The sequence below is a fragment of the Pogoniulus pusillus genome, unplaced genomic scaffold, assembly GCF_015220805.1.
Source record: "Pogoniulus pusillus isolate bPogPus1 unplaced genomic scaffold, bPogPus1.pri scaffold_50_arrow_ctg1, whole genome shotgun sequence".
Taxonomy (NCBI): domain Eukaryota; kingdom Metazoa; phylum Chordata; class Aves; order Piciformes; family Lybiidae; genus Pogoniulus; species Pogoniulus pusillus.
Window position 1 is genome coordinate 1,079,815 of NW_026974708.1, and position 141,311 is coordinate 1,221,125.

The 141,311-nt window shown below is 50.9% G+C and overlaps 3 protein-coding genes, 1 long non-coding RNA gene and 1 other non-coding gene across 12 annotated transcripts; 2 read left to right on the top strand and 3 right to left on the bottom strand.

Annotated features, from left to right (window-relative positions):
• Positions 1-5,481: 5,481 nt before the first annotated feature.
• LOC135174204 (uncharacterized) lies at positions 5,482-28,930 on the bottom strand. The gene is made up of 2 exons (XM_064141436.1): positions 28,440-28,930; positions 5,482-6,199 (listed from the first exon to the last, which is right to left on the bottom strand). The coding sequence occupies exons 1-2, from the start codon at positions 28,692-28,694 to the stop codon at positions 6,023-6,025; spliced, it is 432 nt and encodes a 143-aa protein (XP_063997506.1). The 5' UTR covers positions 28,695-28,930; the 3' UTR covers positions 5,482-6,022.
• A 290-nt stretch (positions 28,931-29,220) lies between these two features.
• Positions 29,221-29,411, bottom strand: LOC135174223 (U2 spliceosomal RNA). Its single transcript, XR_010301809.1, has one exon. It is a non-coding gene; the product is annotated as a U2 spliceosomal RNA (small nuclear RNA).
• An 8,790-nt stretch (positions 29,412-38,201) lies between these two features.
• Positions 38,202-40,477, bottom strand: LOC135174207 (uncharacterized). 2 transcript variants are annotated; one of them, XR_010301791.1, is made up of 3 exons: positions 40,261-40,477; positions 38,797-38,950; positions 38,202-38,515 (listed from the first exon to the last, which is right to left on the bottom strand). It is a non-coding gene; the product is annotated as an uncharacterized LOC135174207 (long non-coding RNA). The 2 variants fall into 2 exon arrangements; XR_010301790.1 differs by having other exon boundaries at positions 40,225-40,477.
• Positions 40,478-40,780: 303 nt separating this feature from the next.
• Positions 40,781-100,212, top strand: LOC135174192 (gastrula zinc finger protein XlCGF57.1-like). Of its 6 annotated transcripts, none has more exons than XR_010301782.1 (2): positions 40,781-40,949; positions 99,384-100,212. XR_010301782.1 is itself a non-coding variant. In XM_064141417.1 (2 exons), exon 2 carries the CDS (start codon positions 66,852-66,854, stop codon positions 68,442-68,444), a length of 1,593 nt encoding a protein of 530 aa, XP_063997487.1. In that variant the 5' UTR covers positions 40,781-40,949; position 66,851; the 3' UTR covers positions 68,445-68,773. The 6 variants fall into 6 exon arrangements, 4 of the variants coding, with proteins under 4 accessions (XP_063997487.1, XP_063997489.1, XP_063997488.1 ...); XR_010301781.1 differs by lacking the exon at positions 99,384-100,212 and adding an exon at positions 66,672-66,843; XM_064141417.1 differs by lacking the exon at positions 99,384-100,212 and adding an exon at positions 66,851-68,773.
• Positions 100,213-108,579: 8,367 nt separating this feature from the next.
• Positions 108,580-118,514, top strand: LOC135174174 (olfactory receptor 14J1-like). Of its 2 annotated transcripts, XM_064141402.1 has the most exons (2): positions 108,580-108,600; positions 117,573-118,514. In XM_064141402.1, exons 1-2 carry the CDS (start codon positions 108,580-108,582, stop codon positions 118,512-118,514), a joined length of 963 nt encoding a protein of 320 aa, XP_063997472.1. The 2 variants fall into 2 exon arrangements, with proteins under 2 accessions (XP_063997472.1, XP_063997473.1); XM_064141403.1 differs by lacking the exon at positions 108,580-108,600 and having other exon boundaries at positions 117,555-118,514.
• Positions 118,515-141,311: the final 22,797 nt, after the last annotated feature.

Genomic DNA, 141,311 nt, shown 5'->3' on the forward strand with positions numbered 1-141,311 from the left:
TTTCCATCCATTTTACCCACAGGGGTACAGCCTTCACACCAGCAGATGTACCCTCTCCTGGATCCTCTTCCCTTTGCTTCATGAGTTGAGCAGACTTCTGAAGCTCCTCAACAGCAGCAAAAGGGAGCCTAGCAGTTCCCTCCTTGGGATTACCCTGCTCTGGTTTATCCCCATTGTCATCTGAGCTGTCTTGGCCTCCAGTACTAGCTGCTATTTTTCTCCTTAATTGGAGCAAGGGAGATCTTAACTCTTCCATTCAAATCTTCCTGTTCACTACCATCTGTCTGAACTTCTTTGCTTAAAGTAAATAGTGTCCTAATCTGGGAGGTGCCTTTCACTGAATCATTTCAATTTGGTTTGCCTGCCTGGCTCTATTGCTCACGTGGTGGTGGAACTGGGACTGAGGCAGAGGGACCCTTTCCTACACCAGCAGCAGCTGGCTTGGCAGAAACAAGCGGGGTTAAGGCAGGAGCAGCAGAATTAGCAGGCTCGATGGCATTAGTGGGCTTGCCCTCCAAGGACTCGGTCGCATCCCTCGGTACCTATTCCAGTCCCCTGGTTGAAGGCGAAAGAACCTTTGCCTCAGCAGCCTCTCTAATGGCAGAGGCTCTGGTGTCAGCAACCCTCCTACAGAGCAAACGTTTGAGCCACATTTTCCACAAACCAGTCCCTCAACTTTATCTGTCCAAAGGACTTTGCCATAGCCCACACTGTCTGCTGACAGATCCGGTGCCACCGCAGCCCTTTGTGACTGCATCCCCACAGGGGTTCCACCGCTTCTCCTTTACTTTCTTCTGTTCTATTCAGTACAGACACCAGATAGCTTCCTGACTCCACGCTTCAGGGTCAGTGGGGTATGGGCCACATCCAACTACTTTTTCTCCTTTCAAAGGTCCTGAGGCAGGATGTTTTGCTGCTCTGTGAGCAGTCCATCAGCCCGGTGCTGTGGCCTTCCCTCCCCCGCTTCAGTTGCAGACTGCGTCTTTAACCCCTATCTCCCTGCTACTGCCTCCAGAGAAGGTAAAGACCTCACTTGTAGCCTGTTTATTCCTGCATTTCTCTCATCTCCAAACTACAATCAGACCTACAATAGCAGCCAGAAACATCAAATTCAAACATATTAGGCAAGCCACTGGATAAATCATCTCTCTCAAATAACTCCTAGTCTCTGACACAAGCATAACACACGTCACACCCTCAGTGACATTCCTAAACCCCCAAACATTCATAACAAAATCTCCAACCTTTGCTAGCACAGCTTTTATCCAGTTCCAAACCATCTTAGCAAAAAAGGATCACACATGATATTGCACCATGGTGGCAAAGCATTGCTGAAACAGTAAGGTCAAAATCGAAGCAACAATGGGTCAGAATATACCAAACAAATTCATTTTTCCCTGACTTCCTTATCCTGATTATCAATCAAAAAGAAAAAGCAAACCAAGATTGTGCCCCATGTTTGGAAAAGCACCAAAATTAATGTCCCGGGTTAGGGTGGATCCCTCCCCAGGTAGAATAAACTCACCACACCATGGATTTTTTTTTTGAAAGTCAGGGGAAAGATGAAATTGTATTTTTTATAGTTCAAATATAACAGTACAAGGAGAAATAAACTACTAGAGAGATATAATAACCTTAATGAAGATGGAGAAGAAGTCAAACATTGGTGAAGTAGCAACGCAGCAGCAGCCAAAACAGCAGTGGGAGAAGATAGCAGCAGGCACAGCTGAAGCAGCAGAAGCAGCAAGGGGAAGGTCCAAGCTGTGCTTCTAGACATAAAGCTCTTGATGCTCCAATGAAATGATATTAACTTATCCATTGTTGCCCATCTATGGCCTATCCCTGCAATGTTCACCTCTCCCCTATGTCTGAGCTAGAAATGAGCTCAAATGGCCACACCTCTCTATGATCTCACAAAATGTGTCACAGCCCTCATTATGATGTCACACAATCCCCACTATGACGTGGAACAGTCCTCCCCATAAAGTTAGAGAATAAATTCTATGACATCACATAGCCCTCTCTATGGTGCCACAAAATGCCTTCTATGATGTTACACAGACCTATCTATGATGTCACAAAATCATCTCTATGATGTCACACAGACCTCTTTATGGTGTCACATAATCCCCTCTATGATGTCAAACAGCCCTCTCCATGACTTCACACAATCCCTTCTTTGACATCATACAGTACTCTCCACAAAGTTACAGAATCATTCCTAAGACATCACACAGCCCTCTCTATGATGTCACAAACTGTGGATGCATTTCTTGTTGACAAAGGACATGATTTGATAAACATGAGCAACTTGTGCTGTGAAGAGTGGGTTCAGCAGGGCCCACACCCTCCCTCCTCTGTAGTTTATCTCCTTTGGCAGCTTCTGCAGAGAAGCACTTTGCATTTGAAGGCACAGTGTGCGTTGTGATAGTTTCCTGTGAATGCAAATCCTGAGAATGTTTTTAGCTTTGATTCTAACAGATTTTAGAATTTAAGAGCTTACTGAATAAGATGTTGTGATTGTAGTAGAATATTAACTTTTGGAGTCATTTTAGCAGGATAACTGTGATAAGGCTTAGATAATTGCAATAGAGTATGCCAAGTAATTGATAGCTGAACATGATCAATAGTTGATATAATGGAATATTACAGTAAGAAGTTTTGTGCATGCACAGGTTAATGATTCTCTCTTTTGTGATGACTGATTTAAAGGTCTTTTTTTTCCCTGAATACCAGATATTTTCAAGAAGCTCCATGAATGTTAGATGTCGCTAGGTGTCGCTGTTTGCATGCTGACTGCTGCTGAAGTTGAGGAAAAAGGGAATCCAATATGGATTGTAAATGCAAGCCATTTAATGCATAAATCAGAAGGCTTTTATACTGTTACAGGATTACATGTCGATTTCTAATTGGTCCATGCTACACATTGCTACATATTTTGTGGTTAAAGCATAGTTGTTAGTAGATTACAAAGGCCACATACAAAGGCACACTGAATAAACAAAGGCAGCACTCAATACAACCAGCTAGGGAGGCGCTGTCCTTGATGAGTCAGCGGACAACTCAAGCAGAGCAGGATACAGCTAACTCTGAGATACATCTGTGACTTATTTATTACTTTGTTTCCTCTACATAGCTGTACAACACAGCATCCCTACCCGCTGTGTTCAAGTCGCTTACATATTGACTGTAAAGCAACAGCTCCTACAAAGTTTCCCACAGTAATATCTTCTTCATTTTCTATTTTTTCTCAGTAATGATTCAAAGTTTTTAACTTTTATTTTAGTTAATAGAGTTTTTAGTTGATAGGGGATCTGAGGATGTTCAGGGACCTTGACCGCCTGGACAGATGGGCAGAGTCCAATGGGATGGGGTTCAATAGCTCCAAGTGCAGGATGCTGCACTTTGGCCACAACAACCCCATGCAGAGATACAGGCTGGGGTCGGAGTGGCTGGAGAGCGGCCAGACAGAGAGGGATCTGGGGGTACTGATTGATACCCACCTGAACATGAGCCAGCAGTGTGCCCAGGTGGCCAAGAGAGCCAGTGGCATCCTGGCCTGCATCAGGAATGGTGTGGTCAGCAGGAGCAGGGAGGTCATTCTGCCCCTGTACTCTGCACTGGTTAGACCACATCTTGAGTATTGTGTTCAGTTCTGGGCCCCCCAGTTTAAAAGGGATGTTGAGATACTTGAGCGTGTCCAGAGAAGGGCGACGAGGCTGGTGAGAGGCCTTGAGCACAAGCCCTACGAGGAGAGGCTGAGGGAGCTGGGATTGGTTAGCCTGGAGAAGAGGAGGCTCAGGGGTGACCTTATTGCTGTCTACAACTACCTGAAGGGTGGTTGTGGCCAGGAGGAGGTTGCTCTCTTCTCTCAGGTGGCCAGCGCCAGAACGAGAGGACACAGCCTCAGGCTGCGCCAGGGGAGATTTAGGCTGGAGGTGAGGAGAAAGTTCTTCACTGAGAGAGTCATTGGACACTGGAATGGACTGCCTGGGGAGGTGGTTGAGTCGCCGTCCCTGGGGCACTTCAAGGCAAGGTTGGACGTGGCACTTGGTGCCATGGTCTAGCCTTAAGCCCTGTGGTAAAGGGTTGGACTTGATGATCTGTGAGGTCTCTTCCAACCCTGATGATACTGTGATACTGTGATAATATAACTAAGGCTAAGAGTTTATAATAGGAATATTATAGGATATAGGATATTTAGGATATAGGGATATTATGGGATATATTTTTTTTATATATATCAAGATAGCTCTATAGGATAAGGATCATGTAAAAACAACAAAAAATATTAAAAAAGGGGGAGGGAGAGGAGAGAGAGGAGAAAAGGAGAGAGAAGGAAAATCTGAAAATCCTCTAGTTACATCACACAGAGAAATTCACCCTAGATAAGGGTTTCCACAGCTGATATCAATGCCCTTCTGGAGACACTGTCTTCAAACTGCCTCAGGTCATTAACAAATTCCCAGACAGTTGGAAAATTGTATTTCTGCCCAACAGCAGCCCTCCCAGTGTGTGTGTGTATGTGGAAGGGGCACACTGGGTCAATTTCTTTAAGAGAGCTGCTTCACAGGGACATCCTCTGCATCCAGAGGCAGTAGGCAATCTCTACAGATTATCTCTTGTGTAGGCATTTGCCTCAGGTACATGATTCCTTGTTCCATGTTAGCCCACTTAAGGGGATGGAAGATCATGTCATCCTTGGAGGGGTATCTGTGTCTCACAGATGTGAGGAGTCTCGCCCAAAGTGTGCGGGTGCCATCCAGCCTCCCCAGCTCTTTATCCACACCCCCATCCCTTGACAAGGACCCCAGCTGCTTAGCTTCCCTCTGATCTAAATCCATGGTTTCTGCTCCTCCATCCCAGCAGCTCAAGAGCCAGGCTAAAAGAGATTGCCCATTGGCTCTGGCATGCTCCTGTCACATTTGCCTGATATCTTTCCTGGGCAGAGATGTGATAACTATGACCTCACTATCAGATCCATTCCCATCTGGTGCATGTTGCTGGGGGGTGCTGGTTCCTGCAGAGTTTCCTTCTGTTGGATCCCTGTCTGGGAAAGGGCTCATCTTTTGTAAATTAGTTGTGCAGGTAGCCACAGGGGCAAGAGAGAGAGCATCAGAGATTTCTGTCTGTGGAGGTTGAGCCCAGGGCAGAGCTCAGGGTAGGACCTGGGCCGGAGCTGCACTTGAGGCAGGGACTACCACACTGTGGTCTGCCGAGCCACTTACGATCAAGAAGTCAGGGTCAGTCTGAGCATCCTTGCAGCTGCAGCCACAGCTGGGCAGTCCACCCCTCCGTCTTTCCCTGCTTATCTCTTTCCCAAGGGTCCTAATGACTGCGGTCAAATGTGGATGGCACATGGTACAGGCAAAAAGGGCAATAAAACCTCCCCGAATCACATTTAAACACAATGCAAAGGTGTGATGGTTTGGGTGTTCCCTGCACCCCCACACTTTTAGAAATCACCCAGACTAGACTCAGTCAGCTCTGGAAATGTGAGTTAAGCTATTTATTTACAGCTAGCACAATATACAAGCAGATATTTACAGTATATACAGTCATAGACAGAAATATATAAGGTAAAAGGTCATACAGAAACACAACTCCCCTCCCAGAAACCTGAGTCCCCAGGAGGGGATCTCAACCACCCCTACACTTCCCCCTACCCCTCACAACCTTACCCCAGTCCCAAGGAAGAATAGAGGTTTAGCCAAGAGGTTAAGAAGCAAAGGTGGGTGGAGGGTGTGTTAGAGAGATGCAGCTCAGCCAGCAGCCCAAGAGAGAGTGACAGAAAAATGGCAAAAGTGTTATCCAATGTTTTCATTTCTTGTTCCCATATTTCATAGCAAGACTCTGAGGGAAGTAGACATCACCATTGTTTTCCTTTTACAGCCTGTAATCCACTTCTTCTCACCAAAACATTCTAGCTAGCTTCAAACTAGCACAATCCACCCCCGTCTACTTCACTCAGAGTATTGCTGAGAAGTGATCCAATCTAAAACAGTATTTACACTAATGAATATTACAAGTTCAGCATGTCTGGCACAGCTGCGCTCATGGGTGGAGTCACCTCGTCGAGGGCACGAAAATCAACTGTCAGTCTCCAGTCGCCGTTAGGTTTACGCACAGGCCAGATGGGACTGTTGAAAGGTGAATGAGCTTTCTCGATAACAGCCTGATCCTCCAGTTGACGAATCAGCTGATGAATGGGCAACAAAGAGTCACGGTTAGTTCTGTACTGCATATGATGAACAGTTTGAGTTGCAATTGGCACTTCCAGATCCTCTGTCATGATGTCCCACAACTGCAGATTCATCAGAAAGTTCAGGTCTAATGGACAATTTCAATTTATCATCCTCAATCTCTACAGATGCTATTTCAAAAGCCCATTTGTGACCCTTACGATCTTTGAAACAACCTTGTCTCAAAAAGTCAATTCCCAGAATGCAAGGTGCATCAGGACCAGTTACAATAGTATGTGTCTTCCACTCTTTACCAGTTAAACTGATCTCAGCCTGCAACTTAGTTAACTCTTGAGATCCACCAGTGATTCCAAAGATAGAAATGGACTCTGTCCCTTTGCAATTGGATGGCAACAAAGTACACTGAGCTCCTGTGTCAACTACAGCCCTGTATTTCCGAACTCTTGAACTGCCAGGCCACCTAATGAATACATTCCAATAGATTCGGTTCTCTCCACTATCCCTTTCCTCCTCCTGGCTGGAGGCAGGGCATCTCTAATGCTGAACATGGCATGTGGAGTGTGCACAATGATTGGTGTTGTTGTGAGAGGAATTGCAATTGTTGGAACAATTACAGTTGCTCTGGGGAGCTGAAGAAGTGACACCTACTTTCCTGGCATTGTTGCCTCTGTTTCTGCCACTCTGCAGTTCCCTGACTCTCTTTGAAAGAGCTGAAGTAGGTTGACCATCCCACTTGTTCATGTTCTCACCATATGTGTCACGCAGAAGTATCCACAGTGACGCACATGATTGCTGATGTCTGGGTGGAATTTGTCTCCTCCTGGGCTGGAATTGCCTTGCAGGAGGTGGGCGTCTGTTCCTGATGACAGAAATATGCACCCATTCAGATGATGCAGGGATGGCATCTCTTACCAGATTGGCAATGGAGGTTTTAACGTCCTACTTCAGTTCTTTCATGCTATTCCTAACACCATTCTCAATGCCATCTTTCATCCCCTTTATCTCTGTAGTCATAGTTTGTATGGCAGAGACGATGGCAGAATGTGCCAAGCTGTCCTCTACCTGCCTGAGCTGGTCAGTGAATTCACCAACAGTGAAAGACCTTCCATTATTACTCCTTGATAGGAACTTGCTGGCCAAGATGTCAGCATAGGACGAAGGAGCAAGCTTAATAAGCTTCTTCATGAGACCTGTTCCAAGAGGAATGTCATCAGGCTCATGTGTGCCATGATCTCCATAAAGCACTTCCTTCACAGCAAACTCCTTCAGAAGCTTAATTCCCTGCTCAACGGTGTTCCACTTCTTGGCAGCCCATGGCAGATCATCTCGGGAAGGATATCTCATAGCCACAGCCAACAGGAGGCATGTCCACAAGCTAACCCTACCAAGAGGACTTGCCAGGTATTTGTCCACTCCACTCTCCTTGGTGAGTGGTCCTAGCTGCTTGGCAGACTTGTCTCCTACCTGCAGGGCACTGGCACCAATAGTACGACATCTCACCAGCCAGCTTAGGATTGATTCACCTGATTCCCTTGAGTATTCCTTTCTAACTTCCCTGACCTCTCTGAGGGGATCATTGGATTCCTGGATGTCATCCTTCTCCTTGATCTGGTTGTCCCTGGCCTAGAAACAGAACTTTCCTAAGAGCACTCTTAAACTCATTGGAACCATCCTCTTTCTTGGCAGCCAACCTCACAGCTCTCCTCTCATCGGAGTAGTGGGATCTGAGCATGTTCACCAAATCCTGAAGACTCTATGTCTCCTCTTCCTCCTCTTGCTCACCAGAGGTCCCCTCTCTTACATCCTCTTTTGAATCACACTTTGTCAAATGTTGTGCCTTAGCTTTCGCCTTAGCAGGCACCAAAAGGGCATGCTGCACAGCGACAGACTTTGACGAGTCTACTGGAGGGTTTGAATCATTGGGGGTCTGACCTGAGGCCTGTGAGTTCAAATCTGCCTTAGAGGTAGAGTCCTCGCCTGCTGCCTTGGGATTTGAACTGGCTGAATTAGTGTTGTTAGTTGAGGGAACATCTTGGCTTGGAGTAGTTACCTGTGTTCCTGGGAATCCTGCCAATCTGCCATGTTATCATTCCCAGTTAGAACATTGGCAGCTTTCCCAGAATCTCGGGGAGGAGGAGGTGTAATGGTTGATCCTTGCTGTGCCCCTGAGTTATCTTTGTTTTGGTTTACGCTGGTACATTGTTTATCTTTCATCTGCGACAGAGACAGCTTCTTAGTTCTTACAGGCATCACACTCAGATTTTTCTTACATAATGCCAGAATTAATATGAAAATCAAAATTACAAGACCTAAAATCACACTCAACAGAAATGCCACAGTATGATGTGAACAAAATTCTGAACAAGGATCTGCCTGACTTTTAGGTAAGATAACTCTCATGAGGGCAGTAGATAAAGCAGAAGTACTACTTCCATTTTGTGCTAGTTTGAAGCAAGCTAGAATGTTTTGGTAACAGAACTAGATAACAGGCAGTGAAATGAAAACAATTGATGTCAACTTCTCTCACAGTTACGCTGAGAGCTCTGGGAAGAAGAAGTAAACTTTCTCCATTTTGTCTCTCACTCTTGCTTTTGCCTTAGACCGAGACACATCTTTCTAACATCACTGCTTTCTAACCCTGCTCCCTAACCTCTTGGCCGCACCTCTCTTCTTCCTGAGAACTGGGGTAAGGTTGAGAGGGCCGGGGGAGGTGTTGGGGTGGTTTGAAAGCCCCTCCTGGGGACTCAGGTTTCTGGGAGGGGAGTTGTGCTTCTGTATTGTTTATCCTTTGTATATTTCTGTATATAATTGTATATAACTGTATATATTGTAAATAGCTGCTTGTAAATTCTGCTAGCTGTAAATAAATTGCTTCATCTATATTCCCAGGGTCCGTCTGAGTTAGCTGGGGCAAATTCAAAAGTGTGGGGGGGCGGGGTAACCCCCAAACCATCACACACTTCCTGTAATGTTACTGGTGAATATCCCTGTGACATTACAGGTAAAAGATTCAGTGGCATTAAATCCAACATAGCCAAGGATGAAATCCCCCCAGCTCCAAAAAATGGATGTGAGTTTAGCTTTGATCTTCTTAAAAATTATATTGACCAAAAAATAATCAATTTGGGCTTTGATCCAATTACAAATAAGAAAACTGAAAATAGGCCAAACAGTAGCCCCCACTAAGTAAAATAACTTCATTAGCTTCATTCTGATTCCCAGAGTTAATTAACAGTCACTGAAAATGAATTTGTCCCACACTGGAGTGCCAAATAAAAAGATGTGATGGTTTGGGTGTTCCCCACACTTTAGAAATCACCCAGACTAGACTCAGTCGGCTCTGGAAATATGAATGAAGCTATTTATTTACAGCTGGCACAATATACAAGCAGATATTTACAGTATATACAGTTATAGACAGAAATATACAAGGCAAAAGGTAATACAGAAACACAACTCCCTTCCCAGAAATCTGAGTCCCCAGGAGGGGTTCTCAACCACCCCTTCACCTTCCCCCTACCCCTCTCAACCTTACCCCAGTCCGAAGGAAGAACGGAGGTTTGGCCAAGAGGTTAAGAAGCAAAGTGGTTTAGTCCAAAATGGAGGGCGAGGTTAGAGAGATGTAGCTCAGCCAGCAGCCCGAGCGAGAGTGTTGTGCCGAGTGTGTTATCTAATGCTTTTATTCCTTGTTCCTATACTTCTCAGCAAGACTGTGAGCGAAGCAGACATCACCAGGAATAGGGAAATGGTTTGTTAGCAAGGAACAGTTGCCCGAGATGAAACAAATACAGTATAGACCTTGGGCATGCAATGTGTGGGTCAGACAGACCTCAGAAGAGAAAGATAAGTAGGATCCTGTGGTCAGGACTGCTCAGATAGTTGCATAGCAACATATATCAAGAAGCAGAGAAAGCAATGAAGAAAGTAGAAACAGCGTCTTTGGTCTGAGCAGAGTATGTTAGCCAATCATGTAGTAGATACTAACTTTTTTACTGTAGTTCTAACCAATCAGTGATTAACATGCCAGCCTTTCGGAGACAATATATACCTGCCTGTTTTTCTAATAAAGTGGAATTTTGGCTTGCATCAAGTCGTTGCCCTGTCCCTTCATTGCGGCAAACGGTGACCCCGATGTGATATCGGTGCTTATCATCTGGGATATGAGGACGACAGCCACGAGCTGAAAGCTGCTGAAAGGAAGCAGATTGCAGGCCTGCACTTCATCACCTTCTCGAGATTGGTAGGTGAGCTTGGAGGAACTTAAACATGGGGAATCAAATCTCACATGAAGAAAGGGACGTCTATAAGCTCATGAAAGAATTTGTATATGAACATAAGAAAGAGATATCTGGTTATGAGCTGGAATTACTTATGAGATGGGTCAGGGATAAATTCCCTGACACTACAGAAATTACGGTTTTTGAGTCGGAACTATGGGACAAAGTAGGGGTCTGTTTGTGGGATCTTTCTACAAATGGTGATTTAGAAGCACAGTGCTTGCTTGCACCGTGGCGAAAGGTGTTTGAGGCTGTTAAAGAACAGGAGGGGAAGTCGGGGAGAGCATTTAATCCCTTAGACTTAAAGAAGAAGGGAATGCAGAAGAATGCTTCGACTCAACCCTCTGCCCCTCCCCTGCCTTTTGATGCTAACGACTTGCCTACCCTACCGGTGCCTAAGCCATGAGTGCGATTTAAGCCCACTGTGGGAACTTCGCAATCAAAATCACTTAGTGAAGATCCTTTTGAGTTAGATCCCTTCGAGCCTGAAGAGGAACCAGACCTGTATCTACTGGATGGTCATGATCCCCGTGTGGTGTGGGCATCAATTAAGCAACGAGCTTTAGATGAAGGGGATGCTGACATGGCAGGGTGTATCACGATTCTGCCCCGGCCTGCCACAGCATTAGCCTGTTTTATCGCAGCACCGGTGATCTATCCAGGGCATGGCAGCAACCCCCAGTGGGAAGCTCTCAGCTTTTCAGTTACCAAAGAGCTGTGCCATGTTGCTGCTGACAATGGACTGGGTCGACATTATTTTGCGGGATTGCTTGAGTCCATTTATGAAAGTTATGTTTTAACACCTTATGATTTGAAGACAATAGCCAAATTGCTTTTAAACTCTTCTCAATACATGCTTTGGGAGTCGGGATGGCGTCAGAGTTTAGAAACTGTTTTACAAAGGTTTGCAGCGGGGAATAATCCAGCCCTGCAAGCCTTAACTATGGATCATCTGATGGGCATGGGGCCGTTAGCCGATCCCGTTGCTCAGGTGAGAGATTGTCCGAGAGAAGCTCTGGACGCCACTAAGGAGGCTGCTAAGTGAGCGCTCCTTAGGATTCCAGACACCTGTAAACCCCAAAAGGCTTTTACAACTATTATGCAAGGACCAAAGGAGTCATTTATGGACTTCATAGCAAGACTGCAGGAAGCTCTTGGAAAGCAGGTTGAAAACGAGGAAGCCAGGGAGATTTTACTTCAACAATTAGCAATTGAAAATGCCAGTGTGGACTGTAAGAAGTTGCTGAAATCATTACCAAATCCAAAACCCTCCCTGGTTGAGATGATGGAAGCTTGCAATCGCTTCGGGATGTCCAATTTTAAATGCAAGACTATGGCAGCTGCTTTTGCTGCTGTGAACACAGGGGGGAGGGCGACTGTTTGTTCTGGCTGCGGGAAGCCAGGTCACATTAGGAAGAACTGTTACGCTCAAAAGGGGCAAGTGAATAAGCCTATATCAATATGCCCCCGGTGCCAGAAAGGTCGCCATTATGCAACTCAGTGCCACTCTAAACACAGTAAACAAGGGAAGCCACTTCAGGGCAACTGGCAGAAGAGCGCGGATTGGCGCCGCGCTCCGACACAAATGGTACAGCCGGCACAGCAGCTCTCCGAACGCCAATCTGCGGCTTGCAACGAGCCACAACAGGCAGTGCAGGACTGGACTTGGAAACCAAACACGCAGTGACTTTACTCGATTCTTCAGTTCAATTATTAGACACCAACTTTCAGGGACCTCTGCCAAAAAATACAACGGCTTTGATTTTGGGAAGATCGTCAACTACCCTGACTGGTCTTTTTGTATTACCAGGAGTTATTGACAGTGATGCAAAGGAAGTGAAAACCATGGTTTGGACACCACTCCCTCCTTGTATGGTTGCAAAAAATAGCCGTATAGCTCAGTTGCTTTTACTTCCTAGGGATCCATTTAATCCTCAAACAGTGAAGAAACGTGAAGGAGCTTTCGGTTCAACAGGACTTCCAGAGGTCTATTGGACTCAGTAAGTGTCTAATGAAAGACTTATACAAAAATGCATAATGAAAAAGGCAGACCAGCAGGTTGTTTTAAATGGCATTATTGATACTGGTGCTGATGTCACTGTTATTTCTTTGGCCAAATGGCCCCCGGTATGGCCACTGGCAAAAATCTTACAGCCACTGGCAGGAATAGGGGGTGTGGGGAAAAGTCAGCAGAGTGTGGAATTTATACAGATTGTTGGGCCTGAGGGAAGGATTGCAACTGTTAAACCTTTTGTGTTGCCGGTACCTATGGTCCTGTGGGGGAGAGATGTCCTGTCGCAATGGGGCCTCACACTGGAAACACATTTTTAGAGAGGGCTGCTGATGGGCTTGATACCCCAAAATTATCTTGGAAAATACAAATTCCTATATGGGCAGATCAGTGGCCCCTCTCTGAGGAAAAAGCTTCGTGCCTTGGAACAGTTAGCACAGGAGCAGCCAGAGCAAGGGCACATAGTACCTTCTCTTAGCCCCTGGAATACTCCTGGTTTTGTGATTCAAAAACGATCTGGCAAATGGCGTTTGCTTCACAATTTAAGAAAAATTAATGATGCTATGGAATCCATGGGAGCATTGCAACCAGGGCTCCCCTCTCCCACAATGATTTCTAAAAATTGGGCTTTAACTGTCATAGATTTTTGAAAGATTGCTTTTTTAGCATTCCTCTTCACCCTGAAGATGCTCCTCGGTTTGCCTTTTCCATCCCAAGTGTTAATATGAGAGCACCTTTAAAGCGTTATCAATGGACTGTATTACCACAGGGGATGAAGAACAGCACCACAGTTTGTCAATGGTATGTGGCTAAAGCATTGTCTCCAGTACGTGAGCAATTTCCTCAGGTATTGCTGTATCATTACATGGATGATTTGCTTATTGCTGCCAAAGATCCATTTGACATGGAACGGGTGGTACAGGAGGTTTGTGCAGCCATTGAAAAAGCCTGTCTTTGTATCTGTAAAGAAAAGATACAGAGATTTGAACCTTGGCAATACCTGGGATGGAAAATAAGAGCTCAAACAATAACACCTCAGAAGGTTCAGCTGCAAACTCAAGTGAGCAATTTGCATGATATTCAAAAACTACTAGGTTCTATAAATTGGCTACGGCCTCTTCTGGGTATTTCTAACTCTGATTTGGCCCCACTATTTGAACTTCTAAAAGGTGACATTCATTTGTCTGCCCCCCGTTCTTTGACTCCAGAAGCAAAGAAAGCCATTCAAAAAAATCTGTGAAGCCATACAATCACGACAGGCTCATCGTTGGGACCCTGACCTGCCACTGTTTCTGATAATTCTGTGGGATGATGTTAAACCTTTGGGTCTCACCTTTCAATGGGATTTGAGCCTGAAAGATCCATTGCTACTTCTTGAGTGGGTCTTTTTGCCCCATCAGCCTTCAAAAACTATTTATTCCCAGCCAGAAATGTTTGCTCATATTATCATGAAAGCCAGGAATAGGGTAGCTACCCTAACGGACAAACAATTTTCAGTCATTTACACCCCGCTCACAGATGCTTATTTTATCTGGCTGATGCAGAATTCTTTACCATTTCAAGTGGCAGTCCAGGGGTATGTGGGTCAGTTTTCAAATCACCCTCTGCCCCACAAATTGTTTCATTTATCTTTCGCTCTGGCAGAGGAACCTAAGAGAAGCTTTCAACCACTAGATGCAATTACCTTTTTTACAGATGGGTCAGGAACATCACAAAAGTCAGCAATAGTTTGGTGGGATGTTAATATGCAATGTTGGAATTCAGAAGTTTCTTTATGTCCAGGTTCTCCTCAAACAGTGGAACTAGCAGCAGTAACACGTGTGTTTCAATCACATCATGATAAGCCTTTCAATTTAGTCACTGATTCTGCCTATGTGGCAGGGATTGTTATGCATGCTGAAGCTGCTGCACTTAAAGATGTTTCCAATCCTCACCTTTTTGATTTGCTGCAGAAATTGATTTTTCTTTTAAATAACAGACAACATTCATTTTTCATTATGCACATTAGATCTCATACTGACCTCCCAGGATTTGTTGCAGAAGGGAATCGTCAAGCAGATTTACTAACTTTACCAGTTTTGACTTTACCTGATCGAATGGCTCAGGCCAAGCTCAGTCACATGTTTTTCCATCAAAATGCAAAAGGCTTAAGAAGGCAATTTGAATTGTCTGCTCAACAAGCAGCAGATATCATTGCATCCTGCCCAGATTGCCAACGTACCATTGTACCTACAGGTAGCGAAGGTGTTAACCCTCGTGGATTAAACAGCTTAGAAATCTGGCAACCAGATGTGACTCATGTTCCAGATTTTGGATTGTTTAAATATGTACATTCTTCTATTGATACCTTTTCTGGAGCATTATCTGCCTCCTGTCACAAAGAAGAAAAAGCAAAGGATGCAAAAAAGCATTTTCTTAGAGCCTTTGCCATGTTAGGAGTGCCTTGAGCTATTAAAACTGATAATGGCCCTGCCTATATTTCTCAATTCTTGCAAAGCTTTTTTTCAGCATGGGGAATTCGGCATGTCACTGGGATTCCACACTCCCCTACAGGGCAATCTATCATTGAGAGAGCACATCAGACTTTGAAATCTCTTTTGCAGAAACAAAAAGGGGGAGGAGGGATTTCAGTGACACCTGAAGAAAGATTACAAAAGGCTCTTTATGTTTACAACTGTTTGAATTGCACAAGCACAGATGATATCCCACCAATAATGCGACATTTTGCAAATAATCGCCTTTTTGAGCTTCAGGAAAAGCCACCAGTTTTAATTCGTGATTTAGAATCAGGTAAAGTCAAAGGTCCTTATCCTTTAATAACATGGGGAAAAGGATATGCTTGTGTTTCCACAGAGTCAGGTCCTAGATGGATACCAGCAAAATATGTTCGTCCTTACAAGGGATCGATTCAAGAAGATCAGACGGACAAGGACAAAGTAATATCTTTGACTCTGGGATGAAAGTTGCAGTTATTGTGATCTTGGGAATATGGGAGGTTGGATTAGTTGTTAGTTTAGTTAATGTCACTGAATTAGAATTGCTTTGTTTAGTTATGGTCACTTTTTAGAATTTAAAAATGCTTTGTTATGTATTGCTTATAATATTCTTGCTACTTCTACTGCTACTATGTATTTTGTTGTGTATTTAATGAATGATTGGTTGTGCTACTGTTAGGTTCTCCTCTGTACAACAAAAAGGGGGAGATGTAGGAATCGGGGAATGGCCTGTTAGCAGGGAACAGCTGCCCAAGACGAAACAAAACACAGTATAGACCTTGGGCATGTAATGTGTGGGTCAGACAGACCTCAGAAGAGTAAGATAAGTAAGATCCTGCGGTCAGGACTGCTCAGATAGTTGCACAGCAACTTATATCAAGGAGCAGAGAAGAAAGTAGAAACAGCGTCTTCGGCCTGAGCAGAGTATCAGCCAATCATGTAGTAGTTACTAACTTTTACTGTAATTCTATCCAATCAGTGAGTAACATGCTAGCCCTTCTGATACAATATATACCTGCCTATTTTTCTAATAAAGGGGATTTTTGGCTTGCATCAAGCCATTGCCCCGTCCCTTCATTGTGGCAAGTCAAAGGTCCTTATCCTTTAATAACACGGGGAAAAGGATATGCTTGTCTCTTCACAAAGTCAGGGCCTAGGTGGATACCAGCAAAAGATGTTCGTCCTTATAAAGGATCAACTCAAGAAGATCAGATGAACAAGGACAAAGCAACAGCCTTGACTCCAGGATGAAAGTTGCAGTTATTGGGATCTTGGGAATATGGGAGGGTGGATTAGGTGTTAGTTTCTTTCTGTTTTCAAAAACGAATGTTTGGATTACTTTAATGTCACTGAATTAGAATTGCTTTGTTTAGTTATGGTCACTCTTTAGAATCTATTTTTTATAAACCTTTTTGTGGGATGAGGACTTATTTCATTTATTTGTAGTATGTAAAAATGCTTTGTTCTGTATTGCTTATAATACTCTTGCTACCTATATTGCTACTATGCATTTTGCAGTGTATTTAATGAACGATTGGTTGTGCTACTGTTAGGTTCTCCTCTGTACAACAAAAAGGGGGATGCAGGAATAGGGGAATGGCCTGTTAGTAAGGAACAGTTGCCCGAGACAAAACAAATACAGCATAGACCTTGGGCATGGAACGTGTGGGTCAGACAGACCTCAGAAGAGAAAGAGAAGTAGGATCCTGCAGTCAGGACTGCTCAGATAGTTGCATAGCAACATACATCAAGGAGCAGGGAAAGTAACGAAGAAAGTAGAAACAGCGTCTTTGGCCTGAGCAGAGTGTTAGCCAATCATGTAGTAGTTACTAACTTTCTTACTGTGATTCTAATCAGTGATTAACAGGCCAGCCTTTCTGAGACAATATATACCTGCCTGTTTTGCTAATAAAGTGGAATTTTGGCTTGCATCAAGTCATTGCCCTGTCCCTTCATCGCAGCACCAGGCTACTGTGCTGGAGGTGCTGAGACATTCCCATACTTATGAAGTGACCTCAACTGCCCTGTCCCAAACCTTGCAGCTCTGGCAGGGTGGTTCCTGGCCCAGGCCTTGTCCTTCAATCTCTCCTGACTTAGACAATAAAAGTGGCAGCAGTGATCCACGAAGACCAAACCATCTCCAGCCCTCTCCTGCCCACCCTCCACATCTCAATCCTAACCATCACTTCCTGGCACACAACCAACTCCCACCTGCCTTTTGGGGACTCCAGATACCCATCACAGCTGATGTCCCTCAGAGCCCACAGAGGGGTGAAATGTGGGCAGGAGGGTCTGGAGGAGGTTAGGAGGTGCACCGTGGATCCGCAATGGGTGGGGTCCTGCTGTTGTCTCAGTCTGGGTTCTTTACCTGCTGGGCTGCTCTAAGGGGCAGATCTGCAAACTCTGCTTTTCCCCAACCCAGACCAGCTGATGGAGAGAGAAGGACACAGATCCTGCCAAAGAGAAGCAAAAGGATCAGAGGAGAAGACTAACCTGCAAGGGATGGTTCACACTGCCCAGGACCATGCTGCAGAGCCAGGTTTTGCTGGGAACAGCTCCCAAGGCCAGCAGCATGAGCACAGCAGCCAGGCAGGGCTGCTGATGATGGAAGGGCTGAAGAAGTGCAGACTCAACACAATCCTCAACCATGTGCACTCACTCTGTGTCCCCCAAGAGTCCCCAGGACCTCAACAAGGTCCCAAGGTTGGTCTAAAGCCCCAGCATGGCTTCACTGAGGACCCTGGATAAGAGCCCAGAGAAGAATATCCTGAGAATAAGTCAGAGGAGCTCAGGTGCAGCCTTGAGGGAGAGGAAGAGAAGGAGGACAAGGAGGAGGCAGAAGAGTACAAGAACAAAAATAATGAGGACAAGGAGAAGAATGAGTCTGCAGTGGCCTTCTCTATGTGCTCATGTGCAGGCAGAGCTTCCCACCCAACCATTTGCGTTCAAATTCCTTCCAAAATGCTTAAGAAGGCTTAAAAGCAACTGAAAGGAATCACCAAAATACCTTCCAAACTTGTCCAAAATCCCTAGAATTTCATAAAAATCTCTTAAAAGCTCCTAAAATCTAATTCCTAAGAGATTTTAGTCTCTAGGCTCATGTGCTCATCAGGAGGCTTTTCCCCCTCAAATCTCTTAAAAACAAACACCTATAATCATCAGAATTTCTTCATAAGCCATTAAAATAATTCAAAACTCTTCAAAGCAAATTGCTTGGAACTGCATGAAAAATCAACAGCATCTCCTTAAAGCTGTGAAACAGCCCTAAAAACTGATTAAAATCCTTTCAAACCTTTTGGTTCATACAAACACCAATGGCACAGTAAGCTCTGGGCTTTAAGATTGTTGGGGAGATTTTCAGGAGATTTTGGGCTCGCATAACTCTTCAGCTATGACTGAAAATTTATCAGAGTGTCTTTGAAACGCCTCAAAGCATCTTCAAATGTCAATAAATCACTTTTAAAATGTGCAAAAGCTCTTGACATATCACAAAAATCTCTGACAAGTCCCTAAGAGCTCTTAACAACCAATTCTGAAGAGATTCCAGTCACTTTCTAGGCTTACTTCTACATTGGACACTCTTCAGAAATGGTTTCAAACTGCCCTAGAAACCATCAACATCCCTTCAGAACTCTTAAAGGCTCTAACTGAAACATGCTGCAGACTTAGTAAAGGCACTAGAAAAGTTCAGCAGGTGCTGCAAAGACCTTTGCCCAAGGGAAAGGTGAAGTAACAATGAAAACCTGTGATGGAAGGGCCAAAGGGCCCTAAGTCAGTCCCAAAAATATGTCCTGAAATCCAAACAAACCAAATACATCCTGGTCTGTCCAGGCCATAATCCCCCACTCCCCCTTGTGGAGTCCAGGGAATGCAAGAAAGGGACAAAAGACCTAGAGCCAGGGAGTCTGAATAACAAGGTCTTGCTTGTGTTTACATCTTTGTGTCAAACAAGGAGCAGGCACCTGGTGGATGCTCACCTTGGGGCAGGCTCCTGCCTCCCACCAAATTTGGGTCACTTGCATTCCACTGGCTGACAGCTTTTATTTCCCTCTGTTGTCTATGGCGAAATCAAGTCTGGGGCAAATGACACAAGCAAGTCAAAGCTGCAGACATGGTGCCTTGATGCTTTGTGCCTCATCTGCCTGGAATTCTGCCATGCCTCAGTTTACCCAGAAGCACAGAAGCATTGTGGTTGGAAGAGATCCTCAGGAGCATCAAGCCCAAACCTTATCTCTACTCTACAAAGTTTACCTTTCAACCATATCCTCAAGCACCACATCCAAACAACTTCTAAGCACATCCAGGGTTGGTGACTCAGCCACCTCCCTGGGCAGCCCATTCCAGTGCCTGACCACTCTTGCTGGGGAAAAATGTTTCCTAATTGTGCTGGTTTGAGGCTAATATTTACTGAGAGAAATTAAATTCTTAGCTGTCTGTGCTAGTTTGAGCCTAGCTAGAATGTTTTGGTGAAAAGAATTAAGATGATAGTCTGTGAAAAGGAAACAATGGTGATGTCTACTTCACTCAGAGGTTTGCTGATATGCATATGAACAAGAGCACAAACATAGATAAGGGACTTGCTCTCTGTCTGGGGCTGCATGAACTTCCCTCTCCAACCTGCCTGACTAATTCTTCTGCTTCCTAACCCCCCTGGCCGACCCTCCAAACTACCTTGAATGTAAGGCAAAGTCTTGGGTAAGGTAGAGGGGTGGGAGGAAGGTGGAAGGGTGGTTGGGAGCCCCTCCTGGGGACTCAGGTTTCTGGGAGGGCTGTTGTGTTTCTGCATTACTTTTTAACTTGCATATAGCTGTATAGATTGTAAATATCTGCTTCTATATTGTGCTAAGCTGTAAATATAAACCTTCATTCAATTTCCAGAGCTGCCGAGTCTAGTCTGGGTGATATTCCAAAGTGTGTGTGGGCAGGTAACACCCAAACCATCACACTGTGAGAACAAAACAGTAATCTATATCTCTCAGTTTTCTGCTGAGAAATGCAACTACTCAAAATATAGCTAAGACAGGCACTTCTCACACACTGCTCTGCTCTCCCTTCTGGCTGTGACTTTCTTTCTGACAGTCTGGTCTCTGTGGCTGACTCTGCCTTTAACTCTCTAATCCACCTAACCCCTTTTTCCTCTAACTTTCTTGTTGTCTTTTTTTGACACTAATGTCCAGTCTAAACCTACCCAGTGGCAGCTTGAAGCCTTTCCCTCTTGTTCTATCACTATTTACCTGTGAGAAAAGACCAGCAGCATCCTCTCCACAACCTCCTTTCAGGTAGCTGTAGACAGTGATGAGGTCTCCTGTCAGCCTCTCCTTCAAACTAACCATTCCCAGCTCCCTCAGTTGCTCTTCATAAGATCTATCTTCCAGGCCCTTCACAGTTCCCTTGCCCTCATCTGCACTGGCTCCAGCACCTCCACATCCTTCTTGTATTGAGGTGCCCATAACTGAACACAACACTCGAGGTGTGGCCTCACCAGAGCTGAGTACAAGAAGACAATCAACTCCCTATCCCTGCTGGACACAGCATTTCTAATCCCAGACAGGATGCCATTTACTTTCTTTGCTACCTGCGCACTGCTGGCTCAAAGCACAAGTGCCTGGCACAGCACCAATAGGCAAAGAAGTCATTGCTGCACACTGGCCAGAACCATACCAGTCTGGCACTTCATCAGGAACTCTGCTGGCAGGCAAATAGCTGCCCAGACCAGGCAGGAAGGGGCAAGCCCAGGTGAGCCTGGTGCCCCCATAGAGCTATACTGCTGCAAGCAGGCAGCTGCAGCCTTGTGAGCCTGTCATGGAGGATAGCAAAGGCTCCTAGCAGGCCTTTGCCGAGAATATTGCAGTGTCTCACACTGTAAGCCAAAAGCATTGTAAAGCCAAAACAATCTTCCAGTCCCATGAGAAGTTGCCTCCCTAGTGAAGATAAAAGATAAACATTGGCCATTGTTTTTCCAACTGTCAGCCTTGGTTCTCATGCATGATGACCACCTGTGGTGGGCTGAACTCTGGGTGGTCTTAGAAACTGTTTTGGTAAGGTTCTCCAATTGTGCAGGTTGATTATAACTTTGTACCAATCTGTAAAAATAACATAAAATTACCTGCAGTGCTCGGGCACAGCTCCTTAGGAACATTATAAAACAGTGTGCCTGCCTGGATCGGGAACCTTTTGCCTGCTCTGCTCCGCTCGCTCGCCTGCCTGCCTGGCTCCTGCTCCAGATCGGCCTGCTCGAATACAAAGGCCGCAGCGGATGAACCGCCCGCTTGGGCCCGATCCTGACAGAGGAAGGGACACCGCCCAAAGCTTCGAATCCAGCTGAACTGAACTGCCTAACAGTGAGTAGAGCAATGGACTCTTTTACCTGAAGACTGAACAACTTCAGAGACTCAGAAAACTCTAGAATCACAGACTCTCTTTATTTGCCATTTTCTGAAATGTTACTCTGCAGCCTCATATCAAAAGAACTCAGGTGGGTGATCGAGTTTCGGGAGGGGGGTCTCCGTGTCTGAGCAATAAATCACTTGATCTTTACAAGTTAGCCTCACGTGTTTTCCCCACAATTCCCCTAAAACTACCTTCCACGCCAGAGCCATAAGCTGCTTCCAGTGCCCACTCCATACCTAGAGCCTCAGGGCAGCCAAGAGAGGTGACAGCACCTTGGGAACCAGGAGAAACTCCAGCGGGAGCCAGCATCCGGCCAGCACCACTTTGCTTTGTGTTTAACCTGCAGTCTTGGCACTGTAAGCACAGGCCTGGAAAGATTCCAGAAATACTAAACCTGTGAGTAAACATTTTCTATAAAGCCTCTCTGTAAAAGTTTCTCTGCTTAACTCTGCTTTGGACCTTGTGGCTGTTGTCAGTTGGCACTAAGGTTCCCCTAGAGGGCAAGCAGCACACTGCGCCACGGGACAGTCCTCCCAGTTTACATCCTTGGTTTACATTTTCAAAGTTTTGCTAAAATTGTTTACAGTTGTTCAGTACTGCCCTGAGCACTGCACATCTCCTGTAAATATCTTGCACAACGATCCTGTGGATAAGCTACTTCAATATTTTATATTAACAAATAATAATTAATAATTTTATTGTGATGTCTGCCTTATTCCTAATTTAATACTTTCATAACAAAGCCTAAGCAAATAAGAGCAGGAGAACTGATGCTGGAATCAGTAACTGGAGTCATCCCCTCATGGTGCACACTTCCACCACCACATTATTCACAGACTAATAACAGATACTCTAATTCTAACTGTATCAAGCCATCCTGTCAGACTGACTCAGGAGCACCTAGCAGGAAGACTGAAATCTGCAAAAGGAATTGGGCAAAGCCAAGGCCTGGCTGTTTACCAAAGCCACAGCCTGCAGCACACCAAGTACTGAAGGTGATACATGCCTGGTAAAGTCACGTTGAATGGCTGCAGGATCCTATCCATGTGAAGGCAGCACAACCAATTGCCCTATAAAATGAGACTTGCCTGAGTGGCTAAATGAGGTCTGAACTGCTTCTTACAGGTAACCAGTGACACTGATCTTCTTGGGCAAGAGCAGAAAGAAAAACACAAGAGGAAGAGACCCTGTGGAACTTAGAAGCTGATGAGCAGCACACATCAGAGCCAGACAGAATCACAGAATGGCTCAGGCTGGAAGGAACCTTAGAGATCATCTACTCCAACCTCCCTGCTATGGGCAAGGATGTCTCTCAACTAGACTCGGCTGCTCAAGGCCTCAGCCAGCCTGGCCCTGAACACCCCCAGGCAGGAGGCATCCACAACCTCCCGGGGCAGCCTATCCCAGGGTCTCAACACCCTCATGCTGAAGAGCTTCACAAGATCCAATCTAAAGCTACTCTCCCTCAGCTTAAACCTTTCCCCCTTGTCCTGTTGCTAGATACCCGTAGGCAAAGTCCCACTCCAGCCCTCCTGACGGGTCCCTTCAGTTCAAATAAGTGTAATGAGAATTAATGCTGAGCTTTGCTTTGCTTTCCTGTTCTTGAGCCTTGAGGATGCTTTTTTCTTCTCAAGTGGCAGAGGTCTCACACAAGCCCATCCCCATGTACTTGTAATCATGCAGTCCCCTGGCACAGGACCTGGGTATGCAGCAGCACCTCATGGATGCTGCAGTAGCCCCAACCTCTCTGCCAGCAGTCTCTTCATTGCCATGAGAAGAACACATCATCTACTCCAGCACCAGATCTGCAGCTCACCCCTGCCCAAGTCTGGGCTGCCCCACATTTTCCTCCTGACCACTATCAAGAAGCTTAGGACAGTCCTAAACTGAAGGCCTCTGAGGCCTTAAACAAGAGCTAAACCCTCTCAGTTTCTTTTAAGACACACAGGACACAACTCTGCATCACCTGAATGCAACCCAGACATGTTCATTAAGCCAGGGCCTGAATCTAAACCCAACTCAACCTAGACAGGCAGGCTTCAATCCCACAAAACTTCACTTCACAGCTGGATGCCCAAACCTAACAGGCTTCCACCTAACCTAAGCCCTGGCACACTCTCAATGGACACTGAGGAGCCTGCAACTCAACAGGAAGTTCACTGCAGGACCAACCAGAAGAGGAATTAAACCTCTGGGAAAAGGACTACAGCCTAAGGCCCTCAGCTATGACCTCATCAGTAGATCATTATTCTCTGCCAAGCACAAAGATACCAGCACTTTACATTGGGTGCCTGAGCTGGCACAGCTCTCAGCCTACTCATCCCTGCAGAGCTAGGCCAAGCAGGCCCCCTGCTAGGAGATGACCAAATCACTGCACAGGAATTCCTGACCATCTTCTTTATGCCTATTATGAGTGGAGGACTTGGGAACTGGCCTGTATCACACACAACAGGCACCCCAGACACAGCATTCCCCTGTGTAAACAATAACCTTTGATTCCTACCCCCATCTTTACTACTCCTTCTGCCCTCCTGCACCATAGAAGCAGGAGCAGATACAGCAGAAACCTTCTACTGCCCTTGCAGGAGACTTTCTCCATTGATCTGTTTAGAATAATTGTACATTTACTTATCCAACCGATGCGTGGAAGTCAGAGTGACAGGAACTACATGAACTAATGGAAGCTGCAGAGCTTGAGGGACAGGATGAATTAAAAGCTTGAGGCCTGTTTACTTCAACACAGCAATGTCATGTTTAGATGAAGGTAAACCTCTGCGATGCTTCTCTAAGGCGATGTACAGATAACAGGAGAAGAGGCCAGGAACAGAGCAGATGTGCCTGCAGATGTGAGGAGAACAAAAAAAAGAGCAGAGGTGGAGAGGAAAAATGCAACTAAGAGGCAGCCCTCCCAGCCCACTCCCAAAAGCCACTGCCAGGTGTGGCTAAGAGGAGCCAAATGCAAAGGAACAGGAACCAGCAGGAAGTCTGCAGTAGCTAACTGTGTATGAAGTCTGTAAAGCTTGCACTGGGGAGGGGAAACCTCCTGTGTGCCCTGTGCTGTGTCCTGCACTGTATAGCACTCAGTGAACAGTATCTCTTGAGCAGTCACAGCCCTTGACTTGCCCATTTCTTTGTGCCACCTTCTCACAGGTACTCTGGCTCAGCAGCAGCCTCAGTAGCTGCAGGCAGTTTCTCACCACTCCCAGCAGGTGCATCATCCACTCTAGGAGCAAGTAACTTCCTTGCAGCAGTTACCAACATAACACCGCAGCCACCCCACAATGCCAAATTCCTTATTCTATGACCTGACCTTGTTGCTGCCACCCAACTTCTACTCTGGCTCCCAGCCCTCACCAAGGCACTGTCATATTGCTTACAGACCAAACCAAGAACACCACATTCTGTGACTGGCCAGAGGAGGTGACCCAATCCTGTCCCAACAGCTCTTCTGCTGCTTTGCTCACCCAGAAGTTTCCATTCTCATTCTACCAGGCTGCAGCATCACCACCACACAGCAATGTCCTGCCCTGCTAGGAAACAACCTGGTGAGGGACCTGGAGCACAGCCCTGTGAGGAGAGGCTGAGGGAGCTGGGCATGTGCAGCCTGGAGAAGGCTCAGGGGAGACCTCATTGCTCTCTAAAACTATCTGAAAGGAGGTTGTAACCAGGTGGGGGTTGGTCTCTTCTCCCAGACACCCAGGGACAGAACAGGACACAGCCTCAAACAGGTTTATGCTGGACATTGGGAAGAAATTCTTCACAGAAAGAGTGATTGGCATTGGAATGGGCTACCCAAGGAGGTGATGGAGTCATCATCCCTGAAGGTGTTTAAAAGGAGGCTGCAGGAGGCATCCGGTTCCATGGGTTAGTTAATTACAAGGGTTAGGTGATAGGTTGGACTCAATGATCCCAGAGATCTCTTCCAGCCTGGTTAATTCTGTGATTGGGCTCTGTAGGAATAGCCTGAGCCATACTGGCCAGTGGGTGCCTGGCTCCTAGCCCAGCAGCTGTGGGCAGCAGGAATGGATGTAGACACCTGAGCACACCTTACACCTGCTACCATCACCACGGCTATCCCCACAGCAATCAAGGTTTGCAGCTCACCAGCCACACTTCACGGCAGAACCAGCAAATGAGACCCCTGTGAGCCCTATGCTTTGTCTTCTTGCCCACCTTAGGAGGCCTAACATGAACTGGTTTAGCCAATTCCTCCCTAGGTACTGCTTTCCATGACACACACTATGCAGTTGCTCACTTCCACTATGTGCTCTCAACAGCAGCTCCATTTCCTACCCCAGCTGCATTCCCCCTCTCACTCCCCCCATTCACAGGGCACAACCTTTGCCACACAGCAGCAAAAGCTCACTTGGGAGTTACCTTTGCAGACAAAAACTTCACATTTTCCCCACAACACTTCCTTGCCTGTTCTGACTGCTGATGCCAAAGGGGATAGAAGATGTGGAATGTAGTCACTTAGGTAACCATGAAGCATATAAAGCATCATAAATCAGGCACAAGCAAAGCAAAGTGATGCAAGCAGGCAGAGACACAGGAGCTCTCCCATGGGAAGAAGAATCCTGTGTTCAGAAGTGAGGACATTGGTAACTTTGGCCAGGAAGGTGACCTGCAGCTGGTGCCAGACGAGCAAACCTGGTAAGAAGGACAAAGCAAGGAAGACATTGAGCCTTCATCAGAGAGACCCCAAGAGACAAGCAGCAGATGGCAGTGAGCAGGAGCCAGGGGAAGGGGCATTATGCAGATGAGTTCCAAGAACTGATTGTAATAACCCCACCGATCTTAGAGCTGACTGCACTAACCCTGCCCACAGACTGACTGGGAATGGGTTTGTAGCATCAGTACCTACCTGTGCAGGAGCAGCTGTGCGAGCTAGGGGAGCTCTCCCCTCACATCTGGTATGCAATAAACAGAGCTTCTGCACCACACTCTGCCTGCTGTGAGGTTTTCTGTTCCACAGATCACTGCCCAGAGCTCACCCCTGTGACACACCACAGCTCCATGTGGCCCAATCAGCTCAGCCACTGCCCTGACCACAATGATGTGCATCACCTGAGAGGCCTTTGCCTCCAAATGAAAGGTCCTGCCCCAGAACTGACCCCCACTGACATCATCAACTCCACAGCTGCCACGTCCCAGCACCCCTTTGGAGAGCAGCCCTCACTGGTACAAACAGGATCCAAGTGCACCTCCACACTCACCCCATTAACCCTATCACTGTCTGCCCCAGCACCATCACAGCAGACAACTCCTTACACCCCTTACTGTCCCAAAACATCCCCACAGCCTTGCAGCCATCCCAGCACCACTGCCAGCACTGCCCCAGCCCCAGAGCTCTCCAGCACAATTCCCACTCTCACCCAGCCTCAACACAGCTGCCTCAGCACCCCCACTGAGCCACCCCAATCGCCCCTCGGGGTAATCCCTGCACTGATTCTAACACAGCAAAGAGTTAGCAACAACCTCCACCCAGAGCATCCCAACCCCGCACGAATACAACAGCGACACACCCCTGAAATCCAGACAGACACAAAACATTCCCCCAGCACCAACAGCCAGAGCCCCAAACTGCCAACACTGCACAAAGCCACCAAGCAGCACCCAACAAGTGCCACACCCAAACATGCCTCAGCACACCTCAGTGCCCCCAAGCCTCTGGAACAGGATCCACCACCACAGATACGCAAGAGACAAAACTCACAAACACTGCCCCCAGATTAACCACAAACAACACCAAAGCCACAAAGGAACCCCGAAGGCTCAGCAACCACTCACACCCTGCAGCTGCTGCTGACACCAACCCAACCACCCCACAGGGCAGCCATGGATTAGATGCAGCTGCCAACCCCCTAGGAACAGCATCAAATAGAGCACAGCAGCTCCTGCCTGGCCTTTCTCCACGGTCTCTGACTCAAAAGGCTGTCGTTGGAAATTCGACCACAGGAACTACCTTAAACCACTCCTCGTTAAGCTCCCCTACCCCCTAGGCACCACAGCACTCACAGGTCTGCTTCTGTTCTCTGTGCATGTCTGCAGTGGGTTATTTACCCCACACAAGCACCATGGGCTTGAGGGCAGAGCCTCTGCTGTACCCATCACACAGATGGGCACTATGCCAACAGCAGCTCCTACTAACCCCAGCCCTAATGATAGAGAACGATTAAGGTTATGGCTGCAGGAGCCAGTGGAGGATCTCCCTGCTCACTGCAGGGCTTGGGCTGGATGAGCACTGGAGGTCTCTTCCAAACCCAAACCCTTCTCTCTTCTATGGTATTAGGCTCTGTAAGACTTCAACTCCGCTCAAAATGCTTCAAAAGCGTAGAAAAGACTTGCAGAGTCAGCACCGATGAAGGAGTGGGCACAGCAGACCCCCACGCGAGGGCTCTGATGCCACCAGCCCCAGCACAGCCAAACTGCCCCACAGCTGCCACCGGCCCCAGGCGCTCCCAAGCTCGGGCTCGCCACAGCCACAGCACCCACGCCTGACACCCCCACCAAAGCCACGGACAGGCCTGGGCTCTCCCCCTGTGCCTGGCAGTAAAGCGGCACCAGGAGCCCCCCACACGCCCACCCCTCACCGGCCCCACCCGCGCCCACATAGCCGCACACAGCCCTCCCACGGCACCGCACACCCCCACCCTGCACACCTCTGCCGGCCCCACCCGCACCCCACCCGCACAGCTCCCACACCGCCCCCAGCGCCACACACCCACACAGCTCCCCACGGCCTGCCCGCGGCCCCACGCAGCTCCCCACACTCACACCCCCCACACCCGCACACAGCCTCTCACAGCCCCAGCGCTGCCCACTCCCACCCTCACGCCCCTCACCCACACCATAGCCGCACACAGCCTGCCCCACACCCACCCACTGCTGCCGCACAAACCTGCACCCACCCAGCGCACCCACACGCACCCCACGCACCCTCCGCACCCCAACCCCACGCACCTGGCCCCGGAGCCCCACACGCCCCTCCCGGACCCAGCACACGACCCTCGGCCCCCGGGGGCTCCGCTCCCCCTCAGCCCCACCGCTGCCCTCTCCCCACCTGGCACACGCGGGGGGCGCAGAGCGGAGGCCGAGGCAGAGCTCCGCGCACAGGACGGTGCCGAGCGCCGGCCCCGGCAGGCACCTGCCGGCCTGGGGAGCTCAGAGCCTGCGGTGCAGATCTCTGCTCTGCCGCTGCCGCAGCCACGTGCGCCAGGGGCGGGAGCGGAGCGCGGGCCGGAGCGGAAGTCCCGCCCCCAGCCGGGCAGCCGCAGCCAATCAGCGCCGCAGGAGGAGCAGGGCCCCGCCCCGCCATGGCTCCTGCCCGCGGGCAGCAGCAGTGGCCGCGCACACTGCGCCCAGCTCTGCCCTCACCTCTGCGCCGCAGCTGCGCAGCCAGAGGCCGTTTCTGCCCTGCTCCGCTGCTCCGCTCCCCTCGTTCTGCCCTCGCTCAGGTTCCTCTCACCTCTGCTGCTGCTCTGCGCTGCGGGGAGCAGAGGCTGAGCTGCTGTGCGCAGCCTCCCTGCGCCGCCTCTGGCTCGGTGCTTCTCTGCTCTCTGCCTGCCCAAAGCATCGCTGCTCGGAGCGCGCCTTGGGGAGAGGCAACCTGCGAGAGACAGCCTGTGCCGAGCAGGCTCCGCGGGGCTCGGGGCGCTGGCGGAGCTGTCTGAGCCCTGCTGTGCTCTGCGTCCCAGCAGCGACAGTTCCTCTGTGCCTGTGGGGAGCAGCAGAGAGGCCAAGCCCCGAGCGCAGCCCCTGCGCGGGCAGATCCTGCCCGTCACGGGCGGGCCGAGGCGCCTCAGCTGCTTCACGTCTGTCGTTAACCACCAAAGGTCCCCGTGCGGGGGTGCACCGTGCCTGGAGGCACTGCAATACCAGGACGATGCGCGGAGCGGAGGGAGCAAGCTCCGGATCCAACTCCCACGGCCAAAAATCCGTTTAATATAAAGTCCTCTCATCGAGGACGTATCAGATATTAAACTGATAAGAACAGATACTACACTTGATCTTAGCCAAAAGGCCGAGAAGCGATAACCCCAAGCCTCCCCACACACCCACCCGTGCCCCACGGGGCTCCCCTAGCTCACGGACACCTCCCTGCCCACACCAGCTGCCTCCCCGCTCCGCTCCCCGTCCCTCCCGCCCGGTCTCGCTTCTCCGCGCGGACACCCAGCGCCGCTCAAGCCCCCCCGAAGGCTCCCTGAGCCTGTGTCCCGGCAAGCCTCGCGCTCCTCATTACCATGCCCCCGCCCGCTCTCTGCATTCGCCCCGCCCCTGTCCTGCCTTCCGGCCAGGGCCATCGTCCGCCCCGCCCCGGGCCTCGCAAGCCCCGCCCCTCTCTCAGCCCACCCTTCCTCATTGGCAGGGCTCGGCGCGGCCTCCTGGCGTCCCATTCGCTGCCTTCTCCCCTCATTAGCATCTCTCCGCCCCCTGGTACCCATCGCGCTCCCCTCTGGGTCACGTGGGTTGCGCTGGTCACGCCCATCCTGCGGCGCCCATCGCTGCCTCATTAGCATAATCCCCACCCACCTCCCCGCCACGCCCCCTCCCTTGCTCCGCCCCCTGCTCCCCGCCGCTGCTGCCGCCACTGACGACAGGGAAACGGCTCCGGCTGCGCCCTGCTCGGAGCCCTCTGCCTCTGCCTGCCTCGGGGAGGAGAGAATCTGAGCGCACAAAACCAGGCAAGGGGCACGGACAGGGAGGGAGACTTCGGCTCCAGCTGATCTGCGCAAGGAGCCCCACACCGGCAGAGAGTTCTGGGGCAGGGGTGGGTATGGCAGCGCCGGGCACAGAGGGCATCGCTCCGCCGACCCTGCACGGCTCTTAAACACCTCCAGGGTCGCTGACTCCACCACCCCCCGGGCAGCTCACTCCAGTGCCTGACCGCTCTCGCTGCGAAAAAATGACCCCTCCTGTCCAGTCCAAACCTTCCCAGCGGCAGCCTGAGGCCCTTCCCCCTGGTTCTGTCGCTGCCTGTGAGCAGAGACCAGCAGCAGCCTCCCCGCAGCCTCCTTTCAGGTAGCTGTGGGCAGTGATGAGCTCTGCCCTCAGCCTCCTGTTTCACACTAACCCTGCCCAGCTCCTCCAGTCGCTCTTCATCGCAGTTACTGCCCAGGCCCTTCCCAGCTTCCTTGCCCTCCTCTGCACCCACTCCAGCACCTCCACATCTCTCTTGGACTGAGCTGCCCCAAACTGAACACAGCACTCGAGCTGTGGCCTCACCAGAGCCGAGTCCAAGGCGACAATCCCCTCCCTGCACCTGCTGGACGCAGCATTTCTGGCACCAGCCAGGCTGCTTTTGGCGTTCCTTGCCCCCTGGGCACTGCTGCCTCCTGCTCAGTTGTTTGCCTATTACATGCCCAGGTCCCTTTCTGCAGGCAGCTTTCAGCTTCCCCAAGCCTGTAGTGTTGCTTGGGGTCGTTGTGGCCGAGTGCAGGACCTGGCATTTGGCCTTGTTGAGGCTCATCCCATTGACACTGGCCACGAATCCAACCTACCCAAGTCCCTCTGCAGAGCCTCCTCAGCCTCCTGCAGATCAACTCTGCCACCTCCCTTGGTGCCATCTGCAGACTCGCTGCTGGCACACTCTGTGTCTGCTCCCAGGGCATCAATAAAGATGTCAAACAGAAGTGGTCCCAACGCTGAGCCTGGGACACACCACTTGTGCCTGGCTGCAGCTGGATTTAGGTCCATTTACCACTACCCTTGGGGCCCTTTTGCCCAGCAGAGCTTTACCCAGCAGAGCTGTGCCTGTCCAAGCCATCAGCAGCAGTTTGGTCCCAAGAGCTTGTCCTGGAGTCCTGTATACCCCATGTGATGGTTTGGGCTCTTACCCACCCCCCTCACACTTTTGGAATTGCCCCAGCTAACTCAGAAGGCCTCCAGGAATATAATGAAGCTATTTATTTTACAGCAGCAAGTATACAAGCAGCTATTTACAATATATACAGTTATATACAGAAATATACAAAGCATAAGTAATACAGAAGCACAACTCCCCTCCCAGAAACCTGAGTCCCCAGGAGGGGCTCTCAAACCACCCCAACACATTCCCCTGCCCCTCTCAACCTTACTCCAGTTCTCAGAAAGAATAGAGGTGCAGCCAAGAGGTTAAGAAGGAAGGTTAGTGGCAGTGGGGTTAAGGAGATGTGGCTAGGTCTGAAGCTCAAAGCGGAATGAAAGACTGTCGGAGAACACGTTCGGTGGAGCGCTATGGGAAGATGACTCTTTGTTCACCAATGTGGTTAGATGGTCAAATCCACTTTATTTCTGTGATGCAGTGACTTATATGCACTTCTAGCAAGAGGCGTGCTCCACCAAGATTGGTTACAGTCAGAGGGTCCAGAGTTACATGTTGTCGAGGAACGCAGTTTCGCGGCAGAGTTTATGGGGAAAAGACGCGAGGCGTTGACTATTTTATCAGTGATTTATTGCAAAAATGCGAATTCCCCTTCCCGAAACTACGCCACCCTTGGGAATTCTTTTGATTGAGGTCAAAGTAACATTTCCGAAAATGGCAAATTAAAGAGTCTATGATGTTTAAAGAGAGTTCTTTCGAGTCTTTGTGGTTTGATTTAATAGTTCGTCAGCTACTCACAGTCTGTAGCTTTGTAGGGAGTCCCTTTCTCCCGATGAGGGTCCAGGCATGTGCAGGCTCCCAGCCTCTGCGGCTCGGCGTGTCCGCCCGAGGCGAGGCTGGAGCAGGCGGAAAAAGTTTGTTGTTGTTAGAGGACAGGAGCGAGGTCCAAGATGGAGCAAGAAAACCCAAAAGGGTGGGAAAAAGGGCCCCTATCCTGGCCTGTCCACCATTTTTATAATGTTCAAAATAAGACTTGCCCACCTTTACGTTATTCACATAGATTGGCACAAGACAGTAAGCAACTTATACAATTGGGTAACATTGCCTAAACAATATTAAGACCACTCCTCAAGCCAGCCCACCTGCAGGTGCTGGGTAGGCCTGAGAAAGCCGGTTTTACTAACCAAAACAATAGCCTGTTTGTCTGAGAACCAAGGCCAAGTGAAAGGGAAGCATGGCCAGTGTTTACCTTTCACTTACCCTAGGGAGAAATCTTCCCATGGGACTGAAAGATTGTTTTGGTTTTTCGATGCTCTTGGCTTTTTAATGTGAGGCATTAAAAATCTGCATGACATGGAGACTTTAGAGGGGCTTTTGCTACTCTCCATGACACATGTAAGGTGTGCATAGGTTAACTTATCACAACATTCTAAGGGTCAGCCTCCATCACCACCCACTCCAGCCCCTTTGGTTATCTAGTCTCTGCCCACTGCAGCTGTGTGTGGGGTGCTTAGTTGTTTACAGCTCGATTTCCTGAACTGAGAACCAAAGATGTTCCCAGCACGGGTTGCTCATGTTTATAATTCTTGTGTGCTGTGCTAACAAGAATTTCTCCAACAAAAGACAAAATGGAGAGTGTTATCAAATGTTTTCCTTCTTCTTCCCAGAACTCTCAGCGGGACTGTGAGAGAAGGAGACACAACCATTGTTTACCTTTTCACAGCCTATTATCTAGTTCTTTTCACCAAAACATTCTAGCTTGCTTCAAACTAGCACACCCCAAAATGCCTCTCCCTCCCTGGTTTGGAGAGGAAAAAGGCACAAAAAACCTGTTTCCCCCCTGCCCTGCAGGCGTGGAGGTGCAGAAAAGCAGAGAATGTCCCCAGGGACAATGTGGGGGAAGGGAACCCTCCGAAATCAGGCAGAAGAGACATTGGCACTCAGAGAATTCTGCTGTGTCTGTCCCTGTGCAGCAAAAAGCTACGAAGTCGCGCAGGAAGCCCAGGTCCCAACCTGTGGAGAGGATCTCGCGGAGAAGGGTTAAAGAAAGGACACTGCACAGTCCAGTGTGGATCAAAAGCGAGTGACAACTGCATGCGGTAGACGCGCGCTTGTATGTGCTACAGACAATATATGCATGCATGTAAGGAGCCAAATGGCTGAATCCCTGTGCTAGTTTGAAGCAAGCTGGAATGTTTTGGTAAAAGAACTAGATCACAGGCAGTGAAATAAAAACAATTGATGTCAACTTCTCTCACAGTCACGCTGAGAACTCTGGGAAGAAGAAGTAAAACATTCTCCATTTTGTCATTCACTTCTGCCTTTGCCTTCAGACCTAGTCACATCTCATTAACCTTACTCCCACTAACCCTGCTCCCTAACCTCTTGGCTGCACCTCTCTTCTTCCGGAGAACTGGGGTAAGGCTGAGAGGGCAAGGGGAGGTGTTGGGGTGGTTTGAGAGCCCCTCCTGGGGACTCAGGTTTCTGGGAGGGGAGTTGTGCTTTTGTATTGTTTATCCATTGTATATTTCTGTATATAATTGTATATATTGTAAATAGCTGCTTGTATATTTGCTGCTGTAAAATAAATAGCTTCATTTATATTCCCAGAGGCCGTCTGAGTTAGCTGGGGCAATTCCAAAAGTGGGGGGGCGGGTAAGAGCCCAAACCATCACAATCCCGAAAAACCCCACTTGCATGGTGCACCTACTTGCTGCTACAGCTGCAAACCTACCTTCTTACCTCAGGCAGAGTCAGCTGGATTCTGCTCTGCTTCAGTTGTTTGCTGACTCGTCTAGGACAGTGCCTCCCGGCCGAGCTATATCAAATGCTGCCTTTGTTTTCAATGAAGCCTTTGTTTCAGTGTGGCCTAGCACAGCCTTACTTTAGTTCTATATACGCATCCTGCTTGCCCAGCATTAAGTCCTGTGTGTTCTCCTTTAGCCATTCTGCAACACCAACCGGACTCCCTTGTAGCTAGTGGGGAAGAGAGCTCTGGTGAGGAGGACTCCATGGGGCATAAAAGCCTCCTGTCTGTCACAACGACACAGATCTCGGACATTAAAGGCAGAAAACGTGGCACTGCCACCGCTACTGTTATAAAGTGATACACAGACATGCAGCTCAGTGACTTGCAGATCAAATACATGAGAGAGCCAGGAGACTTGGTGGCAGAAAATGTCTATAGGGTCTCTCGAGCTGGTGGGGAGAAAGTCCTCTTAGACTCTGAAGAAGCAGCTGGAGACTGGGGGGATGATGTGTTCCTGACATGTGAGCCCAAGGGGACGCACAGCCTCACCACCCAGATAGCTCACTGGGGAAGCAGCTTTCAGCCAGCTTACAGGGGGGAGCCAATGGAACTAAGAGTTACCAGCTCCTCTGACCTGATCACAGCTCTCCGCAGACTCGCCTGTGTGCAGGCAATATAGGATAAGGGAAAATATAACTGCCCCTTAAATGCCCCCTTAGATCCAGAGCGGTTACACCCTATTGTGCAGGGATTGCCAGCGAGCCTGCAAGTCTGAGCAGTGAAAAATACAGAGACAATTCAAAGGGCGATTGCAGAAAATGCAGAGGAAGAGGCACAAGAACCTGTGATGACTTGGGCTGAACTTCTGACAGACTTAAATGCTCATGGGCTCCAGTTTGGGTTTGGTTCTCCCGAAGACAGAAAGTCTGGAGAGAGACGATCTGGTGCTTCTCCCACAGGAAAAACCAGGACCATGCTCTGACAGGTCCGGTCAGTAAAGGACTACTCCAGGGGGACAGATCCTGCAAACCTGTCCCCAGGAGACATACAGGAAGGGATCAACACAAACAGGGCGATTTGAGATCCAGACAGCTGAACTCTCTGACAGATGCTACAGGCAAGCCCTATCCCTAGGGCTATCCAAAATCATCCTGAAAGAGCTTAGCAGATTGGCAGCTGAAAGATTTAGTACGATGCATTCAAAATCTGGCTGATAAGCCCAGAGACAGCCACGACAAGCCCAGGGCCAGTGCCTTGCCCAGTGGTGGCTCTCATAGCAAACGCCGGAGCACAGAAGCAGCAGCCCCCCTGTGTGATTGTTTCCCTGGCGTCCCTGGGCAGGGAGGTTAACTCTTCCTTACCTTCCTGACAGGAGACAAAAAACTAAACGAGGCGGTGGCTGCGTCAGGCCTCTGTCACTGCTTTGTTAATGTCTGCCAATGATGAGCCTTTTATCTTAACCCTGACTGGACCCAACAGAACTGCTGTGAAACTGCTAATTGACACAGGTGCTCAAATTAGTGTCCTAAATTCAGCCCTGGCAAAGAGCCTGGGGATACAGCCACCCCATAACAGGACAAAAATACAAGGTGTTACAGGGCCACCTGGTATCTGCTATCAAGCTAAAACAAGGGTATGGCTCCCAGGGGGCAAACGCAGCACCTTGGTGGAAGGTGCCTTAAGCCCCTACCCAGGGAATGTATTGGGGTTTGCTGTGCTGGCTGGCAAAAGATGGCATCTTCCAAAGGGTCTTTTTGGAGCTTCAACTCCTATGGGGTGGAGTCAAGGAGGGTGAGAACAGCCAATGTAAACACCCTGCAGTTGGCTCCAGCGTTACCCCAAGCTGGCATCACCTATGTATCCCAACACCCCTTACCTGCAACAGCCAGGCAAGGCCTCTCGGAGGTGATCGCCGCCTCGGAGAGGAGACAGATAATCTGTGGGACTCACTCCCCATACAATTCCCCGGTCTGGCCAGTTAAAAAAATGGATGGATGCTGGAGGCTTACTATAGATTGCAGGAAGCTGAATGCTAACACCCCTCCCCTCGCAGCTGCTGTGCCTTGCCTAGCCTCAGTGGTCACAGCCATTCAGGCTGCATCCCACTCGTGGATGTCCGCCCTGGGCATCCGGGATATGTTCTTCATGATCCCACTGAGGGAGGAGGATAAGCCTCAGTTTGCTTTTACCTGGCAGGGGATTCAGTACACCTTTAATCGTTTAGCCCAGGGGTACAACCACTCTCCTGCAATCACCCACAATGCACTGGCAGCACTTCTGGACACCATCAAGGTCCCAGAAGGCATTGCCATTTATCAATATATAGATGACATCCTGGTGGATGGGGACAACAAAGACCAGGTGGGCTCAGTAGCAAAGGCCATCTGGGAACTGCTGACCCAGAATGGGTTAGACATCCTCTCTGCCAAGTGCCAAGGCCCAGGACAGGAAATCAAATTCCTTGGGGCCTGGTGGGTAGCAGGAGCAGTGGCAGTGGCAGCTGACACCCTGGAGGAAATTGAAAAGGGCCAAATCCCCGGGAACAAAAGGGAGCTGCAGAAATTACTGGGGAGCCTGGGGTACTGAAGGAAGCATATTCCTGGCTTCTCAGTGATTGCCAGGCCACTGTATGATCTGCTGATAAAGCTCAGTGAGAGCCTTAAAACCCTTAAGGATGAATTAAAGGCCTAACAGAAACTGGGCCCATTACACCCACAGGACCCCTTAAGGGCAGAATGAGGCTTCTCAGAACATGCCTCCTATTGTGGAATATATCAGAAGGGACCTAAAGGCCCCACTGGAGCCCTCTTGTTTTCCTCTACAGTGCTCAAGGGCACTGAAAAGAGGTATTCTGACTGGGAAAAGGGGCTCCTTTCCCTTACAAGGGCTGCTAAGGAAGCAGAGAAGCTTCACACCACACAGGATATTGCGGTGCAAGGACCTTTCCTCCTGCTTAAACCAATTCTCAAGGGACCCCCTCCACCAGAGGGGATAGCCCAAAAATCCACTGTAAGAAAGTGGGAATTGCCCAGCTCATGCCTCTGAGAGAGGGTCCAGCCAAGGTGTCCAAACTCCAGCAACCAGCAAACCCAGATACAGCTTTACTGGGACAGCCCCACAAGCCATCTCCAATAGATGTAGCTCCGGAGAGAACCACAGACTCTGATACTGAGGGAGAGTGGTTCACAGAGGCCTCTTCCCAGAGGGTGGGCTCACAGTGGCACTACAAAGCAGCAGCCTTAGAAATCAGTACAGGCAGGACTGTTGCTGAGGAGGGTGAAGGCAGTGCACAAGTGGGTGAACTGCAGGCCCTCATGTTAGCTGTAGAAAATGGTGCCAAAGCATCTACACAGATTCCTGTGCCACCTTTAAGGGAGCTCTGGAGTGGATTTGCCAATGGGAGGCAAATCAGTGGGAGATTGGCAGCACCAAGGTCTGGAGAGCTGGAGATTGGCAGAGACTGCTGGAGATAGGCCAGTCGAGACCCATCAAGGTGGGGTGGGTCAAAGGGCACTCTAAGAAGGAAACCCCTGCTGCAACATGGAATCAGCAGGCTGACTGCCTGGCACCTATCCATGTGGTGAGCAGTGGGGAAAAGGATTGGGAGAGATTAGCTGAATGGTTGCACCTTAAAAGGGACATCCAGGCAAAGCTGATCTCTACTACGAGTGCAGGCCTCGGGGGTGGGCAGTCTCCCTCTCAACATGTGGGACCATTATTTCAGCCTGTCCACAGTGCCAGATGAGGCTGAGGGCCAACCACCCAAACCTTGCACCAGCCCAGCATATCCACCAGGACAAAAGTCTCTGGAACACCTGGCAGGTGGATTATGTGGGACCCCTCAAGCCATCACATGGACAGAAATACATAGTGGTTGGTGTAGAAGTGGTCTCTGGTTTAACCATGGCCACTGCCACCAGTGCAGCCTCAGGAGCTCAAACCACTGAGACTCTCAAACCTTGGTTTGGCATCCTGCCAGTGCCTGAGTGCATCCAGAGTGACAATGGATCACACTTCACTGCAACCCCAGTGCAAGACTGGGCAGCAGTGAAGGGGTGAAATGGGTGTTTCACACCCCATATTACCCCCAGGCAAATGGCATTGTCGAGAGGGCAGTCTGGAGCCTCCGTGCCCAGCTCTGTGCCACCGACAGCAGCATCTGCACCAGGAGGCTGAGGTGAGAAAGCCTCCAGCTGCCTGCTGCTGCAGGAGGTTCTTCAGCAGCTCCTACTCTATGAAGCTCCTGCAGATAGAGGTCCTCAGCCCCAGAGGTCAACCAACCAACCCCTTGGGGACATGCCCAGCCCCATGGGGAGATCAGAGTCAGGATTCAGGCACCCATGGGCTTGGTGACAACACCTGGAAGTGCCTCCAGGCCTGCAGATGGAGCTCAGCAGCCTACTTATGAGTCTGGTTCTGGAAAAAAGTTCTGGGGAGGGCAGGGCTGGAGCTCCAGAGGCTGTCCATGGGCTTCACATCCTCCTGGGGAACATGAGGTCAAGCAGAAGACAGCCCAGGACTGTGTCTCCCAGCCTGGTCACAGCCCCCTGATGCCTCTCCATGGGGCAGAGGAGAAGCCTCAGCAGCTCTGTGGAGGAAAAGACAAAGAGTGGAGGGGAGAGGAACCTACCAGGCCTGGCTGTGGTGGGGACACACCTGAGGGACACCTGGGGGTCTGCTGGCATTGCACAGGTGCAGGAAGCTCAACTCAGCCTGGCTGTGCTTGTGGCAGGGTTGACTGCAGGTCACTCACAGGCAGTGCCACCTCTGTCCCACCACCAGTGCTGGGAAGTCCTCTGTGGGGAGGGGACCTTGATGCCATCTCTGCTCCTCACCTCCCAGCCAGCTCCATCCCACCACCATTCTCACCTTCCTTGACCATCCAGGCCCTGCAGCAGCTCTGGTCCAGCTTGGCTTCTGCTGCTGTCCCCAAGGCCATGCTAGCAGCAGGCTGAGGTAGGCTTGGCCCAGGGCTCTGAGGAAGCTCCAACCTCCAGCTGGACAAAGGCACAGCCACAGCTCCCTGCATGCAGACAACAAGGAGCAGGGGGTTGGAGCCACCCCAAGCCCAGCCCAGGGTCCTGCCCTCCTTGGTGCCCACCCACCCAAGCCCACACAGCCCACGGGGGAGGCCCTCTCCAGCTGCAGCTCCACTCTCAGCTGCCTGCTCTGCTCCTTGGGGCAGCTGAGCCAGGGCCCTCTCCAGCTGCAGCTCCACTCTCAGCTGCCTGCTCTGCTCCTTGGGGCAGCTGAGCCAGGGCCCAGGGTGGTCTGCATGGAGCAGACTCTCCACAGGAGACCTGGGGTCCTGCAGGCCAGAGAATGGGTTGGGCTGAAGAAGGTCTCTGAGGTTACTGAGTCCAACCACCCACCCAACACCATCATGGCACCAAACCATGTCCTGAGGGGAGACAAATTGCTGCTCAGATGAGACAACAGCCACAGAATCATGGAGGTTGGAGAAGACCTCTAAGGGTATCAGGAAGACCTCTAAGGGCATCCAGTCCAACCATCAACCCAACCCCACCATGGCCATCAAACCACATCCCCAAGTGGCCACAGGTCTCTCCCAGACCCCCAGGGATGGGCACTCCCTGGGCAGCCTGCTCCAGTGCCTGCTGCTGTCACCTCCCAGCCCTCCTCCCATCTTGCTCCAGGGGCAGGGCAGATGCAGAGGAACTCCTGAACGCAGAGCCAGCAGGAGCAGGGCAGGGACTGTCCCCCTGGGCTGGGCACTGGGGAGGCCACAGCTGGAAGCTTGGGGTCAGGCTTGGGCTCCTCACTGCCAGGACACTGAGAGGCTGCAGCAGGGCCAGAGAAGGGCAACCAAGGTGGGCAAGGGTCTGAGAACTTGTGAGGAGCAGCTGGGGGGCAAAGGAGGCTGAGGGGAGACCTTCAGCTCTCTACAGCTCCCCAGAGGAGCATGCAGCCTTCTGGGCTCTAAGTCTTCTCCTAAGTGATGGGACAAGAGGAGATGGCCTCAGGTTGGCCCAAGGGAGGTTGAGCTTGGCCGTGAGGAACAATTTCTGCCCCCTGAGGCTTGCCCAGGTCTGGCTCAGGCTGCCCACGGCAGGGGTGGAGGCCCCAGGCCCGGAGGGTTTCCAAGCCCTGGAGGTGTGGTGCTGAGGGCCACGGCCTGGAGGTGCCCTGGGGCCATGCTTGGGCTCCATCACCTCCAAGGTTTTCTCCCATCCCCCTGGTGCCTACCAAGCGGAGCTGGGGCACTGCCCCCACACCACCTGCAGCCCCTCAGAGGGCTCCAGAAGCCTCTCCCCGCCAAGGAAACCCCTCCGAGACCTGCCAGGAGCAGGATCCCACCAGGCTGGTCCTCACCGCAGCCATCTGGGGCCTGCTGCCCAGCGCCAGGCCTGAGCTGCCTCCTGCCAGCGCCGGGGGGAAGCAGAGGCCCAGGGCCGGGCTGCAGCTGCTGCCGGCCGGGCAGAGCCGGAGGCTGCAGTCGCTGCCGGGCGCAGCTCACCCCCGGCGGCTGCGGTGCCCTGGGGGCACTGGGGCGGCCCCCCCGAGCGCCGCTGGGCCGCAGCCTCCCCGCACAGCCCTGCCCTGCCCCGGGCCGAGCCCCAGGCCCCGCCGCGGCGCCTGCTGGGACCCGCAGAGCTGCGGCGCCGCCGCCTCCCTGCCCAACCCCAGCGCTCCGCGGCGCTGGTCCCGCCCTCCTCGCTGCTGATTGGCTCTGCGCGCACCGCCGCGCATAGCGGTTGGCCGCGGGCACAGCAGCCTGGCCGCTGATAGGCGGAGAGCGGCGGGAGGAGGGGAGGGCTGGGCCGGGAAGGGGGAGGGCGGTGGCGGTCACGGCGGCGCTGATTGGCTGCGGCTGCCCGGCTGGGGGCGGGACTTCCGCTCCGGCCCGCGCTCCGCTGCCGCCCGCGGGGTCCGTTCCGGGGCCTCCGCCGCAGGCTCTGAGCTCCCCAGGCCGGCAGGAGCCTGCCGGGGCCGGCGCTCGGCACCGTCCTGTGCGCGGAGCTCTGCCTCGGCCTCCGCTCTGCGCCCCCCGCGTGTGCCAGGTGGGGAGAGGGCAGCGGTGGGGCTGAGGGGGAGCGGAGCCCCCGGGGGCCGAGGGTCGTGTGCTGGGTCCGGGAGGGGCGTGTGGGGCTCCGGGGCCAGGTGCGTGGGGTTGGGGTGCGGAGGGTGCGTGGGGTGCGTGTGGGTGCGCTGGGTGGGTGCAGGTTTGTGCGGCAGCAGTGGGTGGGTGCGGGGCAGGCTGTGTGTGGCTGTGGTGTGGGTGAGGGGCGTGAGGGTGGGAGTGGGCAGCGCTGGGGCTGTGAGAGGCTGTGTGCGGGTGTGGGGGGTGTGAGTGTGGGGAGCTGCGTGGGGCCGCGGGCAGGCCGTGGGGAGCTGTGTGGGTGTGTGGCGCTGGGGGCGGTGTGGGAGCTGTGCGGGTGGGGTGCGGGTGGGGCCGGCAGAGGTGTGCAGGGTGGGGGTGTGCGGTGCCGTGGGTGGGCTGTGTGCGGCTCTGTGGGCGCGGGTGGGGCCGGTGAGGGGTGGGCGTGTGGGGGGCTCCTGGTGCCGCTCTGCCGCTCGCTGTCGCTGCTCGGGGCAGCTGCAGGCGCCCTGTGGCCGCTGCTGTGTGAGCGAGCGGAGCCCACGGGTGGGCTGCGGGGGCTGCCCTGGCGCTGTGTGCCTGGCCCTGGCCCCTCTGCTGCCTGCTGGGCTGGCGGCAGAGCTGAGGTGGGAGCGGCGCCGTGGGGGCTGGTGTGGGCAGGAGAGGTGGCGGTGAGCGTGGGGCTGGCTTGCGGCAGAGGCTGCCGTGGGGGCTTCGTGTCCGCGGCGAGCCCTGGGGGCTTGGAGGCTTGGTGGCGGCAGGGGCCGGGCGGCTGCGGTGCTGCAGGGCAGCGCTGGGCTGAGGGCCGGGCGGGGGGGGGAGCCCGGGCCGGGCCGTGGGCTGGCTTTGGTGGGGGTGTCAGGCGTGGGTGCTGTGGCCGTGGCGAGCCCGAGCTTGGGAGCGCCTGGGGCCGGTGGCAGCTGTGGGGCGGTTTGGCTGTGCTGGGGGCGGTGGCATCGGAGCCCTCTGTGCCCGCCAGAGCCTTGCTGTGGGGGTGTGGTGTGCCCAGCCCTGTGCTGCCAGCACTGCCTCGAGTGCCCCCAGCCCCCTGCCTTTGTCTGGGGACCCTCTCACTGCAGGCTGCCCCCAGCCCCCTGCCTGTGTCTGGGGACCCTCTCACTGCAGGCTGCCCCCAGCCCCCTGCCTGTGTTTGGGGACTCTCTCACTGCAGGCTGCCCCCAGCCCCCTGCCCCCTGTGCTGCTCCACAGGAGGTTCCTGATTCCCCCCCGAGTAGGACCCCCTGGTTTTGGGAGACCCTTTCAATTTGGGGGACTTCTTTCCACCAAGTGGGAGCTGTTGAACTCCAGGAGACTTTATCAGTGGGAGCTAAAATAGACCTAAAACTGCTCCACTGGAGCCACAAAATGTTCCACTGGACTCCAGAATAGCTCTGGGGGGGCCCAGATTGGGTCCTGGCACTCCAAATGTTCCTCCAGGATGCCCCGGTGGAGCCCAGGACCCTAAAATGGTCCTGAAGCAACCTCAAGTAACAGCTTGGGACTCCAAAATGCTTTCCTGAGATCCTTTAGTTTCCCTCCTGGCACCTCAGAATTGCTCCCAGTGACCCCAAGATGATCTTTCTGCATCCCCAAAATTATCTCTGGGCTCCCCATGTACCCCCAGGGCTTGTGGGGTGATTTCTTGCAGGGTGTTTGTGGTGAGGGGTGGCCATGGGGGGTGGCAGCTCTGGTCCCAGCTGTTACTGAGGCCTCTTTTCAGGCTGCGTTTGCCACACCTGGAGTGCTGTGTCCAGTTCTGGGCCCCTCAGTTCAAGAGAGATGTTGAGGTGCTGGAAGGTGCCCAGAGCAGGGCAGCAAGGCTGGGGAGGGGCCTGGAGCACAGCCCTGTGAGGAGAGGCTGAGGGAGCTGGGGGCTGCAGCCTGCAGCAGAGGAGGCTCAGGGCAGAGCTCATTGCTGCCTGCAGGGAGGCTGTAGCCAGGTGGGGTTGGGCTCTGCTGCCAGGCAGCCAGGGGCAGAGCAAGGGGACACAGCCTGAAGCTGTGCCAGGGCAGGGTCAGGCTGGATGTCAGGAGGAAGTTGTTGGCAGAGAGAGTGATTGGCACTGGAATGGGCTGCCCGGGGGGTGGTGGAGTCGCTGTGCCTGGAGGGGTCCCAGAGCAGGCTGCATGAGTCACTTAGTGCCAGGGGTTAGCCAATCAGAAGGGTTCAGTGAGGTTGGACTCGATGATCCTGGAGGCCTTTTCCAGCCTGCTTCATTCTGTGCTCCTTTGCCATCCTGCCCAGGGTGGGCACCCCCAGCCCTCTGCCAGCAGTCCTGGGGGGGCTAATGTGGGGGTTGGGCTCAGCCCCCAGCTGCTGGCAGGTGCAGGAGCTCCCTGCTGCCATCGGGGCAGGGTGCAGAGGCCAAGGCACAGGTGGCAGAGGCCCAGGGGCACTGCCAGCAGAGCAGGGTGCTCAGGCCCTGTGCAGCCTGCCCTGGGCTGTGTGCAGGGCTGGGCCTCAGGCCCCTCCCTGGGCAGGCTGTGGCAGTGCTGCAGCAGCCTCCTGGTGCAGAACTTGCTGCTCACATCCAATGTCCACCTGCTCTGCTCTCCTTGCCCTGGCCCAGCACTGCAGCCCCTGGGAGCAGTCCCTCTGCAGCCCCTGGCAGCTGCTCTGAGCTCTGCCTGCAGCCTTCTCCTCCCCAGGCTGACCACCCCCAGCCCCCTCAGCCTGTGCCCACAGCAGAGCTTCTGCAGCCCCTGAGCACCTTTGTGGCCTCCTCTGGAGCCTCTCCAGCAGGTCCCTGTGTGCCTCGTGCTGGGGCCCCCATGTCTGCCCCAGCCCTGCAGGTGAGGTCTGCCCAGGGCAGGGCAGAGGGGCAGGATCCCCTCTCTGCAGCTCTGCCCACGCTGCTGTGGGTGCAGCCCAGGCTGCCCCTGTCCCTCTGGGCTGCAGCCACCAGTTTGGTGCCTTCTGGCTCCAGGAAGCAAGAATCCAAGTGCCTGGGACAGGAGAATTCCTGCTCTGGAGCTGCATGGCTGCCTGGAGCTGGGCACTGCCAGTTGGCAGTGGTGGCACCACCCCCCCCACACAGTGGGTGCCCAGCACCTTGGCAGCCTGGATGGGAGCCCTGCTGCAGGCTGCTGGAGCCTGGGGTGGTGCTGAGCTCTCTGCTGGTTGCTCTCTGCCCTCTCTTTGCCTTCTCTCCTCTCTCCCCGCAGGGTCCAGCAGTGGCTTGGTGCTGGACTCAGCCTGGCCTGGCCGCAGGGCACCTCAGACCCTGGCCTGGCCTCGTCTCTAGCCCAGGGGTTGGTCTGGGGTGGGGGCTCATGGGCAGGAGTCCCCACTTGGGGACAAAGGAGGCTGCTGAAAGGTGGCCAGGATGGGGGGGAGGTATCCCCAGGGAATGGGGTCCCCAGATAGGGGCAATGGAGGAGTCCTCAGGTGTGGAGAGGGCAGAGCAGGAGAGGCCCAGAATGTTGCTGCCCCCTGCACTGTCTGTGCCCCTAGGCAGGAAGGGTCCAAACTGGCACTGCCATGGGCCCTGCCCCCAGAATGCCTCCAGAGTCCCCCTAGTTCTGGGTCCCTTGGGGGCAGGGGGGTCCTTTGCTGCCTCCTGGGTGTTGGGGGACATTTTTGGTTCCTTTGGGGTGCCAGGGGGTACCTGAGGGTGCCAGGGAGGCACTTGGAGGCCTCAGTCTGCTGTTGTGCTTTTCCTGGGGCCATTTTGGGCTGGACCTTGGCTTCTCCTCCTTGTGCCAGGGTCCAGCGTGGGCTGCCTGGGGGGGCACAGGGGGTCAGGGGAGGCTGTTTGGGGGTTCAGGGCTTTAGCCCCTCCCAGTGCCAGTGCCTGCAGCTGGCAGTGCTGGGCCAGCAGCCAGGGGTGCTCCTGGCTCAGCCCCTGGGCCTGGCCCCACAGTGCCTGCTCCTCATGCTGGGCCTTCTGCAGAGCTGAGAGGTTCAGGAGGTGTCAGAACCCCCCAGACCCACAGCCCCCCCCGAGCTGCTCAGAACGCCCTCCCAGCCCCCCCAGGGTGTGTTTGCTGCCAGCTTCTGCCTCAGTTTCTCCCTTTGTCCTGGAGGCTTTTGCTGTCCTGGCTGGAAGGGGAGCCCTGGCACCTGCTGCAGGTGCTGTTGGCTGTGGGCACAGCTGGGGACAGCTCCGGAGCCTGTGGTGCCTGAGTGGCCCTGCCCTGCTGTGATGGTTTGGGTGTTGCCTGCCCCCACACTTTAGAATTCACCCAGACTGGACTCAGCGGCTCTGGAACTGGAAGGAAGCTTCACCTCTGCAGCGCAGCAGAATGCACAGGCAGAGACCTGCAACCTGTGCAGTTCTGTGCAGAAACACTCAAGGTGAAAGGTAACACAGGAGCACAGCAGCCCTCCCAGAAACCTGAGTCCCCAGGACGGGATCCCAGCTGCCCTTCCCCCTTAAACCGCCCCTCTCTACCTTACCCCAGACACTGCCTTGTGCCCAAGGAAGGCTGGAGGTTGGCCAGGGGGGTTCAGAAGCAGGTGGATTAGTCACAGAGACATCAGGTTGGGTTGGAGAGAGAAGTTCTGCCCAAAGCCCAGGCAGCGACTGCGTTATCTGCGTTTGGATTCTTGTTCTTATGCATATCTGCAAGCCTGGGAGTGGAGCAGGCCTCGCGATTGTTTCACAGCCTGTGACCTCCCCAGAGCATCCCAGCTAGCTCCAAACCAGCACAGCTGCCCGGCGTGCCCGGCTCAGCCAGGCACCATCAGAGCCCCAATGCTGCAGAGCCCCAGACCCCCTCAGCCCCCCCCAGCCCCAGTGGATTCCAATCCCAGCCACAGGCTTTCCCCCACGTGCCCCAAAGCATCGTGATTGTAGCCCTGAGCCCCAGGGGATCCCAATCCCAGCCCCACAGCGCCCCACAGCCTCCCCCCTCAGCCCAGCCCAGGGCAGCAGCCTCGGCCCAGGGCTCCCTCCCGCACCTCCGCAACCGAGCGCAAGGGGGCGCAGGAGCGGCAAGGCAGCCCCGCCCCCAGCTGGCAGCACAGCCAATGGGAGCCGGCGGAGGGGCGGCCCCGCCCCCAGGGCCGAGGGAGACTCCGCCCGCAGCTGCCTGAGCGCCATTTTGGCTGCTGCTGGGAGCGGCCGCGGAGCGATAGAGCAGCGCCTGAGGTGTGCGCGGGCAGCGCTGCGGGGAGAGAGCTGCGGGGCCGGGAGGGGCTGCGGGGCCTGGGGAGCCGAGAGTGGAACCGGGAGGGGCTGCGGGGCCTGGGGGTACTGAAAGTGCTGAGAGCAGTGGGAGCGGAGGCGGAGGGGCTGAGGGGGCTGCGGAGCGCTGAGTGCGGCGGGAGCGGAGCGGGGCTGGGGCTGGCTGGGTCAGGCCGAGCTGAGCGGGGCTGGGGCACGCCGGGAGCTGTAGTTGCGGGGGGTCGGCGCCATCCTGGCTGCGGTGCGGGGCAGGGTCGGGGCTGGGTCCCAGCTGCTGAGAGTCTCTCCTGAGGGAGGTTGTGCAGAGAGCTCTGAGGAGGCTTTAGAGAGCTGCGAAGAGTTTGTCAGAGGCTGTGAGGAGCTGGGGAGAGATTTTGGTGCTTTGTGTTGCGGATTCTGTGCGGGGCTGAGGAGCCAAAAAGTGCTGCAGGTGTGCGTGAGGCTCTTGGCGAGAGGTTTGGGTGCCTGGTGAGGGGGTGTGGGGAATGCCAGGGGCTCTGAAGGGCTTCTGCTGAGTTTTGAGGCGGCTGCAGGCGGTGGAAGCAGCTGCTGAGGATTTGGCAGGCAGCTGTGAGGCTTGGGAGGGGTTTGTGAAGGCTGCTGAAGAGTGGCAGAGGCAGAAGCTGCCTGAGAGCTCTGCACAGTCAGTTTGCAGGAGTTGGGCAGGGACTGGAGTGAGGTTTTAGAAGAGATTTTGGTTCCTTCTGGTCACTTTCAATGACTTCTGAAGCTCTTCTGAGCATTTTCAGGCCTTGGTCTGATTTTTTTTAAAAGAGATTTTAATTATTTTGAGGCCTTTAAAATGTTTTAAAGATTTTTTAATTTTGTACTTCTTTAAAAATTTTTAAAAACATTTTCATTATTTTCAAGCCTTTTAAATGATTTTTTCAAGATATTTAAAATATTTCCAGGCAGTTTTAATGATTTTTGAAGCTCCTTTGTCCAGTTTCAGGCTTTTTAAAATGCCTTTTGCAGCTGTTGTGGTCGTGGTCATTTTCAGGCCTTTTAAGTGATGTTTGAAGATAATTTTGATAATTTTTAAGTGTTTTTTTTCCCCAAAAGCAGTTTGAATGCCATAAAACTTCTTAAAACCTTCAAGCCTTAGGAGACTTTAAAGCATCTTTAGGTGATTTTATGAAGTTCTAAGGCTTTTAGGAAAAAAAATCAGTTTATAAGGGGTTAAGAATTTTAAAGATATGTTGATGGCTTCTAGGGCGAATCCAAAACTTTTTAAGTGTGTTTGAAGAGTGCCAAACACATCAGTAAACCTGGAGAGTCTCTTCAGCATTACTGTGGCTTGTTGAGAGTTGTTGAAGAGATTGGAATGAAATGTCAAGAACTGTGGCTCTGCTCTGAAGGAATTGGGTGACTTTTGAGGTAGTCTTTAGGTAGTTTGAGGAACTTGTGTGAGGTTTGAAAGGTTTGTGATGAGGTTTTAGAGGTCTTCAAGAGATTTGAAGAGATGTTGATGGTTTTTAGTGCAGCTTTAAGCCTCTCAGCCTTTCTCAAGTGCGTGGAAGGCTTAAGGACACCTAGAAAGTCATTAAAGTCTCTACAGAAGAGTTGCAAAGAAGAGTTGCAAAAAGATTTTAACAACTTCTGCAGAGTGTTCTGAGCTGTTCTGGTGATTTTCAGGCATATTTGAAGAGTCTGGTAAACACAGAACCAGGAAAGTCTTTGTAGTGCCGTTGAGAGAGTTGAATGCATCTTTAGGTGTATTGAGGAAGTTTGAGGAGTTTTGAAACTTCATGAGCTTTTAAAGGCCTTCAGGAGTTGTGAAGAGCTGTGCCCTCTGGACAGCAGCTGAAGTTGAGCTCTTCTCTGCCTTCCACTGCCCCACTCTGCTCCTTCTTGACTCTTTTGCTGTTGCTCAGCTTGAATTATGCAGTTTGTCCACTTTGGATACATTCCTGGAATGGTTTGGCTTGGAAGAGACCTTAAAGCTCATCCAGCTCCAACTCTCTGCAATGTGCAGGGACACCTCCCACCAGCCCAGGTTGCTGAAGGCCTCATCTAGCCTGGCCTTGAACACGTCCAGAGAGGGGAATTCACAGCCTCCTTGGGCAGCCTGCTCCAGTGTCTCCCCAGCCTCACTGTGGGGAATTTCTTCCTAGTGTCCAGTCTGGGTCTTCCCTTATCCTATCCCTTTGGAGAGGCCCTTGTCCAAAGTCCCTGCCCAGTTTTCTTGCAGCCCCTTTCAGGTCCTTTTCTTCCAGGTGAAGCTACTTTTGAAGAAATTGTTACGAGTTTAAGAACTGGGATGTCTGAAACCATCAAGTGCAGTCTTTCTGAGGCCAGACAGTGCAGGAGGTGGACCAGGAAGTGTCATCTGTGTTATTTCATTCCCTCAATCCTGCATCCACTGCCCCTGCAAACTGGCTGCACTCTCAGTTTTGCCTTTTTCTTCTCCCTGACTCTGTCCCTTCATGATGTGGGTCTCACCTCTGCTATGTGCAGAAGGTTTCCAGCTGACTTTGTCCTTGGCTGAGCTCATTTTTTGCTGCATCAGGTTTGGTACAGGTGAAGCAGAGCGATAAGGTGGGGAGGGGGCATGGAGGCCTAGGGTTTGGCCTGGTTTGGAGGGAGATTTTGGAGACCTTTGGCCTAAGGAGGGTTTTGGAGAACTGTGGTTGAGGTGGACTATGGCTGGAAAGCTTTGGCCTGAGGAGGTCTGTTGGAGAGCAGTGGTCAAGGCAGACTCTGGACTTGTGTATTTCAGCTGCTGTTGGAGTGTTCTGTGCAGTTCCTCCTAACAGTTCCCTTTGCACTGCCAATGGTTTTCAGCCTGGTGTGGAGAGTTTGTCTTGAACTGCTTTGCAAGGTGTTGAGGAGCCTCTGTCTGCTCTTCCAGGCAGAAATGGAGAGCTGAAAGGGTTTAGCTTTCCCCAAGCTGATAGAACAGGAATCCCTAGCAATAAAAACTGTCATCTGCGTTAGGCTGCAGCTCTGGAGTTGGGCTTTTTGCTGTGTGAAGCATCAAGGTTGTGGAGCTTGCTGCTGCTTGTTGGAGTTGCTAGAATGAGAGCATAGTTTGGGTTGGACAAAGCCTTTAAGCTGGCAGAGTGCAGCTGCTGGGTTCAGCACTGCCAGGTGAGCACTGAGCCCTGGCCCTCAGCATCAGAGCTGCAGAGCTGTTGACCAGCTGCAGGGCGAGGGAGTCCAGCAGTGCCCTGGGCAGGCTCTTGCAGGGCTTCATCCTGCAGTTTGTGTCAGGTGCAAGACCTGCCCAGATGGCATCATGTTGGAAGGGACCCTCAGAGGTCATCTTGTGCACCCTGTGGCAGTGAGCAGGGCCAGCTGCAGCTAAAGCAGGCTGCCCAGGAGCACATCAGCTGTGATCTGGAATGTCTGCAGGGATGGAGCCTTCAGCAGGTCCCTGGGCAGCCTGTTGCAGTCTCAGCAGCCTCCTTGTGCAGACCTTCCTCCTGATGTCCAGCCTAACTCTGCCCTGCTCCAGTTTGAATCCAGTACCTCATGTCCTATCCCTGCAGGCCCTTCTGCACAGTCCCTGCCCAGCCTGACCGTAGGTGCCCTCCAGAAGTTGAGATGAGGGCTCCAAGGAGAGCTGAGAGCTACTTTTCTGCAAGCTGAACAGCTGCAGCTCTCTCAGCCTGTCTTTGTAGGAGAGGTACTGGTGGTGAATCAGGAGCAGGCCCCCCTGTTTTGGGCTTTGTATCACCTGTCTGTGACAGCTTGAGAAAGTTGTTGGTGTGCTCCAGAGTGGCTGAGGTGTGCAGGCAGAGCTCCTTGAATGCTTTGTGAGCAGGCTGATATCTTGTCCCCAGCTGAGAAGTCAAATGATGTCTGCAGTGCTTCTGCTGGCTCTGCTGCAATGGCTTTGTGCTGAGCTTTTCAGTGCTGAGTAGCTCTCTTCTGACTCTTGCTGTGTGCAGCTGGGAGCTGAGGGCAGTTTAATGCAGGCAGGAGGGGTAGTTCTGAGCATGGGGACAAGAGCAAGGTGTTGAAAGCTGCTCAGGGGTGTGAGATGCTCCCTTCTGCTCTAATGGTACCCGCTGGTGTTGGAGAGAGCTTTGTTCTTGGAGTCTGCTCTGATGGTATGCATCAGTGCTGGGCTGGGGCTGTCCAAAGTGATCTGCCAAATCCTTGTCCATCTGAGGCCTGTCTTTCTGGGTGTTGTGTGTCCTGTGTTTGATCCTGGACAAATTGAATGGTTTGGCTTGGAGGGGACCTCAGGGATTCTCTAGTTGTGGGCAGGGAAACCTTTCTCTGGAGAAGTCTACTTGAGTCTTTATCTGGCCTGGCCTTGGACCCCTGCAGGGAGGGGTCAGCCACATCGGGACTGATTTCTGTCAGGAAGGTCTGAATTGAGATGGCAGCTGTGGGCGGGAGGAATATTGCCCTGGCTGCAGTAGACTCTTTGTCCATGTTAGACTGACCTCAGCTGGGGACTTACACTGGTGTGTGTGGAGGCATTTGTGTGTTTGGGTTTGATGTGTTTACAGCTCAGGGAGCATACAGAGTGTTTTCTAGTGCAGTTCCTGTAGAGCAGCAAGAAAGGTCCCAGCCAAACCCCCAACAACCTGTTAAAGCTGAGTCTGAGTGCATTTCCCTGCTGCAGGAGCTAGCCATGTGCAGAGTGGCTCTCTGGGAGTTCTTAGGCTTCATTTCTTTAGGCAGAAATATTTCCTCACAGCTTTTAGGCTGATTTTGAGTTCCTCTCAAGGTTTCCTGACCACAAAGAGAGTTAGGTCAGGTGGAGCCTTTGCTGTTTGCCTGCAGGCTCATAGCTGTGCAGATCTTTTGTCCCCTCTGCTGTCAGGAAGCGTGGTCAGGAGCACTCTGCCCTGCTGCCGTTGCTGTGGAGATGGAGAAATGCTTTCTGGAAGAAGAGCAGGGAACCTTCAGAGCAGGATGAGAAGTCCAGAGTCTGCTTGCAGTTGAGAAATTGCTTTTGATTTGAGTGCAGTGTTTGATTTGATTGGGGGCAGCCTGTTCTGAGTGGTTTTGGTGGGAAGAACTCCTGAAGTTTCCTTGGAGGAGCTTCATAAGAAGACAAATTGCAGTTGCTCTTTGCTGCCTGCTGAGCTGGCAAAGGAAGGAACTCATTGCTGAAAGTGACTGCAGCAATTGCAGTGCTGTGCAAGGCTCAGCAGTGGTGTGGCCAGCAGGGCTAGGGCAGGATTGTGCCCACTGTACTGGACCCTGGTGAGGCCACACCGTGAATACTGGAGTCAGTTCTGGAGCACTCACTCCAGGAAGGTCATTGAGGGCCTGGAGCAGGTTGAGAGAAGGGCAAGAAAGCTGTGGAAAGGTGTGGAGAAGAGGGCTGGGGAGGAGCAGCTGAGGGAGATGAGGGTGTTGAGTGTGGAGAAGAGGAGGCTGAGGGGAGAGCTCATTGCCCTCTCCCTGAAAGGAGGTTGCAGTGAGGTGAGACTGGTCTCTTCTCCCCAGTGTGTGGTGATGGAAGGGAGAGGAAATGGCCTGGAACTGTGTCAGGGGAGGGTTGGATTGGAGATGACAACTCCTTTGCAGCAAGAGTGGTCAGGGGCTGGAACAGACTGCCCATGGAGGTGGTGGAGTCCCCACCCCTGGAGGTGTTAAGGGCTAGGTTGGATGAGGTCTTGAGCAACCTGGTCTGGTAGAAGGTGTCCCTGGCCGTGGCAGGGGCCTGGAGCTGGCTGAGCTTTGGAGTCCTTTCCAGCCCAAACCATTCTGTGAATGCTTGGATCTGGGCACTTAGCAGAACTTCAGTGGAGTGAAACTGTAAATAAGCAATGTTGTAAAGCTGGGTTGGAGCTTGTGCCCTGCCCTCAATGTAAAATATGAGTTGCAGGAGAGTTGCTTTGACCTGCAGCTGTGCCTCAGAATTTGTGATGCTCAAGAGGCAGCTCTGAAGTAGCTGCTGCAGGAAGTGAGCTGAACTGGAGCCCTGCACTCCAGAAGGAAAAGTTTTTCCCTCACAGTCAGGCACTGGAATCAGCTTCCCAAGGGCAGTGGTGGATTCCCTTACCCTGGGCAGCTTTAAAACTCATCTTGACAGGGCCTGGCCCAGCTGATGGCAAGTGCAGTGTCATCTGGAAAGGTTGGAGCAGATGGTCCTTGGGGTCCCTTCCAGCCTGGCATTCTGTGGGCACAGAGCTGTGCTGGGCATGTTGAAGGCTGCTGCAAAGCTCTTGAAGCCTTTGTGCAGAGTGCCAAAGACATCACTGAGCCTAGAAACTGCCTGCAGAGTTCCCTGCTAAGAGCTTGTAAGAGCTGCCCAAGCATTTGCCAGAGTTTCTGATCAGCTTGGAAGGGATCTGGATTGTTTTTCCAGGCAGTTTGAAACCTTTTTAAGCTTTCTTCTTCTTCTCCTCCTCCTTGGCCTTGGCCTCTTCATTGTCCTCCTCCACCTCCTGTGTTTCCTCCTCTTCCTCTCCCTGGAGGCTGCATTTAGAAGCATGGAATCATAGAATGGTTTGGGTTGGAAGTGATCTCCAAAGCTTATCCAGTCCAAGCCCCTGCATTCAGCAGGGACATCCTGCACTAGATGAGGCTGCCCAGAGCTCACCTTGAATATGTCCAGGGATGGGACCTCAACTCCCTCCCTGGGCAACCTGTGGTGTTGCAGCAGCCTCCTGGTGCAGAATTTGTTCCTGCCATCCCATCTCCATCTGCTCTGCAGCCATTGCCCTCCTCCTGTCCCTGCAGGCCTTTGGGAGCAGTCTCTCTGCAGCCTTCTTGTAGCCCCTTCAGGTGCTGGAAGGTCACTCTTAGGTCTGCCTGGAGCCTTCTCTTCTCCAGGCTGAACACCCCCAGCTCCCTCAGCCTGTCCTCATAGCTGAGCTGTTCCAAGCCCCTGATCATTCTCATGTCCTCCTCTGGACCCTGTCCATCAGGTCCATGTCGTTGCTGTGTTGAGGGTTCCAGAGCTGGGTGCAGCACTGCAGGTGAGCTCTCAGCAGAGCAGAGCGCAGTGTCAGAATCTGCTCTCTCCATCTGCTTTTGATGCAGCCCAGTCTGCCATTGGCCTTGTGTGCTGCAGGCTCACACTGCCTGCTCATGTCCAGCTCCTTGTTCCCCAGCACCCCCAAGTCCTTTCCCTCAGGCCTGCTTCCTATTGGCTCCTCCCCCAGGCTGTGCTGATTGTGAGGCTTGTTCCAGCCCAGGTGCAGGACCCTGAGCTCGCTCTTGTTGAACCTCAGATGGTTCACCTGGGCCACCTCTGCAGCTTGCGCACTTGAGCTCCTTCAACCTGTTCTCCAGGGCACAGGAGTCACCTGAGCTCTCACTCCCTCTGTCCCACTTCATCAGTTCCTGTGCAAGGAGGCCGCAGGGTCCCTTCTCACTTCTCATCTGTAACCCTTCCCCCTTGGACTGTTGCTGCTCCTTTCAGGCCTCCAGCTCCTACTGGCCTTTAGTCTCAGGACCTTCTATTCTTGAGCTCCTGCTTTCCCCTCAGTTCTTTAGAAGCTTCCTCAGCCACAACATTTTCCATTCCAGCCTTCCAACCACCGCAGGGCTGGGGGACACAGGGCCACGGGACAAAAAAGACACCTGGGACATGAATGGGCTGTGAATGAGGGAAGGGCCTGGCAATGCTTAGGCAGGGATTAGGCCTTCTCCCCCAAAAAAAGGCCACAGGATCAAGGCCCAGCTGAAAAATGTATGTGCATGAGATCACAGAATCAGTCAGGGTTGGAAAAGACCACAAGGACCAGCCAGTTCCAACTTCCCTGCCATGGGCAGGGACACCCTACCCTAGAGCAGGCTGCCCACAACCTCATCCAGCCCGGCCTTAAACACCTCCAGGCTACCACCTCCCTGGGCAACCCATTCCAGCCTCTCACCACTCTCATGCTCAACAACTTTCTCCTCACATCCACTCTGACTCTCCCCACCTCCAGCTTTGCTTCATTCTCCCCAGTCCTGTCATTGCCTGAGAGCCTGTAAAGTCCCTCCCCAGCTTTTTTGTAGCCCACTTCAGATCCTGGAAGGTCATAAGAAGGTCACCTGGGAGCCTCCTCTTCTCCAGACTGAACGGCCCCAACTCTTCATTCTGTCCTCACTGCAGAGCTGCTCCAGCCCACTGATCCTCATGGCCCTTCTCTGGACACGCTCCAGCATCTGCACATCCCTCTTGTAATGGAGGCTCCAGAGCTTGATGCAGTACTCCAGGTGGGGTCTCAGCAGAGCAGAGCGGGGGAAATCACCTCCCTGGCCCTGCTGGCCACACTTCTGGTGCAGCCCAGGCTCTGGTTGGCTTTCTGGGCTGCAAGTGCACACTGCTGGCTCGTGTTGAGCCTCTTCTCCACCAGCCCCTCCAAATCCCTCTCCTCAGGGCTGCTCTCCAGCCTGGCACTACCCAGCCTGGATTTGTGCTTGACATTGCCTCGACCCAGATGCAGGACCTTGCACTTGGTTGTGCCCACCTCTGCAGCCTGCCAGGTGCCTCTGGATGGATCCCTGCCCTCCAGCCTGTCTGCTGCACCACACAGCTTGGTGTGATCAGCAAACTTACTGAGGCTGCACTCAGTGCTTCTGTCCATGGCACCCTCAAAGATTTTGAACAAACAGAATCTGGCAGCATTTCAGGAGATGAAAGCAGTGAATTGTCCTGCACCTCTGCATGTGTTAGCTGGGAGCTTGCCCACAGAGCATGGGCACTGTGCCCTCACAGCAAACCTCATTTTCTCTTGGGGCTGTGGAATGACAGCTCCAGGAGAGCTGCTAAGAGAAAGCTGCTAGAAATGGGTAGTGAGAGAAGGAAACCAAACCCTCTGGAATGAGTCTCTTTAGGCTGCCTGTGTGTGCATGGTGCTGGAGGTGTCAGGTTTGGCCAGGGGTCAGAGACTCCTCCAGCATCACAGTGAAGGCTGAAGAGGATTTACAAGAAGCTGACCAAGTCCCTTCCCCCTTTCCTGCATCTGCAGAGAGCAGGAATGCGGCGAGGCAGATCTCGCGGAGAAGGGCTAATCTCAACTATGCAAGGACACTGCACAATCCAATGTGGATCAAAAGCGAGTGACAACTTTATTTAGTAGCCGCGCGCTTATATGTGTTACAGATAATATATGCATACATGTAAGAAGCTAAATGGCTGAATCTCTAAATACCCTATTTGCATGGTGCACCTACTTGCTACGTGCAGCTGCAAGCAGCAAACTACTTCTTATCTTATTCAGAGTTAGCTGTATCCTGCTCTGCTTGAGTTGTCCGCCGACTCATCAAGGACAGCGCCTCCCTAGCTAGCTGTATTAAATGCTGCCTTTGTTTATTCAATATGTCTTTGTTTCTTCAATGTGGCCTTTGTTTCAGTGTGGCCTAGCACAGCCTTAATTTAGTTCCATATACTCATCCTGCTTGCCCACCTCTAAGTCATGTCCATTTTCCTTTAGCCATTCTGCAACAATTCCCCTCTTCTCTTTTTGGGCAAGCAGGGCTGTACCCCCGGTAACTCGATCCACACCCCTCAGAATGCATCCATACCCTATGCGTAGTAATATAAGCATAAGCAGTACTATTCCCAGCAGGCAGAGGCCCTCCTTGATAAGCTGTAGTATCCAGGGAGACAAACCTCCAAAAGTTGATCTTAGCCACTGGTCAAAGGGATTTTCATTAACAATAATGCGGTTAGTATGATTTTTCAGCCAAGCAAGCTGTTTATGGATAGACTCCCCATGGTCCGAGAGGTTAAAGCAACACATTCCCTCAAAATCGCTACAACCATGGTGCTAAAATCAGAAAGAGAATAAACCTGTTGGAGCTTTTACTAGTAGCATTAGTTTGGCAAGCTAACAACCCAAGCTTAGCTAACAATCCCAAAAGCTTTTTCTGCAATCAGTAAGTCATTTGTTCAAAAGACCAAAAGTCCAGACGAATGTCACAGTCACAGGAGAGTGCAGGTGTGCCACATCTTCATTGGTTCTGTGTGGCAATTGATGTTGTAGAGTCGCAGATGTATCTGCTGTCCAATATTCTTCCTCAGACTCCCATAGTTCTGTATTCACTCTGTAGTTCTCAGAAACCTTGATGCTTTCATCACACTCCTAAGCTATGAGCTGCGTCTGTCTATTGTGCTTAAAAACTACTAATTTCTAAATACACTACAAAGATACGCCCTAGATGTTGCTTTCAGGCTACTCTATTAGGCCTTTTCCCACAGTCCTTTATCTGTTTTAAAAATTTAAGGCAGTGTTTGTCATCCTTCTGCAGGGCCCTTGCAAAAATATGACAAGCACATTGCCATCTGTGCCAATTAAGTGGGTTTTGGCCCTTACAAAAGGAACTAAACTGAATCTATTCCATTAAACCACAGTCACTGAAAACTCATGAAAATATCCAAATTCGTTAACCATGATCAAAACCTTATGATCCATACACACACAGTCATCCTGTCAGTGCTCCTTTCAAGTCCTTTCACAATTCTGCCATCTGAGCAAGACTTCTGCTCACTTTAGGAAAAAACAGGCTAATCATACTCAAGCTGGTCTCCATCTTAAGGCCTGTGAGGATAAGTGATCAAACACAAGCAAATACAAGAACAAATGCAGACATTCATTGCCTAGGCTAACAGATCCACTGGCCTAGTCTGTATGACACAACCACAGAAATTTCAACATTCTCTTTTCCTTCTCCTACTTTCCTTTCCTTCCTTCCTCTCTTCTCTATTCTCCCCCCTCTTTTTTTTTTTTTATACATAATCCCAGTGCTATCTAAATATACAGAAAAATCTTTTAAAATATTCTACAATATCCTTATATCCTAAAATTCTACAATTATATTTACAAACTCTTATACTTAATTATATTATCTGTCAACTTAAAACATACATCAACTAAAGGAAATGAAACCATTAACTCAGTACTGAGAAAAAACCAAAGAAAATCAGGAAGATATTACATTCATGGAGCTCCTTTGAAAATACTCTGGTACCAGAAAAGGAAAAGAATCTTAAATCAGAAGTTATACAGTTACAAACAACTCTTACTATAATATTCTATTACATTAACTATTAAACATGTGCAGCTATCAAGTACTTAAAATACTCTATTTTAATTGCTTAAGTCTTATCACAATTACCCTTCTAAAATGATTCTAAAACTTATCTTATTAAAATAAACATCTTATCAAGTCACGAAATAGCTATCACAAATTCAGTCTGTTTCTTTAAGAAACGAAATAGTTTTGTTCACAGCAACTGCAAGGGAAAGAAAAACACAGGAGAGAGGGAGGGCAGCGGGGGAAGGTGATAACGCCGGGGGATGTGTGGGGGGGAGAGGCTCGTATCGCTCGTCTGAGCCGTCCGGTCTCTCAGCCCCCATCCCTTACTGTCCCCGTTGCTTCTACTTCTTTTTCTTCTCTGTTGATCGTCCCTCTGTCTCTCTGGCGTTTTTTTTTCTCTTTTTCATGTGTTGCTGTCCGTAGAGACGCGGCGCGGGGGGGGGGGGGGGGGGGGGGGGGGAGTTCTGTGTTGTCAGGTGCTTAGCAGAGTCCTGTGGGCAGGTCACCAGGCAAAGTTGGTACACACGGCTGCAGGAGTGCTGAGAAACTTTTTAAACTGAGAAATCTTTGATGCTGTTGCCGGAGATGAGGAGAACTTGGGAAACTTTATAGACCAAGAGCGTCCCGTACTGGTCTTTTCCAAGCGCCGCTGTGCATCAGTGGCTGTGGGACTGACTACGACGGGAAGACCGAGCCCTGGCGGTCCAGGTGCGAGAGCATTAAACACAGAGGATGCCTTTTGTCCCCCATCTTGCTTCTCGCCGGAGAGTTTAGTGGTAGCCACCGCCGCCACATCCTTCTCCATTTTGTACTTTTTTATAGCATTAACAGTCTCTCGCCAAGGCACTTGAAGCTTCTTAGCTGCTGGATCCCCATCTATTACTGCATCCCACAGTTCACTGCCGAACGCCCTCCATTCTGCTTCACCAAAATATGACTCGGGGGTTTTAAAAAAACCCTTAGCATAGCCATATGCACAAAGACCTGGCAAATACTTGGTATTCAAATTCACTTTGCGCTTTTCAAGAAAGCAAGATAGCAAGGAAAGGGCTACCTCTTTATCCATGCCGCGGCGTCCCGCTTGCCCTCCTTGCAGCGACGAAGGCTGGCTCTCTTGTCGTCAGCCTCAGGCCCACCTAATTGGTCCGCCACCCCGTCCTAGCTTTGTCCTGCTAGCGGGCGTCGCTCTCCTCCGACGGCCCGCTCCGCCGGCCTGTCCTCCTCCGTGTTTCCTAGGGTCCCCCCAAATCGGGGTCCCTGTTTCGGGCACCAATCTGCGGCGAGGCAGATCTCGCGGAGAAGGGCTAATCTCAAATATGCAAGGACACCGCACAATCCAATGTGGATCAAAAGCGAGTGACAACTTTATTTAGTAGCCGCGCGCTTATATGTGTTACAGATAATATATGCATACATGTAAGAAGCTAAATGGCTGAATCTCTAAATACCCCATTTGCATGGTGCACCTACTTGCTACATGCAGCTGCAAGCAGCAAACTACTTCTTATCTTATTCAGAGTTAGCTGTATCCTGCTCTGCTTGAGTTGTCCGCCGACTCATCAAGGACAGCGCCTCCCTAGCTAGCTATATTAAATGCTGCCTTTGTTTATTCAATATGTCTTTGTTTCTTCAATGTGGCCTTTGTTTCAGTGTGGCCTAGCACAGCCTTAATTTAGTTCCATATACTCATCCTGCTTGCCCACCTCTAAGTCATGTCCATTTTCCTTTAGCCATTCTGCAACACAGGAACATCCCTTCCTGTGTGTTCTCAGGGCTTCTTTGACCTTCTGTTGAGGAGTGGTCAGAACAGAGCTGGCCCTGAGTTGGGCCCTGCTGGCAGGAGTTGTCTGCAGGGCAGAGCTGAACACAGAGTGGATGGGGTGCGGTCTGTGAGCAGGGCCAGGGAGGATACCTGGGGCCAGACCTCCTGGCAAATGCAGCTGCAGCCAGCAGAGCCCTAGGCAGGCAGTGGGAGGAGCCTGCAGCTGAGGCCTGTACAAGGCTGGCTGGAGGTAGCTCTCCTGTGGTGCTGCCCTGTAGCTGTCTGCTGGGGATTGTGTGCTGGGCCTGGAGAGGAGAGCTGAAGTGCAGACTCATATTTTCAGCAGCTCTCTCTAGCTGCTGTGCCCATGATGCTGGGCTTGGGAAGTGCTTGCACCAAGACCCAGCTCTGCTGCATGGTCCTGGACAGTGCTGAGCCATCCCTTGCAGGTCAGTCCTGTCCCTCTGTGTTGAGGAAGAGCAGAGTTTGCAGAGCTGCCCCTTGGTAGAGCCCAGCAGGTAAAGAACCCACAGTGGGGGACAACAGCAGGCCCTAGGCTTTTGTTGATCCGTGTGGTACATCCCAACACCCCACTGAGCCTCCTACCCACCACATTTCCCTGCCACTGGGGCTTTGAGGGACATCCTCTGCTGTAGGAGTCTGGGGACCCCAAGGCAGGGGTCAGTTGTGTGGAAGGAGGTTGTGTTTGGGGCTGGAATGTGCAGTGTGGGCGGGAGAGAGTTGGAGTTTGTTTGGTCTTCCTGGATCAGCGCTGCTGCCTCTTGTCTGAGCTAGGAGAGATCAAAGGGCAAAGCCTGGGCAGGAACCTACCCGCCAACAGCACAGGGCTGGAAAACGGGGCTGGGAGCACTCTGTAAGGACCAGGGTGTCTCAGCCGCCCCAGCACCTGGGATCTCAGCACAGGTGTTACAGATCTGCCCCTACACCATGGCAAGAAGCAGAAGTATGAGGGCCACTCTCAATTCTTTGCCTCATATGATGGTTTGGGTGTTACCTGCCCTCCCACACTTTGGAAGTCACCCAGACTAGACTTAGCTGGCTCTGGAAATTGAATGAAGCTTTATATTTACAGCTTAGCACAATATACAAGCAGATATTTACAATCTATACAGTTCTACAGAAATACACAAGGTAAAAGGTAATACAGAAACACAACAGCCCTCCCGGAAACCTGAGTCCCCAGGCAGGGCTTTCAGCCACCCTTCCAGCTTCTCCCACCCCTCTCTACCTTACCCCAGATGTTGCCTTATGCCCAAGGAAGATTGGAAGGTTGGCCAGGGGGGTTAGGAAGCAGGTGGATTAATCAAAGAGACTGAAGGTGAGTTTAGAGAGAGAAATGCAACCCACAACCTGAACACAGAGCGTCTCCCCTATCTATGTTTGGATTCTTGTTCTTATATGTATCATCAAGCCTATGAGGGAATTAGACATCACCATTGTTTCCTTTTCACAACCTGTAGTCTAGTTCTTCTCACCAAAACATTCCAGCAAGCTTCAAAATAGCACAATCCACCCCTGTCTATTTCTCTCAGAGTAGTGCTGAGAAATATCTGATCTCAAACAATGTTCACTCCAATCAGTATGACAACTTCAGTTCATACTTTGTTCTGGCTATTTCAGATGAAGATGATTCAAAAGCTCAGAAAACATCAAACAGTTTGTCTCCTCACAGATTAGATGAGAACAGGGACTCCCAGGTGACTTTGGGTTTGTGCTCACATACTGTAGATTCCCTCATAGATTCTTTCATTGGATGCCGATGGCACCTAGAACAGAAAACTCCTAACAGCTTGTATTATACTCTCTGAATTTAGACTCTCTCAGCTAAGGTTAGATTTCTCTGTGGAATACACTGGATTTCACCGTTCTGCTGCATTACCCAGTAGGTATGACCAGGACCTTCAGCAGACACCACCCCTCAGACAGGTTTCCCTTCGCCCGAAGGAGAAAATACCCAAACAGTTTTCCCTAACAGATTCTTTTCACCTACAACAGGAACTTTATCACCGTCTACTGTTTGGACCAAGTCTGATTGTGCAGGTCCTGCTCTGTTTACTGAACCTCTACTATTTACCAACCAGGTAGCTTGTGCTAAATGTTTGTCCCAGTTTTGCAGAGTTCCACCCCCCATGGCTTTTAGGGTGGTTTTCAGCAAACCATTGTAGCACTCAATCTTCCCTGAAGCTGGAGCATAGTAGGGTATGTGATAGATCCACTCAATGTTGTGCTCTTTGGCCCAGTTTTTCACAAGATTCTTCTTGAAATGAGTGCCATTGTCTGACTCAATTCTCTCTGCAGTTCCATGTCTCCACATGATCTGTCTCTCCAAACCAACAATGGTGTTACGTGCAGTAGCATGTGGAACTGGATAGGTTTCCAACCATCCAGTGCTGGCCTCTACCATCGTTAGCACATACTGCTTGCCAGAACGAGATCGAGGTAAAGTGATGTAGTCAATCTGCCAGGCTTCACCATACTTGTACTTTGACCATCTATCACCATACCATAAGGGCTTGATTCGCTTAGCCTGCTTAATAGCAGCACAAATGTCACAGTCATAGATGACTTGGGTGATAGCGTCCATGGACAAGTCAATTGACCTATCGCCCATCGGTATGTTCCATCTCTGCCTTGATGTCCAGATGAGTCATGGGCCCACCGAGCTAAGAACAGCTCACCTCGGTGTTTCCAATCAAGGTCAAGATCAGAGTTGGTATCAACTTGAGAAATCTTAGCAGCTTGGTCTACCTGCTGGTTGTGTTGGTGTTCCTCAGTAGCTCTGTTCTTAGGCATGTGTGCATCTACGTGCTGCACCTTCACTGGAGTTCTCTCCAGCCGTGCATCAATGTCCTGCCATAGATCAGCACACCAAATAGGCTTTCCTTTCCTCTGCCAACCATGCTTCTTCCAGTCCTTTAGCCAACCCCATAGAGCATTGGCTACCATCCATGAGTCAGTGTAGAGGTAAAGGGTAGGCCAATTTTCACGTTCAGCCACATCAAGAGCAAGTTGAACAGCTTTTACCTCCGCGAATTGACTGGATTCTCCTTCTCCATCTTTTGCTTTGTTAACTCTCCTGATAGGGCTCTGGACTGCTTTCTTCCATCTTTACTTGTTCCCAACAAGATGACAGGAACCATCTGTGAACAAAGCATAGTTCTGCCAAAGGCTCCAAGTTGGACCATTGTCACTGGCAGCCGTGTACAGAATGTTCTTAATGTCCGGACCAGATCGCACAGGTCTCAAGCCCACTGCATGGACTGCTTCTCGCTTCATCTGATCAAAGGCTGCTTGATGTTCAGGTCCCCACTCGAAATTGTTTCTCTTACGAGTCACATCGTGCAGAAGTTTGACAATTTGACTGAAACCAGGAATGTGTAGTCTCCAAAATCCCACTGCACCCAAGAAAGAGAGAGTCTCCTTCTTATTGGTGGGAGCTGCCATGGTGGAGACTTTGTTGATCACATCCTGTGGAATGTGATGGCGACCATCCTGCCACCACACTCCCAGAAACTGAATTTCTCTGGCAGGTCATTTGACTTTGTCTCAATGGCAAAACCTGCTTGCAGCGGAATGTCAATGATTTTGTTACCTTTCTCAAAGACTTCCTCAGCAGTTTGGCCCCACACAATGATGTCGTCGATGAATTGTATGTGCTCTGGAGCATTACCTTTCTCTAGTGCATTGTGGACCCAGCTAGAACTTAGGCTGCCACTTCCATGAAGGATAATAAAATGCACTTTTATAAATTTATCAATGTTAAAAAGAAGGGCAAGAAGTGCCTCCATTCCTTACTGGACCAGGAGGGGAACACTGTAACTGATGACAAGGAAAAGGCTGAGGTCCTGAATGCCTTCTTCACCTCAGTTTTCAACAGCAAGGAGGGAGGAGTTCAAGGCAAGTGGCCTCTTGAACTGGGGGATGGGGTCGGGGAGCAGTGTGTTGCCCTGGAAATTCATGAAGAATTAGTTCAGGACCTGCTGAGCCACCTGGACACCCACATGTCCATGGGCCCAGATGGGATCCATCCCAGGGTGCTGAGAGAGCTGGCAGCTGAGCTGGCCAAGCTGCTCTCCATCATTTTCCAGCAGTCCTGGCTCACCGGAGAGGTCCCAGGAGACTGGAAACTGGCCAAGGTGATCCCCATCCACAAGAAGGGTGGGATGGAGGAACCTGGGAACTACAGACCTGTCAGCCTGACCTCAGTGCCAGGGAAACTGATGGAGCAGGTTATCATGGGGGCAATAACTGCACCTGAGGGATGGCAAAGGGCTCAGGTCCAGCCAGCATGGGTTTAGGAAGGGCAGATCCTGCCTCTCCAACCTGATCTTCTGTGATCAGGTGACCCGCTTGGTGGATGTGGTCTATCTGGACTTCAGCAAGGCCTTTGACACTGTCCCCCACAGCAAACTGCTGGCTAAGCTGTCAGCCCGTAGCTTGGATGGCAACACTCTGTGCTGGGTTAGGAACTGGCTGGAGGGCCAGACCCAGAGAGTGGTGGTGAATGGTGCCACATCCAGCTGGCAGCTGTCACTAGTGGTGTCCCTCAGGGATCAGTGCTGGGCCCCATCCTCTTTAACATCTTCATAGATGATCTGGATGAGGGCATGGAGTCAGTCATCAGCAAGTGTGCAGATGACACCAAGCTGGGGGCAGATGTGACTGGGTTGGAGGGCAGAAGGGCTCTACAGCGGGACCTTGACCACCTGGACAGATGGGCAGAGTCCAAGGGGATGGCGTTCAATAGCTCCAAGTGCAGGGTGCTGCACTTTGGCCACAACAACCCCATGCAGAGATACAGGCTGGGGTCGGAGTGGCTGGAGAGCAGCCAAACAGAGAGGGATCTGGGGGTGCTGATTGATACCTGCCTGAACATGAGCCAGCAGTGTGCCCAGGTGGCCAAGAGAGCCAGTGGCATCCTGGCCTGCATCAGGAATGGTGTGGCCAGCAGGAGCAGGGAGGTCATTCTGTGTCGGGGTACGGAGGCTGGCGAGACTCGGGATCGGGGTACTGACGACTCGAGACAGCAGCTTCTAGGCATCTGTGCATCAGTACAACTTTATTAGGGTAGTGCAGTGTCTTATATACTGCTCAGAGGAGGTGTTTCCAGCCAGCCTGGAGCTGGCAGAAGTGGACAGTACAGATTGGCCCCAAGTTATGTGTAAGGCAGAGATAGGTTACCTGTGGTAAACAACCTGTGAGTACCACCCAGGGGGGCTGGCCGGGGTCAGCCCCCCTTGGGGCTGCGTCCGCCCCGGGGGAAGGCAGATTCCACCCCCTGACAGCTGTGCGTGGGTTGCTCATAGTCGCCGGCTCAGGCCCTGGGAGCCTCAAGGCTCCAAGGACACTTCACATCACAGGGTCTGATGTTTACCTTTCATGCTCCGCTGCAGGAGAAAGCTTCCCACAATTCTGCCCCTGTACTCTGCACTGGTTAGACCACACCTTGAGTACTGTGTTCAGTTCTGGGCCCCCCAGTTTAGGAGGGACACTGAGATGCTCGAGCGTGTCCAGAGAAGGGCGACGAGGCTGGGGAGAGGCCTTGAGCACAGCCCTACGAGGAGAGGCTGAGGGAGCTGGGATTGGTTAGCCTGGAGAAGAGGAGGCTCAGGGGTGACCTTATTGCTGTCTACAACTACCTGAGGGGTGGTTGTGGCCAGGTGGAGGTTGCTCTCTTCTCTCAGGTGGCCAGCACCAGAACAAGAGGACACAGCCTCAGGCTGCGCCAGGGGAAATTTAGGCTGGAGGTGAGGAGAAAGTTCTTCCCTGAGAGAGTCATTGGACACTGGAATGGGCTGCCCGGGGAGGTGGTGGAGTCGCTGTCCCTGGAGCTGTTCAAGGCAAGATTGGACGTGGCACTTGGTGCCATGGTCTGGCCTTGAGCTCTGTGGTAAAGGGTTGGGCTTGATGATCTGTGAGGTCTCTTCCAACCCTGATGATACTGTGATACTTTCCATTTTCACTTCTTGATGGAAACCTGCTAGCCAAGATGTTAGCATAGGATGAAGGAGCAAGCTTAATAAGCTTCTTCATGAGACCTGTTTCAAGAGGAATGTCATCAGGCTCATGTATGCCATGATCTCCATAAAGCACTTCCTTCACTGCAGACTCCTTCAGAAGCTTAATTCTCTGCTCAATGGTGTTCCACTCTTTGGCTGCCCATGGCAGATCATCTCGGGAAGCATATCTCATAGCCACAGCCAATGGGAGGTGTGTCTACAAGCTAATGTTACCAAGAGGACTTGCCAGGTATTTGTCTGCTTCACTGTCCCTTGTAAGTGGTCCTATATGCTTGGCAGACATGTTTCCTACCTGCAGGGTATTGGCACCAATGCTATTGCATTTCATCAGTCAGCTTAGGATTGTCTCTCGTGATTCCCTTGAGTATTCCTTTCTAACTTCCCTGACCTCTCTGGGGGGATCATTGGAATCCTGGATGTCATCCTTCTTTTCCTATTGTTTCTGGTTGTCACTGGCCTAGAAACCGACCCTAAGAGCACTCTTAAACTTGGAACCATCCTCTTTTCTTGGCAGCCAATCTCACAAATCTAAGTATGTTGGCCAAATCTTTAAGTCTGTACTTCTCTTCCTCCTCTTGTGCACCAGAGGTCTCTCCCCATAGTCCTCTTTTGAATCACTCCTTGTCAAATGTTCCATCTTTGCCCAGGCTTTGGCTGGAGGCAAAATATTTTGAGATGAAATGGACTTTAATGACCCCTCTAGCGGGTCTGAATTACTGGGGGTCTGACCTGAGGTCTGTGAGTTTGAATCTGGCTTAGGGATAGGGGTTTCTGCTGCCTGAGGAATCAAATTAGCTGAAGGAACATCTTTGGCCTGAGCAGTTATCTCTGTTCCTGGGCTATGTGCCATGTTATTCACGTTTTTGTCAACAACTGAGACACAATCTATGGGAGGAGGTGCAGTGGTGTCCCCCCCTTGTTCTCCTTCTGAGCTACAATTGTTTACATTTGGAATGCTGCTTCTCTGGGACACTTTTGGCTTCTTAAAGGCACCACATGCATATTTCTCTTACGTAATGTCAAAATTGTTATTCAAAATTATAGGACCTAAGATTACACATAACAGAAATGCCACAGTCTCATGTGAATAAAATTCAGAGCAAGGGTTAGGTAACTGGGTCTTAGGTAAAATTACTCTCATTAAAGCTGTTGATAAAGCAGTAGATGTGTCATTTCCTGAATTGTTTCTGGTAAAAAGGCCTGTAATGTTACAGCTGATATAAACTCTCACCCAGCAGTAGATGAAGAAACAGAAAATGTGCCACACAAAAGCCCCACTAAGTGAAATAGCTTCATTAGCTTAATTCTGATTCCCAGAGTTAATTAACAGTCAATCAAATTTAATTTGACCCACATTTGGTGCCAGAATAAATGATGTGATGGTTTGGGTATTACCTGCTCTCCCACACTTGAGAAATTACCAAGACTAGACTCAGCCAGCTCTGGAAATTGAATGAAACTTTATATTTACAGCTTAGCACAATATACAAGCAGATATCTACAATACAGAAAACACAACAGCCCTCCCAGAAACCTGTGTCCTCAGGAGGGGCTTTCAGCCACCCTTCCACCTTCTCCCACCCCTCTCTGCCTTACCCCAGATGTTGCCTTTTGCCCAAGGAAGAATGGAGGATCGGCCAGGGGGGTGAGGAAGCAGGTGGATTAATCAGAGAGATGGCAGTTTAGGTTAGAGACATGCAGCCCACAGCCCAGGCAGAGAGCATCTTCCCTATCTATGTTTGGATTCGTGTTTGTATACCTCTCAGCCTATGAGTGAAGTAGACATCACGATTGTTTCTCTTTCACAGGCTGTAATCTAGTTCTCACCAAAACATTCTAGCTAGCTTCAAACTAGCACAACTCAGCTTCATGTTGATCGTTGGGAGGTGTCAGAGGCTGTATTGACCCAGGCAGGATGTCAGAGATTGAGCGGCTGGGGTCAGGTGCTTCCATTTTCCCTAAGAGCAGTGACCTCTTCATCTTCTAGCATGGCCTCACAGAAGGACCCAGACGAGATCTGGGAGGAGATGCAGAACCCAGAGAGTAAGATGGAGCAGGCAAAGTGCAGTCTGAAGAAAGAAGAGGAGAAAGATGTCAAGACAGAGGATGACAACGATGAGGGGACTGATGACTGTGGTAACGTTGAGTATGAGGAGGAGGAATTTGAGGGGGATGAATTCACGTTAGCCAGCTCTGTGCCAGTCAAGCAGCTGCTTCAGTGCCCTGAAAGTGGGCAGAGATTCACACAGTGCTCACAGCTCATTGACCACTGCCGAGCCCATACCAGTGAGAAGCCCTTCAGCTGTGCTGACTGTGGCAAGAGCTTCACACGGCACTCAGAGCTCATTGTCCACCACCGAACCCACACAGGCGAGAAGCCCTTCAGTTGTGCTGTCTGTGGCAAGAGCTTCACGGTGCGCTGTAACCTCATTGCCCACCACCGGGCCCACACTGGAGAGAAGTCCTTCAGCTGTGTTGACTGTGGCAAGAGCTTCACACGGCGCTCAGAGCTCGTTATCCACCGCCGAACCCACACTGGTGAGAAGCCCTGCAGCTGTGTTGACTGTGGCAGGAGCTTCACACAGAGCTCACAGCTCACTGTCCACCGCCGAACCCACACTGGTGAGAAGCCCTTCAGCTGTGCTGACTGTGGCAAGAACTTCACACAACGCTGCAACCTTGTTGCCCACCGCCGAATCCACACCGGCGAGAGGCCCTTCAGCTGTGCTGACTGTGGCAAGAACTTCGCAGTGCGCTCACAGCTCATTGTCCACCGCCGAATCCACACTGGCGAGAAACCCTTCAGCTGTGCTGACTGTGACAAGAGCTTCACACAGCGTTCGCAGCTCATTGCCCACTGCCGAACCCACACTGGTGAGAAGCCCTTCAGCTGTGCTGTTTGTGGCAAGACCTTCACAGCGCGCTCCAGCCTCATTGTCCACTGTCGAATCCACACCGGTGAGAAGCCCTTCAGCTGTGCTGACTGTGGCAAGAACTTCACACGGCGCTCACAGTTCATTGTCCACTGCCGAACACATACCGGTGAGAAGCCCTTCAGCTGTACTGACTGTGGCAAGAGCTTCACAGTGCGCTCAGACCTCATTATACACCACCGAATTCACACTGGAGAGAGGCCTTTCAGCTGTGCTGACTGTGGTAAGAGTTTCACTTGGAAGTTCACTCTGACCCAGCACCGCAGCGTGCACACCATTGAGAAGTCCTTCAGCTGCAGGGACTGTGGCAAGAGCTTCAAAACCAGCCACAGCCTCACCATCCACCGCCGCATCCACACTGGAGAGAAGCTGTTCCCCTGTGCAGAGTGCGGCAAGAACTTCACCACAAGCTCAAGTTTCATCCAGCACAGACTCATCCACACTGGTGAGAAACCCTACAGCTGTGCTGACTGTGGCAAGAGCTTCACCCATACCTCTACCCTCACCCAGCACCGTCGTGTCCACACCGGCGAGAAGCCCTTCACCTGCTCTGACTGTGGCAAGAGCTTTACCCGCAGAGGCAGTCTCACTTCCCACCGCTGTACCCACACTGGTGACCAACCCATGCTGCAGGGGAAGCACAAATAGACTCACTCCAGGTCTGTTGGGGTAATTGTGTCCCTCCCCCCCCCCAAGAAGGCCTTTCCAGCAGATTGAACCAAGGTTGCCTCTTTTTCACCTGCATTTCTCAGAGGTTGAGGGCTCCAGCAGGAACAAACACCTGCTCTTCTGAGCACCAATTAGTGCTGGTGAGAATAATTACAGTGCTGAGTCAGCACAGCTGGAGATGCCATTGGAGCTGGGCTGAGCTGTGCAGGGATTTGTCTGGTTCTTCCCCTATTCTTTGTGTCTCCCTGGGGTAAAATGCCCTCTGCCCTGTGCCCAGTTGTGTCAATAAAAGCCCAAAGTGACCCAAATCCTGTCTTTTTGCTTTTATTTTAGCCACTGCTGCCCACAGTGCCCAAATGTTGGGGGCATTTGTTCTCTAGGGATGGGGCCGGAGCCCTGTGCCCATATTGGGGAGGTCAAAGTGATGTTCTCAGAAGAGTCTTGAGATTCTCTTGCTGAGAGTAGTCTCAGGGGCATCTCAGAGACTTCTTTTGAGGGGTGCCAGGTGATGTTAGATGTTAGGGGGGGTCAGGAGGGTTCTAGGCTTGACTTTGGGGTTCTTTGTAGAGTGTAGGGGACATCTCAGGGAAGTCTTTGGAAATACCTGGAAGGGCTCTATCGGGTTTCTGGTAAGGAGCTCTGCTGCTTTCCATCAGGTCTGGGGCTTGCAAAGGCCTTCTCCCTAGTTCAGCAGTGTTCCTGCTGGATTCCTGGTGATCTGTGGCTTCTCTGAGGCTTTCCACCAGCCAGAGGTGAGAGGAGATTTCTTTGAGTGTTCAGGAGCTTCTAGGTGCCTGAGTGTCGTGGAGGGCCTGTAGGCCTGAAAAGAGGCTTATTTATGCCTTTCCCTGCCTGGACATGTTTTTCTGCCAGGACCCCTGGTTGTAAACAGGTTGTGTAAGCCCCCACACACGCAGCTTGTGTCTCCCTGGTGTAAGTCCATGTGATCCCCATATTTGGGAAAGTCCAGGCAAGTGGCATTTGCCTATTATGGGAGGTTTGGCTGACCGCCAACCTGATTGGTCCTTCTAATGGCCAAGGGGCCATTAATCTCAGCCCACATTCAGTAAATAGGGGTGCACAGGTAAACAACATGCTCAGACACCATTGCTCACACTCGGAGCCTCACTTGCAGCTCAACCCCCCATGCTTGGACTCCATTGCATAGCTCCGATGGTCAGAGGCTCAGACCCTCATGCTCTGGCCCACTTGCAGCTGCCTGCCTGCATACCTTAGTTACAGACCTCATTTAAGCCTGCCTGTATATACATGTGGAGCCTGTAGTCTCCAGCCAGCTGTGCACACTTGCACACCACTGTGTTATCAGGACCAGATTCTGTATTGCCTGCCTTTACCTACAGAGCTCAGACTCCCAGCAGCTGCACACATCCTGCATGCCTGCTGCCTATCATTGCCTGGTAAGTGCCACTGGCCACCAAGTTACCAGGAAGCAGAGTCTGAATTGTCTGCACATGCTATCAGCCTGCTAGCAGCGTGAGAACTGTGCTCAGCCTGCATGATATCCTTCTCCTGCACCTGAGATCCTGCCTGCCTACGTATCCCTGGACAAAGCATCCAAAAGAAGCCAGCAGCACAAAGGCAGAGATTGCATCCATTGCCAGGAGAACGAGGTCAGAGATCATAATTTCCCCAGAAACTGGGAAGATTCATCCTTTACCCTCAAGCCAGGAGGATTCCAGCCTCAAAGTCCACAGGCAAAGATCCCCTGAAGTTTGGACACTGGCATAGGGTGTGACATAGCCCCAGAGGGTGACTGATAATAAATAAGAATTGTGAGTAATTGTTTTGATGCCTCTATAAGTATCTGTTGCCTCTGCCATAGAGCAGAATCAGTTTCCAGCTCACTCTGCTGGACAAGTAGTGTATAGACCCCAAACGGTATTTGCCATGGGGGAAAACTCCTCTCTCTGTTTATAGTTTGAATGTTTGTTAGTTAATTAATAAGTTACTGTGTGTATTTTATCCTAGAATGTTTTCATAACCATGTAAGAACATTTTAATATTAATATACAGTGATTGGGGGTGGCAGAGTTCAGAATATTGAGTTTAATAAATATATATTTTTATATAACATTATCTTGCCCCAGTTAATTTCTCCCCTCTGCCAAAATAGGCGTAGGCCGCAGAATACCCCTCCACGACACTGAGGAGTGCCAAGAGTTAAAAGAACCTTCTCTCCTGAGGCAGCAAGTTGAGGAGCTAAAGAGTAGTTAAGCTTCGAGTCTGCTGCAGCAGGATCACTGCAATGACTGCAGGGCACTCGTGGGGCAGTAGAATTGCTGTTGGAAGGTATTGTGGCCACTGATGAACCAATGGGAATCCTGTAGTGAGCTTTGGATCTGATAGAAGCCCTGGGAGAGATGAAATTCTAGAGGGCCACTGCTGGTGCAGTGGAAGTCCTGTGGGAAGTCTGAAGCCTACTGGAATGCAGCAGGGCCAGTGGTGGCTAATGGAAGGCTTTTTGGAAGCCACTGCCCTGCTAGCAGGCACTGAGGCACCTGGCAGGCTGCTGAGTGGCTTGTGCTGGTGGCCAGGTCATGCAGGATGATGTTCCGTGGAGGTGGATTTTGATGTCAGCCATGGATGGTGACCTCTTGGCCATTGCTGCTTCTGTTTGGATACTGGGAGAGCCTGGGCCAGTCTGGCTCATGCCTGGACTAGCACCACAGGTACTTTCAAGGTCAGCACTATCTGGAGCCCTTTAGCTTCAGATGGTGCTGGGTGGTGCTTTGGGGGCTGCCATCAGCAGCTGTGGGTACCTGTTCTGGAGCCATTGCCTGTGTTTGCCAGGCCCTGCCTGGTTCAGGCAGAAGCAGAGGTGAGCTGTGTGGGGACAGGTCTCTCTGGGGTGGCCATGGGGTGAGCAAAGGGGCTTGGAAGGGTGTCCTTCTTGGGGTTCTTGGGCACTTCTTTCTCACCTCCCCAGGTCCACTGGAAAGGAAAGAAGAATCTCTGGGCCTGCTGGAATCCATCATGGCCATTGGTGAGCTAATAGAAGTCCTGTGTGGAGCTTGAGGCCTGCTGGCAGGAGTCAGATCCACTGCTGAGCTTGTGGAAGCCTGATGGAAGCCATGGGCACAGTGGAAGTTTTCTGAGGAAATGTTGGGTTGCTGAAAGTTCCTCAGAGGCCTCTGTGGTGCATTAGGAAGAGTTTTGAGCTTGTAGAATTCCCAGCAGAGGGCCTTGGGCTGGTGAAATCCAGCTGGAGCAGTGCTGGGCTAGAGGAAATCTCTGGAGAAGTTCTGGGCCACCTGGGATGCTGCAGGGCAGTTGGTGGACCTGTGAAACTCAGCTTGGAAGCCGCTGGCTGGAACCCTCCAGTGTCACTGAGGAGCTCCTGGAAAGGCCCAGAGATGTCCTGGAGCCACTGGAATGCAGCAGGGGAAGTGGTGAGCAAAGGGAATTCCTTAAGGAATCCCTGGGCCTGCTGGCAGGTATCCATTGGCCTTTGCACAGCCTCCTGCTGACCCTGCTGGAGATTCCCTTGGACTTTCTACCAGCCCACCTCTGGCTCTGCTGCCTCCCAGAAGAGCTCTCACAGGCTTTCCAGTTCCCACCAGTGCCCTGCTGCCAGCCCCTGTGCCCACTGCTTGCAGTGCAAGCCTGCTGCTTGGTGCCCACAAGTTTCCCTGTAGAGCTGCAGCAGGCCCAGAGCTTCCATCAGGCTTTCCACCAGCTCGTTGAGGATCTGATTCCTGCCAGCAGGCCCAATGCTTCCTACAGGATCCCCACTGGTCCTCCACTGGCCCTGATGCCTTCCACTGGCCAATCAGTGCCCTGCTGACCTCCAGCAGACCTGGTACTTTCCAGCAGCCCACCAGTAGCCCCACAGACTTCCAGCTGGCCTGCAGCCTGCTAAAATGTAACAGCAGGTGTGGGTGAATTTCTTGCTAGTAAAGGACATGAATTGATAAACATGAGCAACCGGTGCTGGGAAGTGTCCTTGGGCCTGTCTTGGGAATTAAGATACCAGGTGCTGGGTAGCACCCGCCACATGCAGCTGCAGGGGATGGAGTGCCAGCTGCATGTGGGCAGAGTTAGCCAGCCCTAGGGGCTGACCCTCAGATTGTTATGGTTAAATCAGCCTATCCATGCCATACATGTAACCCTGTAGCCTCCACATGTACCCAGTCTTAGTTGTGCATGCCTCTTGCAAGAAAGCATCTAACTCACTGTACACGGAAATAAAGTTGGAGAATGACCATTTAATCATATTGATGAACAAAGAGTCATTTTACCCAGGTGCTCCACCAGCAAGCAGGAAGGATGGCAGCAGAGGGGAACTGGTTAGGATGCATCTGCAAGGAGCATTTGCCAGCAACCTGCAACGAGCTGCAGAGCCACAGGATCCATCACAGCAGCAGTTGGTTGAGACTGAGAAGTTAATGCAGGAACATCATGGAAGAGTCAGGCAAAAATCTCTCCTGGTTCAACCCCCAGGACTGGTTTGCAGGTCAGAACCTACAGGTGTGGGGGTTTTGGTTTGCCTTCCAGGGCTGCCATGCTGCAGTGCATGTGAAGCCTCCTGGCCAGAGCACAGAGCTGAGCCACAGCTGATTGCGATGATTGCCTTGGGAAGGAGGCACAAAGCACAGGAGGTGCAGCTGTGGGAGTCAGGAACTGGAGGTGAGCAAAACTGCAAAGAGACCCTGGGATCAGAGGGGTGAACGTGGGAGAATGTGGCAGCAGAACTGCTCAGCCTGCTGCAAAGCCTGGAAACAGGAGCCTGGAACCACCTGCAGAGCATGGGCAGAGTGTGAAGAGTGAACAGACAGCAGGTAAGGGCCAGCAGGATGTGGGAGTGGAGCTGAAAGCAGACAAAGATTGTCTGATCAGTTGGGAGCTTGCACCCAGCCGATGGTATTTGCCTGCCTGTAGCAGGTGCCCTCCCTTCAGCACCTTGTGTGAGGGAGTTTGCATTGTTCAGCCTGGATATCAGCTGGGCCTAGAGCGGGAAACCCCCAAGTGGTGCCCGCAAGTGGTGCCCTGTGTGGGGCTGGGAGAAGGCAGCTGAGGGAAAGCTGCTGGTGGAGAGGGCTGTGTGACAGCACAGAGAGAGCTGAGAGCCATCACAAAGCAGATTGTGTGCCAGCACAGCACACACTGTGTGACAATGTAGAGCAGGGGGTGTGAGATCATAGAGAGGGCTGTGTGACATCAGAGATTGGTCTGGTTGGCATCAGAGAAGCACAGACTGGTCTAGACTGGATGGGACCTCTGAAGGTAATCCAGTCCAACCCCCTCTGCAGTCAGCAGGGACATAGGATAGACTCATAGAATGGGTTAGGCTGGAAGGGACCTCAAAGCTCATCCAGTTCCAACTCCCCTGCCACAGGCAGAGACACCTGCCACTAGGACAGGTCACTCAAGGCCTCATCCCACCTGGCCTTGAACATCTTCAGGGAGGGAGCATCCACAAGCTCCCTGGGCAGCCTGTGCCAGTGTCTCACCACCCTCACTGCAAAGAACTTCTTCCTAACATCCAGTTTCAATCTCCCTGTTGCAGAGGGAAAATGAATTGGTGCGAGATGATATTCTATGAAAATAAATAATTTGTTAATTTCAATATTCTGAACTCTTGCCACTCCCAACCACTGAATTTTAATATTAGTATTTGTCCATTGACAGAGTTATGGAAGACATTCTAGGAATAACACCAAACAGAACTATTGTTATCTAGCAAACACTCAAGCAAAGAGAGAATCCTCATGGTCAGTATGTTGCCTGGGCTCAATACACTGTTTGCCCAGTAGATGGGCCCAAGCTCTTTCTGCTTTTGGCAGAAGACAATAGAGAATTACAAAGAGGCATTGAGCATTTGTTCAAAGGTGATTATTATTATTACCCTTATGGGCTAGCCACAGTCCAGACAGTGCCCAAATGCTTTCAGGGGATTCTGTTTTGTTGGATGCTGAGGCTTGAATCTTCTCAGCTTCAGGGTAAGGATGCAGATGATCTCTGACCTTGTTTTCCTGGCTTCTTCTGGACGATCTGTGTATATGTCCAGGAATTTTAAGCAGGACCTTCAGGTGCAGAGGCAGGATGTCATGCAATCTCAGCACGATGTCATGCAATCTCAGCACGATGTCATGCAATCTCAGCATGATGTCACGCTGACCACACAGACCAATCACGTGCAGACAATCCAGGGCCTGCTCCTGGTAACTCGGGGCAGTGGAGTTTAGCAGGCAGTTATAAGGCAGCAGGTGTGCAATAGGGTGCACAACTGCAGGGGAGACTGAGCTCCGTAAAGGCAGGCAATACAGGCAAATAGCAAGCACTGAAGCAAAAGCAGGTTGTTCACCTGCATATCTCCTTTTATCAATGTGGGCTGAGATTAATTGCCCTTTGGACACAGAATAGCCAATCAGGATGGCAGTTAGCCAAACCATACCATATTAGGCAGGGTCCACAGGTGTGGCTCCCCTAGAAGAAGAAGAGCATTGGCCTTGAACCCAGTAGGCCATAAGCTAAACATGTGGGCTTACACAACTGCATTACACAACCCGGGCCCTGGGTAGGTGTTTTGGTTCTAATTTAAATTCCCAGAGACTCAAAAAATTTGATAGAACCAAATGACAATTTAAAGGGTGCCCTTCCCTCTTCCCCCTTCTTTCCCAAAAGAAAGGAATTAGATGGAGAGAGAGGAAAAGGTAAGCACACCTGTGGTGGTTTAGGCTGTTACCCACCCCCCCACACTTTAGAAATGCCCCAGCTAACTCAGATGGGCTCTGGGAATATAAATGAAGCTATTTATTTACAGCTAGCACAATATACAAGCAGATATGTACAGTATATACAATTATATACAGAAACATACAAGTTAAAAGTAATACAGAAGCACAACTCCCCTCCCAGAAACCTGAGTCCCCAGGAGGGGCTCTCAATCACCCCTGCACTTCTCCCTACCCCTCTCAACCTTACCCCAATCCTGAGAAAGAATAGAGGTGCAGCCAAGAGGTTAAGAAGCAGGGTTAGTGGCAGCGAGGTTAAGGAGATGCAGTTCAGTCTGAAGCCAAAAGCAGAGTGAAAACAAAATGGAGAATGTTATCTAATGTTTACTTTCTTGTTCCCACACCTCTCAGCAAGACTGAGGGAAGCAGACATCACAATTGTTTTCATTTCACAGCCTATTATCTAGTTCTTTTCACCAAAACATTCTAGCCTGCTTCAAACTAGCACAATCCATCCCTGTCTACTTCACTCAGAGTATTGCTGAGAATTATCTGATCTAATCTAAACCAATATTTACACTAATGAATATTACAAGTTCAGCTCACACTTCATTCCAGTTATCTCAGATGTAGGTGATTCAAAAGCTCAAAACAGTTTGTCTCCCCACAGATGAGACGAGAACAGGGACTCCCAGGTGACGCTGGATTCGTGCTCATGTACTGTAGATTCTCTCGTAGATTCTCTGAGTGTTGGATGCTGATGGTACCTAGAACAGAAAACTCCTAACAGCTTGTATTATACACTCTGAATTTAGACTCTCTCAGCTAGCACAACACTCAAGTAAATAAATCTCACTCTGATTTGGAAGTTAAAAAGAAAAATTTAACAATAAATTAAAAAGGGCTCTGAGGTAGGGAAGTTACAAAGGTATAGGGAAGGGAAAACAAATACAAACTGGGTAAATACAACCCAATTGTGATGGTCATGGCTTTGTCTGCCTCATGGGTGATGTCCATGTGGTAAAACAAGGGGAACAAGGAACAGGATGGTGATGCTGATAAACAGGGAGGCAGGGAGTGCAGAGAGAGTGAAACAGGAAGTCCCCCTGCTTTTATGGATCTTTAGACAGGAAGGGAGAGTGGGCTAACCATCACTTGTTAGTGTTCAGACCCACTCCTGGGGAGGGGTCAAGACCACCTAAGGTCAGGTTCAAGGTTACTCTCCTGGCAGGGTTAACCCTGTACATTCCTTCCCTCTGGAACAGTCTTTTGCTGTAGGGCATCAGGAAAACAGGTGCAGGGTTCTGTTGGACACCTTGTTCTGATGATGTAGAACTCTGGATCACTGCTTGTGTGGTGTGGATTCTGTTGGATGTGTTGTAATGTGAGGGTGTAACTAGAAAAACAACTTATAAACTATCATACAATTATTACACAACTATTATACAACTATGATAAAAGATTACATGGAACCAGCTCTGAGATTTAGACCTTCTCAACTAGAGTGAGGTTTCTCTGTGGAACACACTCAATAGTACCAGTTTCCAGCATTACCCAGTATGTGTGACCAGGACCCTCTGCAAATACCACTCCTTTGATAGGTTTGCCCCCAAAACAGGAGCAACCCACACAGTTTTCCCCAGTAGATTCCTTTCACCTACCACAGGAACTCCATCTCCCTCAACTATGGGCAGTAGGGCAGACTGAGCAGGACCAGCTCTGTTGAATGATCCCCTGCTGTGCACCAGCCAAGTAGCTTGTGCTAGGTGTTTCTCCCAGTGTTTAAAAGTTCCACCTCCCATAGCCTTCAGGGTGGTTTTCAGCAGGCCATTGTGACGCTCAATCTTCCCTGCAGCTTGTGGGTACTATGGGATGTGCTAAACCCATTCTATCCCATGCTCTTTTGCCCAGTTGCTTACAAGTTTGTTCTTGAAATGGGTCCCATTGTCTGACTCAATTCTCTCTGGGGTACCATGTCTGCACAGGATGTGGCTCTGCAGACCCAGAATGGTGTTATGGGCAGTAGCATGAGGTACTGGGTAGGTTTCCAGCCACCCAGTGTTTCTCTGCACCATGGTTAACACATACTGCTTGCCACTGCGAGACCGAGGCAGAGTGATGCAATCCATCTGCCAGGCCTCCCCATACTTGTACTCTGACCACCGTCCCCTGTACCACAAAGGCTTCATGCACTTAGCTTGCTTTATGGCAGCACAGATGTCACAGTCATGGATAACCTGGGCTATGGCATCCATGGGTATGTCCACTGACCTGTCTCGGGCCCATTGGTATGTGGCATCTCTTCCTTGGTGGCCAGAAGAATCATGTGCCCACCAAGCTAGGAACAGTTCACCTTTGTGTTTTCAGTCCAGGTCAATCTGGAAGATGTGGGCAGCCAGGTCAACTTGGTGGTTTTGCTGCTGTTCTTCAGTGGCTCTGCTCTTGGGGATGTGAGCACTGATGTGTCTGATTTTAAATGGTAGTTTGTCCAGGTGTGCAGAAATGTCTTGCCAAAGGTCAGCAGCCTAAATAGGCTTCCCTTTTCTCTGCCAGTCATTTCTCTTCCACTCCTTCAGCCACCCCCATAAGGCATTTGCTACCATCCATGAGTCGGTGTAGATGTAGAGCATTGGCCACTGCTCTCGCTCTGCAATGTCCAGGGCCAGCTGGATGGCTTTTACCTCAGGAAATTGGCTGGATTCGCCTTCCCTGTCTCTTGTCTCTGCAACCCTGCATGTAGGGTTCCAGACAGCAGCCTTCCATCTCTGCTTGCTGCCTACCAGGTGGCAGGATCCATCTGTGAACAGAGCAGATGCCTTTTCCTCCTCAGGAAGGTCACTGTATGGGGGGGCTTCCTCGGCACGGGTCACTGCCTTGTCTTCTGCTGGCTTTCCAAAGTCAGTGCCCTCTGGCCAGTTGGTGATGACCTCCACAATGCCTGGACGCTCGAGAGTCCCCATCCTAGCCCTCTGAGTTATCAGAGCCATCCACTTACTCCAAGTGGCATCTGTGGCATGGTGCGGAGTCGAACCCTTCCCTTTAAACATCCAAGTCAGGACTGGAAGCCTTGGAGCTAAAAGGAGTGGTGACTCTGTCCCAACCACCTCAGAGGCAGCTCTAACTCCCTCTTAGGCAGCTGGGATTTCCTTCTCTGTGGGGGTATAATTGGCCTCTGAGCCTTTGTATGCCCTGCTCCAGAACCCGAGTGGGTGCCTCGTGTTTCATCAGGAGCTTTTTGCCATAGGCTCCAGCTAGGACCATTCTCACCAGCTGCTGTGTAGAGAATGTTCTTAATCTCTGGGCCGGTTCGAACTGGTCCCAAGGCCATGGCATGGACCACCTCTCGTTTGATCTGGTCAAATGCCACCTGCTGCTCAGGTCCCCACTCAAAGTTCTTTCTCTTTCTTGTGATGTCAAAGAGGGGTTTCACAATTTGACTGTACCCGGGAATGTGCATCTTCCAAAAGCCCACAAACCCCAAGGAAGGATTGTGTCTGCTTCTGGTTAGCGGTTCCACCATAGTGGCCACTTTATTCACCACATCCATAGGGATGTGGCGTCGGCCATCCTGCCATTGAACTCCCAGAAACTGGATCTCTCTGGCAGGCCCTTTCACTTTGCTTCTCTTAATGGCAAAACCAGCATCCAACAGGATATTAATGATCTTCTCACACTTCTCAAAGACCTCCTCTGCTGTCTCACCCCATACAATGATGTCATCGATGTACTGCAGATGTTCCAGAGCTCCACCCTTCTCCAGTGCAGTCTGGATGATGCTATGGCAGATTGTAGGGCTGTGCTTCCACCCTTGAGGCAGTCTGTTCCAGTGGTACTGGACTCCTCTCCAGGTGAAAGCAAACTGTGGCCTACATTCCTCTGCAATGGGGATGGAGAAGAAAACATTAGCAGTGTCAGTTGTTGCATACCATTTGGCCTCCTTCATTTCCAGTTCATACTGCAGCTCCAACATATCAGGCACGGCTGCGCTGATTGGAGGAGTCACTTCGTTCAGGCCTCTGAAGTCCACAGTCAGTCTGCATTCCCCACTCTCCTTCTGCACAGGCCATATGGGGCTGTTGAAGGGTGAGTGGCTCTTGCTGATGACAAGCTGCTGCTCCAGGCAGTGAATCAGCTGCTGTATGGATAGCAGGGAGTCTCTGTTGGTGCGGTATTGCCTATGGTGGACTACACGAGAAACAGTGGGTAACTTGGCATCCTCCACTTTGTAGGTACCAACCACAGAAGGGTCATCTGACAGGCCAGGCATGATAGACAGCTGCTCTTTGCAGTCTCTACAGCTGCTATGCCAAATGCCCACTTGTTCCCTTTTGGGTCTTTAAAATACCCTTCCTGCAGAAAGTCGATCCCCAGGGTGCAAGGTGCATCAGGGCCAGGCACTATGGTGTGCTTCTCCCACACATTCCCGGTGAGGCTTATCTCAGCCTGCAGCACAGTCAACTCTTATGACCCTGCTGTGACTCCTGAGATGGTAATGGTTTCTGTCCCCCTATGGCTGGAGGGCATCAGAGTGCATTGGGCACCAGTGTCTACCAAAGCTCGGTACTCCTCTGCTTCAGAAATGCCAGGCCATTTCACAAACACATCCCAATATACTCTATTGTCCCTGTTCTCTGCCTGGCTGGACCACCCCTTGGGTGAGAGGGTTGCCTGTGGGACACTGGGGCAGCCCCTCTTCTGGAAGAGTTATTCCCTGTGTTTGCACCCTGCAGTTCCCTCACTCTGGCCATAGAGCTGAGCTGGGCTGGCCATGCCATCTGTCCATGTTTTCCCCATGTTCACACAGTGTTCTCCACAGTGCACCCCTGGGTGTCCCCTGTCTGCCTTGGACTGGTCTCCTACAAGGAGGAGGGGGGGTACGGCGGTGTGTGTTTCTAACAGCTGAGACCTGTACCCATTCAGAAGATGAAGAGTAATCAACCTCTGCCTTCTGCAGTTCAGAGACAGAGGCCTTAAGCTCACTCATCTCTTGGGTAACGGTTTCCACAGCTGGTATCAAGGCCTTTCTGGAGACACTGTCTTCAAACTGCCTCAGGTCATTAACAAATTCCCAGACAGCTGGAAGATTGTTTGTGTCTCTGCCCAACAGCAGCCCTCCCAGTGTGTGTGCGTATGTGGAAGGGGCACACTGGGTCAATTTCTCTAAGAGAGACAGCTTCATATGGACATCATCAGGGTCCAGAGGCAGTTGGCAATCTCTACAGATTATCTCTTGCACAGCCATTTGCCTCAGGCACGTGATCCCCTGTTCCATATTAGCCCACTTAAGGGGATGGAAGATCATGTCATCCTTGGAGGGGTATCTGTCTCACAGCTGTGAGGAGTCTGGCCCAAAGTGTGTGGGTGCCATCGAGCATCCTCAGCTCTTTAGCTCTTTATCCACACCCTCATCCCTTGACAAGGACCCCAACAGCTTAGCTTCCCTCTGATCTAAGTCCACAGTTTCTGCTCCTCCATCCCAGCAGCTCAAGAGCCAGGCTAAGATTGCCCATAGGCTCTTGCATACTCCTGCCTTGCCTGCCTGATCTCCTTCCTGGGCATTGAGCTGGTCAGTACCATTTCTCTTTCAGATCCATTCCCATCTGGTGCATGTTGCTGGGGGGTGCTGGTTCCTGCAGAGGTTCCTGCCACTGGATCTGTGTCTGGGAAAGGGCTCATCTTTAGTAATTTCATCCAGGGAGTTATCACAGGGGCAAGGGCAATAGTATGAGAGCTGATTGTCTGTGGAGGTTGAGTCTGGGGCAGAGCTCTGGGTGAGACCTTGGGTGGAGTTTGGGGCAGAGCTTGGGGCAGAGCCTGGGGTGGACCTGCACTCGAGGCAGGGACCACCAAATCATGGCCCACCAGGCTGCTCACGATTGGCGAGCCAGGGCCGGTCTGCAAGCCTCTGCAATGGCATCCCACAGCGGCAAGTATTGGGTGGACCACCACTCCCTCTGCTTATGTCTTTCCCAAAAGTCCTAATGGCCGCAGACAATTGTGGCCTGCACATGGTCCAGGTTAAAAACGCAATAAAACCTCCCTGAATCACATTTAAACACAATGCAAAATCTGCTAGGAAGTACCATTTTCCCCCAAAAATATCTGGACCTTCTGTGTCCCAGCACACATTCTCAGAGTTGTTCCATGTTTCAGAAGCATTCCCAAAAATGGTTAGATTTCCAACAGAATTCAGAAAATGCACATAGACCTGCATAGGCAACTTCTTAGAATATTCCCAAAACATATCAATCATTATCCAGAAAAGATGGTAACTTATTGTGGCTGTTTGAGCTGATTCTCTAGCTCAGACATAGGGGAAAGATGAACACTTCAGGGACAGGCCACATAATGGCAACAATAGATAAATTAATACAATTTCATTGGAGCATCAAGAGCTTAATGTCCAGAAGCACAGCTTGTTCTTGCCCTTCTCCTGCTGGCTTCTGCTGCTTCAGCTGCTCCTATCTTCCCCAGCTGCTGTTTTGGCTACTGCTGCTTCTGATGCTTCACCGCCACTTGACCCCTCCCCCATCTCCCTTAAGGTTATTGTATTGGGTTTTTTTTTTCTTCCTTCTCTAGTTATTATCTCTCTTTACACTGTTATACTTACACTACCAGAAATACAATTTCATCTTTCCCTGACTTTCCAAAAAAAAAAAAAAAAAAATCTATGCTGTGGTGAGTTTATTTCTCCCCAGGGGAGGGATCAGCCCTAACCTGGGACATTAATTTTGGTGCTTTTCCAAACGTGGGGCACGATCTTGGTTTGTTTTTTTTCCCTTTTGATTGATAATCAGAATAAGAACATCAGGGAATAATGAAGTTGTTTGATATATTCTGGCCTATTATTGCCTCAATTCTGACTCTGTCGGTTCAGCAGTGTTTTACAGCTATGGTGCACTACCAGGTGTGTTCATTCTTCGCTAAGATGGTCTGGGACTCGGTAAAAGCTGTGCTAAGGAAGGTTGGAGATGTTGTTAGGAATATTTTAGGGTTTAGGAATGTTGCTGAGGATCTGCCGTATGTTACACTGGTGTCAGAGACTAGGAGTTATTTGGAAGAGCTGAGCTACCCAGTAGCCTGCCTAATATGTGTGAACTTGATGGTTTTGGCTGCTATTGTAGGTCTGGTTGTAGTGTGGAGACGAGAGAGATGCAGGAACAAACAGGCTGTAAGTGAGGTTTTTACTTTTTCCGGAGGCAATAGCAGGGAGTTAAGGGTTAAAGAAACAGTCTGCAACCGAAGCGGGGGAAGGAAGGTGTCATAGAAGGGAGCAGAGCCCTTTTACCCTACAGCAGAATTTTCATTTATACACAAAATTGTGGCTCAGAGGCCTTCCATCAAAAAGTCAAAACAATATCTCCTATCTGCTTGCACTGACGCAGCTGCTGTACCAGCAGACGTACAGGCCTTGGGAGAATCTCTCCCTCAGAGAAACAAAAGACATAAACATGGCTATGTTTTGGAAAAAGGGTTCGAATTCTCAGACATGGTGACCACTCGACAAACATCTGCTGGGGGCTGACCCCTGGGTGGTTCCATAAGTTGTTTTTGGTGAGAATTAGCCAATTGTATAAGTTGATTATAATTTTGTACCAATCTGTAAAGCTAACACAAGTCTGACTGAGTTGGCAGAACACACCTCTTCTGAAACACTATAAAAAATACCCACTTGCACCTCTTGCACCTTAACTTAACTGGCCCCTCGCTCTCTACCCTGCTCTACTTGGACCTCTCTTGCTCGATACCCTGATCGCTGATCACACACGCACACACACGCAGCATTCGCATCGCAAACAACCAGCTCGAGACGGCACCGTTCCAGGCAGGGGCCAGATCCTTACGAGCCTTGGGAATCAGCATTCAGCTCAACCGGACCCGCGGAGCCTCGGACAACGTGCCTTAAAATTCATAAAGACTTTGAAACTTTTCTGAACTGCATTTGAACAGTGAGTAACTGACGAGAATTTAATTTAGACTGAATAATCTCTCCAGCTTCAGTGACCTCTCTAAAAAATCACAGACTCTCTCCCTAAATCCTGGCATTTTCAAGCCACAAACTCTTTCTAAATTCTTTTATAAACTGTTGCTAAATTCCTGATTTCTTGTACATAAATCATTCTGTGATTTAATTTGCAAACCGCATATAAAGAACTTATGTGGGATATTTGTAAATTAGTTTTGGGAAGGGGATTTCTAGTGTATATAATATTAAATCATTTATACTTTTTATAAACATCAGCCTCGCATATAATTTCCCCAACCTTTCCAAAACAAAACTCCCTTCTGCGACAGAAGGTCATGGCACCGGGCAGACGGACTGCTCGCAGAGCAGTGAAACGTCCTGCCTCGGAGCCTTTGAAAGGAGGAAAAATGGTTGGACATGGCCTGTACCCCACTGACCCTGAAGCATGGAGGCAGGAAACAATCTGGTTCCCATTTGTATCTAATAGAACGGAGAAAAGTAAGGGTAGAAGCGATGGAACCCCTGCAGAAGTGCAGTCACAAAGGGCTGCTGCGGCGGCGGCAGATCTGGCTGCAGACGGTGTGGGCTATGGCAAAGTCCCTCGGACAGATAAAGTTGAGGAACTGGTTTGTGGAAAATGCAGCTTGAATGTTTTGATCTGTAGAAGGGTTGCTGACCAGAGCCTCTGCCAGCAGAGAGGCTGCTGAGGCAAAGAATCTTTCACCTGCAACCAGGGGACTGGAAGCGGTACCGGGGAATGCGGCAGGGTCCTCGGAGGGCGAGCCCACTAACACCATCGAGCCTGCTAGTGCCACTGCTCTTGCCTTAGCCCTTCTTGTCTCTGCCAAGCCGGCTGCTGTTGCTGCTGTGGGGAAGGGTCCTTCTGCCTCAGTCTCAGCTCCACTACCACGTGAGGAACAGAGCCAGGCAGACAAACAAAATTCAGATGATTCAATGAAAGGCACCTCCCAGAGTAAGACAGAGTTTACCTTAGATAAGGTCTCCCTTGCCCCGGTTAAAACGAGGAGAAAAATGGCAGCTAGCCTTGGGGGTCGTGATAGCTCAGAAGACAATGGGGATAAACTAGAGCAGGGTAACCCTTTTGCTGTGGTTGAGGAGCTTCAGAAGTCTGCTCAACTCATGAAGCAAAGGGAAGAGGATCCAGGAGAGGGTACATCGGCTGGTGTGAAGGCTGTACCCTTGTGGGGACAAGGAGTGGAAAGACTAGAGCAAAGGGAAAATATATTCAGGAGACGGATGATTGTGATGATGAGGAGAAAGCCCCATTGCCAAGGAAGGAGGTCAGGCATATTAGGCAAGACTATGCCCGGAAAGAGCGAGAACTGCTGATGAGTTGGCTGAACAGATGCTGGCATGGAGGCATGGACACCATAGATATAAACCCTCGGACAGTAAGGCAGTTGGGAGTTTTCTCGAGAGACAATGGCATAGATAAGCACTTAGGCCATCACAGTGGCAGCTCTAACCTCTGGTCATGCGTATTGACAGCTGTGGTACTGCGGTACCCTAACAGGGATGATTTACCCTGGAGACCCTTACGCTGGAATACAACTGAACAGGGGGTTCAGTGCTTGCGAGAGGTGGCCATAAGAGAGCTAATCTATGGAGATTATACAACGGAGGACCCTGAGGAGATACCAATGAGCCGAGCTCTCCTAAAGAAACTTATTCAGCTCGCCCCCTCTAATTATGCCCATACATTGGCAAGTAAAATGGTGGGGAAAGATGATGCAACAACTTCTATGACTGTGGGTGAATTCGCTGATCAAATGAGGCAAATGGAGGATAGCCTTACGGTTAATGCTATGGTGTCAGCCATAAATACTATGACTGAAGAGATTAAAGATAGCATGAAGCAACTCAAGGAGGAATTTAAAACCTCCCTATCCCAGTTGGCAAAGGACAGTGAACTTTCTTCTTCACCCTCAGAGTGGGTACATGTCTCGGCCATCAGGGATAGGTGTCCTCCTAGAAGACCAATTCAACCTAACTCACTAAAAAATAGACAACAGTCACGTGGGTCTCTTTGGCTAATCTTACGTGACCAGTTTGGTGAAAACATGGATAAATGGGATGGAAAACCTACCTCACTTCCTCTAAAAAGAGTGAGAGAGTTACAGAGTGAGAAGCCTAAAAGAGTAGTCACCTCAGTTTCCCCACATGACTCAGATGGTTCTGGTGATGATTCAGCTAACACCACTAAACACTGTGCCAATTGCACTTGTAATGGCCAACATTAGGGGGGCCCTGATTCTTACCAGGTGGAGGCCAGGGACCAGGAAGACAACAGAATATACTGGAATGTATATGTTAAATGGCCTGGTACCTTGAAAATTCAGAAATACAGGGCTCTAGTGGACACGGGTGCACAATGCACATTGATGCCTTCAAACTGTAAAGGAATGGAGTCTGCTACTATTTCTGGAATTACAGGAGGCTCTCAAGAATTGACAAGGTTAGAGGCAGAGATGAGTTTGACTGGGAGTGATTGGCGAAGGCATGCCATTGTAACGGGTCCAAATGCACCTTGCATCTTGGGAATTGATTTTCTGAGAGGAGGATGCTTTAAGGATCCCAAGGGTTTTAAGTGGACCTTTGGGATAGCAACTGTAGAAGCAGTTGGAGATAAACTGAAGTTGTCTGCTAGGCCTGAGCTCTCAGATGAGTATGCAGTTGTTGGGCAGCATAATGTAGAGGATATGAAGTTGCCAGTTGCCACCCAAATTGTACACCACAGGCAATATAGAACAAACCGTGACTCTTTGGTGACCATACATGATCTGATTCATCATCTGGAGCGCCAGGACATCATTAAAAAGACCCATTCAATTTTCAACAGTCCCATATGGCCTGTGCGAAAGGCAAATGGAGAATGGCGACTAACAGTTGATTTCTGCAGCCTAAATGAAGTGACTCCGCCCTTGAGTTCTGCTGTGCCAGACATGTTAGAACTCCAGTATGAGCTGGAATCCAAGGAGGCCAAATGGTATGCAACCATAGATGTTGCTAATGCTTTCTTTTCTATTCCAATAGCAGAAGAATGCAAGCCTCAATTTGCTTTCACTTGGAGGGGAATTCAGTATATATTTAATCATTTGCCCCAGGGGTGGAAGCACAGCTCAACAATCTGTCATGCAGTGATCCATGATGCATTGGAGAAAGGTGGATCTCCAGAGCATCTGCAGTCCATTGATGACATCATTGTCTGGGGGAACACAGCACAAGAAGTTTTTGAGAAAGGTAACAAAATCATTGCCATTCTGCTGAAGGCAGGTTTTGCCATAAAGGAAGACAAGGTGAAAGGACCTGCTAGAGAGATCCAGTTCCTGGAATTCGTTGGCAAGATGGTTGCCATCACATTCCAATGGATGTGATAGATAAAGTTTCCACCATGGCAAATCCCATGAATAAGAAGGACACATTGTCTTTCTTGGGAACAGTTGGATTTTGGAGGCTGCACATCCCTGGATACAGCCAAATTATAAAGCCTTTGTATGATGTAACTCAGAAGAGGAACAACTTTCAGTGAGGACCTGAACAACAAGCAGCCTTTGATCAGATAAAGCAGGAAGTAGTTCATGCAATGGGTTTGGGGCCTGTTCAAACTGATCCAGACATTAAGAACATTCTGTATACGGCTGTGAGTGATAATGGTCCAACCTGGTGCCTATGGCAAAGAGCCCCAGGAGGAACACGTGGTTGACTACTTGGTTTCTGGAGTAGAGGGTATAGAGGGTCAGAAGTAAACTATACACCAACAGAGAAAGAGATTCTTGCTGCTTATGAAGGAGCAAAAGCTGCTTCAGAAGTAATAGGAACAGATTCTTTTGGCTCCCAGATTACCAGTTTTGAACTGGATGTTTAAAGGAAAGGTCATCGCCACATCACGCAACTGATATTACCTGGTCTAAGTGGATGGCTCTCATAACACAGCGAGCACGCATGGGGAGTCTTGAACGACCTGGCATAGTGGAAATGATCACCAACTGGCCAGAAGGCACAAACTGTATAAATCCTCCAGAGGAGCGAGTAAATTGGGCTGAGGAAGCTCCTCCTTACAGTGATTTGTCTGAAGAAGAAAGGAACTATGCTTGTGGTGGAGGGTTGCACAAGCCCTCATTTGGACAGAACTGTGGCTGAAAAGACCATCAATCGCGGGGTCAAAACCAACCACCCAGCCACTGCATGACTACATCCCAACCGCCGTTACAGCCTGTGGGAGAATTTCTCCTGCAGAGGGGCATGAAATGTAAACATGAGACCTTGTTATGGGAAAAGGACCTTGAGTTGGAGACACTGTGAGCACCCTACGCACACCTGCTGGGGGCTGACCCTTGCCAGCCCCTGGGGTAATAACCTATCTGTGTCTTACACATAACTTTGAGTCAATCGGTACTGTCCACTTGTGCCAGCATCAATCTGGCTGGTACACCTCCTCTGAACACTATTTAAGACACTGCATTCCCTTAATAAAGCAAGCAGCTTTCACATTTGCACTTGCTCGCTCACACACACACGCACGCACGGCTACAGAGCTGACTCGTCAGTGCTCTGATCTGTGTATTCATCAGCCTCCGGACACCAGCGCCCAGCTTGGCTTGTACCTGCGGAAGCTCAGACAACGCGCTCCAATAACTCCCGAATTGTTCCAATCCACGACATTTGGGACCTTCAAAACTGACTACGGCCAGTGAGTAACCGAGAAACTCGATTTCAGCCAGAATGATCTCTCAATAAGCCTGCCAGCGGCACTTTCAAGCCACAGACTCTCTTCCTAAATCCTTTCAAATCTTTGCTGAATTCCTAATTTGTTATTCATAGACATTCTGTAATAATAATAATAATAATCTTGAAACAGCATACAAAGAACTTATGTGGGGTAGTTATAAATAAGTTTGGGGAGGGGGATTCCTAGTATATAGAATATTAAATCCTTTTAAACTCTTTAAAAATTGGCCTCGTATTTCATTCCCCCAAAACCCAAACTCCTCCGCGACAATGGTCTATTTACTGATGGTTCCTGTTGCCTTGTTGGAAACAAGCAAAAATGGAGAGCTGCAGTTTGGAGCCCTGTGCGAGCAGTGGCTGAAGCAAAAGCTGGAGAAGGTGAGTCGAGCCAGTTTGCAGAGGTAAAAGCTATCCAACTTGCTCTTGATGTGGCTGAACGTGAGAATTGGCCCATGCTTTACCTCTATACTGATTCGTGGATGGTGGCTAATGCCTTATGGGGTTAGCTAAAGGACTGGAAAAGAAATAATTGACAACAGAAAGGAAAGCCAATTTAGGCTGCTGACTTCTGGCAGGACATTGCTGCCCGTCTAGAGAAAATCCCTGTAAGAGTACGACACATAGACGCTCACATGCCCAAGAGTAAAGCTACTGAGGAACATCAGCACACCCATCAGGCAGATTTGGCTGCCAAGGTGTTTCAAACCGATGTGAATTGTAACTTGGATTTAGATTGGGAACACTGAGGTGAACTGTTCTTAGCCTGGTGGGCCCATGATTCCTCAGGACATCAAGGCAGAGATGCTACCTACCAATGGGCATGGGATAGAGCAATCAACATCTCCATGGACGCTATAACACAAGTTATACATGACTGTGATATTTGTGCTGCTATTAAACAAGCCAAGCGTCTGAAGCCCTTGTGGTATGGTGAGCGATGGGCAAAGTACAAATACGGTGAAGCCTGGCAGATTGATTACATCTCTCTACCTCGTTCTCAGACTGGAAAGCAATATGTGCTGACCATGGTAGAAGCAAGCACTGGATGGCTGGAAACCTATCCAGTTTCCCATGCTACTGCATCTAACATCATTCTGGGCTTGGAAAGACAAATCCTGTGGCGACATGGCGCTCCAGAAAGAATTGAATCAGATAATGGTACCCACTTTAAAAATAACCTCATAAAATCTTGGGCCAAAGAGCACGGCATTGAGTGGATCTATCACATCCCCTATTATGCACCTGCCTCAGGCAAAATTAAATGTTACAATGGCTTGCTAAAAACAACTTTAAAGGCAATGGGGGGAGGAACCTTAAAGAACTGGGAGAAACATCTAGCCCAAGCCACTTTGGTAGTGAACAGTAGAGGTTCTACCAACCGAGCTGGTCCAGCTCATTCAGAGGTGTTACAAAAGGTAGCAGGTGACAGGTTCCTGTAATTCATGAAAAGAATTTGTTGGGCAACCTCCCCCATTACCTCTCTTTACACTGTTATACTTACACTATAAGAAAAACAATTTCATCTTTCCCTGACTTTAAAAAAAAAAAATCCATGCTGTGGTGAGTTTATTTCTCCCCGGGGGAGGGATCTGCCCTAACCTGGGACAGGTAGGGAAGTTACAAAGGTATAGGGAAGGGAAAACAAATACAAACTGTGTAAATACAACCCAGTTGTGATGGTGATGGCTTTGTCTGCCTCGTGGGTGTTGGCCACTCGGTAAAACAAGGAGAACCAGGAACAGGATGCTTACCTGCTGGGAGGCAGGGAGCACAGAGAGCAAGAAACAGGAAGTCCCCCTGCTTTCATGGATCTTTAGTCAGGAAGGGAGAGTGGGCTAACCATCACCTGTTAGTGTTCAGACCCACTCCTGGGGAGGGATCAAGACCATCTAAGGTCAGGTTCAAGGTTACTCTCCCTGGAGGTTAACCCTGTACAGCAGGCCAGACTTTATGGTGCCAGATCTACTGTGTCCTTTTTAGTAGTTAAACAGGTATAAGCCTATTTTGGGCCTATAGGCCCTCCAAGATACTCCCCTCTACCAGTTCAAACCCATTCTTCCTCATCCTGCAGGACCTTGTCAATAGTCCCTCCCCAGCCCTCCTGTAGCCCACTTCAGATCCTAGAAGATCTCCTGGAAGCCTTCTCATTTCCAGACTGCAGAGCCCAAACTCTCTCAACCTGTCCTTATAGCAGAGCTTCTCCAGCCCTCTGATCATCTTGGTGGCCTCCTCTGGACTGGCTCCAGCAGTTCCATGTCCTTGTGCTGGGGGCTCCAGAACTGCACACAGTGCATCCTCCACTAGATCAGGTTGTCCACAGCCCTGTCCATCCTCAGCCTGATTATCTCCAAGAATGGGTCCCCAACCATCTTCCTGAGCAGCCTGTGCCAGTGTTGCACCACCCTCATACTGAAGAGCCTGTTCCTAACATCCAATCTCAATCTGCTCTGATCCAGTTTACAGCCATTGTCCTCGGCCTGTCCCTGCAGGCCTTTGCACACAGTCTCTCTCCAGCCTTCTTGTAGCCCCCTTCAGGTCCTGGAATGTTGCTATTTGGTCTCCCCAGGGCCTACTCTTCTCCAGGCTGAACAATCTCAGCTCCCTCAGCCTGTCCTCTTAACAGAGCTGCTTCAACCCCTCGATCACTTTTGTGGCCTCCTCTAGACCCTCTCCATCAGGTCCATGTCCTTGCTGTGTTGAGGGCTCCAGACCCAGATGCAGTACTGCAGGTGAGGTCTCACCAGAGCAAAGTGGCAGAATCTCCTCTCTGGATCTGCTGTCAATGCACCTTTTGGTGCAGCACAGGCTGCTGTTGGCCTTCTGTGCTGCAGACTCACACTGCCTGCTCATGTCCCTGTAATAGAGGGGATTTCTCTTATTCCTTCTCTGTTAGCAGGAGGTGAGAAATTAATTTGAGGCGGTATTAAATTTTTTATAAAATTATTTATTAAAATTAATATTTACAAATTTGTACCACCCCCAACCACTATGTAATTAAGCTCTTTGTGCAAGGTTATGAAAACAGTAGGGATATATTTACAGGGATTGGATTATTAAATGGAAATATCAAATTATCAACAACTATAGACAGAGAGAAAGATTCCCTTAGGCTTAATGCCTCTTAACAGCTCTACTGTCTGCCCAGCAAGGGCTGAAACTGTGTCTGCTCTTCAGACAGAGGTAACTTATATTACAAAGGAATTAAAGCTTACTTAGATGTGTTGCTCTTAAGTATTAATTATTAATCACCCTCCCAGAATTGTGCCACAGTGTGGCCAGTGTTCGGATCTTGGTGAAGCTGGAATCTATCCCGTCTTGCAGGGAATGATAAGTGTTCCCAGTCTCTGGGGTAAACAGGATTTCTCTGACCTTCACTCCTGGTGTGAAGTGGTCTCTGCCACGGTGCTGCTGCTTCTTCTGGATGCCGTGTCCAGGGATGGTCAGCTGGCAGGATTTCCAGGTGCAGGAGGAGGATTTGTCTGTGCAGCTTCTGACATGGTCGTCTGTACTGCTAGCAGGCTGTGTTTGTAGGTTAGCAGACAGTCTGGAAGGTCTGCTGAGCCTAGATCTTACCAGGCTTACAGGGCAGCTGGTAAGCAGTGTGCCGGGCTGCAGGGAGACTTGAGCTCCATAGCTAAATGCAGGATAGCAAGCCAGTATGTACACCTGCTCTAGGCTTAGGCAGGGGGCTCTTGGCTTCTCATATATATATCAGATGCAGGCGTGCAGGCGCTCTGCTTCTCAAAGGGTTTGCAGACAGGATAACTGCACCTTGAGATCAATGCAAGAGGGCTGAGCCTCAGTAATGTTTGCAAGAGAGTAAGGGCCTGACTCTGTGTCTAGGCCATGCAAGCAGGTCTGTGCTGCTATGTGGATCAGAGAGCTGAGCTTGAATCTCTGAATGCTCTGAACTCTCTTAACACGTGGTGCTCCTTTGCACTCCTCTTTATAGATTCTGAGCCTAGATTCGTGGCTCATTTGGCCATCTAAAGTGACCAATCAGGTTGGCAGTAAGCCCAAACTTTACCTTAATAGGCAATAGCTGTTTGCCTGGACCCTCCCAATTAGGGGATTACCTGGGCGGACCCCAGGGGTACACAGACTGGGTGTGTGTGTGTTAAACAACCTCTTTACTGCCATGGGTCCTAGCAGAAAAGCATGTCCAGGCATGTAGAGGCATAGAGAAGCCTCAGTTTTGGGGCTGCTGCCCCTCCACCACAGTCCCTCAGCTTCTTGTCCCTCAGTACCCTCAAGTCCTTTTCCTCAGGCCTGCTTCCTGTCACTTCCTGCCCCAGGCTGTATTGTCAGGGAGAATTGTTGTGGCCCAGGTGCATGACCCTGCACTTGCTCCTTTTGAACCTCATGAAGCTCACCTGGATGCAGCTCTGCAGCTTGGCCAGGTCCCTCTGGATGCTCTCCTGTCCCTCTGGCCTGTCATAGATAGAGTTTTGTGACAACATAGAGCAGGGTCTGTGATATGGAGTGGGCTGTGTGAGGTCATAGACAGGGTTGTGTGGCATCTTAGCTTGAGGCCATGGAGCAGGTTGTGTGAGATCATGGAGAGGATGGTGTGATGTCATGGAGAGAGCTGTGTGCCACAGAGTGGGATGTGTGATGTCATAGAGTAGGCTGTGTGTGACATCACAGGGAGGGCTGTGTGGCACCTAAGAATGCTGCTGAGCCCATCATGTTCGCTCCACTCAGCAGAGCTCTCAGCACAGGTTTACATCCTTGCAACCAGACTGACCTGCTCCCCATGCCTGGGATGGCATGCCCAGGACAGTTGGCAGAGCTGCAGGTCTACAGCTCCCCTGTCCAAAGTGCTCAAGGAGACCCCTGACTGCATCCCAGGAGCAGCAGCAGGAGCATTCAGTCCCATGGATGCTGACATTTTAGCAAACCAGGTTTTTTATTTGCTTAACAAGAAGTCCTTGACACAGCCCAGGACACCCATGGCAGCCTTCTCTGTGGGCACTGGGAAGCAATCAGTGGCTGATATCTGAAGGTTTGCCTCAGGGGAAAGAATCAGTGACAAAGACACCAACTCCTTGGGAACCCTTCCTGTGACCCAACCTGACTCTGTCTTGCTCTCAGCTGTGTTCAGCCTCAGCTCTGGATGCAGTCACAGTGGCAGTGACCGTAAGCAGCTGATGGAGGCTCTTGGCCTGCCACAATTTGAAAAGCAATTTGGGATAACACAACTCAACTTGGAGGAGAATCTCAGTAATGGTGCCATCAAGTCCATGTCACAACAGCACCAACAGCACAGCCACAGCCTTTCCTTGGACAAGAAAGCTGGAAACAGCTTCCAGGTAACTCCAGAGCAGTCAGCCTCACCTCCATCCCTGGAAAAATGATGGAGCAGCTCATTCTGGAGGTCACTTCGAGATGCTTGGAAGAGAAGAAGGTGATCAGGAGTAGTCAGAATGGATTTAGCATGAGGAAATCAGGCCTTGCTAAGCTGATAGCATTGTGGCATGCCCTAACTGCATGGAAAGCTGCAGGCAGAGCAGTGGACGTAGTCTGCCTTGACCATAGCAAGGCTTTGACACTGTCTCCTACAACGTCCTTGAGAGCAGGCTCGGGCAGCAGAGCAGGCAGTGAGATGGGTTAGGAACTGGTTACACAATGGAGTGCAGAGTGGTACTCAGTGGTGCCAAGGGCAGCTGGAGAGCTGCCACGAGAGGAGTCCCCCAGGGATCAGTGGGGGTGGGTTGAACAGATGGTTCTGTTTAACATCTTCATCAATGCCATTGCTGAGGGCACAGACAGACAGAGGCTGCTCAGCAAGTTTGCTGAGGATACCAAACTTGGCTTGGCTGAGACATCTGGAGGCTGTGAGGCCATTCACTGAGACTTGGACGGCTGAGAGGTGGGCAGAGAGGAACCTGATGAGGTTCAACAGGGATCAGTGCAGAGTCTTGCACATGGGGAGGAACAATAAACTGCAGCAGTCCAGGCTGGGAGGTGACTGCTAGAGAGCAGCCCTGTGGAGAAGGACCTGGGAGTGCTGGTGGACAGCATCCATGGCACAGCAATGTACCCTGGTGGCCAAGAAGGCCAATGGGATCCTAGGGGGCAGAGAGTGTGGGCAGCAGATTGAGGGAGGTTTTCCTCCCCTTCTTCTTGTCGTGGAGGGCCTGTAGGTCTGAAAATAGGCTTATTTATGCCTTGCCCTGCCAGGACCCCTGTCTGTAAACAGGTTGTGTAAGCCCTTGTGCTCATGGTGTGGCCCACCTATGCTCTTCCCATGTTTGGGGGTACTAGACTTATGGATCCTTCCTAATTTGGTGTGTTTTGTCTGACTGCCAAAAGCCTGTTGGAAAATATTGTGGCCAAGGGGCCATTAACCTCGGCCCACATTCAATAAAGAGGGGTACACAGGAAAACAACATGCTCAGACTCCCTGCATAGCTCTGACTCACTTGCAACTTGGACTCAGACCTGCATAGCTCAGGCTCCCCTGCCTGTGCACTTAGTTGCAGAGCTCACTTAAGCCTGCCTATATGTATGTGGAGCCCATAGACTCCCAGCAGCCGTGCACATCTTGCACGCCCGCTGCTCTGTTACTGCCTGGTAAGCGCCACTGCTGCCGAGTTACCAAGAAGCAGACTCCAATTGTCTGCAAGCGATTGGCCTGATAGCCACGTGAGAACCATGCTGAGACTGCACGACATCCAACTCCTGCACCTCAGATCCTGTCTACGCATCTCTGGAGAGAGCATCCAGAAGAAGACAGCAGCACAAGAAGGGAGAAGGGATTTGCTGTTCTTGGAGCTTGTAAAGGGGCACATCCCACAGCCTCTGGGATTTCTGCTACACAGGAGGAGGAAGAGATGCTCCAGAGTAGAGCTTCCCATCTGCACCAATGGAGTCCGAGGACTTGAGAGCTGCCTTCTGCTGGGATGGCTGCAAGGGTGTGAGGCTGAGAGTTGTTGTGGAGGGCCTGTAGGCCCAAACAGAGGCTTCTTTATGCCCCTACATGCCTGGACATGTTTTTCTGTGCCAGGACCCCTGGTAGTAAACAAGTTGTGTAACACACACACACCCAGCTCGTGTATCCCTGGGGCAAGCCCATGTGATCCCCGTATTTGGGAGAGTCCAGGCAAGAGCCTCCTGCCAATCATGGTAAGGTTTGGCTCACTGCCAACCTGATTGGTCACTCTGGTGGCCAAAGGGCACATTAATCTTGGCCCACAGTCCATAAAGAGCGGTGCACAGGAGAACCACGTGTTCAGTGCAGCTCAGCTCAGCTCTCTGACCCACCTGCAAGGATCAGACTCAGCTCTGACCTTCACCTGAAGCGCTCAGCTGCTCATACTCACACGCTCGGAAGCCACTGCACAGCTCTGATGCTCAGAGGCTCAGACCTCATGCATTGATCTCAATTGCAGCTTACCTGCCTGCGTACCTTAGATGCAGAGCTCGTTCAAGCCTGCACACACACATCTATATATAGATATATATATAAGGAGCCGATAGCCTCCTAAGCCAGCTATGCATATCTGCAAGCTATGTTGCTATCAGGACAAGATCCTGCTTTGCTTTATCTATGGAGCTCAGACTCCCAGCAGCCTAGCATACTTTGCATGCCCACTGCTTTTTGCCTGGAGAAAACCAGGAAGCAGACTTCTGGATTGTCTGCTAACCCACACACCCACAGCCTGAATCTGTGGAGAGAACCATGCCAGAGACTGCACGGACATTCTTCCCCCATTCCTGGAATCCTGCCAGCTGATAATCCCTGGACACGGCATCCAGACGAAGGCAGCAGCATCGAGGCAGAGATCACCCCTCGCCAGGAGAACAAAAGGTTAGAGAAACCTAAGACCCCAGAGATTGGGAAGATTGATTTATCATTTCCCCTCAAGCCAGGAAGATTCCAGCCTCACAGAGTCCACGGGCAAAGATCCAGACACTGCGCACAGGCTGTGACACAACCCTGGGAGGGTGATTAATAATTAATAGCAAGACTTATAAGTAAAGCTTTAATTCCTCTGTAATATAAGTTATCTCTGCCCTAGGGCAGACAGAGTTTCAGCCCCCCTGCTGGGCAAATAGTATAAGCTCCCAAGCGGCACTAAGCCAAAGGGAAATTCTTCTCTCTATAGTTAGAATGTTTTGGCAGTTATTGACCCAATCCCTGTATATATTCTGTCCTAAATTGTTTTCATAACTTTGCACAAGAACTAAGTTTTAATACACAGTGGTTGGGGGTGGCGAGAGTTCATAAATATTAATTTTAATAAATTTTATCACCTCAAATTTAACTTCTCACCTCTGCCAAATAGGCGTAGGTACAGAAATCCCCCTCTGCAACAGAGTGCACAAAACTCCTCTAAAGAAAAAGAAGTAATTCTGAGAGGATTTTCTGGGGAATACTCATGGAATTATCTCCACCACTGTCCCCAAATTGATGGTGAATTCCCTATGGGACATCAGGGACATCTCCTACAAAGGCTGTGCTGCACAGGTCTTTTTTGTTCTCTTTTTCATTTCAGGAGAGCTTTCTGTGCTCACCATCATGGCCTGTGGCCACTACATTGCTATCTGCAGACCCCTGCACTATGGCGCCCTCCCGGGCAGCAGAGCTTGTGCCCACATGGCAGCAGCTGCCTGGGCCTATGGCCTTCTCTGTGCTCTGCTGCACACAGCCAATACATTTTCCCTGCCCCTCTGCCAGGGCAATGCTGTGCACCAGTTCTTCTGTGAGATCCCCCAGCTCCTCAAGCTCTCCTGCTCCAGAGCCTACCTCAGGGAGGTTTGGCTCATTGTGCCCAGTGCCTGTTTAACATTTGTCTGCTTTGTGTTCATTGTGGTGTCCTATGTGCAGATCTTCAGGGCTGTCGTGGAACGCAGTTTCGCGGCAGAGTTATGGGGAAAATACGCGAGGCGTTGACTATTTTATCAGTGATTTATTGCAAAGAATGCGGATTCCCTCTTCCCGAAACTACACCACCACTGTGAATTCTTTTTGATTGAGATCAAAGTAACATTTCCGAAAATGGCAAATTATAGAGTCTATGATGTTTAAAGAGAGTTCCTTGAGTCTCTGGTTTGAGTTAATAGTTCGTCAGTCAGCTACTCACAGTCTATAGCTTGGTAAGGAGTCTCTCATTCTCCCGATGAGGGTCCAGGCATGCAGAATGTAGTCTCCGCGACTCGGGGTCCACCCGAGGCGAGACTAGATCGGTGAGCAGTTTGTTGTTGTTAAGTCCAGGGAAAAAACCAGAAAGGCTGGAAAAACCCAGAAGTGCAAGACGCAGACTAGAAGGCTAGGGCAAGAGCACGAGCACGAGCACAAGGGCGAGAGAGCGCGCGAGCGCAAGGGCACCGATCCTGGCCTGTCCACCATTTTTATAATGTTCCAAGACAGGACTATCCCACAACTCGGACCATTTTTACGTTGTTCACATATATTGGTAAAAGACAGTAAGCAATCTATATAATTGGATAACATTACCTAAACAAAGTAAAGACCACTCCTCAGGCCAGCCCACCTGCAGGTGCTGGGCAAACTTGAGATAGTTGTTCTTACTTAACCAAAACAATATCCTGTTGTCTGAAAAGCGAGGTCAAGTGGAAGGGAAAACATGGCCAGTGTTTACCCTTTCACTTACCCTGGGGAGAAATCTTCCCATGGGACTGAAAGATTGTTTTGGTTTTTCGATGCTTCTGGCTTGAATGTGAGGCACTAGAAATTACACCATATAGCAAAAGCCTAGAGAAGCTTTTTGCTACTCTCCATGACAAGGGCAGTGCTGAGGATGCCATCTCAGCAGGGATGCCCTCTGAGCAGGGACACCACAAAGCCTTTGCCACCTGCCTCCCTCACCTGGCTGTGCTCTCCCTCTTTATCAGCTGTGGATCCTTTGCCTACCTGAAGCCCTCCTCCATTTCCTCCCTGTTCCTGGACCTGTTTGTGTCAGTTCTGTATTCAGTGGTGCCTCCAGCACTGAACCCTCTCATCTACATCCTGGGGAACCACGAGCTCAAGGGTGCCTTGAGGAAGCTTACAACTGGATGCTTTCAGAAGCAGTAAACTGTTTCTCTTCTGCTGCAGAGCAGTTCTGGTCTCAGCGTAGGCCCAGCCTGGCTGCTCAGGTTCTTCTAATGGTGGTTTCTTGTGTTTCTCTGGTTGTGCACAATCAAATTTTATTCTTCTTCCCACTCATAATTCTCTGCCTACCTGTAGAATTTTACTCAGACTGCAAAGGAGGAATGCTGTCCTCTGAGTATTATACACTGGAGTCTGCAGTGACACTTTCGTCCAAGATGCTGCATTCAAGAGCTGGGTAAAGCTGCAGGGCAGTGCCTGTGTGCAGAGGTGGAGGGGGAGAGTCCCAGCACAGCAGCAGTGTCAGGGACTCCCAGCACTTGAGCTGCCCTGAGCTGCCCTTTCTTCCCTTCCACACTATCCTGCTGAACCCTTGCAGCAGGGCAAGGCCTGAGGGCTCTGCAGCTTTGTTACTGTCCTGCTGCGAGGCAGTGCTGAGGCTGCAGGCAGGGACAGGCCGGGGGCACTGCTGGCACAGAGCTGGCCTCCAGAGCACCATGGCCATAAAGAAGGGAAATCTCAAGGCAGTGTCTGCAACCTTCAGCCTTCTGTCACATTTATTCCCAGTAATATGCCCAACACAGTGCCCTGGAGATGAACACAGCAGTGACAGCTGATCTGGCAGTGTAGGGCCTGAGTAATGGGGAAAGACTCTGCCTCTGAACATCCCAGGGTGCCTCAGCAGCCCACGAGGCCAGCTTAGATGTGGACACCTGCCAGAGCCCTGACATTTTTGTGTGTGACTTGAGACCATGTCCTACACCACACTCCTCTGCCTTTCTGATCTCACCCTGGTGGCCACCAGTATCCCTCTGATTCTCTGGACTTTGCACTGGGGAATTGGTCCTGTCTGGGGACCTGCTACAGCTCTAGTACCTACCCCAGCTGCTGCCCAGCTCTGGGACTGAGGACAGCACCACCTATGGTCCCCACAGTGCTAGTCCTGTTCTCTATACCTTTTGCAGGCCTTGTGCTGAATGGCTCCTGCTGGCTGCCACATCTTGCAGTGTGCCAGCCACATCTCTTGGCAGGACTTGGCAAGATTCATGAGTTTGAAGGTTGCTCTCCAGAAGGCAGCTGCAGTTTGGCTACAGAGATATCTCTCATCTCCACTGTCACTGTGTGCTTATCCCAGTTTTAATTGCCCAGTGCAGTGGGACACTCCCACAATGACCCTGTGGCACTCATGGTCTCTGCTTTCATAAGTCCTTTTAAGATCCAGTCCTCCCTTCCTGTCCATGCTGGCATCCTGTCAGTGCAGCAGAGGTGCCAGCATGCACCAGCAGAAGGCTGCCTGCCCCTATTCATCTCACCTCACTTGTACCTCTGTTTTCAACAGCAGCCTTGTCCTTGCCTGTGTGAGGCCCAGAACAGCTCTGCTGAGGTAGTTTCCCTCAGTGCCCAGCACCAAGACCAAGCCTGCTGAAAGTCTTTATTTTCTCCCTCTGCAGTGGAATGGAGCTCACCTGAGCTCCTTTGAAGGCGATGGCAATCTTCAGCTACCTCAGCCACTTGACCCTGTCTTAAGAAGGAGACTCAGACAAGACATTCAGATGTTGCCTAACCTGACCTCTTCTGAGGCAGAAGCAGAGAGAACAACTGTGATAATGTCAACACAATCGTTCTTCTGAGCCCTGTTTCTGCACTTGGACCATCGGTAAGAGCATGGACTGTGAGAGGTGGCTGCATGCAACTCTTCACACAGCCAGAGAGAGAGTGTGGGGAGCTGGCACAGAGCTGTGGGGCTCTTAATGGACAAATTAGGGGAAAACAATAACAATTGATACAAATCCTGGCAGTGCTGGGGAGGAAGGCTTCTTCAGCTGTCACTTTGGGCTCTTTTCTGCTCAGGTTTCAAGTTCTTGTTAACATTCACAGTTGGATTCCGTTATCCACAGAGAGGTTGTGCCTGCCCTGAGGTGTGTCCCAGGATGTCTAGGAGCCCTTCTGGAGCAGGAGTTGAAAGACAGGCTGTCATGGAGGGTAGCAGAAGCCCTTAGCAGGCCTCCCTGCTGTAAAAGTTTCAATGTCTCACATTAATGCCAAGAGCATCGTAAAACCAAAACAGTCCTTCAGCCCCATGAGAAAGTCTCTCCCTAGTCGAGATAAAAGGTAAACAATGGCCACTGTTTTGGCTAGGGGGAATGGCAGTTCTCATGCCCGCTCCACACCTGGTGTGGGCCGAGCTTTGGGTGGTCCTACAGGTTGTTTTGGTAAGAACTGTCCAATTGTATAGGTTAATTGTAATTTTGTGCCAATCTGTGAGAATAACGTAAAATAGCTTGGGCTGGAGGGTTACACCTCTTTTGAACATTATAAAAATGGTGTGCCAGCCTGGATCGGCGCTTGCTGGCTTGAGCTTGCTGGTACCTGCTCCTACCGCTCGCTCGCTAGCCTGCCTGCCTGCCTCGCTCCTGCTCCGGTGCCCTCACGTTCCTGATCGGCCCTGCCCAAAGAGGGGCTCGCAGAGGCCTGAAACCTGCTTGGGCCCAATCCTGACGAACAAAGGGACACTGCCCAAAACCTTTGAACTTTGCTGAACTGAACTACGAACAGTGAGTAAATTGGAGAAAGAACTCTTTACCTAAAGACTGAGTAACTTTAAAGACTCAAAGGAACTCTAAAGAAATCACAGACTCTCCTTTATCTGCTATTTTCTGAACTGTTATTTTACAACTTCAATCCAAAAGAACTCACGTGGGGAATTTAGTTCGGGAGGGGGATCTCCGTGTTTGAGCAATAAATCACTTGAAAATCCACAAGTGAGTCTCCACGTATTTTCCCCACAACCTCCCAAACTACCTTCCGTGACACAGGCAGAGTAGCTCAGGAGGGGTGGAGGGCATCACCTGCCTCCAGCAGTGCTGGTGGGGCCGAGCAGGGACCTCTCCAGCACAGCAGCACTTCCTGTCCCATTGGATGGTGGCTGTGAGGTCCCTTCTGACACACCAGCAGTGGGGCACAGACAGTGCATACAGCCCCCAACAAGAGGAAAGATTTGGATGAAATCAGGGGAGGCTTCAAGAGGGGAGATGGGGGCAGATGTGACTGGGTTGGAGGGCAGAAGGGCTCTGCAGCAGGACCTTGACCACCTGGACAGATGGGCAGAGTCCAAAGGGATGGCTTCAATAGCTCCAAGTGCAGGGTGCTGCACTTTGGCCACAACAACCCCATGCAGAGATACAGGCTGGGGTCAGAGTGGCTGGAGAGCAGCCAGACAGAGAGGGATCTGGGGGTGCTGACTGATACCCACCTGAACATGAGCCAGCAGTGTGCCCAGGTGGCCAAGAGAGCCAGTGGCATCCTGGCCTGCATCAGGAATGGTGTGGTCAGCAGGAGCAGGGAGGTCATTCTGCCCCTGTACTCTGCACTGGTTAGACCACCCCTTGAGTGCTGTGTTCAGTTCTGGGCCCCCCAGTTTAGGAGGGACATTGAGATGCTTGAGCGTGTCCAGAGAAAGGCGACGAGGCTGGGGAGAGGCCTTGAGCACAGCCCTACGAGGAGAGGCTGAGGGAGCTGGGATTGGTTAGCCTGGAGAAGAGGAGGCTCAGGGGTGACCTTATTGCTGTCTACAACTACCTGAAGGGTGGTTGTGCCCGGGAGGAGGTTGCTCTCTTCTCTCAGGTGGCCAGCACCAGAACAAGAGGACACAGCCTCAGGCTGTGCCAGGGGAGATTTAGGCTGGAGGTGAGGAGAAAGTTCTTTACTGAGAGAGTCATTGGACACTGGAATGGGCTGCCCGGGGAGGTGGTGGAGTCGCCGTCCCTGGGGCTGTTCAAGGCAAGGTTGGACGTGGCACTTGGTGCCATGGTCTGGCCTTGAGCTCTGTGGTAAAGGGTTGGACTTGATGATCTATGAGGTCTCTTCCAACCCTGATGATACTGTGATACTGTGATTAGGGAGAGGGAAAAGAGGCTTGGCCAAAAGAAATGATAGATGTGGAAGAGGTAAGAGCTGTTCAGGTAGTTTTGATGCCTCTGTGACAGTGTCTGTGAAAACTCCCCTGATAGGCCTTTATCCTATTCCTGAGCAGGAGCCTCAAGCTCTGACGTGCCCCCATAGGTGCTTCCCCTCACCATGAAGGAATCCACTACCCTAATCCCCACCCTCAACATTCACACAGGTGACCTGGGTCTGACCAGCTGATGGACACCAGTAGGAGATGGGTGGCAATGCCATGGGGAGCTGAGCTGTGCCTCAGCATCTCAGGGCCAGCAGCAGGCACAAGGCTGTGCAGGGGCTGGGAGGTCACTGCTGCCTCAGGAGCTGAAAGGGCAGTAGCAGGAAGAGGGCAGCAGAGGGACTGGGGGGTCACTTCTTGCTGCAGCAGCTGAAAGGCAGCCCTGACTCCTGCCTGGACTCTGCTGTTGGGCTGCCAGCTGCCAGTGTCCCCAGCAGGCAGCAGAAGGCCTGTGGTGGGCAAGGCACTTGTGTGAGTCCCTGTCCCTAAGCACCTGGTGGCCCCTGTAGGAAGCAACTTGGGTCTGGATTGTCACTTCCCTGCCCCCTGAGTGCCTGATGAGACAGCAGCAGGGACAGGGCATGGCTGTGGCTGCTGGAGAAGCTGAAAGGCAGCAGCAGGGACTTGGCTTGGAAGCCTGTCCAGAACTTTCTGCTGCCTGCTCAGCTGCCAGCCACAAGCAGGCTGCTGGCTTGGGCCAGCATTGTGACATCACTTATGGCTGAGAAGCTCTTAGGGCAGCAGGAGGCACATGGCCATGGGGGTGAGGGCACTGAAAGTGCAAGCCCTTTGTGTCCTTGGCCAGCAGCAGGCACAGGGCTGGGCTGGGCACTGAGCCATCCCTTGTGGCTGCCAAGCTGAGAGGCAGCAGCAGGGAGGGGCCTTGGGTGTTGGTTTGGAGCTGGAGGTTCTGCTCTGTGCTGTCCTCAGTCAAAAGGCACCGCAGGCTCTGTCAGGAACCATTGACAATGCCCTGGGATGGAGCAAAGCCTGCAGGGAGTGAAGAAGGCCAAGTACAGAGGAGCTGTGGCAGCAGGAGTGTGGCCGCCCAGACATGGGGGTTGTCCTCCTCCGAACTAAGCACTGCTTTGATCACATCTACAATGTTGGTGTCTGGATTTGGGAATTCCTGTTCTGGAGGAATGGAGAACTGAAGAAGTTCCAGAGGGTATCTGCCAGGGCTGGGGTGAAGACACAGAGAGACGGAGGCTTCTGGAACCTTCTGAAGTGCAGGCTCAGGGCACTGCAGCTGTGCTGTGCCCCTGCTTGAAGGGTGGTGATGAGGAAGCCTTTGGTGTTGGTGGGAAGAGAAGAAAACCTCCAGAAAGTGCAATTTGTAAGATTCTGCTTGGAGGTGAGGACAAAGAAAAGTCACCCCAAGGGTACCCCTGTGGTGCCAGAGGTCATGGCTCTGTGTTTCTAGAACTGGCCATGGAGAGCAGAGAGGGAGCAGTGAGGGCATAGAAATGTTCTGGTGAGAGCTGGTAGGAAAGCAAGAAGGGTGTCAGGAGCTGGAGCAGGAAGAGCTGCAGGCATGGGACAGTATGGCACAGCCTGCAGCAGGGGTGGCCAAGGGCTCTGGCCAGGCTGAACATCCCCAAACGTCTTTGTCCATTTGTTTGTGGCACTTGGCTCTGCCTCCGGGGCCTGGATATGAAACTTTGTTTTGAGGCTCTCAGGATCTGCCTGCCCAGAGGCTGTGCTTAGGGCTTGGCCTTTGTGCTTCACAGACCAGTTTCCACCTCTGTACTTTGCCTTTGCCTCCCTGCACTCATGGCCTCCACTGAGCTGCTCTAACAAGTCCCTGGGGAGGCTTTCTGAGGAACAACCCTCAATGGGGCCCAGCAATGCTTCAAAGGACTTTTTCTTCTGACTTAGACTTCTTGAGAGATCTCTTCAGTCTTCTGGCAGCTCCTCAAGTTCATGCAAAGAGCCCCAAGTGCCCTCAGGAACTGTGTTTCTGTCTGCAGTTACCTTCGAGCTGCCCCCACACAGGTACCACAGCTCAGTGCTCATGGCAAAGGGAAGTGGTTTATTATCTCTCTGATTAGAGGGAAGGAGACAGCAGCACCCAGCAAGTGAGAATGCTACAGGCTGTCTGCTCAGGAGGTCTAGGAGGAGAAGCTGTCCCTTGATGTTTGACACTGTATCAACAGCCCAAGCTGTGTGACGTCATAGAGTGGATTGTCTGACAGCATAGAGAGGGCTGTGTGCAATCACAGAGCAGTGTGTGACAGCACAAAGCAGAACCTGGGACAGCATAGAGCAAGCTGTGAGACATGGATTGGGCTGTGTGACATCACAGAGTGTGCTCGGTGACATCATAGAGCAGAATGCATGACATCATGGAGAGGGCAGTGGGACATCTTAGAGCAAGCTCTGTGAGATGGAGCAGGCTGTGTGATGTCAATCTTGTGATGTCACAGAGCAGAATGCATGACAGCAGAGAGAGGAATAATACAGATCTGGATGTGTGACATCACTGAGTGGAATGTGTGATGTCACAGAATGGACTGCATGACATCATAGAGAGTGTTCTTGTGTGACACAAAGCATGCTCTGTGACATCATAGAGCAGGCTGTATGACATCATAGGATTTAGTGACATCAGTGAGTGCTTTGTATGATGCTATTCAAATGGTTCAGTGACATCATACAGAGGGCTCTGTGATGTCATAGAGTAGGCTGTGTGACATTCCAGAGAGTTGTGTGACATAGACTCAGATGTGTGACATCACAGAGAGCTGTGTGACTTCCAAGAGCAGGCTGTGCAACAGCACAGAGAGAGTTGTGTGATGGTTTAGAGGGACAAGGGTAAGGTCATGGATCAGGGTTTATGACATCATAGGATGTCACACATCCCCCATCTCTGATCTCACACAACCCTCTCTATGACTTCACAGAGCCTGCCATGTGATGTCACACAGCACTTTCTGTGATGATACATGAGGATGTCTGTGATGTCACACACCCCACACTATGACATCACAGATCCCTGTCTGTGACGTGATATGGTAGGATTTATGGTGTCACACTTTCTGATCTGCGATGTCACATATCCCACTCTGTGATGTCATACAACCCAGTTTATGATGCCCACAGCACTCCATCATCACTCACAGTCTGCTCCATGATTGTTGGGGTACGGAGGCTGGCGAGAGGCGAGATTGGGGTACTGACGACTCGAGACAGCAGCTTCTGGGCATCTGGGCATCAGTACAACTTTATTAGGGTAGTGCAGCGTCTTATATAGCGCTCAGAGGAGGTGTTTCCAGCCAGCCTGGGGCTGGCACAAGTGGACAGTACAGATTGGCCCCAAGTTATGTGTAAGGCAGAGATAGGTTACCTGTGGTAAACAACATGTGAGTACCACCCAGGGGGGCTGGCCAGGGTCAGCCACCTGGGGCTGTGTCCGCCCCAGGGGCCGGCAGATCCCACCCCCTGACAGCTGTGCATGGGTTGCTCACTGTTCTCAGCCTAGGCCCCTGGGAGCCTGTAAGGCTCCAAGGACACTTCCCATCACAGGGCCTGATGTTTACGTTCCATACCTCGTTGCAGGAGAAAGCTTCCCACACATGATGTCACATATCCCACTCGAGGAAGTCACACGTCCCATTCCATACTGTCATACAATCCCCCTGATGTCACTCAGCCTGCTCTATGGTGTCACACAACCTGCTCTATGCTGTCATACAACCAGCTGCATGATGGCTTGCAACAGTCCTGATGGTGCTGGATGGCTCTGCTTTATCACACAGTGCACTCTGATGTCACACAGCCTGTCCTATGATGTCACTGCATGTGGTGGAGAGTCCCAAAGGGCACAAAATGGGCTTGAGCATGTCTTGTCTTGTCCAGACATATTTACCTGCCTGTCTGCATTGTAGCCAGAGGTGGGAAAACAGGACAAAAGAAACCCAGACAACCTGGTCTGGTTTAATCTGGTCGCATGAGAGAGGTTTCATAAGGCCCACACCCCTGTCACGTGCAAGGTGTATGCACCCCCATTTTTGGAGGAGAACAGCCTCTGGGTTCTGCCTTTTTTGGGTCTATTTGGGTGATTGCCAAAGGTGACTGAGTGTGGCCAGTGAGACCGTTAGCCTCGGCCATTGCCCTATAAAAGGGGGTGAACAGGTGAATAAGTTACTTGCATGCTCGTTCTTTCCTTGCTCACCTGCCGCTCGCCTGCCGCCTCAGCCAGCAGCCGATTCCACGTCACAGCCCACCTGGAACTCACCACAGGACTTCTATTGAATATTTTCCTGCGTATGTTATAGGCCACAGACATTAAGACTGAGGACTGGTGAGTATTCTGAACCCTATTCATGTTGCTATAGGAATTTAACCTCACTTGCAGTGAATTAAGCTGCCAGACTCTAGCAAAGCCATTTCTAAACCTTCCAAATTTCCATTGAATAGAGACATTCTGCAAAACAGTTCTGCTAACTGCACCCAAGAACTTGTGTGGAGAGTTGGAAATAAGTTTGGGGGAATTATTTTATATAATAATATATTATTTAACAACTTCTGAATCAGCCTCATTGCATTTCACCCCAAACTCAGATTTCAGCAAGCCTCTTCATAACTCTGCACTGGGTGTGGCTGAGCTGGAGTTAACTCTCCCTAGAGCATGACTCTAGTGCTGCGTTCTGCAATGCTGTTGCTGGGGGTTGATATCACAGCAGGAGTTTGGCTGCTGCTGAACCAGCATCCAGGTTGTGCTTTGCCAACGCTTCCTTGCCCCAAGAGTGCACTGAGGGGTGTTCAAGAGCTTGGGAAGAGACACAGCCAAGCCAGCTGAGCCAATCTGGCCAAAGGAATGCTCCATGCCAGAGCATAGAATCATAGAATTAACTAGGTTGGAAGAGACCTCCAAGCTCAGCCAGACCAACCTAGCACCCAGCCCTGGCCAATCAACCAGACCATGGCACTAGGTGCCCCAGCCAGTCTTTTCTAGAACACCTCCAGGGACAGGAACTCCACCACCTCCCTGGGCAGCCCATTCCAATGCCAATCACTCTCTCTGCCAACAACTTCCTTCTAACATCCAGCCTATGCCTCCCCTGACACAGCTTGAGACTGTGTTCCCTTGTTCTGTTGCTGTTTGCCTGGCAGAAGAGCCCAATCCCACCTGGCTACAGCCTCCCCTCAGTTGGTTGTAGACAGCAATGAGCTCTGCCCTGAGCCTCCTCTTCTCCAAGCTGCACACCCCCGGCTCCCTCAGCCTCTCCTCACAGGGCTGTGCTCCAGGCCTCTCACCAGCTTCATTGCCCTTCTCTGGACACCTTCCAGCACCTCAACATCTCTCTTGAACTAAGGAGCCCTGAACTGGACGCAGTACTCAAGGTGTGGCCTGCCCAGTGCTGAGTACAGGGGCAGAATAACCTCCCTTGTCCTACTGGCCACACTGTTCCTGATGTAGGCCAGAACACCATTGGCTCTCTTGGCCACCTGGGCATGCTCAGCTAGAAGAAGGAAGTGAAAGAAGGCAGTGTGGGACATCCATCCATGGCTCTGGCCTCCAGAGCAACCACTCTGCCTGGTTCCCAGAGCCCTGCTCCCTGGCACTGGAGCTCCTCTGCTGGTGGGCAACAGAGAACAACAGCAGCTCTGTTTGCTTTGCTTCTGCACGCAGCCTGTGCTCTGTGCCTGTGCTTAGCAGTATTGAATTGCTTCTACCTTAGCAGCAGCCTTTGGTTATATTTCCCTCTCCCCTCTCTATCTAAGAAGGACACTGACAGAGCAGTTTTGGTGGGCATTTGGCCCCCAGACAGGGCCAAATCACCACAGTCCTTTTGTGGTGTCTTGGCCAGGAAATAGAACACAGCTGCAGCTTTGCTTTGAGCCTGCTTTGGGTAAGGTGCAAGCTCCTGTGCTGGACATGGAGCTTGCCAGCAGCACTGCTTTGGGTTGGAATATTTCAAGAGTGCACTGAGGGGTGGGCAAGAGCCTGGGAGGGGGCAGAGCTGGGCCAGCTGACCCAAACTGACCAAATGGGTACTCCATGCTGTCAAGGACATGCACAAGAGCTAACTGCCTGCTGCACCAACACAAAAGTGAGAGGAAGAGGAACAGACACAGCTCAGGGCTGAGATAAAGACATAAGAGTTTAAGGTAATAGGAGACATCATAAGCACAGTGCCTAATCACCTTAGCTAATCATCTACTTAATCTAACAACACAGTGCAGGACTACCTTAGCTCAGCCTATTTGCAGAAGCATTGCAGTGAAACACACAGGCAAACGAACCCAACAGCATAAACCAGAATCCCAAACCCAGCAGCTCCCTGACCACCACTCTTTTGGCCTCCAGGCCTGCAGAAAAGAGCCCACACCCAAGAACCCAGAAGCAGCAACCACAACAGGAAATCTCCCATGATACAAGCTGAAGTTCAGGCCTCATCATACATTGCTGCAGGCAGCACTTCCATTTTTGCAGCTGCCATGGCTGCATCAGGCTGTGAAGAACAGCAGCAGCTTCAGCTCAACCCATGACATTCTCCACTTCTTATCCTGTGCCAGCCATCTGCATCCTGCCCAGCAGCAATCAGCATCAAACAACAGACATCATAGGACAGTCTCTGTCCATTCTCACTCACAGTGAGATCTCTTTGCAGCACAGAGAGGACTGCTCACTGCAGCTGCTCTGCATCTCCACCCTGCTCCACTACAGACTGGATCAGTCCATGACCAGTCCAAATGCTGAGGCTGTGTTCCTACCCCAGGGGCAGTTGAGTCCAGGGACTCATTCCACCCCTCCAAGTGAAAGCAAACTGTGGCTTCATTCCGGTGCTCAGCTTCCAGTGCACACTGGAGTGCAGATCCCTCTGGCACAGCAGGTTCCTCCTCTTCAACCTGCCAAGCTGTCAGCTCTGTACAGTCCAACAAACCCACTTGTGCCTCTCCTCCAGCTGCTTGGAGACAGAGCCCCTCTGATTCTTCGTGGGATCACCTGCATCTTATGCAGATGCTTTGGGAGTCCTCTCAGCAGAATCAGAAGCAGGATCAGGCTGTCTGCTCTCCTTGGGTGATTTTCCACTGCACGCCGATGCAGCATCTCCAGGGCAGAACTTCCCTGGAACTCAGGCACTAGTGAAGCTAGGCCTGCAAAGGCTTTTCCATCCCATTTCCACATCTCCTCCCCGTGGTCATACGGGGTGCAGACCTCCCAGATTCTGTCCCAGACAGGGCAGCAGCTGTTCCTCATGGCTGAAGTACAGGCCTGGGCAGAGGAGGAAAGATTTTTCTCATCTCCCTGAGGCCTTTGCTAGTTCCATGCACTGACCTTGGCCATCTTCCAAAGCCTGATAAGCTGAAGAGCTGAGCAAGCAAACAGCAAACAGCTCTTTCTTGCTCTTGTGCCCTGCTTCATCCTCATCTTTTATAAAACTGCTTTATGATGCTTTTTCCTTGCACCACTGCAAGCACACTCCTTGGGCTCAGCTTGGGTACCAAAAAGGAACATAATAATGCAGCACAAGGGCTAACTGCCTGCTGTCCCAATGCAAAAGTGAGGGGAAGAGGAACACACACAGCTCAGGGCTGAGATAAAGAGGTAAGAATTTAATGTAACATAAGATATCATAAGCACAATGCCTAATTACCTTAGCTAATCACCTAATTAACCTAACACCACAATGCAGGAGTACCTTAGCTCAGCCTATTTGCAGAAGCAGTGCAGTGATTCCTAAGGGCTTTCCACTGCCCCAGCAGTGGCCTTGCTGCTTTACTGCGGACCCTGTGCTTCCAAAAGGAATTCTGCTGCCACATCAGTGCCTTTTCTCAATTCACCAATCCTGAGCCTTCTTAGTCAGGCTTTTCACTGACAAAACAGAGGCCCTGCTGCCTTTCTGTGAGCCTGGGGCTTTGCTCACCATTTACACTGGCCCAGCAGTGCCCTTGATGCATTCCAGTGAGCTGGCAGGCAGCAAGGACACTTGTGACTACTGGACTGACAAGGGAAGCCCAGGCTTGCTGTCAGTCAGCAGGGCCACTGAGGAGCAAAACCTGTCTCCTCCGGCATGATGCAATGCCAGAGGTGGGCAGGGGGATCCCATCAGAAGCATCAGACCTGTTGGAATGCATCAATCTCACACTTTAAAAACAAAGCATCTAAAAACTTCTAAACACTCAAAAAGATCTCTTCCTACTTCTGAGTTCATGGAAAGCCTGAGAGAAGCCCCAGGCCTACAGGAATCCATCAGGAAGCCTTTTGGAAGCTGCCAGGCCTGCTGGAAAGCTTCAAAGCCACTTAGAGGAAAATCTCCTGCCACAGTCAGTGCGGGTGAAGGGCTTCTCACTGCTGTGGACGAGGTGATGCCGGAGGAGCCTAGCTCAGAGTGAAGCTTTTGCTGCACTCTGTACGGGGAAGAGCTGTCTGGTGTGGATCCAGTGACGGGTGTTGCGGGTGGAGCTGCAGCTGAAGGTCTTGCCACAGTCAGGGCAGGAAGAGAAGACAACAGTCATGGTGCCCACCAGTCTGCCACAGGAACACCATGTTTGGGCTTGTTTTGCATGCTGCTTTGCCTTCTGGTACACACAGGTCAGGATGCTGGGCACATGCATCTTCCATTCCTGGGCAGATAACCAAGGATTGGCTGTGGGGGTGCTTTCATTTATTGTTATTGGTCAAAAGCATGCATCAAAATGCTTCAGTTTAGCTAACTTACTTGGTTGCTGCACTGCTCTCTTTGTTTGCTGCCTACCCCTGTCTTGCCTGTTGTCACACCACGTGTAGCTGGGAGCCTGCCTCCACCACCAACAGGAGACGCTGGTGCTGTGCATCTCCTGAACCCAGATAAGGGTCTGAAACTGCTTGTCCTGCTCTGGGAAGCAGCTGCCCACCTGAGCTCAGCCCAGCATGGATGGCTTGGCCCAGCTGTAGCTTGGTGACAGCTTAAAGGCATCAGGTTCCAACATCAAAGACCTGATGCTCCTGCCAGGGGCCAACCCCTGTGTACAGCACCTGTTCAGATGACTCCAAAGCCCATAAGCCTGGCTTCTGTTTGTTGCAGCATGGTGTTGCTTGTAAATCTCTGCCTGCCATGGGAACTGCAGCCAGGCCTGTAGACCAACATGATCAGAGGCCTTGCCATGGAGGGCTCCAGACAATTCAGTGTGAATTATGCCAGAGACCACTTTATTATGTAACAGCCCAAAATAGATACACTCAGCCAGTGGAGCACACACCTACACATTAGCATACTTAGTCAAGGACAACTCACTACATCAACACAACCCATGCCTCACTGTTCCCGTTGATGAGGTGTCCGTTATGTATCCCTTCTGCGATAAGGAAGTCTGCAGCTGGTGGGAACCCAAGGTCTGTTATTATTCTCTTCACATCCTTTCCCACAGCTCTTCTGCACTTTGCATCCCACACCTGTTCATGCAGGTGGCTGGCCTATCCGACAGCTTCCTGAGAGCCACAGAGGATTTGCCCTGCCATTCCCATGGATCCTCTCTGATGCTGTGCTCAATCTGAACTGCACAAGCCGCAGCAGCTGCCCGCAGCAGCTGCCCACAGCACCCCACACCATCGCCACCTGCCCAGGGCTAGATTTCCTTTGTGCTTCTGCGCAGTGGTTTAGATTACAAATATTGAAGCTCAGGACATGGAGTGAGCAAATTGACTATTTTCTAAGGTTTGTGAAGGTTTCTGCCTGTGTTTCACTTTGGAAGGCCAGGAGAGGTCCTTCAGAACTGCCCTAGAGGACAAGCAGCAGATTGCACCACAGGAACCTCTTTCAATTGAGTACATTTCTGAAGCTGCTCTGAAGCTGTTTGACTCATTCTGCCTGGAGGTGCACATTCTGCACAGCGAGCTCCTCCTGCCCTGGGACAGAATCTCTGTGTGCTAAGTGTAAATAAATTTGTGTGCTTGGGTTTTTTTCTATTAAATAAACACCACTTAATCATTTCAATATCAGTGTCATTATGATCCATATCTAATCAAGATTGAACCCACATTTATCACAGCTCTGAGCACTCCTGTTGCAGCTACCTATTTGCTGTCGTGGGAATATGGTCAAAGCTCACACAGATCAGTGTGATCAAGAGCAATGTCACATGGACTCAAGGCCATTCAATGTGAGTTATACCAGAGACACCTTATTGATTGTTCTGACTCTCATTATATAGTCTTGAGCATAGAGCACACACCTACACATTAGCATAATTAGGCAAGAACAACCTAGTCCTTTGCATAAACCAGGCCTTATTTTTCTCATTAATGAGATGTCCACTTCCCTATCTTTTCTTCAGATAAAGTAGGCAGCAGCTGTGGGAAATCCAGGCCAGCACTCGATTGTTATCCTTCTCACATTCCATTCCCACACACTCTCATTGCAGGATGGCTACAAGAGAATGCTGTGGCTGCTCCTTAACTCCTCGCCAAAGGAAACATCACTGCCTTCCATGGAGTCCTTCTGTCTCTGAATTCCTGCTTCCAGCCAGTGGAACCCCTTCTGCAGCTGGGATTTCTGGTTGGAATCTGTACCAGGTTACTCCTTGGTCACCAATTACCCCTGCTGAGCAGTCACAAGGAGAAGTTCCCCTTCTGTGCTCCTGGCCATGGCTCATCCTGCTGCAGTGTCTAGGACCTAGCAGGGTCACCCCCAGGCTCAATTCTGTTTGGAGAAGGAGATCCTCCAGAGCAGAGCTTCCCTGCTGCACCATCAGACAGAGAGGGCACAGAGAGAGATATTTGTGTGTGTGGCTGGGGCAGAGGAGAACTGGAGGGATGAAAGGATCCCAGGGCCAGCTGCTGGATAAATGGAGGCTCTGAGGCCATCTTCTGCAGGGATCCCTGCACTGTGTGTGTCCATACAGGCTGAAGTTCTCCACTGACACAGCCTAGCACACAAACAGCCCAACCCTCCTTTCCTCTTTCTCCACTCACAGTGATTTTGCTTGGCCTAGAGACATCCTGGGATCCCATCCAGGATGAGGGATTGCTCATTTTCTTCCACCACAGATCTTGCCATGATGACAGCAGGGAGAGCATTCAGGTTCCCATGACCGTGACAATAAGCAGACATAAGTCTGGAGGGATCAGCTGTGTTAGGCTTTTTACAACCCCTGTTGCAGGACTGCCAGGCAGAAACCCTAAGCAGGCCACAAATGAACCTTTTGTTTTCATTCACCTTCTTTATCCTTCCAATGTCTTCTTTTTGATCATCCTCAAGCATTCCTCTCCAAGCAGCCCAGCTCTGCTCTCTACTCACTGCCCTTTTGTGTCCTCACTTGGTGTTTCCAAGAGGGTTGTTGTGCTGATCGCTCTCTGAGCAGCACACAACCAGTGACTGCTTTTAGCAGCTGTAATATCCTGCAGTTTCTCCCGCTGTGACCTGGTACTGACAGCTCAGCACAGTCAGGGCGAGGCAGCTGCACACAAACATCAACAGCTGGCAGCATGGAACTGCAGTCCGGGAGGACTTGGACAAAATCTGGGATTTGGCCAACATCAACTTGTAAAGTTTTTCAAGGAGCAGTGCCCAAGCCTGCATCAGGATGAACAATAACCTCTGTGGGCCTCCAGGGGTAAGAGATCAGGGACCACCTCTAGGGATGATGACACCACCTTCCTGGGCAGCCTGCTCAAGACTTGCTGGTCAAGCTGAAGGGCAAGCAGGAGCTGCACAGGCAGTGGAAGCAGGGACTGGGATCCTGGGAGGAGTATAGGGACACTGTCCTGTTGTGTAGGGATGGGGTCAGGAAGGCCAAGGTATGGCTGGAGCTGAATCTTTCAAGGCATGGGAAGACTAAAAAGAAGCTTCCAGAGGTCTGTCAGGCAGAGCAGGAAGGTTAGAAGGAGTCCCCCGGGAAGAGCAAAACTGGCAAGCTGGTTACAAAGGGCAAGGAGAAGGCTGAGCTACACAAACACATTTTGCCTCATTCTTCACTGCTTTCCTCTCTCCTCATATCTCCTGAGCTGAGGCACCTCAAGATGGGGACCATGGGTCAGACTCTGTGGAATCCTGATCTAAATCCCCACATTGATTGTAACCAATTGTTGGGCATTGACTTTTTAAGTGCTGCCATGAAATTCCATAGCCTGAGTTTATGATTCACCAGAGCAGTTTAAGGACTTTCCAGCTACTGCTGCTGCCTTCCAGTTCTACTGGACCCACAGGGCCATGGGAAAGCACTGCCACTGAAACCCTTGCACCCAAACTCTGAGTCTGAACCCAGTGACCATGTCTGGGACTAGGACTGCATCTAAGCCCATCTAGGCTGCTCTCTCAGGTTGTTCAGAGAGTGAGGGAGTCCATTCACAACCTTGGCAGTCAACAGAAGGGCCTCCTGTGTGCCTTTGATTCCAGTCTCCAGGCAAAACCATTTCAGCCCAGCCCCAAGGAGGTTTTCCTTTCACAGTCTCTCTAATCCTACCTTGAATTGATTCTCTTCTGCATAATTCTTCCATGTTGTCAGTAATGGAGTGACCCTTGGCACCCACCTCAGCCTGGTTAAGTCTCTGTTAGCTTTGCTGGATTCCACCAAATTCACTGAACTGTGCCGAAGTCTCCTCCTGAGTGAGGTGCATTGGAGTTGTGCCTTGTTTGTGCACAGCCATGGCCATTCTTGCCCTGGCAGTGTCAGCTCTTGCTGGTTCTGGGAGTGCTGGGGACTGGACCAGATGGGAACAGCCCCAGGGTGTATGTAGGCATCTGTAGTGCAGTGGAGAAGCAGTTTGGGATCCTAGAATCGAAGAATGATGGAATGGTTTGGGTTGGAAGAGATGCAGAAGAGCATCCAGGCCAACCTCCTGACCATGGGCAGGGACATCTTCTGCTAGTGCAGGCTACTCAAAGTTCCTGACTTTGGACACCTCCAGGGATGTGCATCCCCTCTGGGCCACCTCATCACATAATATTTCTTCCTTCTATTCAGTCTCAGTCTCCTCTCTTGCAGTTCAAAACCACTGCTCCTTGTCCAACCACTACAGGACTCGGCACAAAGTCTCTTTCTTGGCCTCTGACCACTACATTTTCATCTGCAAACACCTTAGAGGGTGCCCTGAGACCTGTGAGGATGGGGTTTGGAAGCCTCAAACACATGATCAGCAGATAAAGGCTGCAGGCTGTGGGGTCAGTGGTGTGGAGAGTGAAGACAGTACAGAGGTAGCATGAGAGTCTCTGAGGAGTGGTTTGAGACATGGAGAAGCTTTTCTGTGCATTGACAAACTGCAAAAGAAAGAAGTAAAGCCACAGAGTGCAGCTGGGGAGGTCCAGGCTGGACATGAGAAGGAAATGTCCCTGCCAGGGCAGTGCTGTGCTGCAAGACATCACCCAGCAGGGGCCTGCAGCAGCCCAAGGCTTTGTGCTTCAAGGAACACCCAGGGAGGATGCAGAGACAGCAGCAAAGGAAGGTGGCAGCAAGGTGGGCAGCTGGGTGGTGACTACAGCCTGCAGGGAAAGAGGCTGAGGGGATGCAGCAGCACAGGACAGCCTGAGGTGGAGAGGACAGAGGGGTGTGGAAGAGCTGAAAGGGCCTGGCAGAGCCAAGCTCTTCATGCCTTTGCTTCTGGCTGCTGTCTGTGCCACTGCTGCCTCTGAGGAGACAACTCCTCCTTCCAGCCCTGGGGCCTCAGTGCCTCCTTGTCCACCCTCAGGAGCCTGGCAGGGTTTGTGCCACAGGCCTGCCCTTGGCATTGCTCCTGTCCACATCCTACTGCCTCAGGGAGAGCCCTGGGGAGTGAGTGAGGGACAGAATCTCCCTTCACAGGGTGTGGAGGTCAAGGCTTGGCCCTTTGGATTAATGAAAGCCCTCCAGGTGTGCTCAGCATCAGAGCCACCTTCCCCTGCTTGTCCTGCCCTCTCAGCACTGCCTCCAGTTCTCTGCCCTAACCAGAGCCTGAGGACACCTTCCCAGTAGTGTCCTCCCTGGGACCCATTAACACTGCAAGAAACTTCAGAGTCTGAAGCTGACTTCAGCTTCTGGAGAGGTTTCATCATCTTCCTCTCAGCCTCTGAGGCTTACCTGGCACCAAAGCCACCAGAGAGGTCATTAACATGCCCAGGGCTGCTCCTCTGCTGCTGTTCTGGGCTGGGCTCCTGGGCTGCAGGGAGCTGCTGAAAGCAGGCAGCACAGAAAGGAGACAGCTCTGGCCAGGAGCAGCTCCTCTGCACAGCACAGCAGGGCTGAGAGCACTGCCAGGGCATCTCAGGCAGATGAGGGAGGCAGAGAGAGCTCCAAGGCGGCCAGGACCAGGAGGGTGCTGAGAACTCACTGGAGGAGAAGTCACTGCAGTCCCTGACATGGTGAGTCTGTGGGTGCAGGGCAGTGCAGGTGCAGGTCCTGGAGGCATCTCCTGCAGCTGGCACAGCCACAGCTGATGAGCTCTGTAAGGAGGACTCCCTGCCCAGAGGCTCTCCTCAGACCATTCTGAGGAGCTGTGCAGCCCTGGGCTGCAGGCAGGGGTGGGCAGGGCTGTCCTGCAGAGCAGGGTCCCTGCAGCCCAGGGGCTGTGTGCTGGGGCAGGGACTCTGCTGCCTGCCAGTCTCCGCTCTCAGCCTGCCTGCAGAGCTCCCCATGGCGCTGTGGGCAGAAGCTGTGGGTGGGAGAAGCCCTCCCTGGCAGGGCAGGGGAGAACATGGCAAGGCAGGGTCCTTCTGCTGAGCAGAGGGTGCTGCATGGGTCAGGTTTGCTCCCAGCTGCAGCTCCCCCCTGGGCATTTCTGAGGAGCCTTTCCAGGAGATCAGGGCAGCCTTTTCTGGAAGGGAAGGAGTCTTGGCCCTGGAGTTTGCTCTCCTTGCTGGGCAGGGTGAGACTGGAATTTAGTTCTCCACTCTGCAGAAGACACTGAAGCCTCAGGTCCCCTTGGTGCTTCCTGAGCTGCTGCTGAGTCTCTGCACAGCTCCAGATCAGCCTGGGCAGTGCCCAGCTGCTGGGAGGGGTCTGCAGGGTAGAGCTGAGCACACAGCAGGTGGGATGGGAGCTGTCAGCAGGGACCAGGGAGAGACCTGGGCACAGAGAAGCAGCTGCTGGCAGGGACAGCTGCAGGCAGCAGAGACATGGGCAGGCAGATGGAGAGGGATCTGCTGCCAAGAAGCCTGGCAGGGGGCATCAGGCAGCTCTGGGCCACTCTCTGCCCTGCAGACACTTTTCTCTATGCAACCTTTTGGTCTCCTCTCCTACCCAGCAGAGGCAGTGCCCTCAAAGCTGTGGGCTCTAGCTCATGAGTCGTGGCCTTGGCATCTGGACATGCAGCTGGAGGCTCCTGCAGTGTGCACACAGAAGGGTGACCAAAGCTCTTCAGTTGCACCGTGTGAGGTGCAGGGAGCAGAGCAGGGCAAGGAGAAGGCTTCACACCAAGCCCCTCTGCCTTTGTGCCTTCACTTCATTGTTTGCAGAGCTCTGCAGTGCTGCTCCCTGAGTCTCCCTCGAGCCACAGGACTCCTGCTGTGTGGGACTGGGGCTGGGCTGTGGTCACTTTGTGCTCTGACACTGGCTCTGGAGGTCCTGCCCCAGAGGTGGCTTCATGGCAACGAAGTGCCCAAGCTGCATTGGAAGCTGTGCTGAAGCCTGCCAGTGGTTGGTGGGGATGGGGCATGAGCTGAGCCCTTCCTCACTCAGCTGAGGCAGAGCCTGTTCTGTGGGCACTGAACCTTTGTTTCCAGAGAGAAGTGTCCCCTAACTTGTCACTGCTTTTCCTCCTTGGACAGGTCTCCATGGCCAGAGGCAGGCAATGTCCAACAGCAGCTCCATCACCCACTTCCTCCTGCTGTCATTCGCAGGCACACAGCAGCTGCAGCTGCTGCACTTCTGCCTCTTTTTGGCCACCTACCTGGCTGCCCTCCTGGGCAACAGCCTCATCATCACCACCATAGCCTGGCACCACCACCTGCACACCCCCATGTACTTCTTCCTCCTCAACCTCGCCCTCCTTGACCTGGGAACCATCTCCACCACTGTGCCCAAGTCCATGGCCAATTCCCTGAGGCACTCCAGGGCCATCTCCTATGCAGGATGTGTTCTCCAGCTCTTCTTTTTAGTATTCCTAATTGCTGCAGAGATTTCTCTCCTCACCATCATGGCCTACGACCGCTACGTTGCCATCTGCAGACCCCTGCACTATGGCACCCTCCTGGGCAGCAGAGCTTGTGCCCACATGGCAGCAGCTGCCTGGGCCAGTGGCTTTTTATACGCTTTGCTGCACACAGCCAATACATTTTCCCTGCCCCTCTGCCAGGGCAATGCTGTGCACCAGTTCTTCTGTGAGATCCCTCAGATCCTCAAGCTCTCCTGCTCCAGAGCCTACCTCAGGGAGGTTTGGCTCATTGTGCCCAGTGCCTGTTTAGCATTTGTCTGCTTTGTGTTCATTGTGGTGTCCTATGTGCACATCTTCAGGGCAGTGCTGAGGATGCCCTCTGAGCAGGGACGCCACAAAGCCTTTGCCACCTGCCTCCCTCACCTGGCTGTGCTCTCCCTGTTTAGCAGCACTGCTCTTTTTGCCTACCTGAAGCCCCCCTCCATCTCCTCCCCATCTATGAACCTGGTAGTGGCAGTTCTGTACTCAGTGGTGCCTCCAGCAGTGAACCCTCTCCTCTACAGCCTGAGGAACCAGGAGCTGAAGGCTGCCCTGAGCAAACTGCTCACTGGATGCTTTCAGAAGCAGTAAACTGTTTCTCTTCTGCTGCAGAGCAGTTCTGATCTCACTCAGTGCAGCCCCAGCCTGATTTCTTCAGTTTCAGTTGTTGCTGGTGGTGCTACCTTCGTAAGAATCTTCTTTCCCCACAAGTATCCTTCTTCAGTGTCCTTTGATGTTGGCCTGTCTGGTGTGACCCAGAGGCTGCAGACAGGAGGAGCTGTGCTCCCTGTGTGTTCAACACAAGACAGAACCCCGTAGAGACTTATTTCTCTGAAATCTTTCCCCCAGGTCTTCTCTGGAGCTGCAGGGCAGTGCCTGTGAGCAGAGGTGGAGGGGCAGAGAGTCCCAGCACAGCAGCAGTACCAGAGTGCCTCAGCGCTTGGGCTGTCCTGAGCTGCTCTTTCTGCCCTTCCACACTCTCCTGCTGAGCCTCTGTGTTGGGGCAAGGCCTGAGTGCTCTGGCAGCTTGGGCACCTTGGTACCCTGATGCACTTCCACTGTAGACTCAGCCCAAATATTGTCCCTTTAACCCCTCCCAGTACAGATGTGGCCTCATCCCAGTAGAAGCTGGATCATATTGTCCTCTTCCTCTGCAACCTGGGTCCCATTCCAGTACAGAATGTGTGCCCTGACTCCCTGCCCAGTGCCAGCTGCTTCTATTCCAGTACAAACTGCATCCTCATGTCCTCCCAGTACAACCTGAGCCCTGTCTCAGTCCAAACAGAGTCACTTTACTCCCTCCAAGCACACATTAGGCCTTGTCTCAATAAAAACTGAATCCCCTTATCCCCTCCCAACACAGCCTGGATCCTGAATTCCCTGGCCCCATTCCAGCACAGGCTGGGCCCTATACAGTACAAACGTTATCCTTTTAACCCTTCCCAGTACAGATCCAGTCACATCTCAGTACAAACTGTATCTGCTCAACCCATTCCAGTGCAAACCAGAACACAGGATTCCTTCCCAGTACAGACTGTGCCCACCCCCAGTAGAAACTGCACCACCTAAGCCCCTCCCAGGACCATACTAGGACCCCTCCCAGTGCAACCTGTATCACTTTACCTCCTCCCAGGCAGGCTAAGCCCCATTCCAGTACAGTCTGGGACTCATCTCAGTATGTACTGGGTTCCTGTAAACCTTCCCACTGCAGACTGGCCTCTGTCATAGTCAAAACTCAATACCCTAATCCCATCAGACTGGGTCACCTCCCATTCCAAACTGGGTGCCATTAACATCTCCAAGTTCAGCCCTAGCCTTGTCCCAGTAAAAACTGATTCCACTCATCCCATTCTGTGCTGTTTAGTGTTTTTATCAATGCTACAGACAGTGGATCAAGGCACCATCAGCAAGAGAGCAGATGACACCAAGCTGAGTGGTGCTGTCAATATGCCAGAGGGACAGGAGATCATCCAGATGGACTTGGACCAGATGAAGAGGTACCCCAGGTGAACCTCATGAAGTTCAACAAGAGCAAGTGCAGGGTCATGCACCTGAGCTGGAACAGTCCTCACTATCAATAGAGACTGGGGGAGGAGTTGATAGAAAGCAGGCCTGAGGAAAAGGACATGGGGGTGCTGTTAGACAAGAAGCTGGACATGAGCAGGCAGTGTGAGCCTGCAGCACAGAAGGCCAACGGCAGCTTGGACTGCACCAAAAGATGCACTGGCAGCAGATCCAGAGAGGAGATTCTGCCACTTTGCTCTGATGAGACCTCACCTGCAGTACTGCATCTGGGTCTGGAGCCCTCAACACAGCAAGGACGTGGACCTGATTGAGAGGGTCTAGAGGAGGCCACAAAAGTGACCAGGGGGTTGAAGCAGCTCTCCTACAAGGACAGGCTTAGGGTCCTGGAGGTGTTCCACCTGAAGGAGTCTCCCGAGAGACCTAATAGCAGCCTGTCAGTACCTGAAGGATGCCTAAAAGAAGGCTGGAAAGAGACTGTGTGCAAAGGCCTACAGTGACAGGATGAGGGCAATGGCTTCAAACTAAAGCAGAGCACTGTGGGTATTGCTGCTGGGATCGGTTTTTCTGCTCCGTTCTGCTGCTCTCCGTGGTTCTGAGAGAGGTTAAGGTAAGCAGAGGGGGCCAGCAGGGCTGTGGTCTCCCGAGAGAGAGCGAGGCTGGGATGGGGGCTCCTGACGTCAGCTGCTGGGGATTTAAAACCCGGCCGCGTGCCACGAGCACCGCCATTGTGGCTGCTGAGCTGAGAGAGAGCTGCCTGCGGCTGAGAGAGAGCTGCCTGCGGCTGAGAGAGAGCTGCCCGCCCGCGGCTGAGAGAGAGCTGCCCGCCCGCGGCTGAGAGAGAGCTGCCCGCCCGCGGCTCAGAGAGCGCTGCCCGCCCGCGGCTGAGAGAGAGCTGCCCGCCCGCGGCTCAGAGAGCGCTGCCCGCCCGCGGCTCAGAGAGCGCTGCCCGCCCGCGGCTCAGAGAGCGCTGCCCGCCCGCGGCTCAGAGAGCGCTGCCCGCCCGCGGCTCAGAGAGCGCTGCCCGCCCGCGGCTCAGAGAGCGCTGCCCGCCCGCGGCTCAGAGAGCGCTGCCCGCCCGCGGCTCAGAGAGCGCTGCCCGCCCGCGGCTCAGAGAGCGCTGCCCGCCCGCGGCTCAGAGAGCGCTGCCCGCCCGCGGCTCAGAGAGCGCTGCCCGCCCGCGGCTCAGAGAGCGCTGCCCGCCCGCGGCTCAGAGAGCGCTGCCCGCCCGCGGCTCAGAGAGCGCTGCCCGCCCGCGGCTCAGAGCTTTTGTTTTTTTTTTTCCCCATCTGTCTCTGCCTGTCAGTGTCGCTGTGCTCTGTGCCTGTCAGTGTCGCTGTGCTCTGTGCCTGTCAGTGTCACTGTGCACTGTGTCTGTCAGTGTCACTATGCACTGTCTGTCACTCGCACTACGAAGGGCAGGAAAAGCCTGTGCACGCAGACAGACTGAATCCAGGAACACACAGGAGTGCAGGCTACTGGCTGCAGGGAGTGCTGGAGCCTCTCACTCACTGTTGAAGGGGAAGGGGAGAACAATTGCACCAGGTGTGAGCAGGTGAACTTTCTGCTCACTTTGGTTGCAGAATTGAAAGATGAGGTGGCTGAACTGAAGGATGAAGTATCCAGGCTCAGGTCGATAAGGGAAAATGAAAGGGAGCTGAATCTGTGGGAGCAGGCACTGCAGATCGCCCCTGATAAGGGAACTGCCCCTGGAAACAGGGAGGGATGGATACAAATCCCTGTCAAAGGCAGTAAGAGAAGTCCACCCCGGCCCTCTCCTCCTCTTCCACTGCCCTTGCATAACAAGTATGAGGCGCTTCATGAAGAGGGCAGGGAGGATGGGAGGGCTGAGGAGCATCCAGCCAGGATGCCTAGGGTGGAGCAGTCCCCACCAACTGTGGTTACCAGCTCCACAAAAAACAAGACAAAGAGAAGGGTCATAGCTGTTGGAGACTCAGTTTTGAGGGGGACGGAGGGACCCATCTGTCGTCCCAACCCATCTCACAGGGAGGTCTGCTCCCTTCCTGGTGCCTGGGTTAGGGACATCGCCAGGAGACTCCCAAACCTAATCCAGCCCTCTGATTATTACCCCTTACTGCTAATACAGGCTGGCAGGGATGAGATCGAGAAGAAGGGCACCAGGGCAATTAAAAAGGAATTCAAGGCCCTGGGGAAATTGATAGATGGGGCAGGAGCACAGGTGGTGTTCTGCTCAGTTCCCTCTGTGGCAAGGGAGTTCACAGAGAGGAACAGCAGAACCTATGACATCAACAGCTGGCTCAAGGGATGGTGTGAGAGGAGGCACTTTGGCTTCTTCGACCTTGGGGGAACTTTTGCTGAGCCGCACCTGCTTGATCCTGATGGGGTGCAGTTGTCTAGGAGGGGCAGGAGAGTCCTGGCACTGGAGTTGGCAGGGCTCATTAGGCAGGCTTTAAACTAGATATGAAGGGGGTGGGTGAGGCAGTTACTCTCTCTGAGAAGGAGAGAGAGGGAAGGAAACTAGGGACAATTGGGGAATCGAGAGCCCAGCTGAAGTGCATCTACACCAATGCACACAGCTTGGGTAACAAGCAGGAGGAACTGCAAGTCCTGGTCCAACAGGGTGGCTATGATATAGTTGCCATTTCAGACACTTGGTGGGATGACAGGCATGGTTGGAGTGCTATACTGGGGGGATACAGCCACTTCAGGAGAGATAGGCAAGGGCGAAGAGGAGGAGGGTGTGGCCGTTTGAGCCTATTATTGCCTCAATTCTATCTCTATCGGTTCAGCAGTGTTTTACAGCTATGGTGCACTACCAGGTGTGTTCATTCTTTGCTAAGATGGTCTGGGACTCGGTAAAAGCTGTGCTAAGGAAGGTTGGAGATGTTGTTAGGAATATTTTAGGGTTTAGGAATGTCATTGAGGGTGTGCCGTATGTTACACTGGTGTCAGAGACTAGGAGTTATTTGGAAGAGCTGAGCTACCCAGCAGCCTGCCTAATATGTGTGAACTTGATGTTTTTGGCTGCTATTGTAGGTCTGGTTGTAGTGTGGAGACGAGAGAGATGCAGGAACAAACAGGCTGTAAGTGAGGTTTTTACCTTCTCCGGAGGCAATAGTAGGGAGCTAAGGGTTAAAGAAACAGTCTGCAACCGAAGCGGGGGAGGGAGGGCCTCGGCACCGGGCAGACGGACTGCTCGCAGAGCAGTGAAGCGTCCTGCCTCGGAGCCTTTGAGAGGAGAAAAGATTGTTGGACATGGCCTGTACCCCACTGACCCTGAAGCATGGAGGCAGGAAACAATCTGGTTCCCGTTCGTACCTAATAGAACAGAGGAAAGTAAAGGTAGAGGCGATGGAACCCCTGCAGAAGTGCAGTCACAAAGGGCTGCTGTGGCGGTGGCAGATCTGGCTGCAGACGGTGTGGGCTATGGCAAAGTTCCTCAGACAGATAAACTTGAGGAACTGGTTTGTGGAAAATGCAGCTCGAACGTTTTGATCTGTAGGAGGGTCACTGACACCAGAGCCTCTGCCAGCAGAGAGGCTGCTGAGGCAAAGACTCTTTCGCCTGCAACCAGGGGACTGGAAGCGGTCCCGGGGGAGGCAGCGAGGTCCTCGGAAGGCGAACCCATGAACGCCATCGAGCCTGCTAATGCCACTGCTCCTGCCTTAGCCCCGTTTGCCTCTGCTGAGCAGGCTGCTGTTGCTGCTGTGGGGAAGGGTCCTTCTGCCTCAGCCTCAGCCCCACTACCACGTGAGGAACAGAGCCAGGCAGACAAACAAAATTCAGATGATTCAGGGAAAACCACTTCCCAGAGTAAGACAGAGTTTACCTTAGATAAGGTCTCCCTTGCCCCAGTTAAAACGAGAAGAAAAATGGCAGCTAGCCTTGGGGGTCGAGATAGCTCAGAAGACGATGGGGATAACCCAGAGCAGGGTGAACAAAAGGAAGAGGATCCAGGAGAGGGTACATCGGCTGGTGTGAAGGCTGTACCCTTGTGGGCACAAGGAGTGGAAAGGCTAAAGCAAAGGAAAAACATATTCAGGAGACGGATGATAGTGACGATAGCGATGATGAGGAGGGAGCCCCGTTGCCAAGGAAGGAGGTCAGGCATATTAGGCAAGACTATGCCCGGAAAGAGCGAGAACTGCTGATGAGTTGGCTGAACAGATGCTGGCATGGAGGCATGGACACCATAGAAATAAACCCTCGGACAGTAAGGCAGTTGGGAGTTTTCTCGAGAGACAATGGCATAGATAAGCACTTAGGACATCTCGGTGGCAACTCTAACCTCTGGTCACGTGTATTGACAGCTGTGGTACTGCAGTACCCTAACAGGGATGATTTACCCTGGAGACCCTTACGCTGGAATACAACTGAACAGGGGGTTCAGTGCTTGCGAGAGATGGCCATAAGAGAGCTAATCTATGGAGATTATACAACGGAGGACCCTGAGGAGATACCAATGAGCCGAGCTCTCCTAAAGAAACTTATTCAGCTCACCCCCTCTAATTATGCCCATACATTGGCAAGTAAAATGGTGGGGAAAGATGATGCAACAACTTCTATGACTGTGGGTGAATTCGCTGATCAAATGAGGCAAATGGAGGATAGCCTTATGGTTAATGCTATGGTGTCAGCCATAAATACTATGACTGAAGAGATTAAAGATAGCATGAAACAACTCAAGGAGGAATTTAAAACCTCCCTATCCCAGTTGGCAAAGGACAGTGAACTTTCTTCTTCACCCTCAGAGTGGGTACATGTCTCGGCCATCAGGGATAGGTGTCCTCCTAGAAGACCAATTCAACCTAACTCACTAAAAAATAGACAACAGTCACGTGGGTCTCTTTGGCTAATCTTACGTGACCAGTTCGGAGAAAACATGGATAAATGGGATGGAAAGCCTACCTCACTTCCTCTAAAAAGAGTGAGAGAGTTACAGAGTGAGAAGCCTAAAAGAGTAGTCACCTCAGTTTCCCCACATGACTCAGATGGTTCTGGTGATGATTCAACTAACACCACTAAACACTGTGCCAATTGCACTTGTAATGGCCAACATTAGGGGGGGCCCTGACTCTTACCAGGCGGAGGCCAGGGACCAGGAAGACAACAGAATATACTGGAATGTATATGTTAAATGGCCTGGTACCTTGAAAATTCAGAAATACAGGGCTCTAGTGGACATGGGTGCACAATGCACATTGATGCCTTCAAACTGTAAAGGAATGGAGTCTGCTACTATTTCTGGAATTACAGGAGGCTCTCAAGAATTGACAAGGTTAGAGGCAGAGATGAGTTTGACTGGGAGTGATTGCCGAAGGCATGCCATTGTAACGGGTCCAAATGCACCTTGCATCTTGGGAATTGACTTTCTGAGAGAAGGGCGCTTTAAGGATCCCAAGGGTTTTAAGTGGACCTTTGGAATAGCAACTGTAGAAGCAGTTGGAGACAAATTGAAGTTGTCTGCTAGGCCTGAGGTCTCAGATGAGTCTGCAGTTGTTGGGCAGCATAATGTAGAGGATGTGAAGTTGCCAGTTGCCACCCAAATTGTACACCACAGGCAATATAGAACAAACCGTGACTCTTTGGTGCCCATACATGATCTGATTCATCATCTGGAGCACCAGGACGTCATTAAAAAGACCCATTCACCTTTCAATAGCCCCACGTTGGGCGCCAAAACGATCTTGTCCCGGGTTTGGGCTGATCCCTCCCCCGGGAAGAAAATTCACAACACAAACCCCCCTCCTTTTTTGAAAGTCAGGGAAAGATGAAATTGTATTTTCTTATAGTATAAGTATAACAATGTAAAGAGAGATAATAACTAGAGAAGGAGGGAAAGGAAAAAAACCCAATACAATAACCTTAAGGGAGATGGGGGAGGGGTCAAGCGTCGGTGAAGCAGCAGAAGCAGCAGCAGCCAAAACAGCAGCCGGGGAAGATAGGCGAAGCTGCAGCAGCAGAAGCCAGCAGGAGAAGGGGCAGAACAAGCTGTGCTTCTGGACATTAAGTTCTTGATGCTCCAATGAAATTATATTAATTTATCTATTGTTGCCATTTATGTGACCTATCCCTGGAATGTTCATCTCTCCCCTATGTCTGAGCTAGAGGATCAGCTCAAACGGCCACAGAGGGGTGGCTCTGTATATTAGGGAGTCACTCCTTGCCACTGAGCTTGAGGTGAGGGATGAAGGGGTTAAGAACTTGTGGGTTAAACTCAGAGGGAGGACAAACAAATCTGACATCCTGGTTGGAGTCTGTTATAGACCACCCAACCAGGACGAGGAAACAGATGATATATTTTACAAACAGCTGGAGGCTGTCTCAAGATCATCAGATCTTGTCCTTGTGGGTGACTTCAACCTGCCAGATATCTGCTGGGAACTTAATTCAGCAGAGAGGAGGCAGTCCAGGGGATTTCTAGAGTGCATGGAGGACAGCTTCATGTCCCAGCTGTTAAGTGAGCCTACTAGGAGTCAGGCTCAGCTTGACCTGCTGCTCTCCAGCAGAGAAGGGCTGGTAGGAGATGTGGCAGTGGGAGGCTGCCTGGGGTGTAGTGATCAGGAGTTAGTGGAGTTTTCAATATGCAGGGAGGTAGGGAGGCACTACAACAAAACCCACACCTTGGACTTTCGAAGGGCAAACTTCAGTTTGCTTAAGAAACTTATTTCCAAAGTCCCCTGGGCAGCAATCCTTAAAAACAAGGAGGTCCAGGATGGTTGGACCTACTTTAAACAGGAGCTCTTGAAGGCACAGGAGCTGGCAGTTCCCATGTGCCGAAAGATGAGCCGGCGGGGAAGGTGACCAGCCTGGATGAGCAAACAGCTCCTGAAGGAATTGGGGGAAAAAAAGAGGGTGTATCACCTCTGGAAGGAGGGGAAGGCTTCTCCTGACGTGTTTAAGGAGGTAGCCAGATTATGCAGGAGAAAAATTAGAGAGGCTAAGGTCCAGCTAGAACTTAGGCTGCCACCTCTGTGAAGGATAATAAAAAGCACTGTTATAAATGTATCAGTGCTAAAAAGAAGGGCAAGAAGAGCCTCCACTGCTTACTGGACCAGGAGGGGAACACTATAACTGATGATGAAGAAAAGGCTGAGGTCCTGAGTGCCTTCTTCACCTCAGTTTTCAATAGTAAGGAGGGAGGAGTTCAGGGCAAGTGGCCTCTTGAAGTGGGGGATGGGGTTGGGGAGCAGTGTGTTCCCCTGGAAATCCATGAGGAATTAGTTCAGGACCTGCTGAGCCACCTGGACACCCACAAGTCCATGGGCCCAGATGGGATCCATCCCAGGGTGCTGAGAGAGCTGGCAGCTGAGCTGGCCAAGCCATTCTCCATCATTTTCCAGCAGTCCTGGCTCACCAGAGAGGTCCCAGGAGACTGGAAAATGGCCAAGTTGATCCCCATCCACAAGAAGGGTGGGATGGAGGAACCTGGGAACTACAGACCTGTCAGCCTGACCTCAGTGCCAGGGAAACTGATGGAGCAGGTTATCATGGGGGCAATAACTGCGCACCTGAGGGATGGCAAAGGGCTCAGGTCCAGCCAGCATGGGTTTAGCAAGGGCTGGCCACTTCCGTGAAAGTTAACAAAAAACACTTTTATAAATTTATCAATGCTAAAAGGAAGGGCAAGAAGAGCCTCCACTCCTTACTGGACCAGGAGGGGAACACTATAACTGATGATGAAGCAAAGGCAGAGGTCCTGAATGCCTTCTTCGCCTCAGTTTTCAACAGTAAGGAGAGAGGAGGAGGAGGCAAATGGCCTCTTAAACTGGGGGATGGGGTCGGGGAGCAGTGTGTTCCCCTGGAAATTCATGAGGAATTAGTTCAGGACCTGCTGAGCCACCTGGACACCCACAAGTCCATGGGCCCAGATGGGATCCATCCCAGGGTGCTGAGAGAGCTGGCAGCTGAGCTGGCCAAGCCACTCTCCATCATTTTCCAGCAGTCCTGGTTCACCGGAGAGGTCCCAGGAGACTGGAAAATGGCCAACGTGGTCCCCATCCACAAGAAGGGTGGGATGGAGGAACCTGGGAACTACAGACCTGTCAGCCTGACCTCAGTGCCAGGGAAACTGATGGAGCAGGTTCTCTTGGGGCCAATAACTGCGCACCTGAGGGATGGCAAAGATCTCAGGTCCAGCCAGCATGGGTTTAGGAAGGGCAGATCCTGCCTTTCTAACCTGATCTCCTTCTATGATCAGGTGACCCGCTTGGTGGATGTGGGGAGGCCTGTGGATGTGGTCTATCTGGACTTCAGCAAGGCCTTTGACACTGTCCCCCACAGCAAACTGCTGGCTAAGCTGTCAGCCCGCGGCTTGGATGGTAACACTCTGTGCTGGGTTAGGAACTGGCTGGAGGGCCGGACCCAGAGAGTGGTGGTGAATGGTGCCACATCCAGCTGGCGGCCAGTCACTAGTGGTGTCCCTCAGGGATCAGTGCTGGGCCCCATCCTCTTTAACATCTTCATAGATGATCTGGATGAGGGCATCGAGTCAGTCATCAGCAAGTTTGCAGATGACACTAAGCTGGGGGCAGATGTGACTGAGCTGGAGGGCAGAAGGGCTCTGCAGCGGGACCTTGACCGCCTGTACAGATGGGCAGAGGCCAATGGGATGGGGTTCAATAGCTCAAAGTTCAGGGTGCTGCACTTTGGCCACAACAACCCCATGCAGAGATACAGGCTGGGGTCGGAGTGGCTGGAGAGCAGCCAGACAGAGAGGGATCTGGGGGTACTGATTGATACCCGCCTGAACATGAGCCAGCAGTGTGCCCAGGTGGCCAAGAGAGCCAGTGGCATCCTGGCCTGCATCAAGAATGGTGTGGTCAGCAGGAGCAGGGAGGTCATTCTGCCCCTGTACTCTGCACTGGTCAGACCACACCTCGAGTACTGTGTTCAGTTCTGGGCCCCCCAGTTTAGGAAGGACACTGAGATGCTTGAGCGTGTCCAGAGAAGGGCAACGAGGCTGGTGAGAGGCCTCGAGCACAAGCCCTACGAGGAGAGGCTGAGGGAGCTGGGCTTGTTTAGCCTGGAGAAGAGGAGGCTCAGGGGTGACCTTATTGCTGTCTACAACTACCTGAAGGGTGGTTGTGGCCAGGAGGAGGTTGCTCTCTTCTCTCAGGTGGCCAGCTCCAGAACAAGAGGACACAGCCTCAGGCTGCGCCAGGGGAAATTTCGGCTCGAGGTGAGGAGAAAGTTCTTCACTGAGAGAGTCATTGGGCACTGGAATGGGCTGCCTGGGGAGGTGGTGGAGTCGTCGTCCCTGGGGCAGTTCAAGGCAAGGTTGGATGTGGCACTTGGTGCCATGGTCTAGCCTTGGGCACTGTGGTAAAGGGTTGGACTTGATGATCTGTGAGGTCTCTTCCAACCTTGGTGATACTGTGATACTGTGATACTGTGATCCTGCCTCTCCAACCTGATCTTCTGTGATCAGGTGACCCGCTTGGTGGATGTGGTCTATCTGGACTTCAGCAAGGCCTTTGACACTGTCCCCCACAGCAAACTGCTGGCTAAGCTGTCAGCACGTAGCTTGGATGGCAACACTCTGTGCTGGGTTAGGAACTGGCTGGAGGGCTGAGCCCAGAGAGTAGTGGTGAATGCTGCCACATCCAGCTGGCAGCTGTCACTAGTGATGTCCCTCAGGGATCAGTGCTGGGCCCCATCCTCTTTAACATCTTCATAGATGATCTGGATGAGGGCATGGAGTCAGTCATCAGCAAGTGTGCAGATGACACCAAGCTGGGGGCAGATGTGACTGGGTTGGAGGGCAGAAGGGCTCTGCAGCGGGACCTTGACCACCTGGACAGATGGGCAGAGTCCAAGGGGATGGCGTTCAATAGCTCCAAGTGCAGGGTGCTGCACTTTGGCCACAACAACCCCATGCAGAGATACAGGCTGGGGTCGGAGTGGCTGGAGAGCAGCCAGACAGAGAGGGATCTGGGGGTACTGATTGATACCCGCCTGAACATGAGCCAGCAGTGTGCCCAGGTGGCCAAGAGAGCCAGTGGCATCCTGGCCTGCATCAAGAATGGTGTGGTCAGCAGGAGCAGGGAGGTCATTCTGCCCCTGTACTCTGCACTGGTTAGACCATACCTTGAGTACTGTGTCCAGTTCTGGGCCTCCCAGCTTAGGAGGGACATTGAGATGCTTGAGCGTGTTCAGAGAAAGGTGACGAGGCTGGGGAGAGGCCTTGAGCACAGCCCTACGAGGAGAGGCTGAGGGAGCTGGGATTGGTTAGCCTGGAGAAGAGGAGGCTCAGGGGTGACCTTATTGCTGTCTATAACTACCTGAAGGGTGGTTGTGGCCAGGAGGAGGTTGCTCTCTTCTCTCAGGTGGCCAGCACCAGAACAAGAGGACACAGCCTCAGGCTGTGCCAGGGGAGATTTAGGCTGGAGGTGATGAGAAAATTCTTTACTGAGAGAGTCATTGGAGACTGGAATGGGCTGCCTGGGGAGGTGGTGGAGTTGCCGTCCCTGGAGCTGTTCAAGGCAGGGTTGGACGTGGCAGTTGGTGCCATGGTCTGGCCTTGAGCTCTGTGGTAAAGGGTTGGACTTGATGATCTGTGAGGTCTCTTCCAACCCTGATGATACTGTGATACTGTGAGATTGGATGTTAGGAACAGGTTCTTTAGTAAGAGGGTGGTGGAACACTGGAACAGGTTGCCCAAGGAGGTGGCTGGGGATTCATCCCTGGAGATGTTCAAGATGAGGCTTGACAGGGCTCTGGGCAACCTGATCTAGTTGAGGATGTCCCTGCTGACTGCAGCAGGGGTTGGACTGGACAGCCTATGGAGGTCACTTCAACCCAGGCCATTCTATGATTCTACAATTCTATGATGTATGGCAACATTGAGAGGGTTATGTGATGTCACAGAGTGGGTGTGGAACACTGCGTGAGATCATATATATCTTTGTGTTACATCATCTAGAGAGGATGGTGACATCATAGAGCAGGGTGAGTGACATAACAGATAGGAGTGTGTGACATCATAGAAAAGGATGTCTATTACTGATGGCTTGGCAGGTTGCAGAGATGGATCCTGTCTACAGCAGCAAGAGCTTCACTCCTGTGCACTTCAGGAGCTGAGAAGCCAAATGAGGCCACAGTTTACCCATTACCTGGAGAGGTGAAAGGAGTCACTGAACTTGACTGCTTCTAACTCGATTGCCCCAGGGGTGGAAACACACACTGCTTGGGCTGGTCATGGACTGGTCCAGAGAGTATTGTAACAGAGTGGAACTCCAAGAGAACGTGCAGTGAGCAGCTGGGTGTGCAGTTGTCATTAGTGGTAGGGCACCTGCCTGTTGTGCAGGAAGGCCTGGTGCTGGCTCCCGGCTAATGCACACACTGCAGAGCAATCCAATCCCACTTTGAGTGAGAAGGGACAGGAACTGATTCACGATGTCCACTGTTTGATATTGATTGCCACTTTGCTACTTAGCATAATGCAGACCCTAGACAGAGTTCCTGTTATTTGAAAAACCTATTTGGAAAACTGCATGAGATTTTTCCCCTTTTTTTTTGGTGATTTCTGCTAATGTTCCTGGTCATATCTGTTGGGTAATGTAAAAACCCATCACATATGGGTATTCCACAGAATAACTTAACTGAAAAAGCTCAGAATATGTATTAGTTGTGTCAAGTTCTTTTCCAGATAACCATGGAGCCCATAGAAAACTTATGCAGACCTCACTGCACATATAATGAGCTCACCCTACATGAGCATGAACCATACGAGCCCTGCGAAATCCTCTTTCATCTCATCTGATGAGAACTGGTTCCTGATCCTGAGCAGATGACAATTCTGAAGTGTGTCAGCATGAAGAATGATTTGCCACCTGGATTTTGCTGCATGTCATCTAGAGACTGTCTTTCTAGACGTTGTGCATCATATGTTTGATGCAGGAATTATGGTATAGAATAAAGGAGTGGAATGTCATAGTTTGGCCCAGGTCCCCTTAAGAAAGCCACAGAGTTCTCCAGGAGGACCAGAATCGTCCAGGAGGTGGACCCTGGAAATTGTAATTTTGTTATTCCATCCCATAATGCTGCTGTCACTTTATAAGTGGGCAGCAAAGTCAAATCTTAATCTTTTCTCTCCCTTCCTTTGGCTCTCCAGAGGGAATCTGATCTGTGTAACTATGAGGGTGCAACCTGCCTGCGGCCTCCAAGGCTGCAGTGAATTTCTTGCTGTGCAATCAAGGCTTGCTTGGGCATAACAGAATACAGTGAGGGGGGAGAAAACGAGCTCTAGATTTTGATGGTTTAGCACAGGGGGAAGGGTTTGGGGGAATTTTCAGGTATCCTGTGTCTGTATTAGCTGTTAAAGATTCCTGTATTTTTTCCCCTCTGCATCTTTAAATATGCTTTTCTGTATTCCTCTCCAATTCAGTAAGAGCATTATTAATTTTACTGCCTTTGAGAGTAGAATTTCTAATTCTGTTTGCTCTATAAACCATTGACAACCTGTAAATAAATCCCTACATTTGTGCATAGTTCAGGGCAGGATTTCCCCCAGATCAATAAATAACCATAATTTTATAATTCCTGACTCAGACATAATTATTAACAACTATAATAACCATGACACCAGTGCTCCCAGTACAGTCCTAGTGCTCCCAGTACACACTCTGTTACTTCAAGTTTGGCATTCTAGCAATTTTCAATGCTCCCAGGGCTGTTCCCTCACTCATCCCAATTCTCCCAGTTCCACTATGTGGCTCCATTCACTGCTCCGAGTGCCCCCCTATTGCTCCCAGTTCCATCCCAATGCTCCCTGTATCACTCCTTGTCACCCTCCAGTGACACACCAGTTCTCCCAGTAGCACTCCTTGGCTCCTTTAGCACACCCAGTTCCACCTTAGTGCTCCCATTTCCACCCCAACACTACTCCCAGTGCTCCCAGTTTGTTTCCTGGGTGATGTCTGGACTTTGCCTTCCCCTACCCCCAACATTTTCACTTTCCCACTGTTCTCAGAAAGGGGAAACTGAGGGGAGAGGAAGGGATGGGACTGGGAGATAAATTGGAGGTTGGCTGGGAAGAGGCAGTAGGGATACCTCAAGGTCAAGGGATATCCAGTGGTGGCCCTGGGGTGAATTTGACCAGGGGACTAACTGGGATTGAACTGGGCTAAATGGGATTGAAGTGGAATCAAGAGAGATTGAACTGGACTAAAGGAGGCTGAACTAAAATTCAGGGGGACTGAACTGGGTTTAAGGGTGACTTAACCAGTTTAAACAGGACTTAGCTTGTTTTAAGTCCCTGAGAATTTCTGAAGGCAAAAGCTTTTTTTTTTTTTCCCACAAAAAATCCCTAAATTGATGTTTCTGACCCCCTGTGCTAGTTTGAAGCAAGCTGGAATGTTTTGGTAAAAGAACTTGATAACAGGCAGTGGAATGAAAAACATGGTGTCAACTTCTCTCACAGTCTCGCTGAGAACTCTGGGAAGAAGAAAGACTTCTTCTCCATTTTGTCTCTTACTCTTGCTTTTGCCTTAGACCTGGTCACATCTCATTAACCCTGCTCCTACTAACCTTGCTCCCTAACCTCTTGGCTGCACCTCTTTTCTTCCTGAGAACTGGGGTAAGGTTGAGAGGGCCGGGGGGAGGTGTTGGGGTGGTTTGAGAGCCCCTCCTGGGGACTCAGGTTTCTGGGAGGGGAGTTGTGCTTTTATATTGTTTATCCTTTGTATATTTCTGTATATAATTGTATATAACTGTATATATTGTAAATAGCTGCTTGTAAATTCTGCTAGCTGTAAATAAATTGCTTCATCTATATTCCCAGGGTCCGTCTGAGTTAGCTGGGGCAAATCCAAAAGTGTGGGAGGGGCGGGGTAACCCCCAAACCATCACATTTTTAATTGGCGCCCAACGTGGGGCCAGATATTTCAGTGAGTGGAAATTAGCTCTGGGAATTAAGATGAAGCTAATCAAGCAGCTATTCTATTTGGTTGGTGCATTGCTCTGGTCTGGTTTTGTTTTCTTGGTATTTAGTTGGTTAAAAGGTCAAATTGTTGCTTATTTCATTGATCTGGCTTATAATAAGGCTAAAGCTAAGGTTTCAGATATGTTCTGGAGCTGGGGTGATTTTATTCTTGGTTATGCTGGTTTTAATATCTCTGAGAATATTACCAAGGACATTACAGGAGCTCTGGTCAATAATGTGACAATCAATGGAAATTCTGCTTTAAATATGGCTCTAATGAGAGTTATTCAGCCTAAGACAGGAATTCCAACTGTTTGCCTAGGTACATGCTCGTGTAAAACTGTTTTTCTTCTCACAATTTTTAATATTTGCCTCATGATTTTAATATTCATATTAATTTTGGCATTATTGGTGAAAAATTCAAAACCAGCTTCTGTAAGAGCTAGGAAAAATTCTGTGTCTCAGAAGCAGTCTCTTTCACAGCAAAACAAGGGAACACAGTTATCGGCTTCCCCCTTGCCAGCCTCTGCCCCTCCTTCTCCAAGTGCTGGGAACACAGCCAGTGTTCCCGCCACTAACGTAAACAATGATAAGGATAACCAAAACAAGCCACAGAGTTTAGCAGGAGCCTCAGGAGGGCAGGCAGGTACTCAAAATCAGAATGTTCCTAGCAAAAATGAAAACAAGTCAGGGTTGGCAGGCATCCCAGGAGGACAGGCAAATAATCCCACTAATGTTAATAATACTACTAGTGCTGGTAACGCTAGCCCAGTCAGTCCAAATCCTAATGACACCAGCTCAGCCAATTCGAACCCCCAGCCAGCAGACCAGAACCAAAATCCTCCTGTTAAAAGCAAGGCAGATTTGAACTCACAAGCTCCAAGTCAGACCTCCAATAATTCAAATGCTCCAGGTCAGACCCCTAAGGATTCAAACCCACCAAGTCAGACTCCTAAAGATTCAAATCCTCCAGCAGACACATCCAAGTCTGTTGCTGCTCAGGCCCTTCTGGCACCTGCTAAGGCAAAAGCTAAGACAAAGAGTGGTTCACAGGAGGATGTAAGACAGGGGACCTCTGGTGATCAGCAGCAAGAGGAGGAAGAGGAGGCAGTTAGTCTGCGAGACCTTGTAGATGTGCTGAGACAACAATACTCAAGTGAGAGGAGTGCTGTGAGGTTAGCTGCCAGGAGAGAGGATGGTTCCAATGAGTTTAGAAATGCTATGAGGAAGATTGTGTTAGGCCCGGCACCACCAGAACAACAGGAAGAAGAGGAGGAAGATGACATCCAAGGCTCCAAGGATCCACTCAGAGAGGTCAGGGAAGTTAGGAAGGAATACACAAGGGAATCAGGTGAGCCAATCCTAAGCTGGCTAGTGAGATGCCGTGGCATTGGTGCTAATGCCCTGCAGGTAGGAGACAAGTCTGCCAAGCAGCTGGGACCACTCACTAAGGAGAGTGGAGTGGACAAACACCTAGCAAGTCCTCTTGGTAGGGTTAGCTTGTGGACACGCCTTCTGTTGGCTGTGGCTATGAGATATCCTTCCCGAGATGATTTGCCATGGGCTGCCAAGAAGTGGAACACTGTTGAGCAGGGAATTAAGCTTCTGAAGGAGTTTGCTGTGAAGGAAGTGCTTTATGGAGATCATGGTACTCATGAGCCTGACGATATTCCTTTGGGAACAGGTCTCATGAAGAAGCTTATTAAGCTTGCTCCTTCATCCTATGCTAACATCTTGGCCAGTAAGTTTCTAGCAAGGAGTGATAATGGAAGATCTTTCACTGTTGGTGAATTCACTGATCAGCTCAGGCAGATTGAGGACAGCTTGTCACATTCTGGTATAATCTGTGCCATAAAGACTATGACTACAGAGCTTAAAGATGGTTTTCAGGAGAGCATGAAAGAACTGAAGGAGGATCTCAAAAACATCACTAATCTGGTAAAGGATACCGTTCCTGCATCATCTGAATGGGTGCATGTTTCTGCAGTCAGGAACAGACACCCACCTCCTGCAAGGCAATTCCAGCCTAGGAGGAGACAAATTCCACCTGGACAGCAGCAATCACGTGCGTCACTGTGGATACTTCTGCGTGACACATACGGGGAGAACATGAACAAGTGGGATGGTCAACCTACTTCAGCTCTTTCAAAGAGGGTCAGGGATCTGCAGAGTGGCAGAAACAGAGGCAATAATGCCAGGAAAGTAGCTGTCACTTCTTCAGTTCCCGAGAGCAACTGCAATTGTTCCAACAGTTGCAGTTCCTCTTACAACACCACCAATCATTGTGTACACCCTACATGCCATGTTCAGCATTAGGGGTGCCCTGCCTCCAGCCAGGAGGAGGAAAGGGATAGTGGAGAGAACCGAATCTATTGGAATGTATTCATTAGGTGGCCTGGCAGTTCAAGAGTTCGGAAATACAGGGCTTTAGTTGACACAGGTGCTCAGTGTACTTTATTGCCATCTAATTGCAAAGGGACAGAGTCCATTTCTATCTTTGGAATCACTGGTGGATCTCAAGAGTTAACTAAGGTACAGGCTGAGATCAGTTTAACTGGTAAAGAGTGGAAGACACATACTATTGTAACTGGTCCTGATGCGCCTTGCATTTTGGGAATTGACTTTTTGAGACAAGGTTGTTTCAAAGATCCTAAGGGTCATAAATGGGCTTTTGGTATAGCATCTGTAGAGATTGAGGATGATAAATTGAAATTGTCCATTAGACCTGAACTTTCTGATGAATCTGCAGTTGTGGGACATCATGACATAGAGGACCTGGAAGTGCCAATTGCAACTCAAACTGTTCATCATAGGCAGTACAGAACTAACCGTGACTCTTTGTTGCCCATTCATCAGCTGATTCGTCAATTGGAGAGTCAGGCTGTCATCGAGAAAGCTCATTCACCTTTCAACAGTCCCATCTGGCCTGTGCGCAAACCTACGGGCGACTGGAGACTGACAGTTGACTTTCGTGCCCTCAACGAGGTGACGCCACCCATGAGTGCAGCTGTGCCAGACATGCTGGAACTCCAGTACGAGCTGGAATCGAAGGAGGCTAAATGGTATGCAACCATAGACATTGCTAATGCTTTCTTCTCTATTCCCATAGCAAAGGAGTGCAGGCCTCAGTTTGCATTCACCTGGAGAGGAATCCAGTACCAGTTCAATCGTTTGCCTCAGGGGTGGAAACACAGCTCAACCATCTGTCACTCAGTCATCCACAATGCACTGGAGAAAGGTAAAGCTCCAGAGCACATCCAGTACATCGACGACATCATTGTGTGGGGCCAAACTGCTAAGGAAGTCTTCGAGAAAGGTAACAAAATCATTGACATTCTGTTGCAAGCAGGTTTTGCCATTAAGAGAGACAAGGTCAAAGGACCTGCCAGAGAAATTCAGTTTCTGGGAGTGCGGTGGCAGGATGGTCGCCGTTACATTCCTCAGGATGTGATCAACAAAGTCTCTACCATGGCAGTTCCCACCAGTAAGAAGGACACACTTTCTTTCCTTGGTGTGGTGGGATTTTGGAGACTACACATTCCTGGTTTCAGTCAGATTGTCAAACCTCTGCATGATGTGACTCGTAAGAGAAACAATTTTGAGTGGGGACCTGAACAACAAGCAGCCTTTGATCAAATCAAGCGAGAAGTAGTCCATGCAGTGGGCTTGGGTCCTGTGAGATCTGGTCCAGACATTAAGAACATTCTGTACACGGCTGCCAGTGACAATGGTCCAACTTGGAGTCTTTGGCAGAGAGCTCCAAATGAGACACGTGGTCGTCCACTTGGTTTCTGGGGACGTTGTTACAGAGGTTCAGAGACAAATTACACTGCAACAGAGAAAGAGATTCTAGCAGCCTATGAGGGAGTGAAAGCAGCTTCTGAAGTGATTGGAACTGAGTCACAATTGCTTTTAGCTCCTAGACTGCCAGTTCTTAACTGGATGTTCAAGGGCAAAGGTTCATCACCGCATCATGCCACAGATGCAACCTGGTCTAAATGGATGGCTTTGATAACCCAACGAGCACGAATGGGTAATCTTGATCGACCTGGTCTGGTGGAGGTGATCACCAACTGGCCGGAAGGCACAGACTGTTCCAAACCTCCGGAGGAGAAAATAACTCGTGCTGAGGAAGCTCCTCCCTATGGTGATCTCTCTGATCAGGAAAAGAACTATGCTTTGTTCACAGATGGTTCCTGTCGTCTTGTTGGGAACAAGCGAATATGGAAGTCAGCAGTTTGGAGTCCAACCAGGAGAGTTACCGAAACGAAAGATGGAGAAGGAGAATCCAGTCAGTTCGCTGAGGTAAAAGCTGTTCAACTTGCTCTTGATGTGGCTGAACGTGAGAATTGGCCTATCCTTTACCTCTACACCGACTCATGGATGGTAGCCAATGCTCTATGGGGTTGGCTGAAGGACTGGAAGAAGCATGGTTGGCAGAGGAAAGGAAAGCCTATTTGGTGTGCTGATCTATGGCAGGACATTGATGCACGGCTGGAGAGAATTCCAGTGAAGGTGCGGCACGTAGACGCACACATGCCCAAGAGCAGAGCCACTGAGGAACATCAACATAACCAAAAGGCAGACCAAGCTGCTAAGATTGCTCAAGTTGATACCAACTCTGATCTTGACATTGACCTTGATTGGAAACACCGAGGTGAGCTGTTCTTAGCTCGGTGGGCCCATGACTCATCTGGACATCAAGGCAGAGATGGAACATACCGATGGGCTCGTGATAGGTCAATTGACTTGTCCATGGACGCTATCACCCAAGTCATCTATGACTGTGACATTTGTGCTGCTATTAAGCAAGCTAAGCGAATCAAGCCCTTATGGTATGGTGATAGATGGTCAAAGTACAAGTATGGAGAAGCCTGGCAGATTGACTATATCACTTTACCTCGATCTCGTTCTGGCAAGCAGTATGTGCTGACGATGGTAGAAGCCAGCACCGGATGGTTGGAAACCTATCCAGTTCCACATGCTACTGCACGTAACACCATTGTTGGTTTGGAGAGACAGATCTTATGGAGACATGGAACTCCAGAAAGAATTGAGTCAGACAATGGTACTCATTTCAAGAACAATCTTGTGAAAAACTGGGCCAAAGAGCACGGTATTGAATGGATCTATCACATACCCTACTATGCACCAGCTTCAGGGAAGATTGAACGCTACAACGGTTTGCTGAAAACCACCCTAAAAGCCATGGGGGGTGGAACTCTGAAAAACTGGGACAAACATTTAGCACAAGCTACTTGGTTGGTAAATAGTAGAGGTTCAGTAAACAGAGCAGGACCTGCACAATCAGATTTGGTCCAAGCAGTAGACGGTGATAAAGTTCCTGTTGTACGTGAGAAGAATCTGTTAGGGAAAACTGTTTGGGTATTTTCTCCTTTGGGCGAAGGGAAACCTGTCCGAGGGGTGGTTTCTGCTGAAGGTCCTGGTCATACATACTGGGTAATGCAGGAGAATGGTGAAATCCAGTGTATTCCACAGAGAAATCTAACCTTAGCTGAGAGAGTTTAAATTCAAACTGTTAGGAGTTTTCTGTTCCAGGTAACATCGGCGCCCAACACTGAGAGAATCTACGATAGAATCTACAGTACGTGAGCACGAACCCAACGTCACCTGGGAGTCCCTGTTCTGAGCTTTTGAATCACCTACATCTGATTGAAGTGTGAACTGAACTTATATATATTGTTTTATTGTAAATATTGCTTTAGATTAGATTGGATAATTCTCAGCGATACTCTGAGCGAAGTAGACAAGGGGTGGATTGTGCTAGTTTGAAGCAAGCTGGAATGTTTTGGTAAAAGAACTTGATAACAGGCAGTGGAATGAAAAACATGGTGTCAACTTCTCTCACAGTCTCGCTGAGAACTCTGGGAAGAAGAAAGACTTCTTCTCCATTTTGTCTCTTACTCTTGCTTTTGCCTTAGACCTGGTCACATCTCATTAACCCTGCTCCTACTAACCTTGCTCCCTAACCTCTTGGCTGCACCTCTTTTCTTCCTGAGAACTGGGGTAAGGTTGAGAGGGCCGGGGGGAGGTGTTGGGGTGGTTTGAGAGCCCCTCCTGGGGACTCAGGTTTCTGGGAGGGGAGTTGTGCTTTTATATTGTTTATCCTTTGTATATTTCTGTATATAATTGTATATAACTGTATATATTGTAAATAGCTGCTTGTAAATTCTGCTAGCTGTAAATAAATTGCTTCATCTATATTCCCAGGGTCCGTCTGAGTTAGCTGGGGCAAATCCAAAAGTGTGGGAGGGGCGGGGTAACCCCCAAACCATCACACCCCCAAACTCCCTAAATGGGAATTTCTGAGCCCAACATTTTGCTAAATGGGGGAGGGAGGATTGTAGGTAGATAGGGTCTGGTGGCTGGAAGATATCACGCTGTACAGAAAGATTGGGCCCCTCTCCCTATAGCCAATAGCATTCAGCTTATGATGTAAGCAGACAGAAGTGACATTGCAACCCATGCTGTATAATCCTGCACCACCCATTAATAAATGCCATTTGCTGTCCACCACGGTGGTGTCTGCGTGCTGATGGTCCAGCAGTCTGGGATTGATCGCCGTGCTGTGCCTGAACCAGGTCACTATGCCTAAGAAGGCAACAAGTAGTGCCAAAACCCAGGAATCATTGCCTGGAATCAAGCGAACGGCGGCTGGAGCGGCAGGATCAGCCTGGTGGCAGGGAGGACGCTCCTGGACCAACAAGGAGGATGGAAGCCCTTGTGAAGGTCATGCTGCAATTACATAAGCAGTGGGGGATTGATTGCAAATCCAAAGGTTTTACACTCGCAGTTGTGAGGCTTTTACAAATAGGGGTCATTGACCAGCCAGTGAATATACTCCACCCTGAAGTGTGGGATAAATGTACTAAGGTACTAGCTGAGGAAACAAAGTCCTTGGGCTGTGGGAAAAATCTTAAGTTGTGGGGAAAAGTTGTACAGGCTTTGGCTTTGCGAAAGGTCATACAGGAGAAGGAGACGTGGAAGGCAGCTAGGGAATGTTTGTTAGCCACCCCAAAATTGGGAGTTGGGACAGCTACACAGACCTCAGACCCCCCAGGCGAGAACAATCTTGCTGAGTCTAAAGATCGAGAGAGCAAAACCCCTAACCAACCCTCAAATCCCTACCCACCCGCAGAGGACCACTCACAAGCAAAATCTTTCTGGGGCTAGTCGAAGAGGCTAGGGGCATGGTGGAGAAAACAGAACTTGAGGAAACCTGGGTCAAACCACTGCCCTATGCACCCAAAGATGGCACCAAGCAGACTGGGGAGGGGCGGGGCAAGGATGCCTCTGGCGGGTACAAAGGGAGGGTGGATGAGATGGAGGAGGACAACAAGAGTGATAATAATGAACAGGTGACTGCTTGGTGGCTGTGGGGAGGCCTGGGGATGTGGTCTATCTGGACTTCAGCAAGGCCTTTGACACTGTCCCCCTCA

Excerpts from the sequence above, each read along its gene's own strand:
- LOC135174174 (XM_064141402.1), top strand. The coding sequence starts at position 108,580 with ATGACCAGTCCAAATGCTGAG. Across the intron at positions 108,601-117,572 it reads TGACCAGTCCAAATGCTGAG|AGGCAGGCAATGTCCAACAG; the intron begins GCTGTGTTCCTA and ends CTCCATGGCCAG.
- LOC135174192 (XM_064141417.1), top strand. The coding sequence starts at position 66,852 with ATGGCCTCACAGAAGGACCCAGACGAGATCTGGGAGGAGATGCAGAAC.
- LOC135174204 (XM_064141436.1), bottom strand. The coding sequence starts at position 28,694 with ATGGCGGGGCGGGGCCCTGCTCCTCCTGCGGCGCTGATTGGCTGCGGC. Across the intron at positions 6,200-28,439 it reads GCGCCCCCCGCGTGTGCCAG|CTGATTCGTCAACTGGAGGA; the intron begins GTGGGGAGAGGG and ends CCCATTCATCAG.